Here is a 144179-nt window from a genome sequence, read left to right on the forward strand (position 1 = left end):
TTCGTTTCTGTTACTTATAATTTCATTTTCTGTTTGTATTTGTCTCATTTTGTTTTGATTTCTTGTGTTTTCTATTCGTATAAAATGTTTAGTAGATCGTTTATTGTCTTCGAGGATTTGGACTCTGGCCTAATCGCTGCTGCTTCCACTTCAACATTATCTATCTCTTTGATTTCGTCTTTTATCTGTTTAATTTTATTTGTGTCATCATGGAGCAAATTCAAAAGTAATCTTAATTTTTTCTTTAGATACTTTATATTTGATTTTATTTCGTGGAATTTTTTTGTCTCTATTTTTATGAAAAATGTTTTTATTTCCGTCTTGAAATTGTCCCACCACAAAACAATAACTTCTTCTTGCTTTTGTAGGTATTTTTCTATAAATTTATTTGTTATCTAAATTATTTATTCGTTTTTTAGCAGTTTATTATTTAGTTTCCAATATCCTTCGCACTATTTGCTATGAGGGAGAGTGTTAATTTTTATTGTTATCATTTCATGATCTGAGTAACAACATGGTTCGTTATCTGAGCGTTCTATAACTTCTTCCAGAGTAGATCGGACAAGGAACCTGTCAATCCTTGCACTACATTTACTGGTTATATGAGTAAACGTTCTCTCATTTGGGTGTTGTTTTCTTTATTATTTTATTAGTTTTTGGTTACTCATTATTCTTTTTAGAGTTTCTGAGCTTCTGCTTGATGTTATATCATTTTCTCCTTCCCTGTCTAGTGCGTTGTTTGTCATGCAGTTCCAATCGCCTCCTGCGATGATATAATCCACGCCTGTCCCCACGTAATGGTCAAGAGAGCGAAAGAATTCTATCCTTTTCCCTGGTGTTACCGGGGTGTATATGCTTAATAGTCTGATTTTATTCTAGAATATGTGAATAAAGTTAATTTAGATGCTATATCTTTAAGAGAAATGCATTAAAATTAAATTTAAATTCAATTATAAGATATCAAACCATATCGGAACAATTAATTGAAATCTTGAATTAAATGTATTAGACTGGAAAGTAATTTTTAAATAAAGCCGATTGATAAAACAATTCAGATTTTCAAACCAAATTATGTATTAAATCGTAAAGAAAAAAAAATTAGTTTATAAGTGTAGAAGACAAGTTCATGGTTTAAAGTTCAAAAGGTCTGCAAATCAGAAAGATCTGTGAATGATAACGACGAAGTTCCAAATTATATTGATAATTAAGTTATATGGTGGTTCATTTGCACATAAAGAAGGAGTCACGAAAAGAGAGATTTTAGATAAACTTGAAATACCATCAGTATATCTAGATCTACAAATGTGTAAACATGTTAAGTATAATGTGTTCAATGAAATGTGTGTTTTAAAAAAATAAATAATTCTTATCGTCTTTCATTTTCTTTTATCAAAATACAAATAACAAAAAAGTCTACCCAAAATTGAAGTCAATTTTTTTGTTTATTTCTATGTTTTGCACTATTTTTAAATTGGTGATGTGAGAACCCTCCTAATCAGACCATGTGAATAAAGCGATTTTTTAAAAAGTCGCACTTTTTACTTAAATAATGCTCGATTTTTTTAATTAAAAAACATGCCAATTGTTTACTAATTTTTGCTATTTTTCGATTTTTGCTCATCCTTACAAAAGTGAGCTAGAATTTTTTATTCTACTAGTATTTTTACTTTACATTTTTTCCTGTAGATGTTGCTACAATTGAGTTTAAAAAGTGATTCAAGTAACAACTTTGTTATCTTTGAAAAATATAGATATTTATCTCGAAATAACAAGCTTATCAGACATTATCAAAATTTTTGACAAGTACGTAGACGTTATTAAATTCATGTCAATTGATCATAATGGCTACATCTTCAGAATTCAGTAGGGCACATAAAGTATGCGTTATCATCATTGTTTTCTTGGAGTATTTATTATTTAGTGGTATTATTTATGGATGGGCCGACTTAGTTTATGTTCTAAAATTACAAGGAGTATTTTCTAATAATTGTAACAATAATGTGACAATATCTGGAAATGAAACGATTGCAAACAAAGTAAGTCAATAAATATTTTCTTTCGTTTCTTTATGAATCATTTAACCACACAAAAGTAATAATATTTAACACGTGATATATATGAATATACCACGTGTTAAATACAAATATTAGCATTATAAATTTCAAAATAATTTATTTGATATATTTAAATTATTTTTAGACTAAATCATGTAAAAGTCAAGATGACCTCTTCGATTTAGCTTTCACTATCTCTTCTTTCAATAAAGCTTTAGCTGCATTTTTAAGTGGCTTTCTATTAGATTGGGTCGGATTAAGGATAACTAGAATAATTTCTTCGTAAGTAATGAATTTAAAGTTAAAAAGTATTGAATTTTTAATTACTTATATATCTAAAAATCTATTTATTCGTATTTTACAGATGTTTTATTTTAATTGGTGGAACATTTCTTGCACTTTGCGATAAAAGTAATTAAAATTAATTTTGTTTTTAATTAAATAAATGAATTTTACAAAAACAAATAATAAAATATAGCGTATATGTATGACACGAAATTATATTTTGATATGTAAGTTATTCCAGTTTGATAACGTGAAACACGTAATTTAAATAGAAACGGATTTAGATAAGATTGTTTAATTATACTTTGAATTTGATAAGAAAAAAATTTCCATTACGAATAAAGATTTCTCATGTTAAAAAATTATATTTTTAAACAAAAATTTATTTATTTAGATAATCCATATTATTTATTTCCTGGCTCACTTCTTGTGGGTTTAGGAGGTTCCGAAATTCGATATGGGAATTTTCAAGTGAGTTTGTTACTGTAATTATTATATATTTATACTGTAATTTTTATAAAAATTACACTTTTATTAATTTTTATAAAATGCAAACTGAATTTTAATTTTAATGAATATCATTAATTATTTGATATTATTAATACTGTATTAACGTATTTTATTCAAGATGTTTTTAAGTCATTAATTCGTTTATATTGTTTATTTAAAATTATCTAATATTAAATTATTTTTTGTTATTGACTAATTATAAATTAAATTTCAGATTTCTAATTTGTTTCCAAAATACAAAATGACTATAATGTCCTTTTATAATGGAGCTTTTTGTGGATCACCTGCTGTGTTGTTGCTTTTAAAAGTACGTTTATTTAATTGTTTTGTTAGTTTAAAGTGATAAAGAAAATTAATATTTGTGATGTAATCTCATTTAAAATAATTAATATATACGGGTGTTTAAAAAATGGGCAAAACTTTAAGGGGTGAATATACCAAAACAAACATTTCTCGTCCTAGAATGCGTGGTCGAATGTGAAGTATTGAGGCCCAAATACAGTAATGACTCATGGCACAGAATTTGGAAAAAGAACTTTTAATAAACGTAAGGACATGAAACGCGTATCGGCCTTCTCGGCATTGGAATAACGATCCATCTCTTGAGACATCGAGGATGAGAATAACCATTTATATGCTTTCCGGAAAGCTCCATTTACCGCCTTTCTTATCCGATTCGAACACACATTCTATGACGAGAAATTTGTTTTGGTGTCAGTACAGTACATATAGTCAGTCAGTGTCTTTTTCACTTGGCGCGGAGTCACTGCCGTGACTCTCGATCTTGTAAATTAATATGCTTCTTCCGTTATTTTTCTTAAAAATTCGGGCTGATTCTAAATTTTTGCAGTGTTTTCGTGTCCTATACTTTTACAAGCTGAAACTATAAAATAAAATTGCTTACAGAATATGAAAGCTAGCTCAAAAAGTTTTACTAGGTATAGAATCAACACTGTAGAATGCTAAACAAATAGCTTCAACATCAGCACTTTTCGTGGTACGTACGATTTCCAACCTATAATCAGCTTTATAATTTACTACCGTAAAATGGTAAAAGGCATTAATTCCAAATTTTCAAACATTCTATTTTTCCGATTTTTGACATTGAATGGTGCTTCTAACATCATCCTGTATGATTGTTTTTGATGGGGTTGTTAAATTCTGAGACTTTTTGACAGCGAAAAGCATTAACTCCAATGTGCTACGTTCATTACTAATTCCGAAAGTATAAATTCTGTTCATCGGAGTGTTTTTGTGGTAAGTTGATGAATTCGCATTTAATGCGTTTTCGTAATTTAGTAGACGTGACTATAAAATGATTTCTTATATTGTTCAATACTGTACAGAAACCACGAAATTGATCCACTACGCCGAATCTAGCATTCAGGAAAATAATTGTCAAGAAATTCTTGAACATGAGCCCAGAGTAGCAATGAGCTATCTTACTAAAACATCACATTTGGCTGATGATCTTCCAACTGGGATAATAGATATTGTGTAGCATGTCCAGATATATTACTACTGTAAAAGGAGTACACAGGAAAAGAAGTGATCGCTTGGAGCCTCTGAAAGTTAGCAACTTCAAAAAGAGATAAATTCTGCAAACCTCAGACACAGATACATGTCCAGATATATTACTACTGTAAAAGGAGTACACAGGAAAAGAAGTGATCGCTTGGAGCCTCTGAAAGTTAGCAACTTCAAAAAGAGATAAATTCTGCAAACCTCAGACACAGATACCATCTTCACTTAGATAATGCGCTGTTCGTCGAATGACAAACAGTGTAGTAAAAGTTTTTACCCTACAGATGTGACTTTGTTACATCTGTAGGGTAAATAAAGAGTCGCATGGCCTCTCAAAGTTGCTTTGCGACTCTTCTATCAAAGATTGTTTTACACAACACTTGGAAAAATCTGAAAAACATTCTACCTTTGTAACTTTTCAATCCAGAAGACATGCACTGTAAACTTTTTTACTGCAGAAATACTTTTCGAGGAAAGAAAAGAAGGCGTTTATTGACACCATGCTCGTCGTCATATATGAAAAATTGGAGGAAAATTGCATAGATTTAACTCTTTTGAGCACGCATGTAATAAGCGCAATTCGATACAATAGCAATTTAAAATGAATATATATATATATATATACTGTATATGTTTACAAAAATACCATTTGCTAGCACTACTTAATACTTAGAACAACGCAACATCAAAAATTAGATTGCGCTTAGGTTCTTCAAGTGCCAGATCAGTCACTGCCGCTGTCACCGTTCGAATATGCCAAATAAAACTTTTGATTTGCGATTTTATATTCTGTTATTTTCGCTTGAAAAATTATAGAATACAAAATCCCCTTAGAATTATCCTATTTACTCAGCATTTTTTTATTCACTGTAGTTACTCTTTTCAAAGAATAATGACAACAAGCAATCTTTCTTTAGTATAATAGTTTTTATCTGTTTAACAAAAAAAAATTGCTAAATAGTTGATTCTGTATACTCAATATTTTAAAGTATTAAAACTATATTTTCATATTATTAGTACTCTGTTTAGCTCCATTACTGTATTAAAATGGTTCTTTTAAGTAATTGATGCATGATTATATTGTCATGAAGTAGTGGAAATCCTAAGACTGAATGCTATTTATTCATATTAAATTTTCACACAATTTTTACAATTAAATTAATTGTAAAAATTATTTTAATTTTTATTTCCTTGGAATCCTCTTATTTTCATTCAAAACCGATTTACCGTAAACCGCAGTTTTGAGTATGCAGTGAAATCGGTATCATTGTATTTACTTGCTTGTTTTGTCTTTTATTTGGCAGTAAATTAAGTTTGGATTTAAGTTGATTCTACATAACTGATGTAACCTGTTGTACTACCATAAAATGTCAGTGTAACATTAAAATTTGTACATTGCACCAATTTATCAATCTTATTTTTTTAAATACATTTTTTTAAAAATCTTTCCGCCCTGTTGGCATTAAGCAGGCTTTTAATCGAGGCCATCATGGGTTTGGTCAGGTCCACAAAAGGTGGGCGAGAGAAACGGGAGCAGACATATCCAGGATGGACTTTATAAATATAAGAAAGAGATAAGTTTATCTCTTTCTTATATTTATAAAAGTTAGTTCTTAGTATTTTAAAATTAATTTATTATAATATTTTTACTTTCGATTTTTTTTTATGATGAGCAGTTAAATATACCAAAATCTACGAAGATAGAATGATCTCAATCTATTTAAAAATTGCTTCCCATTCATCTATCGTTTCTTATACAGTATTTCTCATCGTTTGCATTTATACTATTTCTTCTTCGTTAACAATTACAAAGGAAACATTTCGTTTATTAAGTGTAAAATTCTATAAAGAAGTATAAAATTAATTTAATCAAATTTTTAACTCCTGCTTCAAACTTCCTGGGGCAAAACTTGATATTCTAAAGCAGGGGTGTCCAACCCGCGGCCCAAGGCAAGTTCCAATGCGGCCCAATAAACGTGTAAACAATACCGACAAATGTTTTAATTTTTTATTATTTATTTATTTCAACGGCATAAACTCAAAAAAAAGTTTCACAAAGCCGTAAACCTTTATTCATATTTTATTTTTGAGTAGAAAGAAAATATTTCCAAATACTGTACAGTACTTGGAGATGTGTGAAAACGGAAGGATTACTAAATAAAGCTGGAGTTGTGACTCAAAGGATTATAGATCCAAATTTGGAAAAAGGAGGGAAAGATGAGAAAGGGCGAAAAAAGATGTAGTAGTGAGAAATGTTAAATAGATCTTCTGTTAAGCAAATATGGACCCATAATTTTTCAACCTTTTTCACTTCTTTATCTTTTGTTTTTTGCCTCTTTTTTCCGCACTTGGGTCTATAATCCTTTGATTCACAGCTCCAGCTTTATTTAGTATTTCTTCCAACGTTGCAAGATTTGGCTACATTGGGCCAAATGTGGCTACTTTTTTTTGCTTGACGTAAAAAATATCATTTGGCGCTTTGGCTACTTTTTCGGCTACATATTATTTATAATTATATTAATTGAATAAAAATGCACTTTAAAATGGCGTTTCGTCGCTTTTTATTAATTAGAGACCCAAATAAAACAAATATTTGTGTTTTTCAAATAAATTTTCGTTTGTCTCTTTTATAATAAATGAATTTATCTATTTCTAAGTAAAAATTGAAAGCGTCTGTAGAAGTAATTTTTTAAAATGTCCTTTTTCTTGATAAAGTTTTAATACTTGTTATTATAATCTAAACATGTTAATCCTTAAATATACTTGTATATTGGGCCACATGTATATATTATATATACCTGAGGCCCAAAACTTTTTGACTTCTTCCAATGCGGCCCAGAGAAACAAAAAGGTTGGACACCCCTGTTCTAAAGGGACAAATATCAACGAATCTTAAACGAAATCTAAAATTAAATAAGAAATATTTTGAAATCTATGGAGAAAATATTTTTAACTTTCTATTTATAAATATATAAATTTTACTTCTAATATTTATTTCAACTTTGTATAAATTATGAATAAAGACAGTTATAAATCGTTTTATTATTTGATGTTGATATAATAACAATTAGTATATTTCGAAAAGGTGTATGACTTTTTTTTAATAAAAGTATATGTATCTGTATGACTATTACCATGAGTGATGAAGTATGAAATGTAATTATGTCAACAACAAAAAAATACAAAAAATTCATTATGTGTGAAGACAATGCATTTGGCGAAATATTTGGTCAGTGACGTGTCGCCATCTACTGATCAATATTAAAAGTTTTAATGAATTATTTTACATCACTGAAAAAGTAATTAGTTTTATATAAATATACAAAATTAAGCAGTTAATTTTGAGATATTGAATTATATAAAATACTTTATTGACGAAAAATCTCTCTATATTTTACAATACATATAAAATTGTTCTTATCATTTCAGTATTGCTACGATCAAGGAATTTCATACTCTGCTTTCTTTTATGTCTGGACCGGAATATCATCTTCTATATTGCTCACGAGCTTCTTTTTGCTACCAAAAATGAATATTATTGCTGTTGAAGACAAAGAAGAAATAGTTAGATCTATAAATGATGATGAAGAGAGACAACCTTTACTGTCTCGTAAAAGTGGTATAAGATTAATATTCGACATTAGTATAACAAATATGGATTGACACTATTATTTATTAATCAATTAAATTAATGTTTTCTTAGGTGAAAGTTACAAAGCCTCTACAAATAATATATTTCGTTCTATATTTTCTATATCATTCATATTTCATGTAGTGAGTAATTGCCTATTAGCCTTAAGTATAATTATATATTTAGGATCATTTAATTGGTGGATAACAAAACTTACGAGTAATCAAGAGGAAGGTATTTAAGTTAATTTTATGACTTATCTATTTAATTAAGGCAAAATTAAACTTCTGAAGATTTAATATTTATAAATTATTTTATTAGTTAGTAGGTTGTCAGAAATTTTCGGTTTTTCTCAACTTCCTATGATTATCGTGTCTCCATTTATAGGAATATTATTGGATTCGGCTGTAAAGAAAGCCCAAGAGGGTTAGTACCATTATATTTGAATATTCTTATTACGAATGCATTACGAATTTTTATCATATAACCGTCTTTTCTATAATAGAAGAAGATCCTATACTCAGAAAAAAGAAGTCACAAAGGGCAGGATTTTATTCCTTAATAATATGTTCTACCGTTGCTACATCAATGATTGCATGCAGAACCATTTCAAATGTTACAGCTGTCTATTTTTCACTCGTTTTTTATGTACTTTCTCGCCCTATACTCAATTCAGTCTCTCCCGGTTATATTAGAATAAGGTTTCGTATTTAATTGTATTTATTATTAATTTAAAATATTACTTTTATGTTTATATTAATAAAATATTTTATTTAGATTTCCTCAAGAACATTTCAATAAATTAATTGGTATTTTTGGTACGGTAACATGCATTTCTTCAGTTGTACAGTATCCTTTGTTCCTTTGGATGCAAGAAGATTTTATGATTGTAAGTTAATTTTTCATTGATCTGTTTTATTATTTTTTTTATAATTTTTTAAATTAAACCCTTACATTTTACAGAATAATTTATTTCTTATTGGATTGCTTGCTTTAACGTTTATCAATCCTTTACATTTACTCTGCTTGAAACCAACAGATGTTTAACTCAAGATGTATGAAATTTTACTATCTTATATTATATTTGTTTACTCATTTATATATTTTGTTAAGTTTTTAATTCGTTTGCATGTTGAATAAAAATAGTATTTTATACATTTTAAATAATTCTCGTTAATACAGATTGACTAAATGACATGATATTTACGATATTTTACGAGTAAGTTATTTTATAAATATACTTTCCAAAATTATAAGATAAAAACGAGAGTGAAAATTATATAGTAATTTTGATTTTATTTAGTTAATATTTTAAAAACAAACACGCTTGATTTATATCATTTTGTCATTAAAATTATAAATAAAAATTAAATGATCAGATTAATCGATTGGAGTTAATGATATAAAAAGATGTTTAAAGTACATTAACTTTATTTTCATAATTTTTTGCATACAGATATAGGATAGTACATTGATGATTAACAATTTTATGTCTTTCAAGATTTATATTCCCATAACATTATTTAAATCTGGTTATGTGGACAACTGTTTAATAAATCGTCATTACCGAATTACATAATACTTCAAAACTTCACTTCGCTATTGGTAATTTGAAATAATCATTATTATTTTATAGAAATGACAAAATTATAGGAAATTTTTTTTTAATAGAAACCTCGTCCTTTTGAAAATAAACATAAATTTCTTATGAATTTATGTTACTTATAACTTAATGAGAATAAGCAATACTTATTTCTTAAACAATCTACCAAGTTAAGCAATCCTTTTCTATTTACGCTATGTTTACTTTTAATCTCTAGATCCGATAGTTCAGTTACGTAATAGAGAGACTTGCAAGTATAGTGTTAAAGGTAAACGAGTTTAGAACCACTCCAGTATTTCGAAAATTTCGCCATTGAATCTCGAGACATTAACAGCTGATAATTTATAATAACAGTTTACGATTAAATTTGTCATAATTGTTTTCATTACGTTGCAAGATCTTTAAGTCGTTTTCATTGACTGTAAAAATTTATCAGCTACTAGGTCATCAGTAACAAAATTTATCTTGATTGTCTGCATTACATTTTTTCAAATATACCGGTACTTATAATAAATAAGTTGTCAATATTAAGCTTCATTTCGTGCAGAATTTATCTCCTGATCCTTTAGAAGCAAACACTGATTTCAAAACAAATATTTTGAAATTATATAATAAAAATTATGAAAAAAATTTGCTGAGCAAATGGAATATTTTACAATATATACTTTATAGAAGCCATACTGTTATTAACAGCAAACTAAAATATTTGATGTTCGCTCCGAAAACTCCGAGCAAATTGAGCGTGCTCAAAGTGATTTTCGCATCCAAAAATAAACAAAAGAAATACAAATAATAAAAATAACAATATTATAAAAAATAATTTCACTTTATCAAACTGTATTTTCTGAATCAATATTTATTTCCAAAATGTTAACAATGCAGAGTCAATACAATAATTCGTGAATATTCGAATACGAACAAATTGTTATATTTTTGATATTTCTTCAGGAAATTCTAATTTATTTTGTGAGGGGTTTAACTCAGCAATGATCTGTAAAATGTACTTGTAAGCATACTCAAGAGATCATAACCTGTGAAAAAAAGATTTACATCAAAGGTCATAGCTTGATCGAAGATTTGAAAGTTATAAGGATAAAAGTTGATGAGTTGAAACGACATCAGATGATAAGAGAAAGGAAATGAGATAAGAATGTGTAATATTAAACTCTTGATCATCGTTTGACCATATATTCTTGGGTTAAGAGATGATCTTGGTGCAAGAGAGAATATTCAGGACGAGTGTTCTGCTAATGATTGTCGTTTTGGCCGTTTCCATTGGGAGTGGGATAAGACAATTAAGGCCTTTATGATTAGTTAAATTGCATTAGTATATAGCCTGTGTAATCAAGACTTTAGTTAAAATACATTGCAATAAAATTTATTGCAGCGTAGCTTAATTAACAGAAACCCATTAGAAATTTCTTCAAAAATTAATTAAAAAAAAAACATGTGATATAATAGTTCTTTCATATTGATAATTTCAAAATATATTTAAAACATACATGAAATAAGCAGAATAAACTTGTTACATTTAAAATTTCCATTGTTAGCTATTAAAACTTAAAAATGGTTTACTTTCAAAAGTTATAAAAATTCGGATATGGCCAGTTCCTGAAAGAGACAGATGGATTATAGTCGAGAATAATAGCTATCAGAAGATAGAAATTACGGATTGTAATTGATTTATATAAATGAATAGAATGTATAGTGTTGATCGTATTCACTGAACAGTTAAATGGAAGATATAAATTAAATGAGATCAGTTAAAACTAATTAACATATTCCTGTTTTGATGGTAGCCTACAGCTTAACATATAGTGTTTGATATATATTAATATTTCAATATTTGAGTAAGCGCTTATAGAAGCAGATTGAATTATTTATGTAATTTTATTTAAAATGTCAATTTAATAAATCCGTAAACAAAAGTATTTTATATTTTTAAACAATATTTTATTAACAAATAATTTGTATTACAAATTAAACATTACTAATTTAACATTAGTTATTTTATTAGGTTTAAAATATTTAACGTGCATACAATGTTAACTTGAAATACTTTCTTAGAAGCAATACATATTCTGTATAGAAATGAATTTATCTTTAATATGGATAATAAATTATATTCGTTAGTAAGGTTCGTCAGCTAAGTAAAACCAGCGAAAATCAGTCGAAGTGGTAGAAAAGAAACATGCTAAATTGAATACGCCGAAAAACTAAAATGTAAAATTGAATTAAAATATTTATAATTTTGAAAAAAATTATATATAAAAACTTTGCAGAAAATTACCGATGCAGAAATTCTGGCAAATCTGAATTCCTTGCAATCTTTAATGGTGAAAATAATATAAAAACTTGAAATTGCAAACATAATGGTAAATATCAGATCAATAACAAATAACTGAAATATTGGAAATAAACATGTAATTAAAAATATAAAAGTACTTTTAGATAAATATTGTTTTAAAATTGATAATTAATTAATAATATAACAGCGATACCAACCACAATTCCCAAATTCAAAAATTCTGACAGATAATCTATTATTTTAAAGAAGAAACATGTCAAGAAGATTACTGTGAACACTATAGCGGATATACATGCAGACATAAAGAATTGTGTTCTAAAAAACTTGCCGCATGTTACAGATTCTTCAATTGCAAGAAGTCCACCAATTGAAAATACCTGTAAAATGTATTACGAAATTTATGAGTTTGTAATCGGAATTATTAAAAAATATTTTACCTCAATGGTAAAATATTTTTCTCCTCATTGTACGATGAATCATCACCAGACTGGGTACCAATATTATACATGAGGGTAAGAGTGACCACAACCAAATTGCATATCAGGAGCGTTATGAAAGAGCACGTAATCAAGAAAAATACAGCCACTTGTAAGATAGTTATGGATCTTTAAAAATTTGTAAGCTTTCATTTGTGAGTGTAGTAATTTGTTGTTAAAACCAAATAGTTTACGATGTCACTAAATTCTACTTTAGGCCATAACTCTTGGTCTACAACCAAGATACTGCATTCTTATGGATCGGTTTCAGAACAGTGCTGCCTTCATATGGATCAACACCTTGACATAAACTTTTTCTTCATAGAAAATAACATCTCGTCCTGTCGGAATGAGATAATAGCCCCGCCAGAAAAGCATCTTTTTTACTTTGTTTATGATATAAAAATACTGCAGTTCTATTAAGTTTAAATAGAAAACAAAAGCGCTGCCAACCTGTCAAATAACAAACCACGTGCAAACTAAGCAAGCGGAAGTTAGACCACAAACATGGCGTTTTATCACGTAACATGTGACCTTGAAATCTCTATAAAGTTCTCCGGAGAGGTAATTCCCTTCCGAGAATGCTCACGCGTCGCGTTGCCCTAAACAAATAAAACCTAAACCTTAAATGTTTGTTTGCTTCTCGACGTTTCGCCTTTTGACCGACAATTAGAACTTACGGTCTGCTCAGAAATGCGGTATAACCGATCGGTTGGTTGGTAGTGGTGAATGACGTCATCAGTAATTGGTCGGTGACACTAGAGAGGTTGCGGCCGACGTTTTCAATGCGAAAACGTGTACGTCGGACGTTCAGCGCCGCTTTCCTATAAACCTAGAAGTTTGACAATGGTGTTTGAATAGTCAGTGGAATCACGCTCGACATTCCAAACACCATTGCCAAACTTCTAGGCCTTCAGGAAAGCGGCGCTGAACGTCCGACGTACACGTTTTCGCGTTGAAAACGTCGGCCGCAACCTCTCTAATANCATAAATATAAATGTTTTTGTAGAAAAGTAGTGATTTATTTCACTTGTCACGGTAGACTTGTATATTTCATAACGTATCGTAATATAACCATGTATTAATATGATAGATGCCGGATTACCAGTAGGTTCAGACATCATCTTACCGATCTGGGGAATCCGGAATCGTATCCAAGCAAGCAACTCCCCAGGTAATTTTATGTAAAATTTTCATTTTAAAACATTCATATGTTCTAAACAAAAGCAAATAAAGCAACAATCACTACTAATTCAAATATACAGTATATCCCAACATTAATTTTTAATTATAAAATTTTACTTTAAAAATATTCAAACATATTTAATAGCAAATTTACTAAACGAATTATTAAAGTAAAGCAGTCGTAACATATTTAAATTTTCGAACGTTATGAATTTCAAAATTCTACAAATTTTGAATTTCGAATAAAATATAACTCATTCGTACATTTAAGATATCAAAATAGAAACAAAAATATTAATAAATAAAATAAATTTGCTTACTAATTCAGCTATTCTCAACATTCCATACGAAGTTTTAAAAAAATTTTTATGATCTTTTTCCTCTTCTTCTTGAACTTCTTCCTCTTCCATAATTCGGATTTAGAACGGAAAGACAATTCACACGAATCAATTTATGCTAAATAGAATTTCTCTTGACTAAATAATGAATATATTCGATATTGATAATGTAGTTTATAACAAAAATTTCTAAATCTTTCTTATTGAAGCATGCATACTTACCAAGAATTATTGAAAAAAAATTAGTGCCATCTATTGAAAAGTATAAGAAATAGTATATTTTTCTATATAATTTTAAACATTATTTTTTTTTATTTATTATTAAGTAAATTAAATTTTAAAATAATATTTCTGTCCCTGGCGTCAATACTTATCACTTTATAGATAAATGAATTTTTCTTGTTTGAAAATTGCACCAATAATCATATTATATGTCGACAATTTTCATCTTTAATTGTCTGAAATTTCTTGTTATTTGTTGTTTTGAATAGAAGAAAATTTCAGTCTTTTTAGATTTTGAAATATTCTTAATTATATCATAAACGTACGTACGTCAATACTTCTAAATATATTAAATTTAGTTGTTTCGGCAACTTAATGTTATTTAAACGGGAGAAGAAAAGATTTTACTAGTCTTTGAAACAAATGGATTAACGCATGGGAGTTCGCGGAAAATTTTCCGGGGGGAAAACCTTGGAGATAAATAATCGTCATAAACGTTTATTTAATTATTTAAGTTTTTTGGTTTTTTTTACTAATACATTATAGAATATAGTATTGCCTCAATACAAAAAGACAGACAAAGTATCCATGTAAGGTTACCTATCTCAATCACGTAGTATTTTGACACACAAAACTTCCAAGTCAGAGAGTATTAAGCATCTTCGGGTAATGTACAATAAGAAGACGACTATATAAATTGCAAACAATTGTGCGAGTAGAGTTCTAAGGTTCCGTAAACAGCCACAATTCTCTGGAAGATTCTCCATGGCATTCACTGCGGTCAGAGCCGTAGAGAATCTTTCAAAAAACTGTGGCTGTTTTTGGAACCTTAAAACTCTACTCGGTACACTTGTGTGCAACTAACGTAGTCGTCTTCTTATTGTACCTGCATGTGCCAATGGATGTTGATTGGTTTTTGACAAAAATCGGACAACACTATATCGCTTTTACTTCGTGCACTGATGGACAAGCGCCGCCATTTTATCGGTCCGTTGTCTTATATATTGCACATCAGCAGTGTTACCAGTCTTAGTTTCTGTTTCCTCTGAAGTTTCGTCTGTCAAAATTACTAAGCTGTTGCACATCCTCCACTTTTAATGCCACTTTTTCGGTTTTCTATTGAACATACAGTACCTTGTATAATAGAAAACTTTGGAATGATATGCATCGTCGTCTAATCGTTTGGTCACTTAATTTTTGGTTTGATCGACATAACAGTCATGCTATTCTATCGTATATTTTTCTTCTATCCTTTCTTCTATATTTTCTTTTTCGTGCAATACTTTGTCACATTACAACCCTCAGTTTCTATCTATGATTAGATAATCATGCCTTCCTAGCTCTCTGGGTCTTTTGGCCGTCTTCCATCTAAGGATATTTCTAAGAAATTTCATTTCTGCTATCTCCATTTTTCTATTGCATCTTCGTTTTCCATCGTCAGTCTCATTTTAATCAACATGCTTATCTTACATAACTTAATACTATTTCGCATTTTATGCTACGTTTCTGCTCTACGTCAAATGTTTTATTGTGTTATAAACATTTTTAATTTGTTATATTCTTTTACTGATTTATTCCTTTATCTTGTCGTTGTCGATAATAAGTAGAACTAGATATAATTTTAAAACATAAATGAAAAAAAACTGAAGTTACTATCAATATTTATAAATACAGGTTAACGGTAACTAAAGTATCCTATTCTACGCTGTCTGGAGGAATACGAGTATGTAGCAGTTCAAACTCAACCAAATTTTGTATGGTGACGTTTCGGATGTGGAAGAGATTTCCACAGAAAAGTGTTTTGTAGAGGTTTTTACGCAATCTCTTAAAGTATTTGAGAATACTCGAGGCGCACTCGCCGCTTTAGCATTGTTTTCATTAAATAGCTTCAAGGAAAGGGGCATTCAGGTAATCATAACCATCACTGTTTACCTGAAATATGATATTTCACATGCCTTAGTCAGTTTTATATTCATAAATTGATCATAGAATGTGTGCATTATGCTACGTATTTTTTGCTGCTAACGGCGTAGTGGTGAATTTTGAAAATAAATTTTTCTTCTCGGAATCTTTTCCGAATATCCGAATACGTCAGCGTACAAAATTCGGTTGAATTTTGACTGTTATACATCCTTGTAGGTAGGGTTGAATAGTGGTACTTTAGAATCACCCGGTATGTTAAAATGGATCTATACAATGAAGTTAAGATTTGTTAACTTATACATGTATCACTTTTAATTAATGAACAATGTTTAATTCATACAGCATATTCAAATGAACAATAATGAAATTTTATAGCATTGCAAATTAAAGTAGCTTGTTCGAGAAAAACTACTAGCAATGCTAAAGAAATGTAAAATTTGTTCGTCTCAATTATTTCCATTATAAAATTCAGTATATTATTTTAGTAAAGCAAATAAAAGACACGATACTTTTAAAAGGAATAATTTTCAAAACAGCTTTGTACATAGCAATTAAGTCAAACAATTATTTTATGTGCGTATATTATCTACATGCTACTGGAAGATGTAATATACGCATGCAAAATCATTTATTAGTTATCGAATGTTTTTAATTTCATATCATTCAGGTCAATCAACTCAATTAAAATTATGATTAAATAATTTATATCAGTTATTTAATTCTTTTAATGAATGCATAAGAGATTTGTAGCAGTATTTATTTACTGTCTAATTATAGGTATGATATTTCTACATGACAGTCTATTTTAATGAATTATTTGTAGAAGCATCACTATTTAAAGATTATGAAATTATAGAAATATGCAAAATTAAAACAATATTAACAGAAAACGTTTGAAATTCCTTATATTTACTATAATTTTATTAGGGCATTAATCATCCATAGATTATGTAGGTTAATCATCATCCAGTGTTTTTCATCCATAGTGAATTTAAAATATGAAGTAAATACAGGCCTTATTATGAAAATTAAAAAGGATAACACAAATAAATAATCATTTAAATGCTTTTATTGATATGCTGTTTACAGTAATTTATAATGTATATAAAAAAACAGCAAGAATAACCTTTACATAATTATTTAAATGCCCGAAGCTTAAAAAATGATTAATAAAATATTTCTATATCCTCAGACAGAAATCATATTGCATATGCAAATATGTAATTAGTAGGTATATAATTAGCAATTTCGTGTCCCAAAGGCTATCATAAAATCTGTTTAACTTTGTAAATATCATTATTAAATGTAAATAGGCTATTTGTTGAAAAATTCTCTATCATGACAAATGATAATGATTGTCATTTGAAGGATGGAAATTATAGTTCTTTGTATATAAAAACATGAAACATTGATTAATAATAGAGATATGATATATGCTTATTTTTTAGTGGAATCACTGTCATTTCTGGAATTAATTTACTAGAAGAAATAATTAATGTGGAGAATAGTGATTGAATTGATAAGAAAAAAATATTTTTTAAAAAATTGTAATTTATTATATTATTTATTACACAGCTTATCGTTTGAACATCGAAACGTTTCACGTTTTAAAATCAAATTGGGATATAGCCATTTTAAAAATAATACAAATGTATAATAAAAAATAATTTTTTTATATAATTAATAAAATTGTGATTACCACCTATAAAATTATAATTTTTAATTCAATTTATTTTGTGATTTTTAGATATTTATCAAAATTAAATATAAAAATAATAAATCTGTTCGATTCATCAGTGTTTTTTAACCAATGTTTTGTGTAATATTGTGTTCGGTTAAACTGTTTAATCGGTACTAAATATGTCTTGGTAAAAATATACATTATTATATATTTTTAACATCATTATGTAATAAATTAATATAAATAATTATAAATTAACTTTATTCAAAATTCAATACAAAGAATTTAGATTTGTAGATTTTTTTTATAATCTGTATTGTGTTGTATCAATGGCTACTGCTTGCTTCGTCTAGCCATTTTTCATTGTTTTTTAGTGATGGATGACACGATAATCATTTTATTTTGAAATTAATCTAAAAAATAGAGAAAATTTCATAGAGAAAATCCTCGTCGGCCAGCGTTTAAGGAGAATGAACCGATATATATAAACAATTCTTATGTAAACTATAAATATTCCTACAACTATTCATTTGCTATTTTCCAATGTTGTGCAGAAATTGTTAAGATATTTCTAGATCGCCAGATTCTTTGCTTGAATCTGATTTCAATAATAAAATTATCTATCTACTCTTTCATAGATCATATCTGTGTAATTTCATAGATCATAAAATATTTAATTAGTTGCAGAAGCCATTTCTATGCTATCAGTAATTACTGTTTAATATCAATTTTATAATAGATCTGTAAATGTTAGTCTTCTAACGAGTAATTTTAAGTTCAATATCTGGATTATATGCGATAAATTACCAAGTATATTTAACTGCTTTTAGTATAAATTAAATCAATAGGCCTATACCTTAATGGATCCGAGTCATTTTTTTGGAAATAGCTGAGATTTTATAATTAAATAAAGTAATGGTTGCTTAAGCTATCATCACTTTACTTAAGTCTAAAGGCTATTTAGCATTTTATTTACAATTATTCAGTCAAAAATAAAATACCATAATTTGATGTAAAATAAGTTACCGAGATTTTGCACTAATCCATCTACATTAAAACATTATTTTCTTTAAGTAAACCTAAATTTCTGGATGAAATATATGTATTTATTATACAACAATATTTATATCGTTAGTCGTTTATTTAAATATTTATTTGTAATTTAATATTTATAACTATTCTAAAGCTTACTTATTCGCGTATTTGTGTTTTTAAGTTAAGAATGAATCGTTTTTATTTAATATCAGCCAAATTAATTGTGAATGCTAATCAATTCAATAGTTTGAATAGGATTTTCTGAGACAAAGCAGCAAGAATTTTATTTTTGCAACAAGCAGGTCAGATATTAAACAATTTGCCAACTTGAGTATGAGATAGGAAAAACTTCCGACCAGACTTACCAAAAAACACGATGATGATTTGAATTGCATTTAATCTCGAATCACTCATATTGCAATTTTTTTTAAATATTGAGATATTAAGAATTAAGATACAAATTACATTTCCCCCTTAAAAACAGGAAATGCAAATTTGCCTAAAAATATCAGCTAATCAAATTTAAGTTTCTTAGTTCTTTCTAGAGCTTCGAGCTTCCTACATTTCTATGAAATTTGAGTACTTCTTTAATAAGAAATAAAAGCTAATATTTAAAATTATAATTACTGTGTTCGCATTTTATTTATTTATTTATTTTAATGAGAATTTAAGATTGCAAGCAATTTTAAGTTTGCATGAGAAATTTAAGATTGAATAAACGTCAAAGAAAGGATTTTCAGGTTATGAAAAATAATTTGAATTGATTAAGAAATTAATAAATTATTACATATGAATATTAATATCCAAGGGGCTACATTGAAAAAATATAATTTTCTTATACTTATAATTTTTTTGTTGTAATCAGTCATTTCATATCAATCATTATTATTCATTAGATGATTCAAAATGCTCTGGTAACTTAATTAATAATTGATGAATAATATTCTGATAACTTGTTCGATAACTTGAAAGTTCGAGATGTATTCAAAATGCTATAAAGAAATTATAATCCGATGCTCTGTAAAATTATAATTTTAGAAAACATGGAATGGTAATGGTAGATTAAATAATTTTATTATAAGTTTGGATTGTGCTTTTGTATATCTCATCCTGATTCTGTTTAAAAATAAGCAGAATTAAAATATTAATATAATTAAAATACATCTCATAGAAGCATAAACATTTTAAGCAGAATATATGCAACAGTTAACATGATTTCTTCACTTTTGTTTTTCATATCGATAACATAAATTATTTTTCAATTTTATAATAAAACTGTAATTTTAAAAACCTTTAAGTATTAGTTACATTTTTTTTAATCCAACGATTAAGTCGCATAGAAATGAAGACTTACATAGAGATTTACATACCGTTACTGGTGAAACTTTTTCAATAGTTTAATGTTTCGAATTAAGATTTGAACTTGGGAAATGCAGAATGTTTTAAACCATTGTTAAGTTAAGACGATAGAAATATTGCTGCTATTTCCTTAGCCCCTGGTCAACATTTTTCCATGCTTTGAAATATGAATTTCTAGGATCATAGATCTTCAAACGAATTTTCCTTCTTATCAAATGAATTATAACAGAAATGCTGATTATATTCGCATGGGATCATAATTAAAAATCCTTTATATATATGTAATATCACCACATTACCTAAAAAAGTCTTGTGATCTATTACCACATAATGAAGACTTATTCGTAAGTTATGTGACACGAGTGCAATCAAAGGGGTCCGATAATGAATAAACAAATGTACAAATAAAACATAAATATAAATGTTTTTGTAGAAAAGTAGTGATTTATTTCACTTGTCACCACATTGCTAACTCTTATCGTTACATTAACCTGTCGCCAAATTATCAGTTCTGGCTACAAAATAATTTATGGTTATAGTATTTATACCAATTACCTTATGTCAAAAATGCATTACCATAAACCAAACAAAAAAATTTTCACGGGTTAGAATCACCCATCATTCATATTAATAATTTCAATCAAGACCAAAATCTACAACCCTACCACAATACCAAACCTTAGCCTACATCCAGAAATTTTAATTATAGGATTAGTACATCTTGTTCTTAAAAAACAGAACAGATTGTCTTCATTTTTGTCGAGATTAGCGCACTAATTACGTCTAATCTTAAAATAGTGAAACGCAAAGTCTCTTATCCTGGATTTAAAATAGTCATTAATTCTGTGACTTGTGTAATGTCTGTTAATTTTCTGAAAATTTTTTTTACAGAAAATGATCTGAAATTGGACTTACTGCTTTATTTATTTATTTATTTATTTTTCTTCAAAAACTTGAGACTGGACTCGAGAATTTTGAGAAAGATTTGAGACTTTTAACTTATAACTTGAAAACAAAACTTCTAAGGACTCGCCNTGCCCTCTGTCTGTCATTTTTAAAATAGAAGTGGCATCACTGGGTTTATTTGCGTCATAGTGGTATAATATGTCTGTTAATTTTCTGAAAATTTTTTTTACAGAAAATGATCTGAAATTGGACTTACTGCTTTATTTATTTATTTATTTATTTTTCTTCAAAAACTTGAGACTGGACTCGAGAATTTTGAGAAAGATTTGAGACTTTTAACTTATAACTTGAAAACAAAACTTCTAAGGACTCGCCTCTGATTGCCTTTGGCGTATCGCCATGGTCTTCGCATTTTTTTGTTTAATTTATAACAATTCTTTGTAAATAATATTAGCTTTATATATTACTCTCAGTTATTTCATTTACGTATCAAAAAACAAAAATTTTAATAAAAAATAATCGATAGTAAGACAAAGGAAAATAGTTTATAATAAGTAAAATTATTCGAGAATATTAATACTTAGTTTTTCAAAAATAGGCATTAGACGTTTAGAATATTTCATCCATGTACCCTATAGGCAGTGGCGTACCGTGGATGTCAGCCGCCCGGGGCGGAGGAAAATTTCGGCTCCCCCTTATTTAGGTATTTCAATTTAAAAGACAAAAATTCAGTTTTGTCACAGAACAAGCAGTGAAAAATTCGGTGGTAGTGTAGCGACCTGTTTAAAATAGTTCTATGGATATTAATGGTGTATATGAACGCGAATGAATCGTACAAGCAAAAAAAAAAAAAAAACAAACAAAGGTCAACAGGTTTCGCAGGGATTTCCTCGGATGAAACAATTACTACTTCACCCGGACGGCGAGCCGATTTCCGGACTATCCGGACGATAGCACTATCGGAGGCGCGATGCAAGTATAGATTAGGATCTTTCAAATTTTTACAAGATATTATTATTATTTATTGTGAAATTTTGCCGCCCCTTAAAAAGTGCCGCCCGGGGCGGGCCGCCCCTGCCGCCCCCACTACGGTACGCCACTGCCTATAGGCGTCTGTATTTAAACTTTGATACTTCGTAAAACAAAGTACAGTATTTTTGTTTTGACTTTTTTGAGATTTTAGATCTTTTTGTAACATCCTGCTAGTTCTCTTTAATGAACCGTTTGCTTTCTCAGTAGAAAATCTGCTTTTATTCAAACATTTCATGGGAGTGTATAATGGACTTTCTATAGGAAATTGACCCTACTTAAGTGTTAGAAAACACGCAAAACTTTACTTGGCCAGCCCGTTTGTCAGAGGAGAATCCGTAAACAATTAACAATATTCAATGATTTTAGTTGGCTAGTGTGGTCAATGTAGTTTATTTTAAGCAGAATATATGCAACAGTTAACATGATTTCTTCACTTTTGTTTTTCATATCGATAACATAAATTATTTTTCAATTTTATAATAAAACTGTAATTTTAAAAACCTTTAAGTATTAGTTACATTTTTTTTAATCCAACGATTAAGTCGCATAGAAATGAAGACTTACATAGAGATTTACATACCGTTACTGGTGAAACTTTTTCAATAGTTTAATGTTTCGAATTAAGATTTGAACTTGGGAAATGCAGAATGTTTTAAACCATTGTTAAGTTAAGACGATAGAAATATTGCTGCTATTTCCTTAGCCCCTGGTCAACATTTTTCCATGCTTTGAAATATGAATTTCTAGGATCATAGATCTTCAAACGAATTTTCCTTCTTATCAAATGAATTATAACAGAAATGCTGATTATATTCGCATGGGATCATAATTAAAAATCCTTTATATATATGTAATATCACCACATTACCTAAAAAAGTCTTGTGATCTATTACCACATAATGAAGACTTATTCGTAAGTTATGTGACACGAGTGCAATCAAAGGGGTCCGATAATGAATAAACAAATGTACAAATAAAACATAAATATAAATGTTTTTGTAGAAAAGTAGTGATTTATTTCACTTGTCACCACATTGCTAACTCTTATCGTTACATTAACCTGTCGCCAAATTATCAGTTCTGGCTACAAAATAATTTATGGTTATAGTATTTATACCAATTACCTTATGTCAAAAATGCATTACCATAAACCAAACAAAAAAATTTTCACGGGTTAGAATCACCCATCATTCATATTAATAATTTCAATCAAGACCAAAATCTACAACCCTACCACAATACCAAACCTTAGCCTACATCCAGAAATTTTAATTATAGGATTAGTACATCTTGTTCTTAAAAAACAGAACAGATTGTCTTCATTTTTGTCGAGATTAGCGCACTAATTACGTCTAATCTTAAAATAGTGAAACGCAAAGTCTCTTATCCTGGATTTAAAATAGTCATTAATTCTGTGACTTGTGTAATGTCTGTTAATTTTCTGAAAATTTTTTTTACAGAAAATGATCTGAAATTGGACTTACTGCTTTATTTATTTATTTATTTATTTTTCTTCAAAAACTTGAGACTGGACTCGAGAATTTTGAGAAAGATTTGAGACTTTTAACTTATAACTTGAAAACAAAACTTCTAAGGACTCGCCTCTGATTGCCTTTGGCGTATCGCCATGGTCTTCGCATTTTTTTGTTTAATTTATAACAATTCTTTGTAAATAATATTAGCTTTATATATTACTCTCAGTTATTTCATTTACGTATCAAAAAACAAAAATTTTAATAAAAAATAATCGATAGTAAGACAAAGGAAAATAGTTTATAATAAGTAAAATTATTCGAGAATATTAATACTTAGTTTTTCAAAAATAGGCATTAGACGTTTAGAATATTTCATCCATGTACCCTATAGGCAGTGGCGTACCGTGGATGTCAGCCGCCCGGGGCGGAGGAAAATTTCGGCTCCCCCTTATTTAGGTATTTCAATTTAAAAGACAAAAATTCAGTTTTGTCACAGAACAAGCAGTGAAAAATTCGGTGGTAGTGTAGCGACCTGTTTAAAATAGTTCTATGGATATTAATGGTGTATATGAACGCGAATGAATCGTACAAGCAAAAAAAAAAAAAAAACAAACAAACAAAGGTCAACAGGTTTCGCAGGGATTTCCTCGGATGAAACAATTACTACTTCACCCGGACGGCGAGCCGATTTCCGGACTATCCGGACGATAGCACTATCGGAGGCGCGATGCAAGTATAGATTAGGATCTTTCAAATTTTTACAAGATATTATTATTATTTATTGTGAAATTTTGCCGCCCCTTAAAAAGTGCCGCCCGGGGCGGGCCGCCCCTGCCGCCCCCACTACGGTACGCCACTGCCTATAGGCGTCTGTATTTAAACTTTGATACTTCGTAAAACAAAGTACAGTATTTTTGTTTTGACTTTTTTGAGATTTTAGATCTTTTTGTAACATCCTGCTAGTTCTCTTTAATGAACCGTTTGCTTTCTCAGTAGAAAATCTGCTTTTATTCAAACATTTCATGGGAGTGTATAATGGACTTTCTATAGGAAATTGACCCTACTTAAGTGTTAGAAAACACGCAAAACTTTACTTGGCCAGCCCGTTTGTCAGAGGAGAATCCGTAAACAATTAACAATATTCAATGATTTTAGTTGGCTAGTGTGGTCAATGTAGTTTATTATATTATTTATATATAAAAAATCACCAATCACTTTTTGTCAATAACTCATAATTTAATCAAACTTTGACCAATTATTTTAACATGACGGACGGATGGTCTAGGCCAGTGATGGGCAAACTACGGCCCGCGGGCCAGATGCGGCCCCCTGAAATGTTCTATCCGGCCCGCGCGACATTATTCCTAATCTGACGAGTAAAAAAGAATACAGGCTGTGGTGGTTGATGCACCACTTAACTTGAGTGTTCGTTGATTATATAAAATAACCGAAGCTTTATATCTCACCATGAAAGTTTATTTACAATCATGTACAAAATTTTCTTTTACACTTATTGAGTAAAAGCTCGATCGGTTACAAGCATGCTTCGGTACAGAACATCCACTCGTCGTGCGTAGCGTAGCTGAAAGAGAGAAAAAGAAATATGGCAGACTGCCTGCACATGTTTTTATAGCGCCACCTGGATTTTCAGATGCAGCGCTAGGTTACAATTATATTGGCCCGCCTAAAGTGTTCTTCTTTTCCTTTGGCCCGCTCTTTAAAAAGTTTGCCCATCACTGGTCTAGGCGGTTAAAGCGTCAATCTACCTCTCTGAAGGTTCTCTGGTCGGATCCGGGGGAGCGCCTCCCCAGAAAGTTTTCATGGAAAGTCTGTTCCGGATATGTTGGTCCTCTTACCTCACCACCTGAGGATCTGGCCGAACTCAGAATAGGTATGGAGAAATAGATCCTCTTAGTGCCCACAGGGCGAGAGTTGAAAATGGAAAAAAATTATTTAAATATTATTTACATGTAGCAATATTTTCACTTATTATTTTTCAAGTCGTGTTATGCATATTTATACCAAAAGTTATGTAATAAATCTTAAAATTTTACAGTTTTCTTAGTCTCTGAAAGTAAATTTATAATATAAGTCTTAATTGAAACGTTTCACTATAAATTCTACAGTAAATTAGATAAATTTAAAAGACAATTTTTGAAATAAAACCAGCCGAGAGTAGACGTTTATTACATTTATATCTATACAAGAATGATAAGCTATCGATTTTTCAAAGTTAAAATATCAAAAATCATTACTTTAGATATCTTATCCAATCATAAATATAAATAAATATTTTGTATACAAACTGCCCTCTGTCTGTCATTTTTAAAATAGAAGTGGCATCACTGGGTTTATTTGCGTCATAGTGGTATAATATGTAAAATGTGAGTCCATGCGGTATGTTGAATATTGTTTAATTCTTATTCAAAGACATATTCATTAAAAATTTAATTATTTTAATATTTTTGTTTATAAAATTCTTACATTATATGTTTATACAGCCTATCATTCACTGATCTTGAATCCTATGTCTGTCAAGAATCCTTCAAATAGTGATGCTTCGATGCTTCAATTATTTAATACAGTAGTATATATTTCAAATTATTGTTCAAACTTCATATATAACATGCAATAACTTTTCTTGCAAATATTATTAGCTATCTTAATATTGCCTTATTGTCTTATTGTTATTACACATACGATAATCAGATTCTACGCTTTATTCTTAGTAGCAAGTGTTTCTTCGATTTGCCCATTGAAAACTATTTAAACACCAAGATATTATCATTCAAATGTTTAAATTCTTTAAAGATAATTTTTTAATTTTAAAATTATTTATAAGAGAAATTTTAACAGAATTTATTTATTTTAGCATATAATTTTGTTTAATTTAATTGCTAAAAATATTAAATGATTATTTTTTATCTCAACCTCCAGATGGTGCCACTAACATTTTTTAAGTGCATTCATTGAAAACAATGTTTTTCTAAACAGAAATATTCAGTATATAGTGTAAATATTGTAAACTGTATCAGTGTTAAAATATATCTAAACAATTCAAATTATAAATATCGTATCTATCACTCAATACCATTGTATATATCATTATAAAAAAGTATTTAATTATTGCTTTTATTTTGTTATAGAATATTAATAAAATAACTTATATATATATATGTATTTAAATGAGTAAGTAATACATGAAATAATTATCTTTATTATTCTGATTTGTTTTCTTTATTTAATATGAGTGATAGTGTAAAGAGAATTTATTTTCTTATGCAAGTATAATTGAGTGATATTTTATAAATTGACTTATATAAAGTCTTGTTTTAAGATAAATAATAATAAGTATTAAATATTTAATAAACATTAAAAAGTTGTTTATCTAACATTAAAATCTTTTAAAATTTAATCAGAATTTTGCTTTCTTACCAGTGGATAAAAAAAAAATAATTTGGAATTGCATATACGTAAACAATATGAAACTATTAGCATAATTTCAATTAACCTCTGACAAAAGGAAATATAATTCTTTTTGTGAATATATGACCTCTCTGTGTTTAAAATGTCTTTTAAATGCAGTTATTATATGTATTTTAAGATGAAACCTACTTTCAGAAATGCCAATTATTTAAATGCACGGAAGCAACTTTATATGAATTCTTCAATAATTATTTCTATAGAAGAATCCATCAAAGTGCACAAACATTCCTCACGTATTTTCACCAATTCATGTAGAAATAATCACGACATGAACCAGTTCAGTTCAGATTTAAAGATAATTTTCTGTTTGATAAACCATCTTTAATCTTATAAAATAGCATTATGCATCTCAACTCGGTATGATTGATGATATTTTTCAAAGTTTTCGTTTCACGATATCATCTCCATAATAAAACGATAATTTGATTCATGATGAAAGGTAGTAAATCAATAAGCTGTTGTTAGAAAGAACAGTTTATAATTTCAATGCGATTTCATCTGTTTAAAGTAATGCGCTTATTATTACTCCATCAGAAATTTTAAATTTTCCAGTTTATTAATAATTTTATTAAATATATTTCTGAATTAAATAATATACTGGTTATTTAGTCTAAATATAAAATATACTAATTTCAAAATAATGATTTATTTAACATAAATTAGCTTGAATAATTATTAATTATCTTCATTTTTATATTAATTCGTGAAATCTTTTATGGAAATTATTTTAAAAAATTCTTTAAAAACTTATAGAAATTATTTTATTATCTTGTTTTGTTTTCTAGAAAAGTTGTATTTTATGACAGTGAATGAGGGGAGGTTTATTTAATGAGAAATGAAATTTTGTGATATTTAAGTGACTGCTTGTCATACCGCTACCACCAGTTCCACCAGTTTAACATTTAATTTCTGAGAAACTTTGTGGACAAACAACATAAGAATGGACAACCAGATGGACAAATGAAATTATTTCAAAATTTTAATACTAGTTAAGTTTCTAAGAAATCTTGCAAGCAGGTAAACACAATATAGATCCTGAAACTTCATTTATTATCCCCCGAAATATATAAAATTTTAAAATAAAATAAACTATGTAATAAACTATACATAAATTCTTTAAATGCAACTATTAATTTTACAGTCAAATTGAATTTTTTTAACAAATTAAACTTTTAAATACAGTAAAATTACAATTATTCAAATCAATTGGGATCACGGGCCATTGGATACGCAGAATATCTGGATAATTGGATTTTTGCTTAAAATAGTCCCTTTTTTTCATATCTAAACACCCCTTTATGTGTTGTACAGTACAATACATAATTAATATTAAATATGGAAATATACAATACATACAAGTGATTATAGTTTATTTTTCATACATATACAGTACATACACATACATTCCTATTTATTTTTAGCAAAGTCAGAGGGCAATCAGGATAACTAGCATCTGAATAATTAGAGTTTTACTGTATTAATTTATATATTTTAGAAGTAATCACAAATGAATACATAATATTTTGAATTAGCACTTATGTGATTTTTCATTCATTTTTTCATATTTTTATTATTATTTTAATATTTTTATGAAATTAACAGATGTATTTTTTCTTTCAATTCTTTTCCTTCTGGACTAGAATTTCCAGTTTTGTATTTCTTATAAGCTTCTTTCTTCGAAAACAAAAAATTGTGGTCGCTGTTATATTGTCAAGAGCACTTACGTTGTGAAGAAAATGGAAAACATAAATACCTACTATGAATTCAGACAACTGTTACTTTCTTTTTTCCAAAGAGTAAAACTTTCTATGAAAGTTTTTACACCAGATTTTAATTTTATTTCCAAGTTTTGCTAATTTACAATTCATATAATATGTTTGCTATAATATAGAACTTTCTCTTTTGAGTTAAATAAATAATTACACACATACAACAAACACATAACTATTGTTTTTAAAACTCATTTTTAATTATTGCCCACTTTTATAATCTTGCTTAATGTCTTAGCTTTTAGATAATCTATTTAAGCGCGGTTGATCGATAAGAATTAAAGAATTCATCACTTTTTTTTTGTCTTTTATAAAATATCAAATAATGATTTTTTTACACAAAGACACTGGTAATGGTTCCATTAAACAGCTTTTAGAAATTTACAGTTATTCTCGACTGTCCATGCTATTTTAGGCCTGACTCATTTATCGACTCTGTAATGGACTTTACTGCACTAAAAGTTGGTTGGATCAATTTACTCTAATGATGTTATTCTTTCAAAATAACTAACGTTTTTTGTTTTAAATTGGAATGGCAGGGACTATTTCTCTAATACAAAAACAGAAACATTACTTTAAAAAGTAAATATTGCAAAAAATAAGTGCTTTAACCATGACTTTTTATTTGCATCCTATAACACTAATGCTCAATGCAAAGTATCTTCAAATAATTTCCTTTTTTATTCTCATTTTATTACGATATTCTTAATATTTCACAATATATATTATTATTATTATTTTGTATTCAAACATATGACTTAAATTCGACGTAACTAAAACGTCAGAAAAAATATTTAAAGCTAACCATATAATTTAATTAAGTTATAATTGGCTTAATTTATAAATAAAATGAGATATATTTATTTAATATTTATATTAGTTTGGGTTTACTTCTATAATTTGAGTTCAAATTAAAAAACTACACACATAAACACAATACTAGAGGAAAGAATAAAACATATGAAAGGAATAATTTAGTAACGAATATTAAAACATATAGGAATATAGGGGTGAAAGAAAAGCTGTGCTTTAAATGCTATTTGCAGTTGAATGCTAGATTTAATTATTAAACTTTTATTAAACCTTACTAGAAAAATCAACGCTATGATATAAATATGAAATATTGCACAAATACAAATATAATAATATTTTGGTAAAATTTATAAACCCGAGAAATTCGTTTTTTTTTTTTTTTTTATGATGAATTAAAGATTTTAGAGAGAGAGGAAATAAACAGATACAGAGAAAATGAGTTCTTGCTTCTTTTTAAATTGAAGATATTCTGATAACTTGTTCGATAACTTGAAAGTTATCGATTATTCAGAAATCAAAAATATTTTATAAAATATACATTTATCGATCTTCGACATTAATAATATGATGGATCCGGATTTGCAAAGAAATCCTATTATAAATCTGATCCTAGATTATACTCTTTTTTTTATTAAAAAAAAACAACTTATGTAAATATTTATGAAAAATATTTGAATTATTTTTACACGTTTAAACAGTTCGGTTTATCAGAAAATATATTAGCCTATTACAAGTAAAAAGGTTATAAAACCTTCATCAATAGCGAAATTTAAAGCAAAAACGTGAATTACTAGCGAAGATTTAAGATCTGTTAAGTCTCGTGTAGAATATTATTTAATTAAATAAATAAAAAACAATATATTAAAATATAAATTTTACTTTAAGCTGTAACTTTATTAAATTTTTTAATTAAATAATGACATAACTCCATATGTGACATTAATTGGTTTGTAATCCTTTAAAAATCAAATTTTTACATATACAATATAAGCAAAAATGTTAAAATTTTTGAGTTAATTTAACTACTTAAACTAGTTTAATGACATTAATAAGTTAACTTACAAGATAATTGCAGTTTTAGTTGTTCACTTTAAATTTACAATTAAATGATTTTCTTTAATAATTTTCATACAAAGTTAATACAAAGTAATTAATTAAATAGAATAAAAATAAAAGTGCATATTTATAAAATCATAAAATTAATTAATTAATAATTAAATAAGGTTTATTACGTAAAACCTTTTAAATTTAAGCCATAATAAAGTTATAACTTTGTCTGTTTGATCCGGTTTAATTTCTATTCGGATATCATGATTTTTTGGGTAGTATAGATCGGAATTTCTTTTCTTATCCCTCATACATAATGATTGAACGGATTACTAATAGATCTTATTACTGATAGGCCTACATTATTGCAAGTTAAACGGTCAATAAAAAGCAAAATTATATAAATTACAATATATCGATTCATGTTTTTAACAGATCCATTTTTAAATTTTACATCTGTACAGATTTGTTAAGATCATACAAGTAAAGTGAAGCTTTTGTATGATAATTTGTACTTATTTTCTATTAATATTTATCTTTTCCTTTGAGACAAGTTAATGATTATAAGTGTTTTATATTTATCGAGACTTTGAAAGTTGGAAATTTTATAACTTTTATAGAATTTTTTTTTTCATTATTTATAATNAATAATAATTAAATAAAAACATTGAAATAATCAACTCAATTTACCAGTACATAGTTACTCTTTGGAAAAATATGCCTCTAGCACATCTCCATTTAGTAAATAAATCTGTATAAGTGAGTAGGTTATTCCTGTAACATACCACTTCTATATATAGTTATTCTTTTCGCAAACTCTCTTTATCTTAAATAGTTAAAAATGTAAGAGAATAAATCTTCTACTACCTAGCAACCATTTCATTGGATAGGCTGTAGAAATTAATGGGCTTCTTTAATCTCTGATCTAACTTCATACATTTACGGATTGGTTTTGCAAATATCATTTGTCCATACAGGAAGAGAGTTAGATGATTTCAACAACCAATCAGAAGATAAATTAGACAAATAGCAAAGCGCATCTAAATCGCATCTTATGTATTCCTTTCACGTAAAATCACATCTAACCATTGAACATGATTGTAACAATAGTGGCCTTAGGCATTTACCAGCAATGTTTCCTCTCGATTATTTCTTTTTAATACTGTATAATAATTTGAAATAATAATAATTTCAAACCAGCTGAAGTTTCTAGAGTTTCCGATGAATAATTAATAGTAAATAAAACATAATTCATGGCATTTACTTATCAGATATTACAAAATTAACAAATTATGCTTATTCAATTTTGGTAATAATTATTGAGTCTACTTTAGGAGAAAGGGACTTGCATTTCCAATTCAATGACTTTCAAGGACAGAATCAAATAAGCGCTATCCAAGGACAAGAACAAGTTTAATTTTCTTAAAAAGGAATTGTATTGAGTCGATTAATTTATAATTTGTAATTAATTTGAATTCTCTATTATCACATAAATATTTAATAATAAATGCCAACATGCCAAATCGAATAACCATAATTATAATACGAAAATCTAATTATTTTTGAAGAAAGTTATCAGATTTTTAATTAACCAAGATTTTTCTATCTAATTTTAAACTTAAATTTCAAATTTACCGAAAATTAGAATAAACATTTTACATGGAATCAGATATTTGGCTTTCAGCTAAAAGTTATACAAAACAAATTTATTGATTTATATTTTAAGAGGGCGGTTGAACCGTTCGGAATTTCAAAAATGGCAATGGAACTGTACTGTACAGTACGTATTATATAATCCCAATTTGTTTCTCTCTCCTGGTATTTCCCCTCCACACTAGCTGACACTTCTCCCATTGTTTTCGCAACGGTGCTCTGCATGAAGAATAGAAGTCTTTTGGTTTGTGTCGGAGTAATCGCATGACGAATTCTCTGACTTTAGCATTCTGGTTAAATCACCTGTCTACTAGGTTTTCTTCAAATGACCAAACAGGTGATTATCGCACATTGACAGATCCAGACTGTAAGCCAGATGATCCAGAATTTCCCAATTCTGTTGATTGCCTCCATCATGTTCAGGGTGGTGTTACCGATGTCAGATTTCTATTCTGCAGACTAAAGACTTCTACTCAATTGTTGCCAAAACTATGGGATAAGTGTCTGCATATAGAGAGGAAATATCTTAAGAAAGAAGTATAAATCGAGACTATATAACACATACAGTTCCATCGCCATTACTGCAATTCCGAAAAGAAGTATATAACCGCCTCCGTACCTAAAACTAAATTCAAGACGGTTATTTCTGTTTATCAAATCAATACTTAAAACGGATTAGCTATTTTAGTTATCTTCATATTTATAACTTTAGTATTGATGTTTGTTATATTTTAAAATACCGTTTTTGAATGAAATTGTTGTTGTATTTTAGATGAAAAAAAAAAAATACAATAATTGTCTAATTTTATATTCTTTTTATAGGAACTTTCAAATAAGATTTTTTTTTCTTTCTAGCTTATTCAATTTAACATGTCTTTATATGATTTAAACCGGTTGTATATTAAAAATATAGATCTTGTCTATGCCCATTTACTAAAGCACATTTTAGTAAAAGAATCAATAAATTTGCATTTAAAAAATCAAAATTTCCTCTTTGAAATTTGTTTTGGGCCTCTGAGAATTTTAAAAATTATTCGAAAACATTATTTAGATTAGACTTTGATTTTTTAATAAAAAATTATTATTTATTTATTATTTTACAGAAATTTTTAAAGTATAAAATACCTCACATAAATTTCTTTTAAAATCTTAAATTAATTAAAGAATGAACAGTACAGTACTACAAGGAATATCTCTCTGATTAATGAGACTTATAGATTTAAATATTATATTATTAATAGTAANTCCTATTTGTAAAACCTTTACATGTGAAGTAATAATATAATTTTCGCAAAGTTCTCATGCTCAAATCCAATTATATGAACATGAAACGAAGTAACCGATATAAATTTTTTTATATATTCAAGTTAAATACTTTTTAAAACATCATCTAGATCCTATTTAGAAGAAAACAATTACGAGACATAAATTCTATTAATTTAATTGATGATTGTAGATAACATAAACTTTTTCTATTAATGTCAAGTAGATCTTAAAAGAGATTATTCGAATAAACAAACGATCTTCTCAACCTGAGCTTAAAAACACCATACCATTTATTTCTTAGTTATAATCGTCCGATGCATTTTCCATTAACAATTCACAAAAACCCTATCCCGAAAAGAGTCTCTAAAGGTTAATTGCATTGTGACACGTGACACATTTGTGAGGGAGATTGCACTCAATACAAAAGAGCTTTCGTAAGGCTGATAACATTTTGACAACCTTTCGGGTGTGGTTGGTGCAATTGATGGTGAAATCGCTGAAAGCAATCGATTTTTATCGAATGAGAAACACTTTAATTACCTAAGTCTTAGAAAAACTCCTTTTTTTGATAACAATAAAAACTAATTTAAACTTTTTTTTTTAATATTTAAAATATATTATAAAAAAAAGATTAAATAGGCAAACATGTTTTCCATAATTTATGCCAAAGCCGAAAAGCAAAAATTTAAATATTTTATTAAGTATTTTTTTATCGCACCTATTTAATCGACTAATTGGCTGATATAAAAATGTTATGGGTAATTAAATTAAATGGTTTATTCATTCATTTGATACAGTTTAAAAAAGAAAAAAGAACAGAAATTCGATTGGATGTAATCAATAAATAGAGCCATATTAAAATTAATATATATATATATACCAAAGAGTTATTAGTAGAGAAATGAGAATATTTATAATTTACTAATCTAGCATTAATAGTATGTTATTAAGAAACAATATTTAACAGTTGCAAATGAGATTTATTTTCTTCTGTTATTTTTTTTAATTCTTTGATATAATTATAGTATTTTACTGAGTCGTAGACAGCAAAATCAATCTTTTCCACCCACCTTCCGAACCCAAAGACCCTTATCTGAGAATGAGTTCTATTCGTGATGCTCTTAAAAATATCTAAAACAGGTTGTGTTAGCTATCTCTTCGAGTTTTATAGCTTTCTGATCATCATCAATTCAGAATATCTATGGTAGAAACTTAAAGAATTTAACATAATTTAATACTCGAAAGATAGAGGAAAAAATATTAACTGCTGCTGTTTCTTTATGAGAATATGCTTAAAAACTTTTTGATAAACGAAAATAATCTACAATTAAATATATACTCAGATAAAAGGTTTAATATATATTATATTATGATAAATACAATAATTTCATCAATAAAACTATATTTTGTGCCATTATACAGTTATATTTGATTACTGTTTCTTATTCTTTAACAGCAATAACAATTCGAAGGATATACAAAGGAAAGAAAAAGAAAAAAAGAAAGGAAGATGTCGCATTCACAACTCGAAATTTCTGTCAAGTTATTCACCTTATCTGGTAGGATAACCTCTATCACTTGAAACAAGCCTATCCAGTTTACTTAATTAGTACGTAATTATTAAGACAACCTAATAAATAATGTACAGTGTGCAGAAATAACATTAACAGTATTTTAAAGAATATTGAATACAATTCGTCAAAACTTTTAACTCCTACAAATTATACACTCCTCCCATTCTGTTGTCTAATTGTTAACAAAAGACAGAGAAGTCTGATACTTTCTGTGGCTGTCAAATTGAGCTTACGTGATTGTAGTATTAAATAAAACAACAGTTGGGACAATGAACTAGAAAGGTCATTGCTAAATTTCTTTTATAATATAAATACATATTTGCCATACATAATTTTCGTTTGATATGCATGGTTATAAGCATATCGAATAATATGGTGTAAATGGAATGGCTAATAATGCAGTTCAACAATGAGGACTAATTTTCTCTATAAGATGTATGAAAATTGATCCAGTAGCATTTTAATTTTCATGAATATAATTAGTATGCAAGCATATTCCAATGAACTTCTTAAAATATTAAGCCGAAAGAATATTAAAAAGTTTGAATTTATATTCTATATTAGCTCTTGAAAGACATTGTAATATTAAAGTAAATTTTATAATCAACAAAGTGATAACTATGTGTCAAATTCATTCTATGACTGATTCTCAGATTTCTGAAGTATATTCGAATTTTGAAAATCTCTTTCTTATTAAATTAATTATAAATATTTATGAAATAATTGTAATTAAATAATTATTTCTGGTCTGAAATAACATAATTTTAAAAAATAAATTTGATTTCAACATACAATTAAAAATGCTTTTTAAATTAAAACATGATTGTAAACAATTTGAAATCTGCTTTACATAAATAAATTTATGAAATAGTGACAAGTTGTCATTTTATATTTTGAAATTTAGAATTATATGTTTGCAGGCTTATTAAAATTTCTTTTTTTTATTTAAAAATAAAATGCAAATCATATTTTATTAAAGAAATAATGACATTATTTTTTAATTTCTATTATAAAAAAAGTAATATGTAAATGTAACATTTTTATGCATTCTTTAAACAGTAAAATAGAAAATAAATATATAATATTATATTTACTTTTTAATTGTTGTTATTAAATTGGTGTTGTTATAATTCGATAAAAATAATGCTAAATTAAAATATTTTTTATTATTGAATTAAAATATCACTATAAGAAATTTTTATATATTTTTGACCCATTTTGTTTTATTCTTTTTGATTTTTTTTTCTTTTAAAGTAGAGAGATATCGACTTATAAAATATATTTTTTTCATGCGGTCTAGATAAATTTACGGAGATAAAAATTTAGGAAAAGGAAAATGCTAGATTTATATATGCTGACCTCTTTTTTAAGATCCTCTAAAGAGAGGCCTTATACATATAGGTTACTGCCGAAATTTTTAAAATATAGAATGAGAGAAGTATAATATACACTTGGGTTCTAATTACCAAGTTTTTAAATATGTTTCGATGGAAAAATACTTAATTCTAACGTGTAAAACTTGCATTAAACTGTTAAAACTAATGACAAAGCTCTATTATTTATTAAATTATAATTTATATAATATCAAAATTAACGTGTAGCGACATAATTATTAACTAGTTGACTTTCAAAAATTATCTAATAAATTCTGTTCCTAATTAGTTCCTATAGTTATTTAATCAATAGATTCATTATAAAAATATGGGCTTCATACATGAAGATTTTTTTGTGTCGCTAATTTCTTCTAAAAAGTGTGTACAAACAACACAAAACTTTATTAATGATCTACACCTCAAATGTTAATAAGTTCATCAGACTAAAACAACCAGCAATTAAAATTTAGACCGTTCTAAATGTTTGAGTGAGAACAAGTAACCTGCGAATATCGATGACGTTTATCATTAAGACACGTTGTTTTTGACGTAATTATTTCAACTTACGTAGATTATACATAGAAGGCAATGCCGTTTAAGTCACGCCGACCAATGGGGAGATAAATAGATAAATTCAGCTTGAGTAATTATCTCAAGCGGTTTGTTTAATTATAGCCTTGTAACTACTCCCAGCTCACTACCTAATTACAGGTTTGGCTCCTCTCTTAGGCCAATAGCATAGCATCTGTTAATATGTCTACATACTACTCAACTTATCATTTATACATACAAAAAGTTTAAACCTTGTATCGTGCACAGTATTAAATTTGATATGAACGTTTCGTATCGATATGTAAAATAATTTAAATCTAAAATATTAAAAATTTATTGATGTTTTAATAACGTTTGTGATTCACTAATCATAGTATATACATATATATTTAGCTATTCATTACATATTTAGATAGATGTATTATATATGTATTAACCAAAAGTAATTTATCATACCTTTTAAAACGCAAATACTTAGGAGTCCTATTTTCTCTTTTTTAAGTAACCACGGATATAAAATTATCATTATCCGTGAGATAATGGTCCTAAATTATTATCGAGAGACCATAAATGATGTCAAGCGTATAATTTAATACATTAAATATCATAATTAATAAATTTTGACAACAATATTTCCATAGGTAAATTATACACTACAGTACAAATTACATCTGATTATAGCAAATTAAATAAAGTACCGAAAAAGCAATTATCATAAAAATCTTTTCTGTTATATTTTGATGAAATATAATAATAAAACTTGTTTGGATCGTGACGTTAAGTTATATTTCCTTTATAATTCAATATAGGAATTAATTGCCATTATTATTTATTAAGTTACGTAATAGTCCCATCTGATTTAATAAGTAGACCTACAGGCAAGACCATTCACATGCGTTGAATATTTATTAAAATTCACACGATTTTAAAGCACGCTATTAAACTATTAAATTATTTATTTTACATAATAAGTTGGATTTTAATCATGTAAAAAGCTCAATTAAATCTGTGTACGAGATGTCTAAGTTAATTGTAACTAAAAGTTATTTATGGAAAAAGAAACTTATGTACAGTACAAATTCATATAGTCAAATATGAGAATGTATAATTGGTAGCTACTGTATATAATCACCCAACCCTCTATCCCGATAGTCATCAACTAATATCAATCAATCCAACACAGACCGATATCGCTGTTAGGAGGGTCCAACTTGTCCAAACGACTCACTAATATGACTTGTCAGCAGCGTAATTGGATTACTAATTATTTCACTATCCCTTTTTCTTCTCCTTACTCATTTATTCTAGAAAAAAAATAAACAAGTCAGCTGATTCTAAACTCAATTGTTAGAGGAAAATCTTGGTTATTTGTGTAGATAAATAGATAGAATGCTAATTAACTCTCACTGGGTGTGCCCTTCCTTTAATGGCTTCGTTCCTTTTTAATTAATTAGCTACAACAAATAACTTTACTGTAAACGATTATGTATGCATCATATTAAGTGATCAATTTGAGTCGATCCTATGTGACATTTATTATTGTGCTTTTTACTAAATTACAGCAAAAAATAAACTTAACGATGGTTTTTAAAAAATAATATTTTATTTTGTTAAATTATCAAAGAATAAATATAAATTTTCCAATTTTATTGGATAATTTAAACCCTAGAAAAATAGCTAATCTTATAATAAACAATTCACATATTAAACATTAAAATTTGATGATAGACTATACAATCAATACGAATAAGAAAATTGTAGAGGAACATTACACGATTTGGAAATGTATTTTGTCATTAATTTATGAAAAAAAAAACAGAAAAATTCGTGAATCAACATAAATATTATACATGATGTGTTCGTATAGAATAAAAAACAAATTATTATTTTATTCATAGCATATAAATAATTTTATAAATCTTTATATAATTGATCCACATTTTTATCTTATATAAATATAAAAAAAATAGTTTATATTTATACATTTTTCACAATTTTTTTAAGTTAAAATTTATAATTGCTCATGCACATTTAAAATTTTTGTGCTAATACATTAAATAATGCATCGATATATCTGTAATAAGCATTATATACTTATATAGCATTTAAATAATAGCACCCATTTTACGATTTTGGCAAATTTAGTAACATTAAATGAAAAATAATAATGACAATGATAATGCACAATAATCACCACTTTGAAAAAAATAAAAATAAAACAACAAAATATAACGTCGAACTTTAGAAGTAACAAATATATAAAGTATAAATATGTGATTTTGCTCCTTATCGGAAGGGATGCAGTAATTGCTCACGATCTTCTCCTGTCTTCCGGCATAAGCACTTGATCTATACAATGAACAATGCCATCCTTTGTCAACATATCGGATTTAATAACGTGTGCACCGTTTACCATCAAATGCCCTTTCTTTTTATGAACATTCACAGTCTGATATTCTGTGCGAACATTGTAATAAACTTTAGACGTGCTGAAAGAACCTGACGACATCATATTATCCACAACATGATTCATAATCACCTATAAAAATATTTATTGTGGGATTTATGATTATAATAAAATTCTTGTTAGTTTCGTAAAGTATCATACTACATTTTTGTATTATGCTAAACAAAGTAAAAAATAAAATATTTTTTTTAATTACGTTTTTACCTTTTTTAATTTTTTATTGCTTCCCATTATAGATTCCAATTTCCGGCTGCCCAACTCTTTAAAAGCCTCATCAGTTGGAGCAAATATTGTGAATGTTGAGTAAGGATTTCCATTCCTCTCTAGAAAGTAAGGTTCGGTTTCTCTGACTCTTCGAACAGCCTCAGAAAACATACTAATTTCAAATAACAGACGTTAGATTTCTCAAAATAAAAATAAAATATTTAAATTTCTACAATTAAAAAATAGTTACCTGAATTCTTTATTATTATCTAACATTTCAATGATATTTAACTTTGGAGGTGTAAGCACTCTATCAATGATATGCAATACGCCGTTCTGTCCTTCAATATTTGATTTTTTTACAATAGCCGTTTCAACTCCTACAGCCTGAAATACAGGGAAAAGTTATTAATATGTAAATAATTCTGTACAACGTAATTACAATATAGTATAATACGGCTTTATTAAAACTAAGTGCCTCTTTAACAAAAATTTAAAAAATTGAAATTAGAACTGCCATTATAAGATTAATCTTAGTCATTAGTTAACTTAACTGAGATATAAATTTAATTTAAAGAATATTATACGAAGAGGCGTAGGGATCAAAAGGAAAAGTTCTCTCCTTTTGATCCGTATCTTGTGCTGTTGTAATAAGTCTAATATATGGATGTTTTAATGCCGTAATATGTATAATATTACATAATAGACAACAAGCAAATTATAAAAAATAATTTAAGGAACCATTATTACTTTATTTAATAAATATTCAGAATATTCAGATGTGTAATTAGGAAAAATGTAAAGAAAATTTTTAAAATTGAAACAGAAAGTTTTTGCAAAAAAAAAAAAAACGCAATTTTAATAATATTTTACGTCTCTTCCAATACCGTTTCTTTATTATTTAAATGCTTAAATCATTTACGAGAGGATAGAAGAGGCGGCAATGGTACCAACCTGCTGCTCCGGAGGACCCGGATTGAAGTCCTGGGCCAGAGTCTTAACTACCTTCGATAATACCGAAAATTCGGTATCCAGAAGGTAATGTTGCATAAACTAATATCATACCGCATGTAAGCGCCTAAGACATCAACGTCCAGTAAATTTACGCGTGGTATGACTTTGAATATGCAACGTAAGCCTTTCGTTGCTACTGGATATAACTTCGGTATTATCGAAAGTGGGTAAGATATGAGCTTCCGGTTGGCTAAGAAATTTTCGTGACCCAAATATATCGGACTCATCACTCGGTTGTTTCCATTGTAAGTTTGCAGAATCCACAATGTCAATAGAAAAGACCCTTTTAGTACCCGTACAGCGAAAACACTCAAAGGTAATTATTAAAAAGTAAATTCGAATACTCGACTAAACTGAATAGAATTATTTAAGATAGGTTTTTCTATACGAAAACAAATTATTCATCGCAATTTATAACTTCAAACTGTTTTCACAAATAAATAAAGTGATGGAAATAATGTTTTTGCTTTATTAAAAATAACTAAAATTATTGTAAAGTGTTTAAGGGATGTTCAAAATGCGTAACATTATTTTTATTTAAAATTCTTTAATAAACATTCCTACACTTATTATTAAATATAATATGATCAGTTTATAAGTATCGTACATATAAAACTGACTTGAATTTAAATCTGTCACTCTTAAAGAATTTATGAGACGTGATAAACTAATGTATTCTATATAATCTACTTACTTTTCTGTAAACTTTAAGCCTCAATTCAGATCGGCTTTCATATGTCTCAACTATTTGATTGTCTGACATGATATCTGTCGTATATCTCCCGTGTATGATATGATGATTGAGAAGATGTCTAGACTTCTCTGTAGTCGAAGTATATTCTTCCAATTCGTGCTGAGATAACTGTTCAAATGCTTCGTCAGTCGGTGCAAAAACGGTTAATGTAACATTTGGATGATCTAGCAAATTATGCAAATTTGCAGAACGAACTAGTGAAGAGAATGCCGTTAAATTATATTCCTTCTTTTCTATTAGTTCTAAAACACTCCGAACTAATAAACAAAAAATAATGTTAAATTAATGAAGTAAATTAATTATTGATCCAATTATAAACGAACAAAAATGATCCTACCTCTATCCGGTATTAAAACGTCAGAAATTATATTGATGACACCATTAGAACTTAACATAGTTTCTGAAGTAAGTTTTGCACCGTTGACATATGTTCCTGTTTTATTGCATTCAAAAGTTATGTCTTGACCACCCAAGGTTTTCATTTTATGTTTATCGGTAAGAGCTGGCAAACAGATGACAGTAGGAACCACGTGATTTTGTAAGAGAGCTTAAAAACAGAATTTATTATTAAAAAATCGAATTAAAAGACTATATTAAATAATTATAAATATAGAAAATGTATACAAGAAAACCTTATACTTATTACTATTATATATAGCATATAATAGTAGTAACAATCATTAATTTAAATTATTGATTCCCACCTATTAAACTACAAGTAGGTCTATATTATATAAGTGAACGTATGCTTAATATTCTAGAAATGACCTGGTTAATAAATATTTCTTTATAATTATTTATAATATTTAATTATATACAACTTATTATTTTTACAGTATCTAGAATGTTTATTATAGATTTTAATAAAATTTAATTTGTATATTGCAGAACTGTTATTTAATTTCATTATTATTATTCTTGTTATAGACTTAACAAAGAGCCCATTTATTTCGTAATTGTCGTGTATCCAATATCTCTATCGGAAATCTTCAGATTCTTCAACTATTTTCAGTGTTTGCATACTTTAAAAATATTTTAAAATTAACTCTTTATTAATTTAATATGCTTTAAAATATATAATTGGCTCTACTTTAATATAGACCTACAAAATGTTTAATTCGATTTCTTCAATAAAACCAAGAATGTAAATCCATAAGGGACAGAGAGGTCCCTTATGGATTTACATTCTTGGTTTTATTGAATCATACCCTTCAATATTTTTGTACTGGCAAATTGTCTCCCCTTCCAAGATATATACGTGCTTTTATTTTATAACATATTTTTTACCCGTACTACAAAAATTAGGAGTAGAAACGAGTATACTGTACACAATCTTATATTTTACAGGTTTATCAATTTAAAGTCCGACAAGGAGAAATTTTTCTTTATTCATTGTCTTTGGCCAGATTCCTCCCCAATATACAGGATGTAACAAAACTCCGTTCCAATATTTTAGGAATAGATTCGAGGGTCAAAAATAAGCTTAAAATACTCTATAAACGTTTTCTTTTCAAATTCACTTCGTTTTCGAGGTCTGACCTGACGAGAATTCAGTTGTGTATCGGAGTCCGCGGAGGGCATTTTCAGTAGTTTCAGTAAATTATTCTGTTCAATTTTCTAAATAAACGTTATTCAAAGTAAATTTACATTGAAAAATTCTTGCTTTTTAACTAATTTTTTTAATTTTAAAGTGAATAAATACTGAAAAATGTATAGATAAAGGCATTGTTTTATATTTATTACAGTAGGGCCTTTTTGGGCAACATTTGCTTACCTCAATTCGATGACAGAGGTATAAAAAAAATTACAAAATTATTTTAAAAAGTTTGTACTTTAGCGGGGAATGTCAATTTTTGGCAGGCCAAATCTCGAAAATAAAGCAAATTTTGAAAAATGTTTATAGAGGATTTTATGTTTATTTTGACCCTGGAATCCACCCTAAAATATTGGCACGGAGTTTCGTTACACCTTGTATATATAGATCGATGTCGACAAATATATCAACGTAATAAATTAAAACAGTGAAATTGTAGGTATTTCATGTGTTTAAATCGATATAAAAAATAATTCTACTAATTTAAAAATAAAGTAGAAAATTCAATAAAAACTAAAGTTGCAGAATGTAGAAATAGTTTAAGAAAAAAAATTTTTCTTATATTTCCATCATTTACGTAACTTTTTTGTAACAAATATCAAATTCATTTGTTAACAATAGAAATAAGTAATATCTGAATCTAGTATTCCATTTCTTTATTCTTTATCACGGCCCTCGGCCTAAGTAAGAAATTTTTCTAACATTGAAAAATTCAGATTCAAACCCGATCCAAACTTTCGTATTATTAGTAATAATTCGATCGGAAATCCTTTCCTTTATCTATGATGGTTCTTAATCGGTCATGTGGCTCAACATACAATAATGTTTGAATAAAAAAAATTCCATATCTTTCTATTTCAATGACCCAACATTTCAAAAAGAATTTTTAAAACCAATATTTAAATACTTTATTATATTATGTATTATAAAAATCGCGCTTTTGATTACCACACTCATTGGNAGATATCGACTTATAAAATATATTTTTTTCATGCGGTCTAGATAAATTTACGGAGATAAAAATTTAGGAAAAGGAAAATGCTAGATTTATATATGCTGACCTCTTTTTTAAGATCCTCTAAAGAGAGGCCTTATACATATAGGTTACTGCCGAAATTTTTAAAATATAGAATGAGAGAAGTATAATATACACTTGGGTTCTAATTACCAAGTTTTTAAATATGTTTCGATGGAAAAATACTTAATTCTAACGTGTAAAACTTGCATTAAACTGTTAAAACTAATGACAAAGCTCTATTATTTATTAAATTATAATTTATATAATATCAAAATTAACGTATAGCGACATAATTATTAACTAGTTGACTTTCAAAAATTATCTAATAAATTCTGTTCCTAATTAGTTCCTATAGTTATTTAATCAATAGATTCATTATAAAAATATGGGCTTCATACATGAAGATTTTTTTGTGTCGCTAATTTCTTCTAAAAAGTGTGTACAAACAACACAAAACTTTATTAATGATCTACACCTCAAATGTTAATAAGTTCATCAGACTAAAACAACCAGCAATTAAAATTTAGACCGTTCTAAATGTTTGAGTGAGAACAAGTAACCTGCGAATATCGATGACGTTTATCATTAAGACACGTTGTTTTTGACGTAATTATTTCAACTTACGTAGATTATACATAGAAGGCAATGCCGTTTAAGTCACGCCGACCAATGGGGAGATAAATAGATAAATTCAGCTTGAGTAATTATCTCAAGCGGTTTGTTTAATTATAGCCTTGTAACTACTCCCAGCTCACTACCTAATTACAGGTTTGGCTCCTCTCTTAGGCCAATAGCATAGCATCTGTTAATATGTCTACATACTACTCAACTTATCATTTATACATACAAAAAGTTTAAACCTTGTATCGTGCACAGTATTAAATTTGATATGAACGTTTCGTATCGATATGTAAAATAATTTAAATCTAAAATATTAAAAATTTATTGATGTTTTAATAACGTTTGTGATTCACTAATCATAGTATATACATATATATTTAGCTATTCATTACATATTTAGATAGATGTATTATATATGTATTAACCAAAAGTAATTTATCATACCTTTTAAAACGCAAATACTTAGGAGTCCTATTTTCTCTTTTTTAAGTAACCACGGATATAAAATTATCATTATCCGTGAGATAATGGTCCTAAATTATTATCGAGAGACCATAAATGATGTCAAGCGTATAATTTAATACATTAAATATCATAATTAATAAATTTTGACAACAATATTTCCATAGGTAAATTATACACTACAGTACAAATTACATCTGATTATAGCAAATTAAATAAAGTACCGAAAAAGCAATTATCATAAAAATCTTTTCTGTTATATTTTGATGAAATATAATAATAAAACTTGTTTGGATCGTGACGTTAAGTTATATTTCCTTTATAATTCAATATAGGAATTAATTGCCATTATTATTTATTAAGTTACGTAATAGTCCCATCTGATTTAATAAGTAGACCTACAGGCAAGACCATTCACATGCGTTGAATATTTATTAAAATTCACACGATTTTAAAGCACGCTATTAAACTATTAAATTATTTATTTTACATAATAAGTTGGATTTTAATCATGTAAAAAGCTCAATTAAATCTGTGTACGAGATGTCTAAGTTAATTGTAACTAAAAGTTATTTATGGAAAAAGAAACTTATGTACAGTACAAATTCATATAGTCAAATATGAGAATGTATAATTGGTAGCTACTGTATATAATCACCCAACCCTCTATCCCGATAGTCATCAACTAATATCAATCAATCCAACACAGACCGATATCGCTGTTAGGAGGGTCCAACTTGTCCAAACGACTCACTAATATGACTTGTCAGCAGCGTAATTGGATTACTAATTATTTCACTATCCCTTTTTCTTCTCCTTACTCATTTATTCTAGAAAAAAAATAAACAAGTCAGCTGATTCTAAACTCAATTGTTAGAGGAAAATCTTGGTTATTTGTGTAGATAAATAGATAGAATGCTAATTAACTCTCACTGGGTGTGCCCTTCCTTTAATGGCTTCGTTCCTTTTTAATTAATTAGCTACAACAAATAACTTTACTGTAAACGATTATGTATGCATCATATTAAGTGATCAATTTGAGTCGATCCTATGTGACATTTATTATTGTGCTTTTTACTAAATTACAGCAAAAAATAAACTTAACGATGGTTTTTAAAAAATAATATTTTATTTTGTTAAATTATCAAAGAATAAATATAAATTTTCCAATTTTATTGGATAATTTAAACCCTAGAAAAATAGCTAATCTTATAATAAACAATTCACATATTAAACATTAAAATTTGATGATAGACTATACAATCAATACGAATAAGAAAATTGTAGAGGAACATTACACGATTTGGAAATGTATTTTGTCATTAATTTATGAAAAAAAAAACAGAAAAATTCGTGAATCAACATAAATATTATACATGATGTGTTCGTATAGAATAAAAAACAAATTATTATTTTATTCATAGCATATAAATAATTTTATAAATCTTTATATAATTGATCCACATTTTTATCTTATATAAATATAAAAAAAATAGTTTATATTTATACATTTTTCACAATTTTTTTAAGTTAAAATTTATAATTGCTCATGCACATTTAAAATTTTTGTGCTAATACATTAAATAATGCATCGATATATCTGTAATAAGCATTATATACTTATATAGCATTTAAATAATAGCACCCATTTTACGATTTTGGCAAATTTAGTAACATTAAATGAAAAATAATAATGACAATGATAATGCACAATAATCACCACTTTGAAAAAAATAAAAATAAAACAACAAAATATAACGTCGAACTTTAGAAGTAACAAATATATAAAGTATAAATATGTGATTTTGCTCCTTATCGGAAGGGATGCAGTAATTGCTCACGATCTTCTCCTGTCTTCCGGCATAAGCACTTGATCTATACAATGAACAATGCCATCCTTTGTCAACATATCGGATTTAATAACGTGTGCACCGTTTACCATCAAATGCCCTTTCTTTTTATGAACATTCACAGTCTGATATTCTGTGCGAACATTGTAATAAACTTTAGACGTGCTGAAAGAACCTGACGACATCATATTATCCACAACATGATTCATAATCACCTATAAAAATATTTATTGTGGGATTTATGATTATAATAAAATTCTTGTTAGTTTCGTAAAGTATCATACTACATTTTTGTATTATGCTAAACAAAGTAAAAAATAAAATATTTTTTTTAATTACGTTTTTACCTTTTTTAATTTTTTATTGCTTCCCATTATAGATTCCAATTTCCGGCTGCCCAACTCTTTAAAAGCCTCATCAGTTGGAGCAAATATTGTGAATGTTGAGTAAGGATTTCCATTCCTCTCTAGAAAGTAAGGTTCGGTTTCTCTGACTCTTCGAACAGCCTCAGAAAACATACTAATTTCAAATAACAGACGTTAGATTTCTCAAAATAAAAATAAAATATTTAAATTTCTACAATTAAAAAATAGTTACCTGAATTCTTTATTATTATCTAACATTTCAATGATATTTAACTTTGGAGGTGTAAGCACTCTATCAATGATATGCAATACGCCGTTCTGTCCTTCAATATTTGATTTTTTTACAATAGCCGTTTCAACTCCTACAGCCTGAAATACAGGGAAAAGTTATTAATATGTAAATAATTCTGTACAACGTAATTACAATATAGTATAATACGGTTTTATTAAAACTAAGTGCCTCTTTAACAAAAATTTAAAAAATTGAAATTAGAACTGCCATTATAAGATTAATCTTAGTCATTAGTTAACTTAACTGAGATATAAATTTAATTTAAAGAATATTATACGAAGAGGCGTAGGGATCAAAAGGAAAAGTTCTCTCCTTTTGATCCGTATCTTGTGCTGTTGTAATAAGTCTAATATATGGATGTTTTAATGCCGTAATATGTATAATATTACATAATAGACAACAAGCAAATTATAAAAAATAATTTAAGGAACCATTATTACTTTATTTAATAAATATTCAGAATATTCAGATGTGTAATTAGGAAAAATGTAAAGAAAATTTTTAAAATTGAAACAGAAAGTTTTTGCAAAAAAAAAAAAAACGCAATTTTAATAATATTTTACGTCTCTTCCAATACCGTTTCTTTATTATTTAAATGCTTAAATCATTTACGAGAGGATAGAAGAGGCGGCAATGGTACCAACCTGCTGCTCCGGAGGACCCGGATTGAAGTCCTGGGCCAGAGTCTTAACTACCTTCGATAATACCGAAAATTCGGTATCCAGAAGGTAATGTTGCATAAACTAATATCATACCGCATGTAAGCGCCTAAGACATCAACGTCCAGTAAATTTACGCGTGGTATGACTTTGAATATGCAACGTAAGCCTTTCGTTGCTACTGGATATAACTTCGGTATTATCGAAAGTGGGTAAGATATGAGCTTCCGGTTGGCTAAGAAATTTTCGTGACCCAAATATATCGGACTCATCACTCGGTTGTTTCCATTGTAAGTTTGCAGAATCCACAATGTCAATAGAAAAGACCCTTTTAGTACCCGTACAGCGAAAACACTCAAAGGTAATTATTAAAAAGTAAATTCGAATACTCGACTAAACTGAATAGAATTATTTAAGATAGGTTTTTCTATACGAAAACAAATTATTCATCGCAATTTATAACTTCAAACTGTTTTCACAAATAAATAAAGTGATGGAAATAATGTTTTTGCTTTATTAAAAATAACTAAAATTATTGTAAAGTGTTTAAGGGATGTTCAAAATGCGTAACATTATTTTTATTTAAAATTCTTTAATAAACATTCCTACACTTATTATTAAATATAATATGATCAGTTTATAAGTATCGTACATATAAAACTGACTTGAATTTAAATCTGTCACTCTTAAAGAATTTATGAGACGTGATAAACTAATGTATTCTATATAATCTACTTACTTTTCTGTAAACTTTAAGCCTCAATTCAGATCGGCTTTCATATGTCTCAACTATTTGATTGTCTGACATGATATCTGTCGTATATCTCCCGTGTATGATATGATGATTGAGAAGATGTCTAGACTTCTCTGTAGTCGAAGTATATTCTTCCAATTCGTGCTGAGATAACTGTTCAAATGCTTCGTCAGTCGGTGCAAAAACGGTTAATGTAACATTTGGATGATCTAGCAAATTATGCAAATTTGCAGAACGAACTAGTGAAGAGAATGCCGTTAAATTATATTCCTTCTTTTCTATTAGTTCTAAAACACTCCGAACTAATAAACAAAAAATAATGTTAAATTAATGAAGTAAATTAATTATTGATCCAATTATAAACGAACAAAAATGATCCTACCTCTATCCGGTATTAAAACGTCAGAAATTATATTGATGACACCATTAGAACTTAACATAGTTTCTGAAGTAAGTTTTGCACCGTTGACATATGTTCCTGTTTTATTGCATTCAAAAGTTATGTCTTGACCACCCAAGGTTTTCATTTTATGTTTATCGGTAAGAGCTGGCAAACAGATGACAGTAGGAACCACGTGATTTTGTAAGAGAGCTTAAAAACAGAATTTATTATTAAAAAATCGAATTAAAAGACTATATTAAATAATTATAAATATAGAAAATGTATACAAGAAAACCTTATACTTATTACTATTATATATAGCATATAATAGTAGTAACAATCATTAATTTAAATTATTGATTCCCACCTATTAAACTACAAGTAGGTCTATATTATATAAGTGAACGTATGCTTAATATTCTAGAAATGACCTGGTTAATAAATATTTCTTTATAATTATTTATAATATTTAATTATATACAACTTATTATTTTTACAGTATCTAGAATGTTTATTATAGATTTTAATAAAATTTAATTTGTATATTGCAGAACTGTTATTTAATTTCATTATTATTATTCTTGTTATAGACTTAACAAAGAGCCCATTTATTTCGTAATTGTCGTGTATCCAATATCTCTATCGGAAATCTTCAGATTCTTCAACTATTTTCAGTGTTTGCATACTTTAAAAATATTTTAAAATTAACTCTTTATTAATTTAATATGCTTTAAAATATATAATTGGCTCTACTTTAATATAGACCTACAAAATGTTTAATTCGATTTCTTCAATAAAACCAAGAATGTAAATCCATAAGGGACAGAGAGGTCCCTTATGGATTTACATTCTTGGTTTTATTGAATCATACCCTTCAATATTTTTGTACTGGCAAATTGTCTCCCCTTCCAAGATATATACGTGCTTTTATTTTATAACATATTTTTTACCCGTACTACAAAAATTAGGAGTAGAAACGAGTATACTGTACACAATCTTATATTTTACAGGTTTATCAATTTAAAGTCCGACAAGGAGAAATTTTTCTTTATTCATTGTCTTTGGCCAGATTCCTCCCCAATATACAGGATGTAACAAAACTCCGTTCCAATATTTTAGGAATAGATTCGAGGGTCAAAAATAAGCTTAAAATACTCTATAAACGTTTTCTTTTCAAATTCACTTCGTTTTCGAGGTCTGACCTGACGAGAATTCAGTTGTGTATCGGAGTCCGCGGAGGGCATTTTCAGTAGTTTCAGTAAATTATTCTGTTCAATTTTCTAAATAAACGTTATTCAAAGTAAATTTACATTGAAAAATTCTTGCTTTTTAACTAATTTTTTTAATTTTAAAGTGAATAAATACTGAAAAATGTATAGATAAAGGCATTGTTTTATATTTATTACAGTAGGGCCTTTTTGGGCAACATTTGCTTACCTCAATTCGATGACAGAGGTATAAAAAAAATTACAAAATTATTTTAAAAAGTTTGTACTTTAGCGGGGAATGTCAATTTTTGGCAGGCCAAATCTCGAAAATAAAGCAAATTTTGAAAAATGTTTATAGAGGATTTTATGTTTATTTTGACCCTGGAATCCACCCTAAAATATTGGCACGGAGTTTCGTTACACCTTGTATATATAGATCGATGTCGACAAATATATCAACGTAATAAATTAAAACAGTGAAATTGTAGGTATTTCATGTGTTTAAATCGATATAAAAAATAATTCTACTAATTTAAAAATAAAGTAGAAAATTCAATAAAAACTAAAGTTGCAGAATGTAGAAATAGTTTAAGAAAAAAAATTTTTCTTATATTTCCATCATTTACGTAACTTTTTTGTAACAAATATCAAATTCATTTGTTAACAATAGAAATAAGTAATATCTGAATCTAGTATTCCATTTCTTTATTCTTTATCACGGCCCTCGGCCTAAGTAAGAAATTTTTCTAACATTGAAAAATTCAGATTCAAACCCGATCCAAACTTTCGTATTATTAGTAATAATTCGATCGGAAATCCTTTCCTTTATCTATGATGGTTCTTAATCGGTCATGTGGCTCAACATACAATAATGTTTGAATAAAAAAAATTCCATATCTTTCTATTTCAATGACCCAACATTTCAAAAAGAATTTTTAAAACCAATATTTAAATACTTTATTATATTATGTATTATAAAAATCGCGCTTTTGATTACCACACTCATTGGGAAAATATTATTATAAGAAAAATAAATAACTTAATAATCATTTCCTAAATTATATGCTTATAGATGGAAATTAATTAATATTTAAATATCTTGTTATTTTCCAGACTTAAGTTATATTAATTACATTAATCTTTGAAAAGACACACGCTAGCCTATAATTTATTTTATTTTTTCTTCCGAACACCACTTCTATTTTAAGAAATTATTTCGAAGAGTTTTGTATAGTTCAAATGTTCGTGGTTTCATCTGTCATTTGCTGAAACATTCAATACAACGCAGTAATAATTCTAATTCTAATTCTAATAATAATAATAATTTCATTTTTTAGTGAGTTAAAAAAATAAAAATAAAAATACAATCATGTTTTCTTCTTCACCCTTAAAATAACTTATACTGTAACATTTAAGTTATACTATAACACTTATGAAATTCTGTAAAAATACTGTACCTAATTATATTAAAATTCTTTTCACTAAAGTCATTTATTTATTTATTATTAACAAGTTTTTCTCTCATTGGACTACAATTTGAAAAAAATTATAGACGTATAAATTCCCACTGTCGTCCGTCCGGCTGTCTGTCTATCCTTCCATAATTTAGTGAACGGATTTAGATAGATGAAACAAGAGACAAGATATAAAAAGCCTAAGGGCAGGAGGCCCCGATTAACTATATGCTAACTTCCGATACAAACCGAAAGTCACGTTATTTTAATTTAAAAATTTCTCCTGAAAGAAGTTAGATAGATGACCGGCACGACTCGATTGCTAAAGAAAGAGTATGATGAAAGAGGGGCAAGTCACTACTAATTTGAAGTGGAGAGCACATATTTTAAATTAAATAAATTTTAAAATATGATTAAAAAAATGCAGCCCGGCATTGTAACGATGTCACAATAAATATTTGCTCGTTGTTATTATTATTACTTTTATTGATAAAATTTTACTATAATAATGAATAAATCTATAAAAAAAATTGTAGTTTCTTCAGTCAGTCAGTTGTTAAATTACTGAGTTATTCAATTTAAAAACAATAATAAAAATCGAATGTATATTCCAGGCTGCAATTTTTATCATCTTTTTTTGTAAAAAACACGTAATATTGTATATTTGTATATTGTTAATCGGACCTCCGACCCCTAAGCTTTCCATAAGCTTCACCTATCTGACTCTGTTCTGGAGATTAAAAAAAAAACATAACGGACGACAGTGAAAATGTATAGGTCCGAAATTGCAACACAATAATAATAATTTATTAACCAAATAAAATTTAGCACATTAAAAGCTATTGACAATTTTAATAATGTTTTCTTAGTCATGAATAATTATTAGTTATTTGGAATAATGAAATAATAGTCTATACTATAATATTTATTTATTTTAATCTATTAAATAGATAATAAAATCTATCTCTACATTTCTGTTATTATTATTGTTTTATACGTAAATTTCTATCCGAAAGTAATAAAATTTAGATGATTATGGTACAAGTTGCAATTATACAGCAGTATTACACATTAAATGTGGATATTTTAAAATTTTAGTTTTCAAATTTGAATACATTATACTTTTCAATGATAATAGCAATGATTCATAAAATTCAGAAAATTTTTTAAGAAATGTCTTTAAAAGTTTTCTAAAAAAAGAAGTAATAATCGAAATAAGAGATACGTTGATTGATTAACCCGAGATATCAGATTACTGTTAGCTATATAGTCCGCCACAGTTACACCCATTACGAGCAGTCGATCAACATGCATGAGGGAGAATAATGCCCGATCACATGATACTCATGATATCGGGCATCATTCTCATGAATCGGGATCCTGTATGGCAGCAGACTAACACCTTCTGTGTACCCATATAGTCAACAAAATAAGATATAGAGTATTATAAATCATATTACGATACTTTTTGTTTTTTTTTTCTAATGTGAATACATGTTTATAAATATGAATACAAAAGAAATATATGCTAACACTATTTCTGCTGCTGCGACCCTTCAACTTCTTTTTCATTTCAGGCAACGGATAAAAGGTTGTAAGAGTAAGATAAGGGAAGTAAGGTCTGAAGCACTCACGTAGTCAGGTATTTGTTGACTACTTAAGATCGATTCTCAGAAACGTTGTCATTGTAAAGAGTCAATTCCATTCCTTTCGTAAATCGGGATGCTTTCTTCGTAGAGATTCAGGCAGATGTCAGACTTATTAGCAGCAGATATGAAAGCAATAGAGATGAAATCCCATAAAATTATTACAAAAAAAAGAAAAAGAATAGCTTCTAACTTGTAAGACTATTTTTGCCTGTGTCCATATCACTGCTTTGACAAAGTAGTTACAAAAACTTTCTTTGAAGATGTAGTGTAAGAGTTTTATAACAAAATCTATGTCAAAAGGTCAGTTCAATTTTGATTCTATCTCGTTTGTGAACGACATCAATGTTAGTTGTATGTAAAGTTTAGATATTCACTTACAATTCTTAAACAACGCATAAATCTAGTCCCGACATCTAAATGCTTCTGCTAGAAAAAGACAATCGTCAGGAAGCTATGTACTATATACAGAGAACACAGCTATAAGACAATTCGAAATTTTCCAAATTGTTTTTACAGTGTACTTTTACAGTTTATAGTATATCTTCATTCCCGAAGTCAAACAACGTACTGTACATAATCATAGATTAAAATTTTATACATGTAATCACAATACTTTCTCGTATTATTTATTTATTTATTCTGTTGGAAGCGATCTTTTAAACCAAATAGCATAAGCGAGTATTAGAATTATGTATAATATATTAAAGCTACATTAACTTTATTGCCTATTTGACATGAAATATTTGAGAGGAAGCAGACTTCTTACAGAAAATTGGAATAGTTCAATCGAAAGGACATCAATTATGTTATCAGAAAAACTCCAAATTTCAAAAAGTAAATTAATATACGCTAAAAATCTATAAAGATTAATTTTTAATGTCCGTAGAGGAAAATTTCTTAAAACAGTTGATTTTAAGCGCCATCTCCTAGTTATTTTCGAGGAAGTTTGTTATTGTTTTGTTTCGCATTATTTCAAAAATCAGTGTTTATTCTTTTTAAAATCAATTCTTTTTTATTTACATTTTAATATATACATTAACTAAGTAAATAATGTATAAAAGTAATAGTATTAAGTTCCGAAAACGCGGAGAACATCACGAAACTCTGGAGTTGGACCGCCGAAGGCAATCAAGGGTGGAGTCCCTAGTAGGTTTTATATAAGCAGTTTTCAGTTCGATTTCTAAGCAAACTATTCATTATTGTAAAAAGATCAATAGCAGCAGCAATCATTAGAGTCAAACATATTGCGAACATTAGTTTCGCTGTCAGCGAATTAACCGAAGATATTTGCTGTTATCTTACCAAGATCTATCGTGAATCAATTGCTAATTTGTTTTAGTGATTACTACTTTTTCAGTTGTTTCATTAATATGAAATTTGATCTTTTATTTATATTTCGAGAAACATTTCCTTACAGCATAATATATTATTTTCTAGAAATTGTAAAAACTGAAACTTATATAACTTTCATTCATGTTTAAAATTTTTAAAGTAAAATAATAATAATACTATTGATTAACCAATAAAAAAATTAGTGTAGCGGTTTCAGGAAAATTATTTGCGAATTCTCGAATACTACAAAGTACAGATGGCAGATACCACCCGCGAATACTCGAATATAAAGTTGAAAAAATAAATTTAAATACTACGAATATCTCCAATATCACGCCTTATGTACTGTACAGCACAATACTGTACAGATAGTACTTCTGGTTTAATTTTCGACAAGAAAAGAAGTAGACTACATCGTAAAAAAGTTCGAATGCTTCTTTTCGTAAATGAAAGTCTGCAGTACTTTGAAATGAGTACAATTACTGATTAATCTATTGTAGTTAAGGTTATACAGTAGTACTTAAAACGTAGGCACTGTAAAAAGTCAAAGTCAAAACAAAAAGTTTGAAGTTTCATTAGTAAACTGTTTTTCTTTTCACCTTTTGTTCTACTTTATTAATGAACCAAGAAACAGCATCCTTTATACTAATCCATCATTTAATTTGTCAGAAAACAAATATTTTCGATTATTTTAAATTGCCATCTTCAATTTCTAAAATCCGTTAGCGTTGTAGTTCTAGAACGATCGATCGATTCGAAATTAAAAATTGTAGTTAGCCTTCCAATGCGTCATGGTTCGTAATGATGTTTCTCAAAGCCATTAAACTGAGGCTTTATTAGGTTGGCCAATTGTTTACATAGAAACCGCCACGCCTTAGATAAGTTTTCTGAGTCTTTATGATTTATACAGTTCTCTACGATGCTTCTATTATGTATTTTGATAATTTCCGAGTATTTAATTAGTGCTGGATTTCGAACCCTCTTTATTACGACGGCGTTATACCATCAAACTGTGTTTCCTTGTAGCGAGTTTATCAATTAATTATTAATGTTTATTCATTTATAAATATATAGAAATAAATAAAACAAGTTAAACAATAAATATTTAATCAAACTATCAACTGAATAAGTTAAGTAATAATATTTCGATAAGTAATAACATATAAGTAATAATATTTCGTTGACAGTTTGATTTAAGTTCACTAAGTATTCGAGGCATTCGAATATTCGAATTCGAGAAAAGCAATATTCACCCATCTTTAACTTTAATAAATATGTAAATGAAAGAAGGAAATTGAAATTACTTGATCCTACCTTATACATAAATTTATTCGAAGAAAATGCCTTTAATATTTTTGAAAACTAAAAATTTCAAAGTGAAAATGAAAATTCGCCTGAAAACTTTTAAGTTTCAAAAATATTATTCATTGTATCGTTTCTGTTAATTAATAATGCCTTAAAGATTCAATTTCGAACTTCTGTGAATAAATAAATAACACTTTCACTTATTTCTTATTGCTGAAATAAATATTTTTTAATGTTTTTCCTTCAAGAAGAATTTTACTATTCTACTTCTGTCGCCATTTTACTAAAGATCCTTCAGAATATTTTGTTTCTATTTGACATTGCAAATGCCTTTATATTATTGTTTCATATTTTATATAATTTTTATCACTTAAATTATTGCAATTTTTTAATTAATTCTAATCTTAGCAGAATACCTTATACTGTATAAACTTGTTCTGCATATTTATAAAACAAGTCAATATGATTTTATAACACTTTTCTAATTTTTATTCTAGTTACAAGTCATATTCATCAGATTAAATAGTTCTGTAAAAAGTATTATGAATGAGCAGTTACCTGTTCTTAATGCGTTTTTATATGAATTATTATGAATACATGATTGAAGTTGTTAGTAATAAATTATCAATTTATCAAAGACACGAATAATAATACATAAAGCATTTTATAATGGATACACAAAACAAAAAAAGACGATTCCTTGAGTAGAAATAAGATGAAAGTTTATTTAAGTTAAAAAAACTAACAGTAATATATTGCTTCTTACACTTCTTAAATTTCCCGACTGTATTTCCGGAATATGTGATTGACAGATCAATAGCCAATATATAAAAGATTGATAATGATGGATGCGGCAAAATATCAAAATCATTGTGAGAACGAATAAATCATATTCTAGACAAAATAATATTTTTAATAAGTGGGAAACAAATAAAGGTGAAGAGTGACAAAAGTTTGCTTGAGCTAGTACAACTGTTAATGGATTTTAACTATACGTGATGTCAGAAGTCATAAAAGATGTTCAAAAAATAAGAAGCCATATTGCCGGATATGGAAATCTGCTCGACAGAGCACAGATGTTCTAACAGATGTTGAACGGATGCTTTTGACGCATGCACATATGCGTCAAAAGCATCGGAGCAATGTCATTTCATTCAAACATTCGGATGCATACATCTTCAGTTTGACATAAGCCTACAAAAAGAAATCTAAGAAAAGTTAATCAAATGACTAACCATGATTTATCCAGTGAGTTTCTTATGTGTAGTCCAAGCAAGCCTAACAGCAAATTAATCTGCCAAGTTAAAAGATGTGTGATCATGTAGATGTCGTAACTTCTAACAAATTGATAAAATTTGGTAGCAATTAGCAAGCATGATAGATCGTTCTCCAAGAGATCCAAACAGTCACCATAGAAAAATAGTGAAGCAAAATATAATATTGTGGACACTCCTTGCTACGTGTTACTTATGCTACAGGTTACTTAAGCTTTACTTTCTAACAATAGAATGGAGTTTATATGCAGTCATATGAGTTAGTGCACTGATTTAAAAATTTAAAGAACACATACTCACGATATATAAAACGACCCCTTTAAGATAATATTTGCAGATAATGAGACCAATTTAGCAACCAGTTGTGTAAAAGCCATTTTCTCAATTCGCTGATTTATGATATGACTCAAACTATTCGCGACATGTACTGTACAGTACGTGCTGCTGTATTATTTTCAATATTCATTTCATATTTCATTATTCGACATTATATTCTGATACGCCCAGTTTTCTACATTTGCGTTCAGAATTGCATGAAACCCGTTATTTTATTAAAATAAATCTATATATATATATATAAATGGACATGTATGTCCCTATATTTCACTTTTCCGCCAAAACTANTTTAATAATATTTTACGTCTCTTCCAATACCGTTTCTTTATTATTTAAATGCTTAAATCATTTACGAGAGGATAGAAGAGGCGGCAATGGTACCAACCTGCTGCTCCGGAGGACCCGGATTGAAGTCCTGGGCCAGAGTCTTAACTACCTTCGATAATACCGAAAATTCGGTATCCAGAAGGTAATGTTGCATAAACTAATATCATACCGCATGTAAGCGCCTAAGACATCAACGTCCAGTAAATTTACGCGTGGTATGACTTTGAATATGCAACGTAAGCCTTTCGTTGCTACTGGATATAACTTCGGTATTATCGAAAGTGGGTAAGATATGAGCTTCCGGTTGGCTAAGAAATTTTCGTGACCCAAATATATCGGACTCATCACTCGGTTGTTTCCATTGTAAGTTTGCAGAATCCACAATGTCAATAGAAAAGACCCTTTTAGTACCCGTACAGCGAAAACACTCAAAGGTAATTATTAAAAAGTAAATTCGAATACTCGACTAAACTGAATAGAATTATTTAAGATAGGTTTTTCTATACGAAAACAAATTATTCATCGCAATTTATAACTTCAAACTGTTTTCACAAATAAATAAAGTGATGGAAATAATGTTTTTGCTTTATTAAAAATAACTAAAATTATTGTAAAGTGTTTAAGGGATGTTCAAAATGCGTAACATTATTTTTATTTAAAATTCTTTAATAAACATTCCTACACTTATTATTAAATATAATATGATCAGTTTATAAGTATCGTACATATAAAACTGACTTGAATTTAAATCTGTCACTCTTAAAGAATTTATGAGACGTGATAAACTAATGTATTCTATATAATCTACTTACTTTTCTGTAAACTTTAAGCCTCAATTCAGATCGGCTTTCATATGTCTCAACTATTTGATTGTCTGACATGATATCTGTCGTATATCTCCCGTGTATGATATGATGATTGAGAAGATGTCTAGACTTCTCTGTAGTCGAAGTATATTCTTCCAATTCGTGCTGAGATAACTGTTCAAATGCTTCGTCAGTCGGTGCAAAAACGGTTAATGTAACATTTGGATGATCTAGCAAATTATGCAAATTTGCAGAACGAACTAGTGAAGAGAATGCCGTTAAATTATATTCCTTCTTTTCTATTAGTTCTAAAACACTCCGAACTAATAAACAAAAAATAATGTTAAATTAATGAAGTAAATTAATTATTGATCCAATTATAAACGAACAAAAATGATCCTACCTCTATCCGGTATTAAAACGTCAGAAATTATATTGATGACACCATTAGAACTTAACATAGTTTCTGAAGTAAGTTTTGCACCGTTGACATATGTTCCTGTTTTATTGCATTCAAAAGTTATGTCTTGACCACCCAAGGTTTTCATTTTATGTTTATCGGTAAGAGCTGGCAAACAGATGACAGTAGGAACCACGTGATTTTGTAAGAGAGCTTAAAAACAGAATTTATTATTAAAAAATCGAATTAAAAGACTATATTAAATAATTATAAATATAGAAAATGTATACAAGAAAACCTTATACTTATTACTATTATATATAGCATATAATAGTAGTAACAATCATTAATTTAAATTATTGATTCCCACCTATTAAACTACAAGTAGGTCTATATTATATAAGTGAACGTATGCTTAATATTCTAGAAATGACCTGGTTAATAAATATTTCTTTATAATTATTTATAATATTTAATTATATACAACTTATTATTTTTACAGTATCTAGAATGTTTATTATAGATTTTAATAAAATTTAATTTGTATATTGCAGAACTGTTATTTAATTTCATTATTATTATTCTTGTTATAGACTTAACAAAGAGCCCATTTATTTCGTAATTGTCATGTATCCAATATCTCTATCGGAAATCTTCAGATTCTTCAACTATTTTCAGTGTTTGCATACTTTAAAAATATTTTAAAATTAACTCTTTATTAATTTAATATGCTTTAAAATATATAATTGGCTCTACTTTAATATAGACCTACAAAATGTTTAATTCGATTTCTTCAATAAAACCAAGAATGTAAATCCATAAGGGACAGAGAGGTCCCTTATGGATTTACATTCTTGGTTTTATTGAATCATACCCTTCAATATTTTTGTACTGGCAAATTGTCTCCCCTTCCAAGATATATACGTGCTTTTATTTTATAACATATTTTTTACCCGTACTACAAAAATTAGGAGTAGAAACGAGTATACTGTACACAATCTTATATTTTACAGGTTTATCAATTTAAAGTCCGACAAGGAGAAATTTTTCTTTATTCATTGTCTTTGGCCAGATTCCTCCCCAATATACAGGATGTAACAAAACTCCGTTCCAATATTTTAGGAATAGATTCGAGGGTCAAAAATAAGCTTAAAATACTCTATAAACGTTTTCTTTTCAAATTCACTTCGTTTTCGAGGTCTGACCTGACGAGAATTCAGTTGTGTATCGGAGTCCGCGGAGGGCATTTTGAGTAGTTTCAGTAAATTATTCTGTTCAATTTTCTAAATAAACGTTATTCAAAGTAAATTTACATTGAAAAATTCTTGCTTTTTAACTAATTTTTTTAATTTTAAAGTGAATAAATACTGAAAAATGTATAGATAAAGGCATTGTTTTATATTTATTACAGTAGGGCCTTTTTGGGCAACATTTGCTTACCTCAATTCGATGACAGAGGTATAAAAAAAATTACAAAATTATTTTAAAAAGTTTGTACTTTAGCGGGGAATGTCAATTTTTGGCAGGCCAAATCTCGAAAATAAAGCAAATTTTGAAAAATGTTTATAGAGGATTTTATGTTTATTTTGACCCTGGAATCCACCCTAAAATATTGGCACGGAGTTTCGTTACACCTTGTATATATAGATCGATGTCGACAAATATATCAACGTAATAAATTAAAACAGTGAAATTGTAGGTATTTCATGTGTTTAAATCGATATAAAAAATAATTCTACTAATTTAAAAATAAAGTAGAAAATTCAATAAAAACTAAAGTTGCAGAATGTAGAAATAGTTTAAGAAAAAAAATTTTTCTTATATTTCCATCATTTACGTAACTTTTTTGTAACAAATATCAAATTCATTTGTTAACAATAGAAATAAGTAATATCTGAATCTAGTATTCCATTTCTTTATTCTTTATCACGGCCCTCGGCCTAAGTAAGAAATTTTTCTAACATTGAAAAATTCAGATTCAAACCCGATCCAAACTTTCGTATTATTAGTAATAATTCGATCGGAAATCCTTTCCTTTATCTATGATGGTTCTTAATCGGTCATGTGGCTCAACATACAATAATGTTTGAATAAAAAAAATTCCATATCTTTCTATTTCAATGACCCAACATTTCAAAAAGAATTTTTAAAACCAATATTTAAATACTTTATTATATTATGTATTATAAAAATCGCGCTTTTGATTACCACACTCATTGGGAAAATATTATTATAAGAAAAATAAATAACTTAATAATCATTTCCTAAATTATATGCTTATAGATGGAAATTAATTAATATTTAAATATCTTGTTATTTTCCAGACTTAAGTTATATTAATTACATTAATCTTTGAAAAGACACAAGCTAGCCTATAATTTATTTTATTTTTTCTTCCGAACACCACTTCTATTTTAAGAAATTATTTCGAAGAGTTTTGTATAGTTTTCAAATGTTCGTGGTTTCATCTGTCATTTGCTGAAACATTCAATACAACGCAGTAATAATTCTAATTCTAATTCTAATAATAATAATAATTTCATTTTTTAGTGAGTTAAAAAAATAAAAATAAAAATACAATCATGTTTTCTTCTTCACCCTTAAAATAACTTATACTGTAACATTTAAGTTATACTATAACACTTATGAAATTCTGTAAAAATACTGTACCTAATTATATTAAAATTCTTTTCACTAAAGTCATTTATTTATTTATTATTAACAAGTTTTTCTCTCATTGGACTACAATTTGAAAAAAATTATAGACGTATAAATTCCCACTGTCGTCCGTCCGGCTGTCTGTCTATCCTTCCATAATTTAGTGAACGGATTTAGATAGATGAAACAAGAGACAAGATATAAAAAGCCTAAGGGCAGGAGGCCCCGATTAACTATATGCTAACTTCCGATACAAACCGAAAGTCACGTTATTTTAATTTAAAAATTTCTCCTGAAAGAAGTTAGATAGATGACCGGCACGACTCGATTGCTAAAGAAAGAGTATGATGAAAGAGGGGCAAGTCACTACTAATTTGAAGTGGAGAGCACATATTTTAAATTAAATAAATTTAAATAGACAAAGATATTTTCGAAAAAATGAATGCACGCAAAACAAATAATCAGTCTTCAGACATGAGCTGAGATAAATATCTGTTTTGTTTTTACACGCGTTTCATAATGTTCATTAAATCAATTTACTCTATTAAACGATTCCTTTTTACTTTTTTTCTTTTTAATAAAATGCTTTGATAAGATAAAAGCAAAATTGAAGTAGTTTTCTATATATCAGCGTGTCAAGATTTCTACATATCAGCGTTCACATCCCATCAATCTTATTGACAAAACGTGTAGATTAATATTCTCATTTTTGGAGAGAATTGATGTAATAAAGCAATGCAATACATGGGCTATCTGTCAAAGGGATTCCTCTAGGGAGGACATTCTATGGAAAAGTGGCCCCTGTTTAGTATTAGACACGTGTAGGAAACCAGAAAAACGCGAAATCGCCTCAACAACTACCAGTGTTCAATGGTTTTATCAACTCGGCCACTGGTGGGCCTTTTCGTCTTGCACTCATATACTGTATATATATTGTGTTTGCATTCAAAAATAGATAATGTTACAAAACTTATCAAGATGATAAAAATATAAAAACGTATAGCCTATATTTAATGAAATGTATTATATGTATATAATCTGATCGTTTATTGTCACAATAAATTTATAAAAATTCCAAATTTTTTTGGATATTAAAGATGGAAATATTTTGGATATTAGTCTTTCTAAATGATCTTACATTAAACAAAGCACGAATATAAATATATTTATTGCTCCTTTGAATATTATTAGACAAAAATGTCAATTTTAATTAAAATATCATACGTTCATATAATTAATGTAGACCTGTATCAACAATGTATAGGACAACATTCGTTACATAAACGTATGCTATTTTAAGATTAAAATTGAATTATCGTCTAATATTATGCAATTCACAAAAATTAAGCACAGAAGATATGAAAAGAAAAGAGAAAGAAATGTTTGAAGATGGAGGATTAAATCAAGATTATTGCATTAATAATGCAGTTAATATGGATCATTTTTATAGCTTCGTGATCATGAAATGTTTAACTTAGGTTAACAGTCGACTATTATTTTATCTATAATTTTTTTCCAAAGTATCATTGAGTGAGAATTAGCTTTATCTTTTCACATCGTAATTTAAAATTAAATTGTTTTTATAAATTTTTATTTAAATAATCAAACATTCTTCTAACCTGCGAAAAGTAATTCCAATATATTTTAAGTGATGAATATTTTATGAGAACAAGATACTTGTTTTAATCGTGTTTCAATCACGATTAGAAAGAAAAACAAAAATAATTAGAGACTATAAAATATTTCATACATATTTATAGAAAACAGATTGTATAAAAATGTATAGAGGTAGGCCTATAACAAATCTGTTGTACTGTACTTTGTTATTTTAAAAGTTGATCGAAATAAAATGAACATAATTTTATAAATAAGTAATCTTTCCGATAATGCAAATAATAAATAAATTTCTTAAATTTTTAGAATTAAATGCATAACAAAACGTAAAATTCAAAACTAATTATGAAAATTTGAAATTTCTTAAAAGTTTTCTAAATTAACTTCTCGGTGAAGACATTATTAATATATAATACTTTACATTATTTTAGCAGAATTATATAAATATCTTTATTAAAAATTACTATTATTAATAAATAAAAATTTTATATTAAATGTTTTAACTTATAAAACATTTGAAACATTCCAAAGAGAGTGTTTCGAACGATAACAATTCATCTCACGTCGCATAATTTTAATATTAATTTATATTTAAAATAATTTTAGCAAACTTTTATATACAATATTGATAATAACAACATTTAAAATATTTAATAAATATCAAATTATTATTATTATTATTTTATTTCTTTTTTAATTAAATAAAATTTTTAGAATTTTTGTTAATATTTTATTGTAACTTAATACAAAAATCTTTATTAGACTACTCATTTTTAATTACGATATCTATTTTAAACTATTCTTTATTAATATAAATGTCATAAATTTTCTTTTAGTTTAATTCAGAACCAAATCTATAAGAACAGTAATTAAATATTTCCAGTATAAAAGGATTTAGTTTTCCTTATGTTTAATAAGTCATTCGTTTATAAGCGTAACTTGTTAAATATTTATAATATAATATATTTTTTTAAATATATCGCTTGACTGTATACATCATACAATAAAGCGATATATCACTTTACTGTATAATGTATACAGTCAAGCGATGTATCTGTTAATAGGAAAATTCTCCCTTCATAAAAATATTTCGTATCTCTATTATGATTTATAAGGTTTATCATAATATAATTTATTAAACTTAATTATTTACTTTCTCTTTTAAATCAGTTCTTAATTTGATGACCATTTAATGATAAAGGATCAGATTTTAAGTATGTACATTACATAATTACGTTAATGATAAATACATCATTTAATTTCAATTTATGACAGATGAAGTAATTTAGATAAAAGGTTTTAAAGAATTTATTAATCAGTAAGATTTTTATTTTATTTTGTACGTCTATATTTATAAATTCAAACGCATTAGTTTAATTTCATATAAATTTATTATGAAAACTGTATTTTTTTTATTATCAAAATGAGATATGTTAAATTTCATAAATTAGCCTAATATAACTTATAATTACGAAAAATTAGAAGGAATATAAAAGTATTTTATACAATTACTATAATGTAAAGTACAAATAATTAGTAAATTTAATTGCATAACTTACCAGCAAGAGCTTTTGGATCTCTCCTTATTCGCGCCATTTCATTTGGTAAGATCTTCTGAAAAGATTCATCGGATGGTGCAAAAATAGTGTATGGCCCTCCTCGTCGTAATTCATTGACATGCTCCGATTGAACCATAGCACTAGAAAGTTCTCTAAACCTACCATCTTCTATTATTAACTCTGGTATAGATAATCTTTCGTATTTTCCTGGTGGTATTAATACTTCGTCTATGACATGTACAATACCATTTGTAGCATGATGATCTTTCCGGATGACCGGCTTACAATTCACCGTCATCATCTATAATAAAAATAAAATTTTCATTTGAAAAGAATAGCTTATAAAATTTTCGACTATAATAAACATTTCTAAATAATTCTAAAACCTTAAATTTTTAATTTATTAATTTATTTTTTAAACGATTACAAAACTTATTAAAATATTTTGAATTTTACAGGAAATTTGATTTAAAAAAATCAATAACTTACGCCATTGGAATACCTATTTACTCTTAAAATATCTCCTCTGTTTAAACTTGAAATTTCTTGATCCGCTTCAAAATCTCGAGAAAGCAATTTCTTTCCCACCATATGATAAAGTAAATACGAAGAATTAGGATTTCTCAAACTACGTTCTAATGCAGCTCTCTGGATAGAATTTAAACTCTGAAATAAAATCAATTTTAGAATTAAATAATGATCTATTTTTTAAATAATACTTTAAAAAAGTTTATTCATAGCTTGATGTTCAAATCCGTTGTGTAATAAGAACATAAAGTAATTAATTTAATTTCCACAATTTCTTATTATACTTTTATATTTAGATCAATATTTAGAGAAGTTATTTAATATATTTTATCTCCATAATTTACAAAATTCTCTTAAAGTTTATTAAGTTTTCATATTACATATTGACTGCATAAAAATTGATTATTTACTTACCTTTATCTAGTGACTTATATAATAAACTTTTCATAAAGGAAACCAAAATATTTACATGAATGTATTGTAGATAAATCGTAAATTAGAGACAAGATTTATTTATGCAAATCTTTTAAAGATTTTGTTAAAAATCTCATGGGTCAAAACAATCTTGAAACAATTGGAATGGCCTAGATCCTGCTTCGGAAAACATTTTCCCAATTCATTGACGTCATATATTCTTTAACAATAAACACACTTTCAAAGAATGCTAACAGCTGCTGACACTAACATAAGGTGACCTCATCACTTCAAAAAATGACCGTGGGCGGCTAGTTTTAGCATAATAGACTTTATTCGTCACAAACGTAATTCACGTGTTATATTTAAACCCCTAAAGAAATCTGTAATGTGTTTTCGTAGCTCTAATGGTTATAACTAGTCCTAATACCCATAAACAACTTTTTAAATTTAGTAATAAAACTGATAGATTATGCAATGAAACGGACATAAATAACGAAAAGAAATGTTTGCACTAAAATGCTATTTACCAAATGATTCCAGTCTCTTGGCCCAACCTAGAGACGGTCCCACCTGTCTAGATTATCAACGGTAGCGTTACAGAGATGTTTATCAGTATAGTAGTATTATCTCCGACATATTTTTATTATTCTCCACCCACCTTAAAGGCTTGGTTCGTTGGAACAAAAACAGTCATTGCCTCTCCGGGCAATCTTAGACGGTCTGCTAAACCTGCTTGGATAGCATAATCCACAAATTTAGTGGCTCCTAATTCCACCATTGTTTCCAGAAGGTTGAGCATAGGTTTCACTATAAAAAGAAGAAATAATAATATATACGTATACTGTTAATTTTCGACGATACAATACTCTAGCCTTATATTATTTAGATTTATTTAAACGAAATTTACCTCCGCTGCATCCAGGCTTTCCTCTGACTTGTTGAAAACCTTCGCAACATTCGTAACGTATCACTCTAAATCAAATAAATCTGTATATATATTATTAAAATTTAAAATAAAAATATGAATTTTAATACAATTACTTTTAATTCGCAATTGCATTTTTATTTTAAAGCTTTATTTAATAAATTCATGAATTTCCTGAACGTCGATGGTAAAGTATGTTGTAATGTTCAACACATTAACGTGACGGTGAGAAATATTCAAAGCTATTTTTTATTTGTCAAGCATTTCAACAGAAACAGATTTCAATGGTATAAAAGCAAGTAAAGCGAGAGAACTGAACTTTAAGGAGATTAAAAAGATTTAGCTGAATGCCTAGATTCTGACCTTGCAGGATAACAACTAACAATCTGTCATTTCTTTCGCCCACCGTTGAATGTCACCAGGTAAAAGTATTGAGTGTGGGTAGGTCATGTAGGTGTCTTTCCCATGAAGCAAATATGAAGATATTTGATAAAAAATTTTTTTTTTCTACGATAATAACTAACCGTAATGGTTCAAGATGAACAGCAGAGTATAAATCATGACTACAGTTTTCTTTTATTTGAAAGCAACATTGTGTAAAGTTACAATGTGACCGAAAATTACGAGAGTTTATATCACGATTATGTTAATAAAATTTTATTTTTATTTTCCACGGTGTTGATTATATTATTTAAATTATTTCTTATTTTTATTATGAGGCGTAATGTGTATATTACGCCTTTATATAAACAGAATATCTATATTATATAGATGTTCTGTTTACATAGATGTAAACTATATTATTTATTAAAAATATAAACTTAAATAAAGTTAAATGCAGTTAGAAAAAGTTTTCTTAATTTATCCTTCATTTAAAATTTAAAATAAATTATAAATTAAAAAATAATATTTCTTATTAAAAAGCCTGTCAGCATTTTTAGTAAGGTGTTTACTGATGGAAATTCGCTGCCATTTTATCGTAATATAACGCTCCACCCAGTTACAACAGCATGGACCAACACCTACATGTTTTCCATCTTACTGAGAATTTAATGCATTTTCGAAAGAGGTTATACGAATAAATGCAATATGCGTAACACGTGAATTGATAAAACAACTCAGATTTCCTCCGCCTACCAACATCTGACCTTAAATGGAAAAGGATGCTGCAGACCTAGTAACCCAGTATGAGACATCAAGACAATGATGGACTGCTGCGAGATTTAAGACTGATAGTAACGACGTCAAGCAGAGGAAAAGGAGTATAAACATTGAAGATTGCCAGTTTAAACATTGGAATCCAACCGAGAAAAAGCAATTTGTATTTAAAACAATTCTCTTGTGGTCTTGCTAAACTAATGGCTTAGGAATTTCTAATATGTCAAATCTTATCTTAAATAGGATATTTGTCTTTTCACAAGGTAAAATCACTGCAGGAGGCAGACAGTTAAAATTCTTGAAGATATAGATCACTTTTTTTTATTCCCAAGTTCTAAAATTTCAATTAAAAAAAAAACAACCAACCCATTTACATCTTACAAGTAAAATGCTTTTAGCATCTCATTTTCAAAATTATATTCCATAGGAAAAAAATTTCAAATATTCAGTGTATATAATCTCAATTAAACAAAAAGGAAACAAAAACACGAAGTTAAATCTGACGTATGCTGATGAGCATGTGATAAACAAAACACATCAATCTTGCTGAAATAAAGACTGATGTCAACGACCTTGACATAGTGCAAATGCATCTTAGAGGGGTGTTGTTACCGAGATAATATTATCGGACACCTTTCTCTTAAAGTGCATTAATTTGCTAATGATACTAATGCAAAAGCTTAAGATCAAGAACGATTTTTTAAATAAAAATTATCAACTTTTTAAATCAAATTTTAATCGAATTCGTGTAAGAACTATGTAAAAATATTTAATGAATATTTAATCTAAAATATCACGTAATCAGTTAATGGAAATTAGCTACCGTTTTAACTTTAAGAATGTATAAAGCATGTAAGATTTTATAAAGAAGAATAACGACTTTAAAAATGAATTTTTATCTTGATTTAGAAAATAAGATGACAAAACGATAACTTAACAAAATAAATAATTCTAAGAAATTTATTAGTTAAATAAAACTTGAAGTAGAAATTAGTCTCGAAGAAAAATAAATTAAGAAAACCGTTTGCTCGAATGTGTCGAGATGAGTGATTGTTACAACTTCTGCAACTAGTAAGTTTCTTTTCCTGGAGAAATCACTAGAAATATGAACAGGTTAGCAATTGCCGAGAAGAATTATCAATAAGATTTTTCCTCTACTTGTTGAATATCGAAGTCGATCATTCTTATTCAAGTCACATTTACTATGGGCGATGACCTACCGTAATGCATTGTTTCCCTTCAAGAATGTGAAATGATTTCAAAAAGAAATTATTATTACAACTTTCCACTGATTTAATACTTTATAAAAGCATTTTTATCCGTCTAGAAGTTTATGATAATAAATCTGATGATTTGATGTTGGAATTTTAATTTTATTCAACATACATTATTTAAATACTCGTATTATAAGAAATAGATAAAAAGTCAACGATTCAATCTCATTTGAAAAAGAAAATTATGTAATAATTTATTTAATAAATAGATGATAATCTTTTTTTTATTTTGAAAATTTATATGTATATTACGTTTTCGTTCCACAAACTTCACGATGCATCCAATATTTACATTCTGTCCAAAACTTCTTATTTGTTCCAGGAATTTCTTCAACAACACATGTGTTTGGCCTAAAATAAAATGATCATTATCATAATTTGACATTAAAATAACAAAATAAAATGTTAGTATATTCAGTTTCTATACACCATAAATCATATTTAATATAAAATTTTAACTATTACCTGTATTATTTTTATTAAATAAAAAAAATTCTCATACGTCAAGCAAATAAAAAATAAAATTTTATTTCACCTAACGATAACTAATCTGAAAATTTATGTACTCTAAATCTCCGTAAAGATTATAAATCATTAAAAATAATAGCTTTCATTTTGTGAAGATTAAAAATCCGAAGGGGTCTTTAATCCGTAAGATTAAAAATTTTTACTGAATAAAAAGCTTTAAATCAACCACAAAAAAATTTCAAATATTTTCATTAAATCCAGATGTTGTATAAACCTAATTTTTGCTCCTATATAACTATTGCATCATAACTTTAAAAAAATACAAGCGGTATATAGGTCAAGTCGAATCATAAAAAATGACATCATTTTTGCCCGGGTATAATATGTATATTTTTTAAAAATCTTTTTTTTTAATATGTAAGTAGATTGAGATGTATAAGTTTCTGTAGATGTCAAAATTATATACATATATTTAAAATTTAATATAAAAATGAATTTTTTTTGTTTGTTTCGAGTCAAACGATAGTAGTATTTTCTATATAATTAGTCTTTTCGTATAGAAAATTATGGAAAAACTAATTGTTTCCTCATTAATGTGGTGGAAAAATTGCCGTTACTGTTGCTTTAATTTACAGTATATAATTAATTTTCCTTTTTCCAGAAGATTTTCATCACATAATTAATTACGTAAGATAATAATCACTTAAGGATTTTCAGCTTTGTTTTCTCAACTTCTGTTAACTTAAGAATATTTTCATTTTTAATGCGAGCGTTAAACTTTCTTGTTTTTATTCAAGCAACTTGATACAATCCGTAAATTTATTTGTAGTTTTATCATATTTACAGTTTTAATATTTAACAAGTGAATGTAAAAACTAAGGCATCTTCCTAAACTGAGCAAAGATAGATTAAGACTTAAACGTAATTGATTAAGACAGTTGGAGATAACCACTGTATTTTATTTAAAGATGAACCTAAGATGAAGATTATAGTGTAGTGATAAGTAGTGAATGCCAATAAAAGTTTCGCTCTCTACTATACTCATTGGCTCGATGTGGGTGAACTCGTCTGTTGTCAGACAGGTGGACCAGATTCTTAACTCAAGGACATCAATTCTCATTCATTTGAAATAGCTTCAACCTTGGAATCAGATTAATGTAAAAAGAGCATCGAACTACTAACACAAAAATGTCGAAAAAAGTATTATATTTAAATACATTCACTTTAATTTGTTACGAATAGTTAGCTACCGAGATTCTTTCTAATATTTCAACTAAATTTTGATATTATAATTTTAAATTATATTTCATAATTTTCATAAATGAATAAAACATATTAATATCATAAAAATACTTTATTATAACAATATTCAAATTGCGCATAATATTTAATTATACTTTATAACATAATTATATATTAACTTGGCTNTTGACTAAACGTAAAAATTCTCTAATTAGTCTGGAAATGGGGGACCTAATTCTTGCATTCTGTGAAAACGGGTAAGATTAGCTATAATGTAATTATCTTAATCTTCACTATCGTTACTTTTTGCCCAGCGAAGCGGGTCCTTACAGCTAGATTCTAGATTACTTAGAAAAACAGTCTTTTATTTTATATAAAAAAACTATATTACTTACAAATAAAAACCCAGCGAAGCGGGTCCTTGCAGCTAGTAAATAAATTCCATAGCGTTACAAACGTGTCCGTGTGAACCGCGACATACGCATCGTTTATATAAGCGCGCATTTCTACTACATATATAAATATCTATTGGACTGCTCTATTATTATTTTTATTTTCCCTGAAAGATTTATACTTATCTTTCACTAGCAAAATCTTTTATTAAATCAATTATTTTGACAATAACAATAAGAAACTTTTAGTTATACTTTCTTGATATCAACATAAAATTTTACTGTAATTGCTTTATTATAAAACTTTATTGTTTTCTTCTGTTTTCAAAAGGCTTATGCCTTCATATAATCTAAGATAATACTAACATATTATTTTATGCTATGCGATTTATAAAGTTTAAAATTATTAATTTCGAAACTCTTAATCTAAAAAACAATTCATAAAACTTATAATTCTTTCATAACTAGTTAAATATATTGAATCGTTAACCATATATTAAATCGTTACCAGTTTATTGCCTAATCGGTAATTATATGCAATAAACTGGTAAATTTCTGACTTGTTTCGTAACAAAGGCAAGATTTTAAGACTATATTTTTATCGTTAAATTAATAATTATGTCTACAATTTATTGACATGAATATAAAGATCTAATATAAAAATAATCTAGACTTTCTTATTCTAAGAATTCATCATTATAGACATCATAATACCTGTATGTGTTGAACGTGAATATTATTCTAAATACCATAACCTTCCAAAAACTTAATTTAAACTTTCAGAAATACTTGTTTTAGCCTATAATAAAATATTTGATGAATAATATAAGAGTAATAAGTCCATAGCATACATTAAAACCAAATGTAAAACTTTTATTTTAAATGATGAATTAAACACTATCTTAATATGCACATGTAAAAATCATCTTATAATCAAGTTATTTTAACCCATCATAAACTCCAAGTTTTCTATAAAGGTAAGGACATATTCTCACTTTATTATACCCTTAGGCCTTTTTAAGAAATAAATTGATTCCTGCTTTGCTTGGAGCCGGATTTAATTGATTACATTATAAGCAGAATTTACAAAGATATTTTTTTGCTGTTATAAAAGAAAATTCAAAAAATTTGCCTTATTATAGCGCACATATAACATTTAGTATTAAAATGTTACAATATGTTAACAAGTTTAATGTACAACATAGCTTTATCGCCTACTTTGACAAGTTTCTCTTCTTTTCATATGCATAACCTTGACCTTGTGCCTATAATGATATGAAGTTCTTAGCACCAACTATTTAACCTATATTTCAGTTTAAGGAGATGAAAGGGCGGATCCTTGGAATGTAATAATATCGTTCTTGAAATATTTTAAAGGAGAAAAAAATTTCAAGTTTATCGTTATACATTCCTGCGTGGAACAAAATACATTTCAGTACTTCCATTAAATCAAAAATTTTTATAATTTAAACAGTGTATAAAAAATACTACATGATTATTTTTTCAAAGAATGAAAATTTATTAAACATTAATAAACCCATTTTGTATAATATTTTAAAAGGCCAAAATATAAATTAAATTTATTCTAACTTTCATAAATGTAATTTAATAATCTAAAGTTAATATTTTTGAATAAATAATTTAGATTTTAAGTTAACAGTGTGTGCAATGTAACTTATTTGTTACATATTTTATACCTAAGATCAAAAGCAATCCTTTAACATTGTTTAGCAAATTTATCCCATCACTAATAAATGCTCCTTCAAAGTACGTTGTAAGAAAATTTAATCTAAAATGCCTTTTGAATTACTTTATATTGTGTAAAACAGGCATCGGCTACAACAAAACCGTAATTTTGAAATAAATATTAAACAAAAACTATAAACTTTTATATTAAGATATTATTAAGAAATATTAAAAAAATAAATAAGTAAATTCTATAACAAAAACTATTAATTAGTATTTTATTTATTTTCTCTTTTTTAAAAAAGAAAATGTGTGTAAAATTTCGGTTCAGCCAATAGTTATTATCGTATATTGTATTACAAAATTTTGTATTATTTTAATTATAAAATGATTAGGACTTCTAATTCTCGAGCATTATTATTTTGAAATTCCAGATATCTCTAATTAAATTCTTTAATTTATAGTTCCATATTCGATTAAAATTATTTTAATAACTGACCAGAAGATGAATTATTAAATCAGTTTTACCATTGTATAGCCATTCATATTTAAAATTCTTAAAATTAGATATAATCTTTTATACAATTAGATNATTTTACTGTAATTGCTTTATTATAAAACTTTATTGTTTTCTTCTGTTTTCAAAAGGCTTATGCCTTCATATAATCTAAGATAATACTAACATATTATTTTTCGGATTTAATTCGTATAAAAGTAAGAAATAATTTTATATAAATTTAATACATTAAAAAGTATACTTTTGTGTAAAAAATAAACATAACCATTAATTGGCCTATATTTCAGAAACTACTGATCAGACAGCGTGAAACGAAACATACAGTACAAGCAAAACACTTTTCTTTATTCAACAAAATAATTGAAAAGCAAAATTTTAATTTAAAATACGTCGAACCCAAAGACAGCAAGAAAAATTACAAGCATTATTGTAAATCCTTTTGCACAGGAAATGATTAATGTAGCGTATGGTTGCCTCCTGCATACACACAACTGCACGACGATTGCTCATGCTGGTTATAACGTTATTTATCAGCTCTGTCGGGAGTAAAGTCCATACTCGAACAAGAGCATCTTGAAGCTACCGTAATGTTCTTGATGAAAGTTGAAGGGATACAATTCGTATATTTAGAGCAGCGATTCTCAACCGGGAGTACGAGTATCCACAGGGGTACGCGCTTGGTGGTTTAGGGATACGCGAAAAAATTAGTAAAGGCGGATGCACTGTAAGAATATTCGGATTCTGCGTTGAGGCCATTGGCGACGTCACGGCAATCGATTCTTAATTTTAAATAAAAATATAATTATATTTTTATTATATTTATACGTGTCCTACCTTCAACCCTTTTCAATTTATAAAACACTTTTTACATGTAATTATACAGTTCTGTGTAATTGACCAAGACATCACTGTTTGAAGACCACGCGAAATTAAACTTAAGAAAATGGGCTGTCAAGGGGTACGCAAGTCGAAAAAGGTTGGGAACTGCTAATCTAGAGCATTCCATACATGTTCTGTGGGATTTAGGTTCAGAAATCTTGATGGCCGTTCTATATGACAAATGTCTTCACTGTCAAGAGAAGTACAGCCTTATATGCGCGGATATTATCGTCAGTGAAAATAAAATCTATATCAACAGTACCAAGAAAAATCTCATCTCTAACTTTTTGTATATTGGCACCCCTTTCTAAAACGAAGAGCTTATTAGAGCTTGTTTACTTTTTGCTCTGTCTATTGAGTAGACGATTATGCTTATTTTTGAATATGAATGTAATTATATATTCAGTTACATTAATAGAATCTTTATAATTTTATAGACAATTTGATAAAAATTTATATTTCACGGTTAAAAATACAAATAATATCGGTAAATTTTTAAAAATTTTCTACATTTTTCATAAAATTTTGTAGCAATTTCCGAATAATCGAATGCTTCTAACTGCCTTCATATAATCTAAGATAATACTAACATATAGTACATTATATACGTGAGTTATTTCAAAAATATTAACATATCACAATAAAAGTTAAATTAATATTTAGTGTCATAAATATTTTCTTATAATAAAGAGTAAAGAATTTTTAACATTGAAATCTTTCAGTAATATTCTTTCAAGACCAATAAAATTTCAAAATCAACATGCTTTAATAATAAAATAATAGTAATTGTAATGTGTTTATTTGAAGTAATAATGATTAATGAAAATTATAAATATAAATCATAAAAATCATCGATCGTCTGATTGAAATTTTATTTATTTATTTACTAGTTTAGACTTTAAACCAAAAATTTTTCTAAAAAATACTAATTTACACAAAAAGTGTTATCATAATTTAACAATTTGTGGCATCAGATCGCATATTTTTAAATAAATTTAAATAGACAAAGATATTTTCGAAAAAATGAATGCACGCAAAACAAATAATCAGTCTTCAGACATGAGCTGAGATAAATATCTGTTTTGTTTTTACACGCGTTTCATAATGTTCATTAAATCAATTTACTCTATTAAACGATTCCTTTTTTACTTTTTTTTCTTTTTAATAAAATGCTTTGATAAGATAAAAGCAAAATTGAAGTAGTTTTCTATATATCAGCGTGTCAAGATTTCTACATATCAGCGTTCACATCCCATCAATCTTATTGACAAAACGTGTAGATTAATATTCTCATTTTTGGAGAGAATTGATGTAATAAAGCAATGCAATACATGGGCTATCTGTCAAAGGGATTCCTCTAGGGAGGACATTCTATGGAAAAGTGGCCCCTGTTTAGTATTAGACACGTGTAGGAAACCAGAAAAACGCGAAATCGCCTCAACAACTACCAGTGTTCAATGGTTTTATCAACTCGGCCACTGGTGGGCCTTTTCGTCTTGCACTCATATACTGTATATATATTGTGTTTGCATTCAAAAATAGATAATGTTACAAAACTTATCAAGATGATAAAAATATAAAAACGTATAGCCTATATTTAATGAAATGTATTATATGTATATAATCTGATCGTTTATTGTCACAATAAATTTATAAAAATTCCAAATTTTTTTGGATATTAAAGATGGAAATATTTTGGATATTAGTCTTTCTAAATGATCTTACATTAAACAAAGCACGAATATAAATATATTTATTGCTCCTTTGAATATTATTAGACAAAAATGTCAATTTTAATTAAAATATCATACGTTCATATAATTAATGTAGACCTGTATCAACAATGTATAGGACAACATTCGTTACATAAACGTATGCTATTTTAAGATTAAAATTGAATTATCGTCTAATATTATGCAATTCACAAAAATTAAGCACAGAAGATATGAAAAGAAAAGAGAAAGAAATGTTTGAAGATGGAGGATTAAATCAAGATTATTGCATTAATAATGCAGTTAATATGGATCATTTTTATAGCTTCGTGATCATGAAATGTTTAACTTAGGTTAACAGTCGACTATTATTTTATCTATAATTTTTTTCCAAAGTATCATTGAGTGAGAATTAGCTTTATCTTTTCACATCGTAATTTAAAATTAAATTGTTTTTATAAATTTTTATTTAAATAATCAAACATTCTTCTAACCTGCGAAAAGTAATTCCAATATATTTTAAGTGATGAATATTTTATGAGAACAAGATACTTGTTTTAATCGTGTTTCAATCACGATTAGAAAGAAAAACAAAAATAATTAGAGACTATAAAATATTTCATACATATTTATAGAAAACAGATTGTATAAAAATGTATAGAGGTAGGCCTATAACAAATCTGTTGTACTGTACTTTGTTATTTTAAAAGTTGATCGAAATAAAATGAACATAATTTTATAAATAAGTAATCTTTCCGATAATGCAAATAATAAATAAATTTCTTAAATTTTTAGAATTAAATGCATAACAAAACGTAAAATTCAAAACTAATTATGAAAATTTGAAATTTCTTAAAAGTTTTCTAAATTAACTTCTCGGTGAAGACATTATTAATATATAATACTTTACATTATTTTAGCAGAATTATATAAATATCTTTATTAAAAATTACTATTATTAATAAATAAAAATTTTATATTAAATGTTTTAACTTATAAAACATTTGAAACATTCCAAAGAGAGTGTTTCGAACGATAACAATTCATCTCACGTCGCATAATTTTAATATTAATTTATATTTAAAATAATTTTAGCAAACTTTTATATACAATATTGATAATAACAACATTTAAAATATTTAATAAATATCAAATTATTATTATTATTATTTTATTTCTTTTTTAATTAAATAAAATTTTTAGAATTTTTGTTAATATTTTATTGTAACTTAATACAAAAATCTTTATTAGACTACTCATTTTTAATTACGATATCTATTTTAAACTATTCTTTATTAATATAAATGTCATAAATTTTCTTTTAGTTTAATTCAGAACCAAATCTATAAGAACAGTAATTAAATATTTCCAGTATAAAAGGATTTAGTTTTCCTTATGTTTAATAAGTCATTCGTTTATAAGCGTAACTTGTTAAATATTTATAATATAATATATTTTTTTAAATATATCGCTTGACTGTATACATCATACAATAAAGCGATATATCACTTTACTGTATAATGTATACAGTCAAGCGATGTATCTGTTAATAGGAAAATTCTCCCTTCATAAAAATATTTCGTATCTCTATTATGATTTATAAGGTTTATCATAATATAATTTATTAAACTTAATTATTTACTTTCTCTTTTAAATCAGTTCTTAATTTGATGACCATTTAATGATAAAGGATCAGATTTTAAGTATGTACATTACATAATTACGTTAATGATAAATACATCATTTAATTTCAATTTATGACAGATGAAGTAATTTAGATAAAAGGTTTTAAAGAATTTATTAATCAGTAAGATTTTTATTTTATTTTGTACGTCTATATTTATAAATTCAAACGCATTAGTTTAATTTCATATAAATTTATTATGAAAACTGTATTTTTTTTATTATCAAAATGAGATATGTTAAATTTCATAAATTAGCCTAATATAACTTATAATTACGAAAAATTAGAAGGAATATAAAAGTATTTTATACAATTACTATAATGTAAAGTACAAATAATTAGTAAATTTAATTGCATAACTTACCAGCAAGAGCTTTTGGATCTCTCCTTATTCGCGCCATTTCATTTGGTAAGATCTTCTGAAAAGATTCATCGGATGGTGCAAAAATAGTGTATGGCCCTCCTCGTCGTAATTCATTGACATGCTCCGATTGAACCATAGCACTAGAAAGTTCTCTAAACCTACCATCTTCTATTATTAACTCTGGTATAGATAATCTTTCGTATTTTCCTGGTGGTATTAATACTTCGTCTATGACATGTACAATACCATTTGTAGCATGATGATCTTTCCGGATGACCGGCTTACAATTCACCGTCATCATCTATAATAAAAATAAAATTTTCATTTGAAAAGAATAGCTTATAAAATTTTCGACTATAATAAACATTTCTAAATAATTCTAAAACCTTAAATTTTTAATTTATTAATTTATTTTTTAAACGATTACAAAACTTATTAAAATATTTTGAATTTTACAGGAAATTTGATTTAAAAAAATCAATAACTTACGCCATTGGAATACCTATTTACTCTTAAAATATCTCCTCTGTTTAAACTTGAAATTTCTTGATCCGCTTCAAAATCTCGAGAAAGCAATTTCTTTCCCACCATATGATAAAGTAAATACGAAGAATTAGGATTTCTCAAACTACGTTCTAATGCAGCTCTCTGGATAGAATTTAAACTCTGAAATAAAATCAATTTTAGAATTAAATAATGATCTATTTTTTAAATAATACTTTAAAAAAGTTTATTCATAGCTTGATGTTCAAATCCGTTGTGTAATAAGAACATAAAGTAATTAATTTAATTTCCACAATTTCTTATTATACTTTTATATTTAGATCAATATTTAGAGAAGTTATTTAATATATTTTATCTCCATAATTTACAAAATTCTCTTAAAGTTTATTAAGTTTTCATATTACATATTGACTGCATAAAAATTGATTATTTACTTACCTTTATCTAGTGACTTATATAATAAACTTTTCATAAAGGAAACCAAAATATTTACATGAATGTATTGTAGATAAATCGTAAATTAGAGACAAGATTTATTTATGCAAATCTTTTAAAGATTTTGTTAAAAATCTCATGGGTCAAAACAATCTTGAAACAATTGGAATGGCCTAGATCCTGCTTCGGAAAACATTTTCCCAATTCATTGACGTCATATATTCTTTAACAATAAACACACTTTCAAAGAATGCTAACAGCTGCTGACACTAACATAAGGTGACCTCATCACTTCAAAAAATGACCGTGGGCGGCTAGTTTTAGCATAATAGACTTTATTCGTCACAAACGTAATTCACGTGTTATATTTAAACCCCTAAAGAAATCTGTAATGTGTTTTCGTAGCTCTAATGGTTATAACTAGTCCTAATACCCATAAACAACTTTTTAAATTTAGTAATAAAACTGATAGATTATGCAATGAAACGGACATAAATAACGAAAAGAAATGTTTGCACTAAAATGCTATTTACCAAATGATTCCAGTCTCTTGGCCCAACCTAGAGACGGTCCCACCTGTCTAGATTATCAACGGTAGCGTTACAGAGATGTTTATCAGTATAGTAGTATTATCTCCGACATATTTTTATTATTCTCCACCCACCTTAAAGGCTTGGTTCGTTGGAACAAAAACAGTCATTGCCTCTCCGGGCAATCTTAGACGGTCTGCTAAACCTGCTTGGATAGCATAATCCACAAATTTAGTGGCTCCTAATTCCACCATTGTTTCCAGAAGGTTGAGCATAGGTTTCACTATAAAAAGAAGAAATAATAATATATACGTATACTGTTAATTTTCGACGATACAATACTCTAGCCTTATATTATTTAGATTTATTTAAACGAAATTTACCTCCGCTGCATCCAGGCTTTCCTCTGACTTGTTGAAAACCTTCGCAACATTCGTAACGTATCACTCTAAATCAAATAAATCTGTATATATATTATTAAAATTTAAAATAAAAATATGAATTTTAATACAATTACTTTTAATTCGCAATTGCATTTTTATTTTAAAGCTTTATTTAATAAATTCATGAATTTCCTGAACGTCGATGGTAAAGTATGTTGTAATGTTCAACACATTAACGTGACGGTGAGAAATATTCAAAGCTATTTTTTATTTGTCAAGCATTTCAACAGAAACAGATTTCAATGGTATAAAAGCAAGTAAAGCGAGAGAACTGAACTTTAAGGAGATTAAAAAGATTTAGCTGAATGCCTAGATTCTGACCTTGCAGGATAACAACTAACAATCTGTCATTTCTTTCGCCCACCGTTGAATGTCACCAGGTAAAAGTATTGAGTGTGGGTAGGTCATGTAGGTGTCTTTCCCATGAAGCAAATATGAAGATATTTGATAAAAAATTTTTTTTTTCTACGATAATAACTAACCGTAATGGTTCAAGATGAACAGCAGAGTATAAATCATGACTACAGTTTTCTTTTATTTGAAAGCAACATTGTGTAAAGTTACAATGTGACCGAAAATTACGAGAGTTTATATCACGATTATGTTAATAAAATTTTATTTTTATTTTCCACGGTGTTGATTATATTATTTAAATTATTTCTTATTTTTATTATGAGGCGTAATGTGTATATTACGCCTTTATATAAACAGAATATCTATATTATATAGATGTTCTGTTTACATAGATGTAAACTATATTATTTATTAAAAATATAAACTTAAATAAAGTTAAATGCAGTTAGAAAAAGTTTTCTTAATTTATCCTTCATTTAAAATTTAAAATAAATTATAAATTAAAAAATAATATTTCTTATTAAAAAGCCTGTCAGCATTTTTAGTAAGGTGTTTACTGATGGAAATTCGCTGCCATTTTATCGTAATATAACGCTCCACCCAGTTACAACAGCATGGACCAACACCTACATGTTTTCCATCTTACTGAGAATTTAATGCATTTTCGAAAGAGGTTATACGAATAAATGCAATATGCGTAACACGTGAATTGATAAAACAACTCAGATTTCCTCCGCCTACCAACATCTGACCTTAAATGGAAAAGGATGCTGCAGACCTAGTAACCCAGTATGAGACATCAAGACAATGATGGACTGCTGCGAGATTTAAGACTGATAGTAACGACGTCAAGCAGAGGAAAAGGAGTATAAACATTGAAGATTGCCAGTTTAAACATTGGAATCCAACCGAGAAAAAGCAATTTGTATTTAAAACAATTCTCTTGTGGTCTTGCTAAACTAATGGCTTAGGAATTTCTAATATGTCAAATCTTATCTTAAATAGGATATTTGTCTTTTCACAAGGTAAAATCACTGCAGGAGGCAGACAGTTAAAATTCTTGAAGATATAGATCACTTTTTTTTATTCCCAAGTTCTAAAATTTCAATTAAAAAAAAAACAACCAACCCATTTACATCTTACAAGTAAAATGCTTTTAGCATCTCATTTTCAAAATTATATTCCATAGGAAAAAAATTTCAAATATTCAGTGTATATAATCTCAATTAAACAAAAAGGAAACAAAAACACGAAGTTAAATCTGACGTATGCTGATGAGCATGTGATAAACAAAACACATCAATCTTGCTGAAATAAAGACTGATGTCAACGACCTTGACATAGTGCAAATGCATCTTAGAGGGGTGTTGTTACCGAGATAATATTATCGGACACCTTTCTCTTAAAGTGCATTAATTTGCTAATGATACTAATGCAAAAGCTTAAGATCAAGAACGATTTTTTAAATAAAAATTATCAACTTTTTAAATCAAATTTTAATCGAATTCGTGTAAGAACTATGTAAAAATATTTAATGAATATTTAATCTAAAATATCACGTAATCAGTTAATGGAAATTAGCTACCGTTTTAACTTTAAGAATGTATAAAGCATGTAAGATTTTATAAAGAAGAATAACGACTTTAAAAATGAATTTTTATCTTGATTTAGAAAATAAGATGACAAAACGATAACTTAACAAAATAAATAATTCTAAGAAATTTATTAGTTAAATAAAACTTGAAGTAGAAATTAGTCTCGAAGAAAAATAAATTAAGAAAACCGTTTGCTCGAATGTGTCGAGATGAGTGATTGTTACAACTTCTGCAACTAGTAAGTTTCTTTTCCTGGAGAAATCACTAGAAATATGAACAGGTTAGCAATTGCCGAGAAGAATTATCAATAAGATTTTTCCTCTACTTGTTGAATATCGAAGTCGATCATTCTTATTCAAGTCACATTTACTATGGGCGATGACCTACCGTAATGCATTGTTTCCCTTCAAGAATGTGAAATGATTTCAAAAAGAAATTATTATTACAACTTTCCACTGATTTAATACTTTATAAAAGCATTTTTATCCGTCTAGAAGTTTATGATAATAAATCTGATGATTTGATGTTGGAATTTTAATTTTATTCAACATACATTATTTAAATACTCGTATTATAAGAAATAGATAAAAAGTCAACGATTCAATCTCATTTGAAAAAGAAAATTATGTAATAATTTATTTAATAAATAGATGATAATCTTTTTTTTATTTTGAAAATTTATATGTATATTACGTTTTCGTTCCACAAACTTCACGATGCATCCAATATTTACATTCTGTCCAAAACTTCTTATTTGTTCCAGGAATTTCTTCAACAACACATGTGTTTGGCCTAAAATAAAATGATCATTATCATAATCTGACATTAAAATAACAAAATAAAATGTTAGTATATTCAGTTTCTATACACCATAAATCATATTTAATATAAAATTTTAACTATTACCTGTATTATTTTTATTAAATAAAAAAAATTCTCATACGTCAAGCAAATAAAAAATAAAATTTTATTTCACCTAACGATAACTAATCTGAAAATTTATGTACTCTAAATCTCCGTAAAGATTATAAATCATTAAAAATAATAGCTTTCATTTTGTGAAGATTAAAAATCCGAAGGGGTCTTTAATCCGTAAGATTAAAAATTTTTACCGAATAAAAAGCTTTAAATCAACCACAAAAAAATTTCAAATATTTTCATTAAATCCAGATGTTGTATAAACCTAATTTTTGCTCCTATATAACTATTGCATCATAACTTTAAAAAAATACAAGCGGTATATAGGTCAAGTCGAATCATAAAAAATGACATCATTTTTGCCCGGGTATAATATGTATATTTTTTAAAAATCTTTTTTTTTAATATGTAAGTAGATTGAGATGTATAAGTTTCTGTAGATGTCAAAATTATATACATATATTTAAAATTTAATATAAAAATGAATTTTTTTTGTTTGTTTCGAGTCAAACGATAGTAGTATTTTCTATATAATTAGTCTTTTCGTATAGAAAATTATGGAAAAACTAATTGTTTCCTCATTAATGTGGTGGAAAAATTGCCGTTACTGTTGCTTTAATTTACAGTATATAATTAATTTTCCTTTTTCCAGAAGATTTTCATCACATAATTAATTACGTAAGATAATAATCACTTAAGGATTTTCAGCTTTGTTTTCTCAACTTCTGTTAACTTAAGAATATTTTCATTTTTAATGCGAGCGTTAAACTTTCTTGTTTTTATTCAAGCAACTTGATACAATCCGTAAATTTATTTGTAGTTTTATCATATTTACAGTTTTAATATTTAACAAGTGAATGTAAAAACTAAGGCATCTTCCTAAACTGAGCAAAGATAGATTAAGACTTAAACGTAATTGATTAAGACAGTTGGAGATAACCACTGTATTTTATTTAAAGATGAACCTAAGATGAAGATTATAGTGTAGTGATAAGTAGTGAATGCCAATAAAAGTTTCGCTCTCTACTATACTCATTGGCTCGATGTGGGTGAACTCGTCTGTTGTCAGACAGGTGGACCAGATTCTTAACTCAAGGACATCAATTCTCATTCATTTGAAATAGCTTCAACCTTGGAATCAGATTAATGTAAAAAGAGCATCGAACTACTAACACAAAAATGTCGAAAAAAGTATTATATTTAAATACATTCACTTTAATTTGTTACGAATAGTTAGCTACCGAGATTCTTTCTAATATTTCAACTAAATTTTGATATTATAATTTTAAATTATATTTCATAATTTTCATAAATGAATAAAACATATTAATATCATAAAAATACTTTATTATAACAATATTCAAATTGCGCATAATATTTAATTATACTTTATAACATAATTATATATTAACTTGGCTCATATTTATAATAATATTTAAGAATTTATAATGCAGATTATCGATGATAAGACAAAACTCTTAACTTCTACTATAAAGTATTTTCTCATCTCAATAAATCATGTAGCTTTTACTAAAATAAATTTTGTGAGAAAGAATGTGCAAAGAATGACGCTTATTTATCTTTTACAACCCATGAGAATACTAAATTTGTCCTTCGTGAAGCTAATTTACATAATATATTCCATTATTTCACACATAATACATTCCTACGCGTTTTAATAGCAAATAAATAACTAAATTAATATTTAACTTTATGCAAGATAAGATGTTTTGCCAGATAATTAAAATCCGTTTTTATTATTCTCAAGCATAAATTTTTTTTTTCGTTTTTCATAAAATGTTGAAAGTATTCAAACAAAGTAAGGAAAGTAGCTTTAATTATTGTCGAATAACATCGCGAAGTAGCTCTAAAATTAATCTTATCAAGTTTATAATAAATCGCTTTTTTCCACCCGTGAATTGAAAATTATTATAGTATATGGCTAAAAATAAAATAAAAATAATACATATAAAATGTGTTCTCCTTGTTTTTCATTTGTTATAAACCTACAAAGTAGCATATAACATGTAAAACTACAGTCATTGACAATGTTTTATTTACATTAAAGGTAAGAACGGTAATCAAGTTGTCAAATCAATCACCGATATTTATAAATGTATAAATTGGAAATTCGGTCGACCGACATGCGATGGTTAAATTTTAACGTTCAAATGTTCATATGTTGAATTGTAATAGTTAAATTTCCAGCAAATCAAATACATTTTTTAATATTTAAAATTTCTAGGCTTCATATTAAATTATGCGTATCGTGTTACTTGCAATGTACTGTGCTGTACAATTATACAGATCCATAGATGAAGTCCATTTTAATAATACTGATAAAGTTATAATGGTTCTTCTACAAAAAACTAAGCTTATGCATAAATATTAACTTATGATTGCCTGGCAGGTATACAACAAATCTTAGCTTTTAATATGTGCATTATTGCTCGATAGATATATATACAGACGTATATAATTATGTATAATAAAATGTTCACGTACGGAATTATATTTAAACGACAATAGAGAAACAATGCGCCTATAAAATTGGCATGTTCGTACAAAATAGAAGATAAAAAAATTAATTATGTATAATCTTACTATAATAATGCTTCGTAAAACAATGTGTATAGGATTAAAATACAGTCAGTTCAGAAATTAAGTTCAGCTGTAGGCCTATGTTAAAACAAAAAGAGGTTAAATGAATGCAAAACAAGAAATCACTTAAAAGAAAACACTTAAAACTCGAATAACTTGGATAGTGCAACTCGTTTTGAGCCAGATATCGAACGATCGTGATCCGTATTTTAATAAAACCCGTTGAAGAATGTAGCCTACCAAGTAACTTTTACTGATTCACGTGGATGTGTCAGCGAATGATTTATATACAGTACATAGTAGTAGGATCCAAGTCGTACCAACAGCTCTTCTCTTGATCCTGCGACTATCGTTAACACGTCAAAATGCAATTAGGAGAGGCTGTAATCTTCGATAGTTGTCGTCGCATCAAATCACTTTTTGACATTAAGGATACTGTTTAATGACTTGCAAAGTGTTCGTTTTAACATCGTTCCCTTTTGCTTATTAGAATTCAATTCATTCTAACACTTTATTCCGAATAGATTTTTAATGTTATAAACACATTATAACTAGAATTTGCTAAAAGCAATTATTTATTCATTAAAAAGTAAATCTGTAATGAAAAATTTCAACACTGAATTTTAATTAGATGTAGTTTATAAATGTTAATTTATGTAAAAATAATAATCGTGCAAAGTTATTCTACTCTTTATTTAAGCGTAATGTTTATACGATTTTTATATTTAAAAACATACAAACTATAATTATTCTTATCTCATTTTCTTTTCTTTAAAACTATATAAAACAAGAAAATCAATCAAGATTTTACATCATAAATAAGAACGCATAAAGATACCATATGATTTAGCACAATTTCGTGACATGAACTGCATACTGTGCCTTTTTTTTAATAATCATATTGAATGAAACATGAGCAAAAGTTTGCACTTTAAATTGCAAGAACAAATTAGTCTTTGTAAAGGTATAAAGATCGTGTTAGACTTCGTACAGTACATAAAATATTTCACTTATAAAATTGCCAAGCGTGTTTATTTTTACAAATAAAAATAAAATTTTCATTTTAAATCGGTATAATTTACAACTTTCTATCGAGAATAGTGAAAAATATTCTCATTTTAAATGTAAGTAAGAAACTTTCGCTAAATTTTAAAATAAAAAAAGTAATAAAATAACTTGTAAAAATATGCATATTAAACTTACGATAAGTTCACTAATGAATATGATCTTTTTTTTTGTCATTAATAACATATGTTTTGCGTTTTTAATGTATGTGTCCTTAGTTATTCGCAGATTTTAACAGCAGATACGTATGTTACTCACTTAAGATACTGTTATGTTATTACCAAGATAAGAATGACGTGAATTTAATGGAAAAGTAGTAACCACGATTAACATCCTGTTATACTATAAAAGGCATACATATTTGATCGATAAAAATCAAGGCCATAAAAGTTTTCTGCCAAGAAAAACAAATTCAAAATGATACATGCAAATTTGAAAAAAATGTCTAAAAGTTGTAGTTACAAATTTAATTTTTGTAATTTTGTATACATAACTTTACTTACAATTAGAAATTTCAATCAACTTCACAGAAATTTTTAAAGTGGGCGAATTATTAATATTTTACAATACGTCAATAAAATTTTATAGATTAAGTAGTTTCGTTTAAAGTGTAAGAACCTCCGTAATTTAGATAATTGAATAATAGCACTATAACTTTCACAGTTATTTTAAAATTAGTAATAAAAGATAATAACCAATTATTTCTAAAAGTGCATTACACTCTTATAGATATTATTTTTATATCGTGGATACAAAAGATTCGATATTATCTGTATGAGAAAACTGCTAAATATAAAAAAAAACTTATTTGTAGGAAAAAAATTCTTTGAAGTTCAAAGAGCACATTAATTATAACATACATTAAAAGATTTAATTGAATTATAAACAAAATTTTAATGAGAAATAATATATTTAGAAGTGCAGCTATCAAAATTTCAAATGAAATAATTTAAAGATCGTCGAATAAATTATTTGAAGATTCTTTAAATGTCTTTCAATAAAGATTCTGCAATAGATCTTGAATAACAAAAAGTTTTCCTTTTTTTTTCTTCTTTTTTTTTCGTTTTTCCAACTGAAAGAATCGACTAAGAAAATTTATAATGATCAGATGTTATCTTTACGACCGAAATAATCATGATGTCCGCATTGGTTAACGTACACTGCTTCACCTTTCTTTTTTTTTATATTAAAACTATCGTATAATTAAACGACTATTTGTATAAGCAATTTATTTTTTTTCTTTTGTTTTTTATTTATTTATTTTGCTCGTTCCTTATATTTAAATCTAGAACAAAAAGATGGAAAATTTAAGAGTAATGTTTTAATGATTAATGATCGATGAAAAATAAGTATTCCATTCTAAAATTATACGATGCTTTATGTAATCGAATTTACGATAGAAATAGAATAGCTCCAAGGACGAATATATTACTAAGTCATTCTTCTTGTCACATATATTCTTGTTGTGAAATTACAACAATAAGAGTAAAAGCTATAAATTTTATTGCACCTTTCATAAGAGACTGCCATTTTAGAATAAATTCGATTTATTTTTTTAAACTCTTGTTTAATTTTCAATATAGAAAAAAAAATAGTTTTAAATAAGAAGTTCCTTTTCTTGTAAATAAGTCAGGAAGAGGTGTATTGATCTAATTTAAACGTGTTTCTTTCAGGTTAAGTTTTTGTACTACAAAACCTTTACATAAAATATTTTCTCGATAGCATTAATTTTTGCATAATTTTACATTAAATATACTCAATATACTTGCTCAATATAACGTTTTAAAATTCAATTTTGGCCTTTAAAATGGCCAAAACTATTGTTTAAATTAATAAAATGATTATTATATTTAGCCTTTAAAGTTAGCAAGACTAATAAATATCTTTCATTAAACATTTTAAGTATGTGGGTTGTTCGTGTTTACCGAAATGACTGTTAAATAACTCAAAAGAGAACATTTTGAATTTTAATTGCATAGGAAAAAAAAGTAAAATGATCTGATTATAAAAAAGTTAATTAAATTTTTAGATGCCTCGGGCATCGAGTTATCTTCCAAAACGAGGTATCACTCACCTCCAGATTCTACTTTTGAGATTAGAGAAGATCTACTTACCCTTGACTTCTTGCCATCCTTAAATGCCACGGTGGTACCCTGCGACCCTGTACGGCGGGAATAGTAAAGGGTAGCAGCAGGTGTACCATCATGTCCATAAAAATAATCAATGCCATTAACGAAAACATATTGGCCTCTTGCGTCTTCGGTCGGTCTGTTGATTTTATAATCAAAATCGTCTCAGCTGCTTATAAAAGTCTACTGCTTCGTCACGTACACGCGTGTCTCACGTCACGAACCATCACGTTGCGTTAATTCCCGCTACGGAAGGTCAAACTATGTACCACCCTCACACTTCCACGCTATTCGCCACAACATCTGTCGGAGTGAATGCCGGATAGTCACATGATTGTGAAGTCACGCATTTGAGGCGGGGTATTGGTAATGACGTCATTATGATTACTTCCGTGAGGCAACGTCCTTGTCGGTAACAAAAGTAGAGATTTCTAAACTAACCGAACTTCTTTCTAGTGTCCGACCAGATTCTGTCCGATTGACAGCCGGGCTTGATTTCCGGAAAAAAATTCGACCATAGATCGTAAACACGCCCAGAACTCCGCCTTGTGGACGATAAACAAACTAAACTGATAGGCCTAGAAGAAATATGCAAATAGCATACACAGTATTCTAATACTGATAGGTCTAGGCAGAATCCATGCCAGAAGATTTGATTTCTCTTATACATTTTACTAGATATTATATTAAATAATAAACTTTTAAACCTTCGTAAATTGAAAATTATTAGATGACATTTCGCAAAATCGCTTACCAAAGAAAAATGATTAGTGAGAAATTTTTTCTTATTTTAGAAACTTTAAGGACTTCATTTTTAATAACATATAATAAGTAAAGATCAGAAAAAAAAACTGTATTGGCTGTAACCGAGTAAAGCATTTATATGAATATCAACAATAAATCTGCATACAACAATATTACCTATTTTTAAGCAATGATGTATTTCATATACTATCGTATTTTCTTTGCGTTAATGGTAACTCTCATTGTAATTATTTAATTTTTCTTATTTTAGAGAGTATAACTCTATACTTATTAGTGCAATCATTTCAGAAATATAATTTCCAAATATAAATGTGTAGGAATTTGTAGATTCTTTATAAATTTGTACTGTACATGATTTCAAGTAAGTATTTTTAAGAAATTTATTAAATAAATATTATCACTGCGCTTAGATAAGAGTTTTAAAAGGAATTTTTAATTCTGTAACTCAATTTTAAGAAATTTGATCAAAGTTCTTCTGTACAATGTAATATTGTTGATTTATACTGTACATTTTTGGGTAGTGTTTCTATTATAGCTTATTGTATAATTCAAATTTTATACTAAATAATTTTTAAAATTTATTTCTTATTAATAATAATTTCTTTAATGATAAATTCTAAATTTAAAAAGTTCAAATAAACATATTTTTATATAATTTATTATAATGTATTTGATGTGAAATTGTTCTATATGATTATACAATATCAGGACCGTCGTAAACTTGGTATAGTCCCGGGTATAGAGAGTGCCTCTTTTGCCTTATTATTATTTTATTTTATTTTATTATTTTATTTTTTGAAGAAATGATGAAATACATGGAATGTTTCTTTATCAATAAACAACAACCGTAAAGATTTCATTTTTTTGTTAGTAAAAATGACATTAATTTATAGGGATGAGAACCACTACGACTCCCTAAGTTTTCCTAGGACCCTGCGATTCCCTCTCAACAGCCCTACATAATATATAGTATATAAAATCGTAAATTATTTTATATAGTTTCTATTAAGATTTAAGAAATGTAACAATTTCAAATAAAAATATAGTTTAGTATAAATAATAAAATTAAATAATTTCGTTACATATTCGTTCTTTATTTCTTCTTATAGCTATGATGTTCATTTTTCTGGAAAATGAAATGTAGAATGTAATTACAATAAGAGGAATTAAGAGAGGAAGAATTAACATATTAAAGTTTTTACTCTTTAGCAATATTACAATGAAAATTATGAAAAATCTCGAATCCTCTTTCAAAAACTGTAATAATAAGGAAGAAGCCAAAAAAATACAAAAGTAATAATAGGACTAAATAATAAATATTCGTATGTCCTTGACTGACTTATTGTATCCTGTAAGGAAGAGATGATAACAGATGACGTCACGGATGAGGAGGTGGCCGTTGACAAATTTGTTCCGTTCTCTAAAAGCGCAAAACTATTATTCATTACTTTTCTACGAAGAACAGTTGTTTTTCGTAACATCTTTTTCCATAAACGTATCGAATAATAAAATCCTAGTATAAGTACTGTATCAGTTAATGACACAAATTCTCTTTTAATAAATATAGTAATTAAATTATAACAGTTTATGATTGTTAGAATATAAAATATCATTATCAGAACGCTTAAATTAGATATCATATAATTATATAACTAGTAATAACATAAAAATTGTCAACATGAAGGATGATGTTTCTTTTAGGAGGACAAAGGTTAAATTTTTAAGGAAAATTAGTTAGCTAACAAGTGCGGCTGAATCGGATTAATTAGAAGGATTAGATATGATATCCAATTTATCTTACAACTACTAAATAATTGATCATTTCAGAGTGGCACTAATTAAGCATCTAATGAATCGCTTGGAGTTTGAGACTTTTCAAAGACTCTTGTAATTGGGAGTAAAATTAATTAGTTTTTTTTTTCCTATTGAATCAACTTATATGTCTATTTGAAACTTATTTTCTGAATGAACAAGTGTTATATTCTTTTACATTTAATTTTTGAACAGGATTGTTAAATGTATTAATTATATAATAATATTATTTTTAATAAATGAAGTTTTAACAATTGATTTTTATATAATATAATATAGAAAAAAAAAACCTCTTTAATACTCTTTTTTAGTATATATTTATTTACTGAAAATTTGTAAGGACAATAAATTAAAGACAAGAAAAATTTATATTCTAAATTAATGAGGTTGTAGGTTAAAGATTTTTCCGTGGAAATATTTTTAATCATTTAACATTAGTTTTAAAAGATGATTAAGACTTGCACAAAAAAAAAAATATTTTTATGAAAGAATTTATTTTGGTCTGTGATTAAATAATAGTCCTTGGCCTTAAACTTTTAAATTTCGTCACGTTAGTTATGAGGGAGTTACGATGACGTGCAAGCATGCTTAACTTATCTCTTACTTTCGAAAAGTAGTAATGAAATCCAGTAATTTCGGATTATAAATCTTAAGCTGCGTGATTATATTAATTATTTTCAAGACTAAAATTTCTATAAAATTATTTGCAAAATGGGGGAAAAAAACTAAAATTCTTAATATGTATTATTGAAAATAGTTCCGATTCTTATCAATTTAGGCTATCTCAGTATTTTAATGACCTCTACTTTAGGCCATGTAGATCTTTAGGCCTACAATATGTTACCAACAATCTGTCTTTTTGACATCACAATTACACAACAAAAGAGGGCATGGATTTAAAACTTGGTTCCACCCAAACTTCTAGTAAGGCTATAAATATTGTACGATTTACATAAATAAAGATGTTCAAGATTACGTACAGTACCTTCTAGCACAGTTTACCAATTATTTTCGAGTTATTACTAGACTAAAGATTATTTTATATTTTTTTAAAAACAAAAACGATTATTTTTTAAACTAAAAAAATAGCAATGATGTGATTGAAAATGAGTTAAAATGAGTCAAAGATATAAATTAGTCACAACATTCCACGAATTATCATCAATTACACTAATTTAAGCGAAGGAGTTGGCTTATTGCAATGTGACAGTGCAATAATTTAAAATTTAATTAGTCTTAATATTTTATTTATTAAAATGTGGGATTACGAAGTTTTTCAAATTGTGGGTGTATTTTTTCCGGAAACTTGTATAAATGTTCATTAGTCAAGTTGACTTTTAAATAAAAGGCATTCAATATTAAGGGAAATGGTATTGGCGTGTCTTAAGTAAAGGGGTGTTAAAAATTTTCTATCTATTCATCCATTCAGTTATGCAATTTTGCATAACTGAATGGATGAATAGATAGAAAAATAGATAGGTGTATAAATAGGCTAATTTGCTGTATTATGTCATGAAAAATTTTAAAATTATACGTAAGCTCACTAATAAACTTTCTATTGANTAATTACAATAAGAGGAATTAAGAGAGGAAGAATTAACATATTAAAGTTTTTACTCTTTAGCAATATTACAATGAAAATTATGAAAAATCTCGAATCCTCTTTCAAAAACTGTAATAATAAGGAAGAAGCCAAAAAAATACAAAAGTAATAATAGGACTAAATAATAAATATTCGTATGTCCTTGACTGACTTATTGTATCCTGTAAGGAAGAGATGATAACAGATGACGTCACGGATGAGGAGGTGGCCGTTGACAAATTTGTTCCGTTCTCTAAAAGCGCAAAACTATTATTCATTACTTTTCTACGAAGAACAGTTGTTTTTCGTAACATCTTTTTCCATAAACGTATCGAATAATAAAATCCTAGTATAAGTACTGTATCAGTTAATGACACAAATTCTCTTTTAATAAATATAGTAATTAAATTATAACAGTTTATGATTGTTAGAATATAAAATATCATTATCAGAACGCTTAAATTAGATATCATATAATTATATAACTAGTAATAACATAAAAATTGTCAACATGAAGGATGATGTTTCTTTTAGGAGGACAAAGGTTAAATTTTTAAGGAAAATTAGTTAGCTAACAAGTGCGGCTGAATCGGATTAATTAGAAGGATTAGATATGATATCCAATTTATCTTACAACTACTAAATAATTGATCATTTCAGAGTGGCACTAATTAAGCATCTAATGAATCGCTTGGAGTTTGAGACTTTTCAAAGACTCTTGTAATTGGGAGTAAAATTAATTAGTTTTTTTTTTCCTATTGAATCAACTTATATGTCTATTTGAAACTTATTTTCTGAATGAACAAGTGTTATATTCTTTTACATTTAATTTTTGAACAGGATTGTTAAATGTATTAATTATATAATAATATTATTTTTAATAAATGAAGTTTTAACAATTGATTTTTATATAATATAATATAGAAAAAAAAAACCTCTTTAATACTCTTTTTTAGTATATATTTATTTACTGAAAATTTGTAAGGACAATAAATTAAAGACAAGAAAAATTTATATTCTAAATTAATGAGGTTGTAGGTTAAAGATTTTTCCGTGGAAATATTTTTAATCATTTAACATTAGTTTTAAAAGATGATTAAGACTTGCACAAAAAAAAAAATATTTTTATGAAAGAATTTATTTTGGTCTGTGATTAAATAATAGTCCTTGGCCTTAAACTTTTAAATTTCGTCACGTTAGTTATGAGGGAGTTACGATGACGTGCAAGCATGCTTAACTTATCTCTTACTTTCGAAAAGTAGTAATGAAATCCAGTAATTTCGGATTATAAATCTTAAGCTGCGTGATTATATTAATTATTTTCAAGACTAAAATTTCTATAAAATTATTTGCAAAATGGGGGAAAAAAACTAAAATTCTTAATATGTATTATTGAAAATAGTTCCGATTCTTATCAATTTAGGCTATCTCAGTATTTTAATGACCTCTACTTTAGGCCATGTAGATCTTTAGGCCTACAATATGTTACCAACAATCTGTCTTTTTGACATCACAATTACACAACAAAAGAGGGCATGGATTTAAAACTTGGTTCCACCCAAACTTCTAGTAAGGCTATAAATATTGTACGATTTACATAAATAAAGATGTTCAAGATTACGTACAGTACCTTCTAGCACAGTTTACCAATTATTTTCGAGTTATTACTAGACTAAAGATTATTTTATATTTTTTTAAAAACAAAAACGATTATTTTTTAAACTAAAAAAATAGCAATGATGTGATTGAAAATGAGTTAAAATGAGTCAAAGATATAAATTAGTCACAACATTCCACGAATTATCATCAATTACACTAATTTAAGCGAAGGAGTTGGCTTATTGCAATGTGACAGTGCAATAATTTAAAATTTAATTAGTCTTAATATTTTATTTATTAAAATGTGGGATTACGAAGTTTTTCAAATTGTGGGTGTATTTTTTCCGGAAACTTGTATAAATGTTCATTAGTCAAGTTGACTTTTAAATAAAAGGCATTCAATATTAAGGGAAATGGTATTGGCGTGTCTTAAGTAAAGGGGTGTTAAAAATTTTCTATCTATTCATCCATTCAGTTATGCAATTTTGCATAACTGAATGGATGAATAGATAGAAAAATAGATAGGTGTATAAATAGGCTAATTTGCTGTATTATGTCATGAAAAATTTTAAAATTATACGTAAGCTCACTAATAAACTTTCTATTTGATAACACCTTTAAATTCAATATCAGATATTGATATAGAATATATTAATATATATAATAATAATTATCGTTATTTTTTATGAATTTCTCGTAAAATAATAAATAACATAACATATTTCATAATAATTTGAGGATGTTTGTTTAAATCAAATTTACTTATTTTTAATATTTTAATCTTATAATGATAAAATATTGTATAAAAAACTGAAGACAATAATAGAATTTTATGTCTAAATAAAACAGAATTATTATTAATTAGATTTTTATTATGTAAATGGAAATTTATTTATATTTTGTTGGTAATATATCTCGTCTAAATCATCTTTATTAATTGATTTAGAATACTTAAATATTTAATATTATTCGAATCCAAAAAGAGTAAATAAATAAATGTTTATAAGGTTAATATTAACACTACAAAATAATGAAATTATAAGAAAAATAAATGAGTGAAATGAATAGAATATGGTAAAGATTCAAGTAAGTTCGAATCATATGAAAGAGCGCTTCAAATATACAGTAATTTATTCGTGATGAAAATTGATTTATTGTATCACAGCAACAAATTAAATTTGTTTTGTTTTTTTAATTATATTCTATTTTCAACCATTTTTGTATGCTTTCTATTTCATTTTATTATAATTTAGTAAATAATCGTAAATATTTGAAAATGTTTTAATTATTATAAAGATTTAAGTCAATGTTATTTTATAGTTTCAAGAAAATTGTTAATTTTTATAACTCTATGATAATAAAAGATTAATTTATATTCTTATTGTTTATATTTTAATGACTTTTAAATAAATATAATTAATTAAATAAAATACTAGGTCCAGTTAGAAGATCGTAAAAGTCGAATATAAATAAAATTAAGTAGTAAAATTGCATATATAATTACTCACTAAATCTCTGTAATAATATTTATTAAATTAAAATTTAAACAACTTGAATGTAAAAAGATATTAATTAAATTTTAATATATCAATAAATAATAGACTATCACTTTAATTAGATTAATATATAAGGAGTTTTTCATTAAATCAATCAATCAATTAACTAATTTAACTAACGACTGGATAGTTAAATTATAGTATTCATCAATTAGCTAATAATTGAAGTTTTTCTTTATAGGAAGAAAGGAATATATTTTTATAATTATGATTTATAAAGTATATATTTTAAAATAAATTAAAATAAATTTTTATTTAGATTATTTAAGGGGTATATTGTATGATTTACTGCCTATCGATTTGAAATATAGAATAAAATATAAACACATTTGTCCGTTCGTTACACTTGTTTGTCAAAATTATCTACACTACTGTCCGTAGAGTTTATTTAATGTCCTACACAGACATAAGGAAATGGTTACTCCTATAGATTTATGAGATGGGTAACTTATCTGTTCCTTTCATAATTTATACATTAAAAACGTTTCTAAAATAAAAACACGAATTTTAAAATATAGCAACAATTTAATGCTATAAAAGGATGCTACGATTTGATAAACGTTTACATAGGAATTACAGCTTTAAAAATTTAAATCTACATTTCATCATTTTTTCTCCTCGTCCATCAAGTATTTTTCGCATTTTATTATTCCAACTTGAGTAAAATGATCCATAAAAATTCATAGTTTTTTTTTTTCCTGTAAAGAATTCAAAAATTTTATAATGGTTTGAAGGATGTTAACAGGAATAATTTACCTTTTTTGAAATTTGCATATTTTGCATACTTTCGAAATTAGAATGGTAAAATCAATTTTCTAAACAACAGAGTAAATTAACCGAACATAATCTTAATTAATTTTGTAATTTAATTCTCATTTGAAAACAAATGAGTCGCATTGTAAATTGGTAACTAATGTGCAATGAATATTCTGGCATCATGAATAATTTATAATTAATACATATTAGATTATTAAAATATAAACAGGTTTCAGTATATTATTATTAAAATTGACTTATATTCATTGTTTGGTAATGATTCTGGATACCTTTACGCAATGTTCCACAATTTCTCTTTATACAATCAACTTAATGCGATTTATATTTGTACTATTTTCAGGCCGTTATATCGAAAATTGCATCTAGCTAATAAATTTTGTGAATTATTTTAGTATTCAACTAATGTTTTAACGCAGTAAGTAAATCAATGACATTTTTTTCCCCTTCTGAAACTAAATAATGTATAAATCATTCTGATATCTAAATAAAGGACTGGATTCGGGATTAATCTAACCCTTTGTTAATAATAATTTTAAATATTTTAATAAAAAAAAATTTGTAAACAATTTTTAAGTTCTTATTTTCTTATTTGGCATAGAATAATGTCACCATTGTCATTGATTTGATTTACTATTTCCTGTTGAATAACACAATTGTTAAGATTTTATTGTTATTATGCTTCAATTTTATAATATGAATTTTTAAACCGAATTACAGTACAAATTATCTATTTTTACATAAATAAAAAACGCATTTCTTATGAATACAATATTAATAAATATAAAATGTTTGCTTTATCTTCTTGTTTCACCTTTCCCTAAAAAATAACAACGAAATAAATGAAATATCAATTTCTACTAACAGGTTGAATAAAACTGAGTGCAAATAATACTAATAATAATTTATTATAATATCCTACTTATAATTGCATAAATAAAAACGATATTATAAATTAATATTTGAAGAAAAATTAAATTATTATGCAAATTTCCATAAGTTCTAAGACTTCAAGCAGATTGCATAAATTTATGATAAGCTCGCTATTGTTATTGACTAGATAAGTATCATAAGAAAATATGAATTTGTAAATATAAATTCTTATATATTTTAGCTTTATTCTTAATGTAATCAAGTAGCAAATTTTATAGTATCATTCGCATTCGTAAGCGAGTAATCTTAAGTGACATAATGAATACGGTGTTAAGGAAAACTTCATGCTTGTTTATCGAAGGTCGGTGACCTTTTCTATTATTTATCAAATTGTATTCTACAGATTATCATTCCACAGATAACGTTTTTGAGCGATATCTGGCCGTGACCTTGACCGCCATGTTAAACACAGAAGGTTTACAAACTCAGAGGTAAAGTGAGCGAAAGGACGAGGTAAAACAAGTTTGTAAGGTTGATGCAGAATTCAAAACATGTTTATATATCATGTTTCAAATAACTCATCTGTTTAGTATTTATTCCCGAGTGTATTTATATAAACACCAGATATATTATTGTTGATATATTTATCAATAAGTAATTAATGTCAGGCTTTATTTTATGATGATAGAAAATTAATTTGCGAAACCACCCTTTTAACAACTTTCATAAATCGGTCTTGATAGCTTTTAACATCATTGAAATATGTAAATTTTATTATGAAAATTATATGTAACACGATTAATACTATGAGATGATTCAAATTTTTTTCTTATGTTGAGAGTTTTGTCAATGCAGGTTACGCTTGAAATTAAAATTTCCAGTATAATTAGCATAATGAAAGAGTCGTATATCTTGTATTAATTGGTAAAAAAATAAATAGAATGATTACTAAATTTAATTTGATTAAAGCTTAAGTCTCTATTAACTCACTTATTTATGTTCGTATTTTTTTTCCTGTTAAAAAAAGGCATATTCAATTAAACTTTACTCTAATTTCTAAATCTATTATTCTGGATGCAATTAAAAAACATCAAGAGTATTTTTTTCTTAACTAATATTCATAAATAAACGTGAGAAACAAAATAAATTTAATCCCACAATAACCTGGTGCAAAATTATACACGATATATGATATGGCTTCTGGCCATCCAGTTCTTTATCATAAAACTGGTTTGGTTTAAAAACTGGATTTGCTATATGAGAATTTGTATTTTATAATAGTAAAATGGTCTATTAGAATATAAATGTTTTCGGTTTTTCAAAGATTTTTAAGGCTTGTATTAAAATCTGTATGCATCCTTGTTTTTTCCATCCAAAGGAAAAAAACATCATCAAATTTTTAGTATTAGGAAGAAAAATTGCTTTACAAAGCTGTAAACAACAATTTCCGCAACACTTTAATACCTTTTTAATATTCTTCGAGTGTTTAATAATGGATTTTAAATATTAAGCTGACCAATACTTCAGGGGATAACGATAAACAAGAAGACCTTAATGGGTTACCAAGCAGATGATTTAAATTTGTGTTAGCATGATCACGATAAGGCATTTTTCTTTCATCTCATTTCATAAACTATGACTTTATTTATTACAATGAACTATACATAAATAAACAATAATATAAATCTTAAGTTATTAAAAATTTTAATATAGTTTATGTAAGTTACAAGAGATGTAGAAAATAAATTATTATAATATATTCTATTTCTAATAATTTTTGCTTTCTTTAGCATTAGTTTATATCATATTTATTCAAACAATTGGCATTAGAAATGTTTTCAACTATTTTAGCAATAATGTCACGTATGAAAGGTCAATAAAGGTCGTTTAACCTCCTCTTCAATAACCATCAAATGTGGAAAGCGATCAAATCTAAAAGAAAATTACAGTCCATTGTTGGCAGTTCGAAGCCCACACCTATCAGCAATGTGAATGAACCGCTTGTTTATCTATAAAACTTGGTGTTTTCTATAATTTTAATCATTTTATTTTATTCAAAGCTGCTTATATTAAATGTACTGTAATCTAATATGAAGGATTAATGATCGATGAAAAATAAGTATTCCATTCTAAAATTATACGATGCTTTATGTAATCGAATTTACGATAGAAATAGAATAGCTCCAAGGACGAATATATTACTAAGTCATTCTTCTTGTCACATATATTCTTGTTGTGAAATTACAACAATAAGAGTAAAAGCTATAAATTTTATTGCACCTTTCATAAGAGACTGCCATTTTAGAATAAATTCGATTTATTTTTTTAAACTCTTGTTTAATTTTCAATATAGAAAAAAAAATAGTTTTAAATAAGAAGTTCCTTTTCTTGTAAATAAGTCAGGAAGAGGTGTATTGATCTANAACGAAATTTATACAATTCAATCATTGTAACATACTTTTTGGCGAAGCCGCTTATCAATAGAAACGCTTCTGGAATATTATAATAATAGATGAAGAATTTTATTTGGCAGTATCTTTTGTATTTGTTAATGTTCAATAAGAAGAAAGGGTTAAGAGTTTAAAACGTAAACTTTTTTAAGTACCGAGGGTATTGTGCCAGAGTTAATCACTTTCGTGACTGGACTTTTATAGCAATTGTTTCTTTATTAGCTACAAAACGCCATTTTCTTTTCAAAGAAAGAAACTTCACCATTTAATTGAAAAGTTTTAACGTTAAATCGTTCAACGATTAAATTCCGACAATAGGCAATGTTCTAAATTTAATTATTGAACAAATCAAATTACGGAATGTACTGTACAGTTTTAAATTGAAACTTTTGACAAAGCAAAGCTTCTAATTCGATTATAATAATGTTTGTTGTATTTAACATTTTTATTTCATGAAATTGTTAAATATTAATTAGTCTAATTTTCTATGATTATTAATAATTTAAATACCGAATTTTTATCTAATATGTAAAATACATAGTTTATTACTTACATACAAAGAAAACTCGACTCCATGTTATCTACTAAATTAATCATTTTGCCTCAAAGATCTCTTAAGGAGTCCTTATGTTTTATAAAAATTCGAAAGTTTAATAATTAAATATTTGTATGATAAACCACTGATTATGGCAGGATATTTTTCCGAAAATGTTACAGACAAAAAATATAAATATTCCTTGAAAAAATATTTAAGCTAATGTAATAAATAGCTAATTACTATTAAGAAAGGTCAATAATTTTAATAAATCCTTATATATAGCCTATATATATATATATATCGATTTTGATAAATTTTATAGATATAATACAAGAAATGTATAAAAACTTAGGCATTTTTATACATTAATATACTATTGTGTATACCTGATTAACATTTATAAATACAAGCAACTTTCTTAATAATCAGATACTCAATAGTTATCTAAGAAAAACTTCTACCTTAAATATCTCTTTAATAAGAAAATAACTGCAAGCAATTTACACATTGTCATAAAGTATAGATTAATTTAAGCTTTGTTAATCAACTGAATAAGAAGAATAGTCGTTAATTAGCATTTAAGTAATTTATTTTAATGTTGAATTAGTACTACTTGTATAAGAAATTATCATTTTATACATCTTGTCCAGTTTATTGGCATAGACTAAATAATAAATGAACTCCATAAAAAGTTTAAAATGTACTTTCTTTTACTTAATACTTATAATATATAATATTAATATCAAAATCAGTTTCGAAATTAATATTATTATTAGGAGTAGAGTCTACTCAAGGGTCTAAGCTGAAGAAAAGAGATTAAGGGAATGAAAAAGGTGACAATAAAGAGGTTTCAAATTAATAAATGTAATTAATAAAAACAAGCACTGAAAATATATAATTTCTATTACAAAAATAAATTATTAAAATAACTGAAGTCAAAAATTTGAATTTGATTACAGCTTTATCAAACATCATACTTCGTAGATAGTAGATAGTATAGTTCTTGTTATGAAAAAAGTTATAGGAATTATAGTAAAAGTAAGAAATCCTGTAAGAAAATAATACAAGAGACATAAATTCACATATTTTGTAAATCTAGATCATGGGTTTCCAACCTTTTTCATGCATCGACCCCTTTTAAGAATAGTTTTTTTTTTTATCGACCCCCTTCAATATTAAATATATATATATATATATATGCAACAGCCCTCCTACATGATTTTTAAAAGGCATCTTCCTACATTTGTTTAAGAATAAAAACTTATGTAAAATGTTAAATATTTTAAACAAATTTTTTATATTTGCGAAGTTTTATCGACCCCCTCTCAAACTTTCATCAACCCCTAAGGGATCAATGCCGACTCCGTAGGAAGCCTGATCATAATTTTTAAAGATTAAATAAATGATAAATTCAAATTTCAAACTGTTATAAATAATATTGAATATTCCAGAAAAAAAAAGTATAAAAAGTTCAATAAACTCGAGATTTTTCCAACATTTTAAAATAAAATATAGGCCTATTTAAAATAATTCTTAAATTTACAAATGAAAGAATTTTGAATTGAAATCTCGACAGAATTTTAATTTTATAAAATTTAATCGTATGATCAAACTTTATTAAATTACATTAATAAATATTTTAATTTTTATTAATCTGATTAAACGTAATTATCTATTAATTTATTGCTGATCGTTTCCTATTTAATATTAATTGACATTGATTTATAAAGCTCATACAATATGTATGAAACAATTTTTTATAGTAATAGGTTTATCTATAAAGGGAAAAAAATGTTATAAATTTAAAACTATTAAAAATTTGCAATTACCCCTTTTTTACAATTTCAAAAAGTCCACATTAATATAATTAAACCACAGTAAAATAAAATAAAATTTAAATATATGCTATTATTTATAGCTCTAAAACGGATATTAACCATTATAAATCAAACGATATCAGTAGAAAGGCGTTAGAGAAGTCAAAATATAAAGGTCAAACAGTTGACATATTGACCGCTACATCTCTGTATAATGACGTTTAATGTCATGAAAATTGATCATAACAGACTAGGAAATGTTTTATTGCTATGAAATATAACAAGATATTTATAAATATATCATTAATCAAGGCTATACAACTAGACTATTTATTTTAATCACTATGACATTCGAAATTATTAGTGTTCGAAGCTATTTTACTTGTGGATTATTATAGAAAATACGGTTATGTTTTATGTTTTTGTCAAGCCAATATTGAGATTTATGAAGCATATTTATTATTATGATCATTTTAATTGTCAAATTGTGCTAAATAAGTAGAAATATCAATTATTAGACTTTTCCATTAGTCTTATCACCTAAGTAGGATACAAGTCTGATACACGCGGCATCATCAGTTGGTATTCGTAAAGTCATCTTTGCATGGGTGTTATTTATGTGAGGTGTTTGTACGGCGTTTCTTTCCCAAAACAACTATTATCAGTTGTGTGCGTGAGATAAGAAGACATAAATTATGTTCTTCCTCACTCTAAGTACGTTTCAGAGTACAGATTAATGTCGTAGTTTCTTTGGTAGATTCTGATCGCTCTGTAGTCATTAGCATTTTTATAGTAAACGTTGAATGTTTTAACTAAAAAAATGTACTTTTTCTATTGTAAACACCTTGTCGATATTAGTTAAATATCGTTTGTTTCTTTTATTTAACTAATATACAAATATACGCTCCTATAAAATTTCTGTATGTGAGTATAAATATCGAAAATTTTTCATCTTTGTCTCTATAATTTTTAGTAGATAGTATTTAGGCAGTTATTTATATTTATTTATAAATAGAACTTGTGTATATAATAGCGTATTACAGCTTTTAATAATAATAATGTTCTGAGAAATATATAGAACTATTTCTCACTAGAAAATTATATTTTTAATTAATTTTTGTATATGAAAATTTTTTTATTAATATTTCTAAGAAACTTTTGACATTTCTTACAAGAATAAAAAAAAATTGCAAACCGAAAACTTCTGAGAAGTTCAACGAACGTGTTTTTAAAATTCCCACTTCTATATTGATTTAAATGAAAAAAAAAGTCTCATTTCATGTTTTAATAAAATTTATTTTTAATGATAATACTTAAATATTCTAATTAGACAAAATTTCTTTTTTCTAAAAGAGAATATATTTAAATTTCCTGCATCATAATAAAATTAGTAACTACCATAAAGATCAAATATAAATATTATGTGTAATTGAGTTTTATCATGTTACAGAATTAATATCATAAATCATATCGTGTCATTTGATACTTAATTTTTAATTCGATAAATAAATTTTATTAATTACCGATAACATGACAGACAACTTATTCAGATAACTCCGTTTGTCATACTTCAACGCCCATGTTGTCGTTTCGTCACCTTTAAACCATTAGGAAGGCTTATATGTTAACCTCTGACCTCTGTCTCCCATACCTATTCTTTCTAAAGCCACAATCGGAATGATGGATACCAGCTGCACCCAATACATCCGGTTGGTACGATTCTTAACACCCAACGCCCTTTAGTTGCCAAGATCGCTACCAGTTGATGATGCCTGTTACGGAATTGAATTTCAAACGGATCTGTAAGCTGCCATATTGAAGAACCACCCGTAGAGCAAAGCAATCTCGCTTTGAATACTCAATTTACTTAAGCTACGTAATATCACATCTGGGAGCTATTTGTCAATGAAGAAAATCCATTTACTCTCACAACAAACCATATAATTAATGTATTAGATAAAAATTCACCGCTAAAAGACAAATTTACATAGTTATTAAGGTCATTTAGCTTCACTTATCAATTTTTTTAAATGCTCAAAAATTATTTCAGTTGGGCCTCGTTCATTCTGAGAAGAGAAATAACACTTTCTTCTTCTTCTTCTTCGTTATAGCATCGCCATGTTATTTTCTACTTTAGATTAAATGAACAGTAGAGCGTGAAATGTCTTTAATTATCCAAATAGGACTTTTATTATTTTATCATATAATTATTTTTTTCATCTTTCAACATGTTACAAATAAGTATTTTCAATTTTTCAAATAGCCATTCATAAAACGTAAAAGTAAAATAAATATAGAAAATGGTAAGATGATCTTTAAAAAAAAAAAAACGTTTGTTAACTTTCAATATTTATGTGTCATACATAAAACTGGGAAGGGAAAAACAAGTAAAATTTCCTAATTAAAGACTTGCAAGTAGTTATCAGATCTCTTTAGTTTATTTTAAACTTTCGTAGAAAATTGTATTTATTTTTATAGATTCAGTCCAAAAAACTGTATATATATAGGCCTATATATATACTATAAATTTATTTAAATTCAGTACTCTAGAATATATATATTCTAAAGCACTGAATTTGTCTCAATATTATAGTTAGGCCTACATATACAAATGTATATTTAATTTTATGTAAATTATCATATTTTTGTTTAAAATATTAACGCAAAATACAGGCCAAAGTAATGTAGCAAAATAAGTTGAAAAGACTTTTATGTATAGGCCTATATAAAGAATGATAGAAAATATGTCATAAAATATTTATTTATTTATATTTATAATTGATAGTTACGTGGAATAGAATAAGATGTTATATCCATAAATCACCAGCATCCTTTTATGCAAATTTTTCCCGATTAAATTCGAATTTTATTCCGAGAAAATTATCAATAGTAATAATCATTAAAGTTTAAAATAAATCTGATTAGTGTCACGAGATAAGTAGTTTAAAGTATGAAGCGTTTTAAATATAAAAAATTACTAGAAACTAGAATTCGGGAACAAAGTTTACACTGTAATGGGTTAGGATTGCGAGCCGAATCAGGTATCATCAGAAAAGATAGTGACTGAGAAAGGGTCAGTTCGTTAACCCATTCTGACCCTGCGAATCAACAACAGTCCATCGGACGCGTGTCTTAACAGATAAACAAGTCCGCCTATGTTTTGTCTTCTACCTTGATATTCAAATAATATACTGGCAATTCACTCCGTATCTAATGGATGATGATTCTTACACTTGGCAAATTACCTATATCATTAATTACTGTTAGAAAAGAAAACAAAATACCGGAAGAGCTTGGCTTGGAGTGGAAGCAATCAAAGTGTATATCTTCTAACCATTTTATTTTCTTTCTTATATAAGTTTAGCTCATGGTTATCGTTTTAGCGGTAACTAGTGGTTTTTCCACTTTGCCCCTACCGCGATATGGCGCCAATCTGACCGAGCGTTCACCGTCGGGTATTTAAAAAAAAAGCGGGAAGTCTTTTGTCCTCGACCGCTCCCGTCAGAAATACTTAACCGAATTTAAGGTTACTCATCCTTAACTCCTAGCTACTACGAGCGTGGGAGTCATACAAAAGTTCCGCCGATAAATAAAATCGTGATAAATATATATTTTTTCTAACCTAGACTATTACCTATCAGAATTTGTTAAATTAATGATAATACATTTTCGAATTAGCTTAATTACTCATCCGACGTATATTTTTTTATTTTTTTGTTTTTACATTTTATTGTATGAGTTAAGGATACTCCTAAAATTATAATATTGACTTCCGGGTAAATTCAAGTTTGTTAATAAAAAAAAAAGAAAAAAATGCATAAACATTCGTAAATGTTCCTCCTTATTTTGTTACCTTATCAAAATTTTCTATAGAAAAATGTTAGTAAACAAGGGTGGAGTTATTTATTATCGATTGATATGTTCGAGGGTTTATAACCTGTTAAAACTTCATAAAATTTTTCCTTAGTAATAATCTTGAATCTGTTTTATGACTGAAATCTTGAAGATAATTTTCTTAGCCGTTTACAAAAGTTATTCTTTAAATTATCAATAATGAAAATTACATCAGATGAAACTTAAAATATATACCGCTCCTTCCTACAAATCTGTGCAAAAATTATTGATGTAATATTAGAGTAATTGAAATTTTTTAAATGAAATTTCTTTGTGAAATTCCAAATAAATTCATGAAATTTTTTCACGAAAAACTTTTACTCGATTGATTTATAATGAGGTAAATAATCTGTGAATCATTTATGGGATCAACGCAAATCTAATCGATTCCATCTGAATTATGTTCGATCGAAAACAGTAGAATCTCAATTATCTTCTCGAGAAAACAAAATTGATGAGTGATACAGGGATAATTGAATTGTACACCTGATTTATCAGTCAACTTTTTCCTATAATTAATTTGAATAATCAGGGATATAATATGAATACAAATATTCTATTTAATGTAAGGAAAAAATTAGAAGAAAGAAGGGAATTAATTGGAGGAAATTAAAAAATAAAATTAATTTATTGTTAATCAGTATGTTTATTTTTCAATTTTATATCGTATCAAATCAATTAAATTTAGAGAAGATTATATATTTAATTTAAACATTTACTGTACTCAAATTTATTCTATTTATAAAATTCGAGGCATATTTATTTAATTTTTATAAGGAATTCGCATCTATATTTATTTAATTAAAATTATAATAAATAAGTGAGTTACCCGTTAATTTTTATGTATAAATTTACGTTAATTACGATAGAAACATTCAAAAGTACGACAGAAAGTATGTTAAATGGATCAGAAATTATTTTTATATTCCATGCTTTCACGAAATATAAATTTATAACGTAATTAATTTTGAAAATAAATATATTTAATAATTTATAAACAAAAAATATTAACAATTGAGGTCAAAAAAATATTTTTTTTTTCAAATTTTATAAATTGGGAAAATGCAAATTTTATAATCTGCATATCATAAAGTAGAATTAAATAATACAAGTGAACGAATACAATTTTATTTATACGCAATTTTTGTAAAGATATAAATTATTCTTTTTTATTGCCAAGCTAAATTTAAATGAATAATATATATAATTGTAATTTATGTCTTTAAATAAAATCTATTTGTTATTAGCGACCTAAATAATAAACTTATCCCAAATCAGACTCGTTACATAATTCAAAATTGTCATTAAATCATAAAAAAAATAATTTTTACATTATATAATAATTTCTCATTTTTGTACAGATCATACAAATATTTAATCGATTTTATTATTATTATTATCATTTTAAATACTATATTTAACGAAATAACATAGGAGATAATTTTCAAAACAATTTTAATTTATGTTAAATAATTATAATTTGTTATCAAAATCATCAATAAAATTATATATTTTATAATATTAATTTGTTTACATAATAAAAACGTAGAATAGATAAACATCTTTGTTTATTTAAATCATGGAAGGATTTAAAATCAGTGTTAAAAAAATACAGTATTATACCTCATCATCATCTATTTTGCGTAGGTTTTAATGGTTTTAATATTTAGCAAGTTTAATTTTTTATTTAATAATTTAAAAACCGCTTTTTAAAATTTAATATTCATAAATTATGTAAAGTTGAAAGTAAATGTCCAGTTTTAATATAAAACTCAAAAAGTTTTACAAATAAATCAATTTTATTTTTAAATATGACAATAGTAAATACCATTTCTAAGAAGTAATAAGAATCTGAAAGCAAAATAATAACAAAAGTTTTGCTAAAATAATAAATTTCAGTTGTAAATTAAAAAATAAAATGATTCATCTAAATAAAATTTCATTTCATATTTTAGTAATAAAATGTTTAAGAGAAATAGATCTTATTTATCTTAATAAATAAAACTTTAATTAATTAATTAAAATGCCTCAATGTCCTTTTTCTTACTAAAATATAAATTTTCGTCTATAATTTCATATCTTCTATTATCAGGATTTATTATACTGGCTTTACAGATAATGCTACAAAGTTTTACAGAAAACAATTTTTTATTTTATTTAATATACCTGGTATATTAAATGTAAAGCCAGTATAATAAGTCCTGATAATAGAAGATACGAAATTATAGACGAAAATTTATATTTTAGAAAATGCAACTTATCTGCACTTTCATTCAGTAGCGCGTTATCCTATGAGCGAAAAGAGAAATTGACTGGGGCCCCCTGTTAATGGGAGCCCCAGTCGATTGTTCTTTTTGCCCATAGGACAACGCGCCATTAAATTCTTTCATAAAACCAATCTTTTGTTAGAAAATATTCCCCAAAATTTCCCGGAGAAACATGCCTTAAGTCAACACTGTTCACGGGGCCCTTAATTCTAATTCGCCTGGGCCCCGTGAAGCTATAATGCGCCACTGCTTACATCAGTTTTTTGATATAATAAAGTAGGAAAAACGATACTTTTAGTACATTTTTCCATTACAACGGCCGACATTATGAATTATTTTCTTTGATATCATATTCATCTTACATTTGTTGTACTGTTTAATTAAGCTCTATCATTATATATGTTACAAGTTAATATTTGTTTATATATTTTATTTCTGCAATTTTGTACGGATGTATCTAGCCAAAGGATCCTGTACGAATATTATTATTAAATAAATTAATAAATAATTTATTTTTTCTGAACATAAACATTGTAATATAAATTCATATCTATATAATTCTTTTCCCTAGTAAAATAAAATTAAGATAGCAATATTTAACTAATTCAATTGAAATTATTATTATTATTTTACTCTTTTATCGATAAATACATTTTCTGGTGGAATAATTAACTTTAATTCACTATAGATGCCATTATTGCTTCAATATTGCGTTAGTTAGAAAATTAAACCTTATTTAAGAGTATAAAATGATTATATAAATATCATATGTTTTAAATTTATAAACATTTAAGCTAATTATTATGTCATGTTTTCTATGTTAAACATTTATGTAACATATGAAAATTATATAATAGATGATTCACAGCCAAATTCAAATGATGATACAGTAGTGAAGTCCAAGACTATAGCTTTATTTTAAAATGTTAAATTGTTATAGACGAAAAGAATAATGTTATTATTAGAAATCTTATAATAATAAGATCGTGTTTAACCCGTTATTCTTTCATTACAATAACAGAGTGAATCTAAAGAATTTTCTTTACCAAATAACATGTAGAAACTGTAGGTTAAGGGAAAAAGAGAAAAAGAATAAATTATTCAAAGACCAATTGTTTTGACTTGAACTAGGAATTATAATGTAGGTAACGCTTTTAAGGTTAAAGTTCATTCATTTACATTCGTTATAAAACATTTTGTCAAACGTTATAAAGTCCTTCCACTTTGTCCACGTTATGGCCATCTTTTGGGTTATACGTTAAACCGGTTAGAATAGGTATTTAAAACATTATTTAGTCGAAAATGAGTCAAATGAGGATTGTATTATAAACGAATAACACTATCATCATTAGTAATAAGTAAATTTATAAAGAAAACATTACCTTTATCGATGTCTTGAAATTACTTATCGCTTCATCTATGTAATACCCAATGACTGGATCGATTTTGTGATTATCTATCGAGAATTTTGAAGGCCAAACTCTATATTATATAGAAAAATCACAAATAAACTTCACAAAATATTTTATTATTTAAATATGATTTATTTCTTTTCTATAATAATAAATACTTTTTCTAATATTCACTAAATTTAATAAAATATATACACTTTAACAAAGGATATATTATACGTTATGTGCTGTCATCTGGTGGTTCAAACAAGAATAAATTTTATTCTAATGTAACCCAATTTAAATTTTTAGATTTTTTTATTATTGAAAACAAATTAAATTTTTGTATATTTATAAATATATATTATTTTATTTTATTTTATTTTTAACTTTAAATTAAACGAAAGTTTTATATTTATTCAGAATTACACGTTCAGATTTATAAATGTATTCACCTTTGTGTACACATTTTATAAAGATTTTTAATATAAAGCTTTTTAAAAATTGTTCTGTTTTATTCTATATAGTACTTTATATTATAAAAAATGAGAAGATCATTTATATTTATGTTTTCTGTTTTTTTTTTTTTTTTTTTTTTAACTTTTACATAAAGATTATTCAATAAAATCAGCTTATTAATGATGTTGATGTTAGTCTTCTTGTAGCAAGTCTAAAGTTTTTTCTGGTTTTTGTAGAAAGTCAAAGCCTTATTTTTATTTGTTCTGATATTCTTTTTCTCATATACTCATTTGTATCGATCGAATTCTTTATTATTATCGATTCTTTAATACCGAGAACTTTGAATTTTTTTTAGCAATAGTAAATTCTCTTATAAAAAGTAAGGAAAATAAACAAAATATTAGACAATTTTTTAAAGAAATAAAACAGCATAGACTTATTTTTATACTCGTTAAATGGATTTTTTTTATATGTGCTTTATATTTATTCTTAGCATAGATTATTGTATCGTTAAGATCTGAATAATGGTAGTTAATGACATTAATAGATAGTCAACGCTTTGTTAAAATATATGGATCAGATTAAAATTCGATAAAATAAATTCAAATTTGATTAATAGAAATGCTTCTGATTAATTTGAAAATGTAAACGTCAATGCCATTGATATACTTACAACCATTAATTAACAATCATTGGGTTTCAGGTCACACAATTCAGATGACGGAATAAATAATCTCATTAAAATCTAATGATAGGCAAAGATATAATTAACAGCATCACCTATAAGGTCAATTGATATCTGCTTTTGGTTCATTGGCAACGTCTTTTATAAATCCTTGCTAAATAGTAATTAACGATGGATAATGGGTGTTAATGAGAACCTTTATTCGCAATTTTTTGAAGGTTTAATTAACTTTATATAAAGTCTTTGAATTATAACTTTCAATTATATTAAATGTCACTGTAGTAATCATAAAGAGGATTATTTTGAAATATTTTTTTATATTTACTAAAAAATTATAATCTACAAATTTTAAACAATATTTATACTGTATTTGTCTTTTGAACACCTTTTTGCTTTGATAAAGTAAAATTTTGTTATTCAAGAAGGAATTTATTCATTCCTTACTTCATATAATAAATACTTTCTGATCATAAGTACAGTTATATATATATATATATATTTAGTATTGCCTTAAAATGAAAATAAATCGATTACTAATATTTTTATAGTACCCTGTTACAAAGTAAGTACTTATTATTCATAAAAGCAGCAGTTTTTGCGTTTATTGCTTTATAAAGTAAGGGACTTCTTGCAAATCGGCTATATAATTATGCATCCATTTGCCTCCTCTTTGTATTCGTCCACAGTTATCTTGCCACATACCTGGAGGAAGATAAACGTCTCTAATAGTTTTAGCAGCTTCTAAAATTGGTGCAACAATTATTTTATCTCCGATTACAAATTCGGAATCGATACGATGCGCGTTATAATCGTGTGGAGCCAACCACCAAAGTGGACGGATTAAAGGCACTCCAGTAGCTAAAGATTCCTTTAATGCATTTTTCATTACAGGAAGAACTTCGTCTTTTCTTTTTTGTAACAGTGTTTTTGCAATTTTAACTACTACTTCGTCGAAATCTGCCGGATGGATCGAAAATTGAACCACGGGCATAAAAATTGCTAGTTGCATCCATCTTAAATATAATTCTCTATCCAAGCATGTGCCATTAGTTCCAATGGGAATATCACCACCAATAGAACCAGGATTAATGACCGAATATCCCATTAAACTTAAAGTTAAAACAGAAGGAATGATGGACCGTAGTCCTGTATGCGAATCCCAAGTACAAGTACGTGGTAACAGAGAAATATATGCTGGAATATTTTCGGTTTCAAAACCGATATCAGTTCCCATTATTTGGCTAATTTCTTTTGCATGATTTAAATATCTGTGGATAAAGTGATCTGGATTAACAAAAAATTGATGAAACTTGTAATTTCTAGGATGAAATGATGTTAGTCCACCAGTAAAGAAAAATCCAGTGATACCATAATTTGATTTTAGCTTCTCTAGACGGGTTAAAAACCACTTAGCCGATGAATCTTTGGTAAAATCTATGATGGCACATAATTTATTTTGCCAACGTGTAAGGAGAGGAGCTCGATTTTGAGAATCAGAAATAAAATATTGCTCATCAGACCAACGAATAAATGAGGATGATTCTAAACAGATATATGGATGAATTGATAAAAGAACTTTAAACGTTTTCATGTGAAGAAGAGTGAAAAATGCATGTAATTCACCAAAACTTTCTTTGAAAGCCAAATCGCCATATTTAGCTTGCCACTTAATATCAATTAACATAAAATTATTTATAAATTCTTGAAAATGCTCTAAATTCTTACTGGCATACTTTATAATAGATTCGTGACTAAGTGGCACACCAAGTTTCGGTGAAGGAAACCATATAGTGTTATTGATATATGTTTCCATATTAGTCGTATTTTCGGGAAATTTGTAATATTTCTTCAATATACCTTGATGTACTAGATTTATTGATGGTGCAACACAAATCATATAATGAAGTTGAGGTAAGGCACCATCTCGGTGGTAATATGGAAAGCCATCATATTTAGCTTCCAGACATAAATTTTCATTGCCGCTATTGTTAATGCTGACATATAAAGGTATATCTGGTTGTGTTCTTATAGCAACTCCCTTTGATGATAACCAATATCTTTGCAGCACAGAACCAAAACTTCCTTTAACAGCGTCTCCAGTTACAAATGGTTTAGATTCTCCCGAAAATCCAATTAGTGGCCATGTTATCTTTTTTGTATTACCTATTCCATACCAATTAGATTGGCTCATGTCTATACAGTCTTTAAGCTTTGTTTCCGGGTTTAAACTATCCCAATGGAAATCGTAACAAGTTATATTTACGTCATCGTGTATCTTTTTAATTCTCAATCGAGCTCTATACATCCATTCCAGACATATTGCAGAATCATAAGTTTTTTTACAGTTATAAGGATGTAAATCATTTGGTATTTCGGTACCCAAACTACTTTCAATTATAACTTTTTCGTTTTTGAGTAAACTAAATTTTTTATCTAATTCGTGGAATTTTATATTTTTCATTACTAATTGACGCTTTCTTTTTTCATATTCGTGACGACCGTAAGCCACTAATACCACAATACAGCAGAATAATGCTAACAACACAACCTTGAATCTAAATTCAGGTTTTTTGCTTTTCTGTACAACGGCGATTACTCGGGTACTCTAAATAAAAAAAAAATTGTGAAGGAAATCTTTAAATTTATCAACAGTATAGCAGCAAAAAAAAGAAGGAAAAAAAATCTTACTCGTGCATGCAAATTTTGTTTCATACGACTGCGTTTAGACGATCTCCTCTCTCGACTTCTTCTCCATGTCGAATCTGCAATGTTCAATTTTAAAGCAGTTCGAACTTTTCTCCTCGGAACTGGAGTAGAAACTGGAGACTCTTGTGGTGTAGTAGGCTGTGATGATTGGGCAACCGAATCTAAGGATCCTGTACTACTAAAAGAAGATCTCCCTGATCTTACTGTTCCTGTATCTGTGTTTTGTGAAGCAGTTTCTAGAGAGGTCAAATCGTCTGAGCTAGCGATTGTACTAAGATCGCCTTGTCTGTCTAAAAAATAAAGAATATATATGTATAAAAAATTTACAATTGTTAAAAATAAATAAATAAATATAGTATAGGCTTTATCTAAATATATATATATATAAGAAATAACTTATATACTCTATATTATTACATATAGGCCTATATAATAAAATAGAGTATAGCACAACTTACTTTTCTATTACTTTTAAAAAGTAATCTGAAAATTTTATTTATAAAAGTCTAAAGGATATTTCATAAATAAATAATTATTCTGTAATATATTTATCAAATTTCTGCCCAATTTATTTTTCAAAGTATTAATTACCATCTAATAATTTTGTATTAATAAACAAAAATATTTTAAAACATATTTTCGTAGAATTAATTAAATATAATTTATAAAAATATTCGTTTGACAATTATCAATGAAGTGGTACAATATTTAATGACGAAGAAGAAACATTAACTTATCGTTTATTGGCGGCACTATAAAAGCAGATAGGCTAATCAAACAAACTGGTAGAAAGGTTTAAAGATCATATCACAAGTGTATTCTGTTATGAAGTCGTGTCCTATTTATTAACCATTAAATATTTTCTGATTTAATTTAATTTAACTCCAGCAACCTGTTTTAATGGCTCTTTTATATTGTATCGATACCCCATACCGATTGGTCATCGCGTGTCTCTTATATAACTAATTACCGAAATTTTGTTTAATATTTAACTTAATTAAAAGTATAATATAAACTATTTTACAACATAGAAATAATTATTTTAATTACACACGATTTAAAATACGTGATATCATAATAATAAATTAATAATCAGAGTTTTCTTCGAATGCATAAAAATATACTTTAATTAAATTTTATTGCTTAAAGTTATACATACTTCTACTGACTACAGCACTAGTTAAATGCCATACGTCTCCTTCTCCCCCTTCGCTAGGCACTGAATAAAAAATTGGCATCAAAGGTAACGAACGTAGTTCTTCTTCTTCATCTTTCTGATGAGTGTAGGATTTCCATCTGCTATCCATTTTCGTTGTTATTTTGGTTTAGGCAAATAATGAAATAATTATGCCAGTATTATCTCCCTTTACGTTTGTTTGCTAGCGACAATATCAGTAAAATTTATCTCTGCAACAAGATAAGAATTTGACGTCGTTATGAATTTATAAGTGGCGAGATAGTAGCAACTTATAAATGCTACTTCATATGAATTTAATATAATAAGTATGTTTATTTTATTAAGTTAAATTTAATGTTTCTAAAACTTAATTTTATTATAATTTAATAATATTTTATGAATAAAAGTTATAACGAATAGCATTATTTTAAAAAAATATTTTAAAAACTCAGAATATATTTTTTTATAATTAATAATTATGATATTATTTCAAATATTTTTTTTTACATAATAATTTTTTCACAATTCGAAAAATAGAACGACAGATGGCAGCACTAAGTAATTGGCTTATTTTTTTTATTATTATTATTTAAAAGTAAATGTAATTAACAGTATACATTCTGAATTAAAAGTAAAACGAAAAGTTTATCACGTAATAAATAAGCATTTTACTTGTCTTGAATTACTTAACAATTTATTTACATATTTCTAAGTATATATGTATATAACAAAAGCTTATGTTGAATATGAATAGTGTATGAAATGCAACAGTGCGTTGCAACGAAGTAAACAAGCTGTGAATACAAACAACTAAAAAGATTCATACCTGCAAAAGGAGAGAATATGTTAGTTATTAAATTCTTTTAAATTATCTTTATTCTTCCATATTTTTTAACATAAAAAATAATCTTTCTTTGAAGTGTTTTACAATAAACAATAATATTTCATCAAAGTATTATTTATAAAATTTGGAAATTAATAAAGCGTGTAAAAATGACAAAAAAAAAAGAAGACAATGTTTTATAATATATATATATCTTTCGGTTATATTTGTTTTCTTTCAAGCATATTATAGATGACATGGAATATCGTGATTGATATTGATCTTATTTTATTAGAGTTTAATTAAAATTCGCAGATGAATACACAATGTACACAATATATATTGTATTTTATTTTTTAAACTAAAGAAAAGAAGATTAGAAAGGAAGTCTCATCATTCGGAAATAACACGAAAGAAAAGTGGTCTTCCTAAAGAAAAATTGAAGATAAATAAAATCAGAATCGTAGCGTGATTCTTGAACACAGAACAGATTGATTCAGATTTCGTTCGTTTTTATCTTCTTTCAATTTTCCCATATTTCCCGAGGGATGACAATGAAAGACATCGCAAAAAAAAAAATAAAAATAAAAAAAACTTCTGCAGATATTGTGTAGCTAATCATTGTCCAAGTACTGAAATTTTAAAAATTACATGTTTCCTTTTCTAAAAATATAACTCTATTTATAGTATCTTTATTCCTCCAGCAAATGCCCTTTTTTATTTCCGTATTTCGTGAATGTTTTAACTTCAATAAATCACTTTTCTTGCTTTTTTCTCCTGCAGTTAATGTCTGGAATTTAAAGAAGCGATTAAGAACTAGAGCCAATGCAATATTGCTTCTTATAAAGTATTTAATATATCAATATATACGTTTAATAAGATTACTTTTGATTCCAGATTAACTAAAATATTCAAGTGTAAACGCGCTATTTTACACTTTGTTTACGTGAATTTTTCTTAATTTAATTTTAAGAACTAATTTATTATTAATTTTAATTATGGTATGAAAGTAAGATATATATATATATATATTTGTATAAATAAATAATTTATTTAATAATTTGTTTAATAGTTTTAATATAACATTTTATACTTGATTATAAACATATTTTCTATACTTTTAATATTATATTCCGCACATATTGAGCTTAAAGTTGAGCATTCGAAATTTTTTCAGGAAAGTTCGTATATAGTTAATTAATTGATCCTCTGGTCTCCTAAGTTTTCACGTCTGGTCTCGATTTTCATCTATCTATCTCTCTTCTCGAGATTAATTAACGAATAACGTACAGACACACAGACGACAGAGGAAATGTATAACTCTTCAGTATGAAAATTGCAGCCCAATTAATAAAAAAAAATTTATATGTAATACGTTTTAAATTGAAAGAAAAATGAAACAGAATTCATTTCGAAAAAAATAGAATAATTTTTTTTATAATATATTACAAATAATATTGTATAAAAATTATATATTATATAATTGTACGTTTTAATACGTTTATATTATATAAGTTAAGATAAAAAGAATGGTTTTCGAGTTGAAAAAATAAGGTAAAAAAGCAACTTTGAGGACAAACACGAATCTCCTGCGTTTGGTTTTGTTCTGGCGCACTGAATGCCAGTTAATCCTGCAGTGTCTCATCTATCACATTTAATGAGCACAAGGAAGACAAACGGTTTGTTAGTGGAAGACAAGGTTTGGGTGGTGGAAGGAGCTTTCGCTTCTGCTCTTTGTTCAACTCGCTTCCATATTTCATCAGCTCATTTTTATTTTCCGATTTGGCGTATAAGATATTTTTTAAATTATGATTTCATATATTATAATTTTAGAACGTAATAATAAGTGTATAATAAGAAGATATCTAATAACATAATATAAATTATTAAAAATCAATGAGTCGTATATCTTATAAAAACTACCATGTAAAGTACGTTCAATTTTATAATTTTATGCTTTTTATTCTCTATTTTAAGTAGATCTCGAAAGCAATCTCATAGAATAAATCTGAATAATTTTTTTTAAACTTTAAGTCAACTTTTTCTTTAAAAAAATACAGGGTCTGAAAATTTCCCTCCAGGTCCCAAAGGGCGCTACTTTAATCAAGGAAAGTTCTCTCGTTACCTGGACTGCAAGCAAAAAATTCTTTGTTTCTTATTCCTCTTTTTCTTTGTTTTTTTTTGTTTTTGGTGACTTCTGCTGTTTAAAGTACAGTCATTTTCTTTTATTTTTTTCGCTTTTTTTAGTAAATTCTAAAAGATTTCAATTAAACTTTCTTAACAATCAATTGTTTTAAAAATGGAGAATTACGGTATTTAAAAGTTTATTTATTTATTTTTTTATATAAATAATTAAACAAAATTTATCAAGATTACAAATAAATGAGCTACTTCAAGAAAAAAAAAATCCAAGACAAACATTTTTATTTCTTGTCTACTAATTCAACAGTTTTCATATTTTACAAATCATGTAAAATGCCTTATCAATCATAATTACTGACAATCTTTTATGCTAGAGAGTTAGGATATTGTAAAATTAATCATAAGATAAATTTATTAATTACCTGTCATTCTTACACCGTTAAATTAAACACGCTTTAAACCGCATTAAAGATGCAATCACTAATGGAAAATTATAAAATTTTACTACTTCTTTAAACCTATGATTACGTTTAAGAATTTTTTTAAAACATTATTCAAGTTATAAATTTTAATTTTTGCTGATTCATTCGCCTTTTTTTCCCCTTTTTCAAAAAATCCAAACCGCATCAGGAATTGTTACGTGCAAATCATTAATGGTTATCAGACACATTTATTCAGATGTATGATGTAATTTTTCACTTTTATCGGGATTTTAATAGTTACGTTCTAAAATAACGCACGAAAACTTTATTATAAATTCAGCATCTATTAATTAACGATCGATAAACACGAGCATATTCTTACATCAGTGTAAGAATGTCGTGACACCAGCGTACTGTTTCACCCAATTACCTACCAACTATCTCCATTATTTATCATTGGCGAGTCATGTGATTTATGGCATCCAATAAGGATGTAACCCGTCACGTTTCTGTGTATTTATTACTGAAAGCGAACCCATTAATCAGACCACAAGTCAAAGTAATTCGCCAGTAACTAGCGGTGTAGCCTAACTGGATATTTAAATAACGTAAAATGGTGTTCATGTGTAAACTTCTGCTGGGATTGTTTTCCATTTAACATCTGAGAATTAACTTTCTTTTAAAATATTTAATTAAAAAAAATCAAAATTTTATCTTAAATAATCTAAAAAATTGTTTATTGTATTAAGACTACATTAAATTATGTTTTTTTTACTCTAATATTATTTTTATTATTAGTTTTTATAATGTTGTTTATTATATTACAAGTAAATTGTGTAGCGCAAGGGTTTCTAATACAGTCGCTATCGACCTCCCAGGGGTCAATTAATTTATCTGGGCTTCGATAAATTACTAGTGGTCGTTTGGGGTCAATTGACAGATTTATTTTTTATTTTATTAAGACATAAATAAAATATCAATATATAATGGTCAAACATCTGAATAAAGAATACTGATTTAAACTTAAAAATGACCGCTGTTTGAAGGTTATTTTATATGCATTTTTGTTCAACGTTCATGAAATAAATAGCCGCCGTTTAGAGGTGGCCATTATAGGAAGTTCGAAAAGTAATAATAATTGATATATCTTTAAATTTTATTAAATTAAAGTACATAATTTTAAACTTCAAATTTATGTTTAATAAAAGTATTTTTATTAACCATAAATTAGAATTAAATCAAATTTTGAAAAAAAAAATCGACTAGCAAAAATGGATTGAGAATACCTTGCAGTGCATAGCTTATTTATAAAAAAATAAGTATGAAAGAAAGTCTTCTTATTTAAATATTTCTGGAAACTTGTTAAAACTTATGACACTTTTTTTTTATTAAAATTTAAAAATATATAAATTTTTATATGCTGTTTAATTATAATAGTGCATATATTATAATTTAATTGATTATATTTGTAAGAAACAATTGTATTAACTCATGCAAGAAAATATACATCATTTAGAATATACTTGATTCTAATGAATTTTTCAAGAGAAAATATAAATCAGGTTTATTTACTCTGTTTATGAAATATGTATAATTTAATTTATTGTTTATTCTAGAATACCCGTAGTAAACAGTTTATTTATGATAGAGAACTCTTTACAACTTCTGCTTATAGTTTAGAGGGTACTGCTGTCAAAAATACATTCTGACCAGAAAAATTTATAATTAAAATTATTCCTGCGAGTTTTTTCTATAAAGTAAACGTTATTATCTAGATTTAATTAATATTCCTCAAATTAACATAATTAACTTTATAAAGTATTCGCGATTCTCTTAGGGATACGATAAACTAAACTTGTAGTTAAAACAGCAAACAGACGAACGGAGTTAATTTTACTTCGTTATCTTGTCTCAAGAGATATTTAAAAAATGAATAAAATGCACTCTATTACTGATGTATAAAATGACTATTTGCTTCGTTCCAAAATGCCTTATTTTATTTTAAAAAATAATATTTTGCATGCACTTCCTCGTAAGAATCAAATGAGTATTAAAGATCTGTCTGTCAATAATACAGCGATAGTAAATCTATAAAACAACTTCCTTTTTTCATTTCGTTTATTCTAAAAACTTTCTAAATTATCAAAGAAAATAATGTTTAAAAAAATCATTTCTTTATCCGAGTTAATTCTTTAATACCGCTTTTTTTCCTCCATCTGCTTAATAAAAATCGATTTTTGTTAGTCGCACCGAAGGAAACATAACAAGAAACGGCGTGGAGATATTTTTTTTATGACGAAACACATCATTAAAATTCGCAATTGATGCTAAAACTCGGTAGCATTTAAAAATATTTTAAGGAATTTCACTTTACTGATTTACTCCTTCTTTAATTCTAGCTTTGGAAGTTAGAAGTTAATGGATTGTACCCTCACTAATTGACACAATTAACTTTCTTCTGTTTTTCTTGGTTCAATTTGGATTGCAATGTCCTCTCGGGAAAGACTCCACTTGTTCCTCAAGTTAACTGAAAGCAGCAACAAGCCAATTTAATAAATTCGTCAATCTTTTTGATTACCAAATCGAGGAGTGTATTTACAGCAGGTTCAAAAATTCTTTTTTATAAACAAGCTTCCCTACTGTTAATGTTAATTATCATGCAAATAAGGGCGTTTCATTAAAAGTTGGCCGTAAATCTGCGGATTCTTTCGATATTCTATATTTTTTAATACTTCTTTAGAATTAATTTTCTACATCATTAACATAATAAACATATATATGCCTATAATATCGATAAAAGAAAATTATAAATGCCAGTCACGGACGTGTTCGACTTAATGATAAATGCATTTTATAATTAGAGGCGTGCGAATCTGTTTTATGAAAAAATTATATATATATATGTATAGATTATATTTAAAAATTTATTATTCATGGGTGTATAATTTATAATTTATATAAATGATGCGTACATATATATTGTAAAAAAAAGAACATTAATATGTTATCAATTTTCCAATTTAGATTGAGTTATAATAACTTTACGTTAGAATTATAGGAATATATTAGTATCGAGATAATCAATTTATGCTTTTCATGTATAATTAACATAAAATTATCATATTATAAATATTATTGGGACACATAGTTTAAATTCGAAATGATATATTAATTAAGTTATATAATAATAACAATAATTTCACTTTATTTTTTAATTATTTATAAATATAATAATAATATAAATAAAATATTTATTATTAAAGCCTGGTTATTTAATGAATTTTTGCATTTTTCTTATAGTAAAGGGAGAACGTTACTCATTTTACACATAGATGGTGACACTATCTTTACTAGATATGAACTTATTCTCTTGTTAATAATAAGGTTAATTTAAATAGTTTATTAATTAATATTTTAAGTTTTGAAATATTTTAAAATATTTTTATTCATCTAAAGGTTAGGGTCATTCGTGTTAACTCTTTACGTGATTTACGAAAACTGAAAAAAAATAATATAGGCCTATAATTATAGTAAGTACAGAACAAAACCTATAGCCAAACACAATTTTTCGAACTGGTTTTTAATCTTTTTCATTCGAAATACAGTACAATTCGTCGCACGGCTGTTGTGTTGTGTCAGTAATAGCACTTTCAGAATAGGAATGTGCGTGCCTATTGATTTGCCGTGATCTCTCTTAACTCTACATCCCATTTTCCTTCCAAGTATACATCTTGTAGCAGACCGAGCAAAACAGTTTTGCAAGAACTAGTAAGGAGGCAATTTACGATCTTCGGAATGGAAAGAAAGAGCAGAAGAAAACCACAAGAGTTGTAATTACGGAACAGGCGTGAAATGCTCTTAACGTGTAGAACTTTTAACACTTTTAAGGGTTTTCTTCGACAGAAAGATGTTTTCGTGGTATTGTTTGTAAATTGTTCTATGTTTCTCGCATTTCCTACCTTCTATAGATAAATGGGATTTGTTTTTATTATCAATGTTTATTTCTTCAGCAAGTTTATGGACCACAAATATTACTTTCGATTAAAAAATTGATGTTTTTAATATTTAAATAATAATTTAAAGAATAAATCATTAAAAAAAAGAATAAATCATTATTTTTAATGATTTATTCTTTAAATTATAAATCTAGAAATATTTTAAATTATTTATTCGATAAGAAAAATTGTTTTTTTTTTCTTATTTTTATAATTTCTTTGCTTGAAACTTGAATAAACATTTAAATTCAGATTTCGAAATTGTTTGATGCAGCTTTATGTTTTGTAACAGTAAAAATATTTTATTTTGTATTTTTTTAAAGAAACAACAAATCGTCAGACAACATCAGAGAATATGTTGCTATAAAGAAGGTAGATTTACAACATGGAAACGCAGATTTAACTGGTCGAAACGACTGTGATATTCGAATTTCTAGTCCCATCCGCGATAGAAAAATGATATCATCGGAAGAGATGTGGCAGATGATAAACAATATACAGATGGTGATATAGCGGAAACTAGATATCGTTACAGCTGGCTATTCTCCGCCCAAAATGTCGTAAACTTTGCCGGAAGCCGGTAGGAGAACGTCATCTCCTACACCTGGTTCACTAGGAAGTCTTCTCCGAGCAAGCCAGACAATAATATCGGTAGGTAAAGCAAACTATGAAAGGAATTGGGATATAAAACGAACTGTAGTGCCTGGAAACTGAAAGAGAGGAACGTAAAACTGTTACTCTCAAATTCTAAATCGATTCCAAATAAAACGACACGTTTTGTGGATTAACAAGTAAACACAACAATTACACTTTAAATGAATTTATTCTTGTACTAAAGTTACTTTTTCTTATTGCGCTTTCATTTATCAGATTCTAAGTATTCACCAAAAAGTCTTGAATGTAATTAATTATAAAAATTCACATTTTACTAAAAACTTTATTACAAATGAAAGTAAATAATAAATTCATAAAATTTCTCATAACAATTACAGATGCATTCGTTATTTCAGAATAGCGCACACTTTTACGTCAAATTCACGTCATTTTTCTTACAGAAAAATGCATTAATGACGTCAAATTGATGTAAAAGTGTACTGTACATACATTATTCTGATAAAGCGAATGTGTCTTACATACGCAAAATTTAAAATTTGGAATAATTTTAACAATATTAAGTGCTTTACAAATTTTTATAATTTCTAATTAAAAATATAAGCAAGCAAAATATAAATTTAAGAAGAATATGGTTAGAAAATTTTACTAGATACATTGTTACTATCGTTAATGTTGCACAAGATTTTATTCTTAAGAATCTCCATACTCACCAATTTAAAGTTTCTTATCTAAATCTATCTGAGGATGTTGGTGTTCTGCATTATGCGGTAAAGATAGTAGAAGTTCACAGGATAAAAAATAAGATAATGCATTAGCTAACCAGTTTCAATATGATAAGAACAAAGTAGTTAGACAACAACTACACCTCAAAACATTTCTCGATGGATTTTATCTTAACGTGAAATGTGTCAAGAACACTCTCATTTAATATTTTGTTATTATTTTAATATGTACATTGAAAAATGATGTTATGTATCGAATTTCCATAATTAATTTTCTCTGGAATATATTCTTAAAATTGTGAAATGTGAACACTTTATAAACAAAAAGAACCTTTCTTCATTTTTCATTAAAAAAATATTATAATTTATTAATTAATTTCATAGTTACAAGTAGCTATTATAAGTCTCTCTACTTAAGTTATTAATTTTTATTGAGTTAATAATAAAAATTTTATATTTTTATTCAAATAAAAGGAGTAGATTTTATATATAAGATATGATTTCATATATAAGCTTAAGTTTATTCCCACTAGTGATGCTGTCACGTCAAATATGTGCTTTAAAAAGACATCTGTCTTGTCTTTCGCTCTTAAACGAATGAACTTCTTTCCTAAAAGGACAAAGTCAACTGAAAGGAAATTATGATCCTTTATCGAAGTGTCTTATTATAGGTTGAAAGGATCAATATCGTTAAGGAGTAGCCCACAATGTGACTTCCTAATCCATCTTTTGTGTGTTTCTCTTTCTTCCGTGCCTTTTTTTTTCCCTGTGAAAATTTGTTATCAGATTGTCTGGCACATGTCTAATAGGGCTTTGTCCCCGGGGTCTGCAGATCTTTGTCTCGAATTCAAGTCACGACTAACTAACTATCTTAGCACGGTCTCTAAGTTTTTTTTTGCTAATGGTGGAGTAGTAATACTCTCCTTAAGCACCATATTAAGAAAAATTTTAATAATTTTTAAAGTTTTCTTAAAAGGATATCATGTTTTCTATTCATTAAAATGTCAAAATTTGCATTATATTTTTCTATTCTCTTTTCAAACCAGTTGAATTTTAATTTAATGTATACGTGACTGTATAAGAATATATTATATAGTTTAATGAAATGTGTAATATTCTATAACAATTAACTCGAAATATTTGTAATTTTTAATATATCTTGAAAATTTTTCACGTATTTTAACATTTAAATATTTTCTTTTATTGTTATTAAGCATTTTTTTTTCTAATTTTTACTTTTATAGAAAAATTATTGCAACAAAATTACATAACAAACAATGTTATAAAGTTTAATATAATGTTAGTCTATTATAATTTTTATTAAAATATATATTTGAAGAATTTTTATTCCTAAATGTAATTACAAAATTTTATTTTGGAGAAAAAAAAATTTTTTTTAACATCCATTAAAAACAACACTAATTTGCCAAAGCTTTTAAGTAATTTAATATTAAATATATTTTATTACACCGTAATTAAAAAGTAAAACTTTAAATAGACAAATTTAATTTACTAGAAAAAACATTAATTTACAATTCTACAAATTGTTGTTGAAGAAAACAAAATTATATAAGTAGCTAAAACCAATAAGAAAACATTGGAAGCATTCGCTGTGTTTTCCTTTTATATTTTCTTTACTTTTTTCCAGAGAACTGGAAGAAAGTTTATGGGACAGACAAAACTATCTAAAAATAAACTTAAAAAAAATGTAAATGTGTATCGATTGATTTTATCAACAAAAATTTATATCGATGTTATGGCAGTTTCATTTGTTGAAGTGCTTCTATGGAATAAATACTTTGTCTCCTAAATGTGCAATTAAGATAAAAATAAATTGCTGATTAAACAAATTTGCATTTTAAAATTTTATCTACACTTTTAAAATTATTTCAAGAAAAATAATATATTCATATTCCCGAAATAATTAAATAAACAATTGTAAAAATAAGATTAAAATTTGTGTTATTTTATATTATTTTATACACATTATATTCTCGATTTTTGCATTTTAATAACGTCAAATATATAATTAAATTTTATAAATTTTAAAAACTATAAATAAATTATTAAAATATTATAATGAGAAATTTTTTTTTATTTAATTTTCAAAATTATAACTTGACATTAAAATGCTTCAATTTAGACTTATTTTAAGAGAATTTCACTTATAAAAATACATTATTGTTAATTTAAGACATAAAAAATATTAAAAAATTTAATAAAAATTTAGAATTTAAGATTTTATTTGAGAAGAGTATGGATTATTTTAAAAATATTTTCAAATTTTTTTCTACATGCACTATCATTTGCATTTGCATTACAAATAAGACAGTAGAAAAATGTCATATGCCTAATATACATTTATAAGAAACAATATATATATATTTACGCATACACCTATATTTTTTCTTAAAAATTCTAAGAAAAAAAATATCTACAATGCGAAATGGTAGGAAAGAATTTAAAGAAAAAGCGAATGCAAGTAAAGTGAGACATGTAGTGTTAGGTTTATGTATCATTGCATTGTGCAGAAAATGAGTTATAGCTATATATCAGGTAGATTTCTGATATTTCTTTGCGAGATAGATTGTAGTTGAGTTTTGTTTTACAAATATTTTCTCAAAAAATGAAAAACAGAATAGTCATTTCACATTTTTCCTCTTTAATGCTGAGCGATTTCCGAATAGAATCTTCGACCGGAAATGCTTTACAGGATGCAATCTGCAAGAATCAATCTTTAACAACAGTTATTTTTCTGAAGATATTTGAGTTGAATGCAATGATAAGATGAATAATATTTTTTGACTGATGTCGTTTATGTTTTAACATTTATTAAATGTTTTTATTTTAAAGTAATTCTTTCGTAAAGCAGTTTTATTATTATTATATACTTCAGTGGAAAACAAACGTTTCACTTTTTATCGTTTGAAAGTTTGATTTAAATACAAATAAGCAATTGATTTTCGTTGCTTTATAAAATATGTAACTTAGGTTTATCAATTTACCTTTTTTGTTTTGATGAATTCTTCTGTTACTATTATTTACCTTGTTTAAATTAGAATGAATTTATATCTTACATTATATAAAAATTGAAGAAAATTGATATAAGATTACAAGTTAATTCATAAATTTTCTTAAGTTAATTGAATTTTTAATATATTCAATCGAATATAGTTTTATTTACCTTTTCTGTAAAAATTAATGGACTCAATCTAAGTTTTATTATCAAATTCCTTTGAAAATATTTGCATATTTTAATACTTTATACATGTTTATTCGTTTAAAAACGAAAAATATTTTAATTGACTAAATTTTTTTCTGTTTAATAGTTAAAATTTAAATATATAAACATAAAAAATCTATAAAAATTGATATTTAAAAATGATTTAAAAAAAAATAAAATTACAAAATATATTAACTTAATATCAGCAATAGGTTAAGCGTGGAGAAAAGTGGTAAATTGCATTAATGGGTTATGCTGCTGCTGAATTGGCATGATCAATAAATACGGCTTTAAACGTAACAAGGGCTTTCCATTTATTCCCATTGTTCTCTAACAATTGAAAGAACAGCATCAAAAGAAGACATTCGCAAATGAATTTCGATAGGATACTGAAGACATTACTTCTTTGTTATCAATACTGACACATGTCTCTCTCCAACTTCGTGTACTAACCACCTTAATGAATGTGATGAGTAAAGTCACCCATGGGGACAATAATTGAGTACATGTACTGTATATTCGAGTCGAGATGTAATCTGAACTGTTAAACAATTAAACATTAAGGATCTCGACGGTTTAAACGGCTAAATCTTTATTTCAATTTAATTTCTGCTTCAAATCCAGTTAATTTTTTTCTACAAAACGTTTATAAAGTTTAATATTCACAATAATAAATACATATAAACATATATAAATGCTGTGTTAATAATTAACTTTATAATAAGTTATTTAATTAAATTATTGTGATTTTCTGCCAGGTAATTTAAACAATGTATTTAATATTGACTAATTGATTTTGCTCCTGTTAGTTATTGCAACTAATTAACGTAATACAGCAATTAGCATTATGAGAGATCAAATTTAAATAACTATTTAGTAGAAACATATAAACTTTGCAGTGATTTCTCAAATAGATCTAGAACCAGCAGGAAAATGGAAGCAAACTCCAGAAGTTAACTAAATCACAAGCAACTTTTAATTAACTCGGTTCACTGCAATTCCCTCTTACCAATTGGTCATTTCATTATACTAGTCAATTAATTATGTTCTTATTTATGTGATTTTATTAACCCTGAGTCTATAAAGAAGAAAATTATTGCAGCACACAATATTTGAAATATTATACTGACAAGATAAAGGTAATTTTTATCTATATCTTTTTATAATTTAATATTTTAAAAATATAGCACGATATTTTCAATAGAATATATCAAGTAAGAAGAATAGAAACCAGAGCTAATGTCATAATTCTTTATTAAAACCATATATATATGTGAAAGTGTTCTACAAAGAATGTGTAACTTTATATAGTTTAGACACTGCAACATAGTTATAGTAAAATCAACTTAGGTAGACTAATTACTGGATAGTAAACAGAGTTTTGTTATTTATAAACGAAAAGAATAGGTAAAGCTAGGGAATTTTTTTATGTCTTTTCTTATGAAAATACATCAATCCGGCGAATAGAAACGACGGAAATTACCTGAGAGGGAAGTGAGTAAACACCTGTCTGAAAATTCCGGAGGGCGGAAACCCGAAATTCTGCGAATAAGGAAAAGAATTATGGAAGGCTAGTAAGTAAAGAGCACAGAAAAAACGGGAATTTCCTTTCCTTTTGAAAAAGTAATTTATCTTTCTTCCCCTTTTCTCCCACCCCAACCGTTCTTCCCTCTTCCCAGGGTGCTTCTGATTTAGTTAGTCCATACTCTGCTGCTCTCATCCGAGAGTTTGCTGCAAGCTAGAGAAGAATGGGTTGTTGAGAAACAGTCCTCTAATCTTCATTACATTATCAGATATAAAGTAGACGCTGTCCAATCTGCATTCATCTTTTTACTGTTTTTGCGTTTTCCATGTCACCCGAGGCTGTTCGCTCGCTTAAGAGTACCCATAAGATATTATTTTGTTTTAAATATTATTTATTCATTTTTAATATTACTAATTAAAGAAAGATTATTTTATCAAATATTAGCAATTTCGATAAATTTAAATTCGAAAAATAAGTGTTCTCCAACTAATTTTGTATCATTAACAAACGTTCTTGGTTACTTTTATTTGNATAATTTAAGACTAGACCAAATTCAGCTATTACCCAATATATACTTGAGTCAATGTAATACAATTATTGCATCTTTTCGTTTTATTGTTTTATAATTTTACACAGATTTTTATATACTTATTTTTTTATACTTATTAACAATCTCTATATACATTTATTATTACTTCTATTCTATTTAGAATAAACTAGGAGTAAACTGTTTACTCTATATACAGCTATCCTATTAGAGAGAAAATGATACAAACCAAGAAATTTTGAACTAATATTATAAGAAATATTTTTCCATCATCTTCCAGATTACTTTTAATTACAAAATTATTTTTCTCCTTAAAATAATGCAAGTACGTTAATTGCAAGAGATATTTTTTTAAACTTTTCTGTGCCAATGAAGACTTGCAGTAACACCATTTTTTTTACATTCGACTACTACTATTTTTCAATAATATCGTCAACATTAAAATACAATTTTCAGTTGGCTTAATTTAATTTAATAAGTTAATCTTTGAGATAAAATTAATACTTAATGTAATTAAAAAATTATTTAATTTATTTTGTAAGAAAGAACGATAACGAATGTGAGCATATCCTATCATTATAATATTCAGTTCACATCGACGTAAGCTATAAACATATTTCAGCTTAACATGGAATAACTAATCGTTGCTGTTACGAAAACAGCATGTATTTTACTTCCCACCATTTACACGAGCTTAAAAACAATGTGATTTGCGTGTATAAGAACACGCATTTAAATATGTTAAATACATTTAATGAATGGCCATACAACAAAAAGTTTAATAAATCGAAATTTTAGAATAAGTTTCTTTGTTGGCATATAATTTCCCATTGCGTAATTTAGCTTGAAAATTGGTCAGTTGAAAAGTTAAAAATACAATGAGAATTTACGTAGGGCTTATTCAAAAACACATATTTTACATCTTGAATAAATTCATTCTTAAGAAGATAGCGGTTGCTTTACGGAATAAATCCCACAACAATTTTAAAAGAAAAGACTATCGTATATGAGTGATAGCTTCATGTTGAATATTTAAATACTTTAGAGGAAACGATAGAAATGAAATGGAATTTGAAGCACGAAGTATCAAGGAAAATTGGAAATTCATAACGCATTCCTTGGATTCTGTTTCGGATTTGAAGCAAAATTAAAGCTTTACCAGCAGCTAGGTTTGAGAGACTGCCGTTAAATTTAATGACTGTAATTAAGAATATAGCATAAGTTGGTTTTATATTTGCCTACCATCGAATTATATTAATATAATAATAATTTTATTATTAAAATTTAACATTTTTATAAAATATCGATTAAATTAATAAAAAATTCAGTCAAATTAAAGTTTTATTTTAATTTAATAAACTGTTAAAAAGGTCACGTAATGGTTCATCAAATACCTTTTTTTTAATTAGATTTAATTAAAAATTTTGAACTCTGTTCATTTTTTAGTTGGTTCATTAATTAGGTAATAAACAAATTTTTCTGATAATGTTTTAACAATAAATTATAACTATATCAAAAATAAACTTTAAAAGACTCAAAAAATGAAAGAATATTCTGTTATGTCGAACTAAAATACCAGAAAAAGTATTATATAAGATTATTTTCATCAAAATTTAATTATATTTTTAAAACATAAACAATTTTTAGTTAGAGCATGATTTAAACAATAAATTATATTCTTATACAAATTATTCGTTTATGAAATTGAAGGGAAACAATATGAAATAATAAATTTGCATAAATATTGTTTTGTTTGAGATGTTCTTATGTTTTTAGATGATACCTATTCTAGAAATCTTAATCTTTATTTCAGACAAAAAAAAAATAACATTTGTTGATAGCTATAAGTTTAATAGTGGAAAAGTCAGTGCAGTGTAACGACATCTCTTAAGAGACACTTGATTAGACATGACAAGAAAATTCTTTTTAGGTCTATTTTCCTTTTATTTTTTCGTATCATTTTAAACAGATTTTTTTGGTTCTATAGAAACTCTGCCTTTACAATCATTTTATTGTATAAATCAAAAGAATGTATGTATTTAGCAATCCAAATACGAATTTTATGATTATTCACTAAATTCATTTCATTAAAAATGTTCTGTTCTTATTCAAAATTCACAACAATTATTTATAGTATTCAATTAAAAATATCAAGAAGAAAATTGCATTAAAACGATATTTATCAAGGATGCATTTAAAGAGTTCTTTCAATTGTGTTTTACCATTAAAGATCAAAGCTAGATAGACAAGTAAGTTAAACAACAGCTGGCTTATCATAGTTTTGTCTCATAGCATATAAGGAACATTAGAGGTAAAAAGGCAAAGACCTCAAAACAACTTCGATAGGAGGAACTAGTAAAATGTAAAATCAAGTAACAATGTACTTTGTATCATATGATGTTTTTAAAAGGAACTCGAAAGTAGCGACAGATAATCTTCTGTCCATCCAAGATCGATCGTTAAAACTCTTTAAGTACTCAACTTGCTTTCAAGCTCATTAATATTTATGAAGAATTTCTATTAGTTACTCGAAGATGGTGCAATGTTCAGTAAGATATTTCACAGCAAATTACCCGCAAGTGGTCATGATGTGCAAATAAACTATTTGCTTTCAACAACTATTGCAGTTCTTGTAGCAGATGGGTGATATTATTAGATAGGTGAGTGAAAGAGAATAGATGATGGCCATCGCTCTATTGACCCGAAGACGTAAAGTATAGCTGTATATTTGTACTTAACGAGTATTTCCTTTTCTGTGTGACGGTAATGTCTCTTTTTCAGAGATAGCCCGAATTGTAGTTGTTGTCTAGAGGAAATTAACTAAATAAATCTCTCAGACTACTCGCAGTGACGTCAGTTTTCTGAATTTTACTAGATTAACCGAACTGAACGTGACTAGTATGCCCAAGAATATTTAAGTCCCATTCTAGCTCTCATTGAACTAAATCGTTTGGCATGTTTTTTAAAACTCGAATTACTTAAATGAGGAATAATATAATTTAAGACTAGACCAAATTCAGCTATTACCCAATATATACTTGAGTCAATGTAATACAATTATTGCATCTTTTCGTTTTATTGTTTTATAATTTTACACAGATTTTTATATACTTATTTTTTATACTTATTAACAATCTCTATATACATTTATTATTACTTCTATTCTATTTAGAATAAACTAGGAGTAAACTGTTTACTCTATATACAGCTATCCTATTAGAGAGAAAATGATACAAACCAAGAAATTTTATACAAAACTACAAAGTAAAAAGTTTATAAAATTGCATAAAAATGTTTGAAATATTTTGTAGAATCCATAAACATATTCCAATACATTAATTTACGAAATATATTGCAGTCAATTTTACAAAGAGAGTACGAATTTCCAGATTTGCAAATGTTGTAAATATCCATAAACTAGATAAATATCTACGTTTCATTAATTAAATTCGATAAGAAAAGTGAAAATTAATTTCATTTCGCTTTTATTAAAAACGATATTACAATAAATCTTATTGGTAAATGCCAAAATTTATTCTGAAAACAACAAAGAAAACTCGTTTATTTTATATTATCGGATATCAATAATTCGTAGTAAAATATTCTAAGAAATGACAAACTTCGAAATCTATTTATACATTCATCGAATCCCTTCAACCATTTTTCTTCCTGTACAGTTTTTATAACCTATCGTAACATAATATTCTAAATCGTATTTTTTTATTTTATTTATACAAAATTTTCTACTCAGTTTTCAAATGAGACTAAATTCAAATAACATTTTATTTTTATAAATTGAATAGGACGATAAAAATACTTTTATTGTAATATTTTTCTGAATTATTCAAGGTTCTATTTCAATATCATAGTTTTTTCCCATATAATTCTGCTTCATTTAAATGAATAATCATTTAATAATTGACAATTTTCAATTAAAAAATTACAATATCTTTTAAACTAAATTTTATACTCAAAAAATATAAGATGCATATTAGAGAATACATCGCGTATAATATGCCAATAAAAAATCAATTTCTATCATCTTATTTAAAGAATTATTCTAAGATAAATTGCTGATTAGTAATAAACAACGAAAATAATAAAATTAATCCTACAAATTTACAAAATTCTGTTACCAATTTATATATATTTTTATTGGCTGCATTATCAATTAAATTAGATTGTCGAATTCATTACATTGCTAATTTGATTATATTAAAGGCAAGGACAAGATGTAAAGCTATTACATGTAATCGTCTACTTTAAGTTAGTTAAACTTCATTTAAAATGAACGAAATAGTCTATCAGATAATTTTATATATTTAATTTAATAATGAATATTAAAATTTGTGCATATTACTTAAATTATTAAAAAAATAATTTAATACTTTATTTGCTATTATAGCGTATATAACATATAATTTGATTTCATTAGAGTGTTTTAAATACTTAGGCATTTATTTTTTAAATAATTTTTGCAAATTTTAATAGCAAATTCACATTTTAAATAATAAAATATAGATAAAAATCTTAGATAAGAAAGTTTTCTAGCATTATTATCCATTTTGTATTTTGTTTTTATCCATTATAACATTTTCATTTAGTAGATTTTGTTGTTATATCGTAACATTTGAAATATTCTGATTTTGTTATTCAGCAACATATAACTACAAAAAATATAAGAAAAAAGTAATATAGCGCCGGAAAACAGATATTAGCTTGTTTTAAAATGTTCGTATAAATCATATTTTTCACAACTTAATTCTGTAAACTGTTGCAACTTCTGTTAAACTTTGTAAAAGCATCAAGACTATTGGCAATAAACAGAAGTAGCAAAACCATTTCCAACTCACTTTTTTTGATACAGAAATCAAAATAAAATTCAAGCGAAAATACTGCTAACTGTTTCCATGAAAAATACAATAAAAATCTAGCAAATGTACCTATAAAATTTGTCAAGTTAGCAATAAAACTATATAATTTCCAGAAGAAAGTAGATTTCATGTTACTTTCAATACACTTGATTTCATAACAGAAAAATTCAACAAATATAAAATAATATTGCTTTTCTTAGATTAAGATAAATCAAATTTTTTATATTATATCGAATTTAATATAACGTTTTCCATCTACCGTGAAATTCTTTTTATTTATTAAATACGCTTATCCATAAATATTTTGTAACTGTTTTACAATATTTTTGAACCTTTTTTTGAGATTAAATTGCTATAGACTGTATATGTAACTTTATTCATTAATCCAATATTGTCTCGCTTAATATAGACTTTTTAATAATTTAAATAAATGTTATTATTATCATTATTATAAAATTTTGTTTATAATAAAGTAACAGTATTTTTTTTCTGAAATTATCCATTTAAACTCTCATCAAATTCATTTGTACAGAACCCAATTATAACAATGTTCTGTTTTCAAAGTACACTCGTACATATTACTTCATCAATTTTTATATATTTATAATTTTTTAAAATTGTTTAGACGAATTCTTAAATATCTGTAAGACTAAGATGTTAATTTATGAATATAGTATGAGGTAATAGTATGAAAAATAAATCTAAAAACGAATAAATTCTTAATGGAATTACATATAAAAATGAAAAAGGAAAAGCAATATTGTGAAATTGTTATGATCTTAAATTTTGTTATTCCTATAAAAGCCAAGATGGATTTGTGTAAAATTATGAAAAAATTGATTTAACTGAATTAAAATCTATGAAACATTTAACAAGATGTAAGTCATGGACAGTAGGGCGTTATGATTTCATGGCACTCAAGCGAATTTGAATTATGAGGCCCCCATGTTTTGACTTCAGACATTTTCTTCGAGGGAGTGTTTTGGGAAAATCTTTTCAGATCAGGCAAATGCTCTTTTTGTTCTTAGGATAATCCGCCATTGTTCACGTGAAAGTATATTAAAAAATGTTGCATATCAGAGTTTCTTAATATATTTTGATAAGTTTATTTATTTAATTTTAATTAAAATAATTAAAGCGGAGCGTTAGCGATCTTCTTCTATGAGGCTTACACAAATGTGTCCGTTCTCAAAATTTTTTCGATAGATTTTCATTAAATTTTACCATTTTCTATTAATTGCGACGCGAAATCCAAAACTGTAATAAAAATGGGTGTCAATGACTTCGTTTTCGAGTTATAAGGTCGTTTTACCAGCACGCGCGACAAAGTCTCGTATTTTTTCTCGGTCGCTAGCATGTCTTGCATGGGCTTATAGAATCGAGTTCGTTTTCAAAAATTAATGGATCGATTTCGATACAACTTTGCCATTTTCCATTAAGACGAGGAATTCAGAAATGTAATGTGGATCCATTTAAACGTAAAAAATCCAGCAACTAATCGCTTAACTTTCCCGGCAACATTTAAAATTCTGGTAGCGCTATTTGTTACGATATTTCATTTAAAAAACTGCTTACATTTTTAATTATTATAAAATGGCAAAAAGCTTAATTTTGAGGGTAGGGATGGGTTTTATAAACAATTATAAATGCTAATACCGAGTAAAATCGTTATAGGTCCGACCCTACTCGAGATATGACACATGACAACTCTTTATTTCCCTACCCCGTCGACCTTAAACCATCAAAATTTAATAGCATGAATCTTTCTAATACACAAACCTTCCTACAAAATTTCAGAAATTTTCGAAAGCACAGGAGTTATTAAGCTTCAAACAGGGTGAACAAAATCGTGCCACACACAAACACATTAACATCCATACATAGAGAAAAAAAAAAAAACTTTGAATGTTTTTGCATTTCTCGACGTTTCAAGGGCCCCTAAGTCCAAAAATGCAAAAATGTTGGGGGGGGGGTTATTTTTTGACTGATTGCCATATTTTCCCTCTGTTATCTATAACAGAGCCAGGAAAGTAAAAATAGGAGTCCATGACTTCGTTTTCTATATACAAGGGTATTACAGTGACAATATCCATGCTATCTGATGGGACGAGCACACCTAACGGAATTTAGGCCTGGCGATTAAAAATAAAAACAGTATTACGTGCGCCTAACGGAGAGTAATCACGAAAAACGAACAAAACACAAGAATGTGAGAATCCGGTGGGTAAGAAACGCTTATATGGGAAGTCGGGGAACGAAAGCTTTGTTTCTCACTCCTGATCGGCCTCAGATTGGGAAGACCCGCCCGCAGGGTCACTAGGAGGGTTTTTGTAGTATTTGATTTGAGTGACAGGTAGTTCGTTCGATCTACCTGTCAGTTTTTCCTGACACCAATCTAATTAGAGCGTTAGGCACGCTAATGATTAAATTTATATACTTTTCCGAGTAGGAGGAATCATAGATCCGAGATAAGACTACAGCGTTGAGTTGAGATAAATAACGAGACTATTTAAAGAAACAAAACAAAATTTAATAAGGACAAAACAAAGTAAACCTACAGATATGTACAAGGAGAGTCTAAATTCCTATCTATTCGCGTGAGAGAGAGTTTACAAAATCTTAGACATACTATCTTGATTGAAAGTCTCGATGTCGGTCTTCTCGTTGAACAAAATCGGCCATGTTCTTGGACGAGGTTCGAGGAAGAGGATGTGAGTGAGAGAACTCTTGCTGATATGGCACGTTTGAAACTATCATGAACTGCCTGTCGTTTATGGCACTTTCGAATTATGGAGGACTGCGGTCTATATGGCACTTTCCAAATTTCTGTGGCTGCCTCTCCTATGGCAATGTCATATTTCTGTTGACTGCCGTCTACGGTGGGAATGTCGGATTTCTATTGACAACTGTTGTTCTTCTGTAGACTGCCTCGAATGGCGGGAAATCGCCCCTTTTATAATTACTGACCAATAACGTTAAAGGATTTTTGTCGTAAACGGGATGTAAAAGGGGTAGATATCCAGATGGTTAGTTCAGTTTAGAGATAAGGTCCTGAAAGAAAGTTAATTTCTCCTTTCAACACAAAAATGACAGCTTTGTCTTCCTTTTTTGTAAACAACATGAAAAAAACTAGATATATTTCTCACGCTAATTAAGTAATAAAATTCCGATTCTAACAAGATCAAGAGCAATCGCCATCAATTACTTTGTTCTTGGATCGTCTCTCCGTACCTGGCCAGTGCAAGGATTATGTCTCCCGTGGCCTGCAGGTACGAGAATGCCTCTTTTACGGCGGAAAGTGCAAAGTTCACTTGTCGGCGTCCTTCAGGTACTGTACAAGAATCGCTTTTTCTATGCCTATCAAGTACAAGGATTATTTCTTTCTTTCCGGCTCAGCTTCAATTCTATCGCAATACGACAAAGTCGCGTGATGTCCTAGTAATCATTATTATTACAATTTCTTTATTATTGATAATACAAAGTTAAACCTCCAATTACGGCTACCGGTAAACAGCAGTCATCTTTTCAGAAACTTTTTTTGAACAAAAATGCACCTTCAAATAACGACCATCTCCGAAACAGTGAGAGATTGTAAACTAATCTGGGAGAGCACATGCCTAGGGGTCAGGGTCGTTAGAGCCCTGAAGTTGGAAAAAAATAAGACAAATTTATAATATAATTTACAAATGATTCTACAGTTACAAAAAGATATTATTAGTTCATGATGTAAAATCATGTAGAGAGACCATCTTCTGTACCTAGGGACCACGGAAGATCTTAATCCATCACAGCTCCAAACAATGGCAATTTTACTTCCCCGTTGGTGGTCGTCGTTCAGAGGTTTAACTGTATAATATTTTTAAATAGTAAAAGTGCTACTACTTTTAATTATTAAAAATGCCATTTTTGATACATCATGTAGAGAGATAAGTTATAAGTGTATTTAAAACTAAAATGAATGATACGTGAATTATAAACGACTATAATATACAATTATCTTTATGGAAAAATGAGAGTAAATATGAACAATATCAATGTAAAATATAAATAACTTTCTTGATTAAAATATCAAAATGTATCCATTTTAGTATTNCTACGGTTATTTAAGGGTTAAGTGCTGTTGCTGTAATTTGTTCAGACCCGCGAAGATCGTTTGCCGTTAATGGATTTCCCCACAGATAAGCTCGATTTTGATTAGAATTAGTTTAGATTTTTCTATTGCCGTTCGGCGTACTTAGCGGTTGAGAGAATGTTTCTTCCTTTCAATTTATTTTACTGGAAATAAATAGAGAGATCGCAACCCATTAACATCTAAGAATCTGTCTGAGGAGCAAGAAGAGAGATCAAAGTTGCTTAATTATGCAATCAAAAGATACACTTTACATATGTTTAGACTGTTTTATACTAAGTAAAACTTAATGGCGATATTTATCTGTATTTAGTTCTTTTTTTTTTCTTTTTACAGTCTTTATATATAGGCCTATATATTTTTTTAACGCATGGAAATTTAAGAAGTTGTAAATGTGTATTGCTTTTTAGTATGTTAACTAATGCGCAAACGTTCGCGTCTAAATAGCAAAAAAAAATGCATGCGATGCGACGTTCGCGATCGCGTCATGCGGTAATATTAATTATAGTTTTCGATTTTTTTAAGCTAGTTAAATAGTTATTAAAAATAAGAAAAAGATATATAATTGATTATTTACAAGAAGTGTATTAAAGTTTTATTTCACTCAAAAAATAATTTTTGAATGAAAAACAATAAAGTAATGGGAGTTTAGTTGTTAGTTCAACTCGCCATGCGACGCGATCACGCGAATGTCGCGTCTCGTCGCGTGGTAAGTTAACTACTGTACATAATACAATATTAATACACATAGTTTACTTAATTTCTGTTTTAATTCGTACGAGAGAGGAGAATAAAATAGGGTTAATTTATTAATTGAATAAATTTAAATTGAAAGAGTATTATTGATATTTAATTTGATCGTAACATTCTTCGTATTATTAAAATTTCTAGCATTACAATAAATCATCAATAAATCATATAGAAAACTAAATTTAAAAATCTCTATAATATTTATAAAGTACCGACTGATTTTAATATTTAATTTGATCGTAACCATCTTCGTATTATTAAAATTTCTAGCATTACAATAAATCATCAATAAATCATATAGAATCATAAAATTTGTGAACGTTATAATAAGCTGAATGAATATCTTTTATGCACAAAAACTTGATGAGCTTTATTTAGTCATTTTTAAAACATTCTGTAGAATTTTCCAAACATTTTTAAAGTAAACCGCAGCCAGATTTTATATTAAATAATAAAATAACTAATAAATTTTTTATTATACAGGTAGTATACCTGTGTAGCCTATTTTGGTTTGTTCATAAGACATTATTCAACAAACTAAATCCAATCTTTTATAGAAAAATAATTTTTATTACAATATTAAATTTTTTTTATTCTCCTGAAAATGTAATTCGATTTTTAAAGAACATACAGTATGTTTATCAGCTGTTTCATACTCTTATTAAAATTTTTCAACGAAAAAATAATATATAAATAATATGCATTATTTAGAAACGTTTTGTATGAATAATCATAAATTGCAAGTGTAAATCTCGTTAATTATTTTTGGAATTTGGATTATTCTACGTTAGATTTTACTAACTTATAGCATTTCATCCATTTTAAGAAAATAGCAAATTGTTGTTTTTGTCGAAACCGTGTTGTATTTATGTATTGTATACTGGCACAATGAAGTGACTTTTCTTCAACACTAGGCAAGTTTCAACACTAGGCAAGTTACTAACTGAATAAAGATTGAAACTTGCCTAGTGTTGAAGAAAAGTCACTTCATTGTGCCAGTATACAATACAAAAAATAGCAAATACTAAATTTAAGGGACTGTCATCAAATTATGTTAAATTCCAAACGTTTTCAGCTTTATTTAATCCATTAATAAAATACTTGGTCAAAGCAAACTTTTATAATTAGATTATTTAAATAATTTTTAAATTTTTTTATGTAGACGACTTAATAATTAATTATAAATATTATAATATTTGAAATTGTTTACTTTGTGTGAAATTCTTATTTATTTTTTTTTATTAGAGCGACAGATTTTGAGCCCAGCAATTTTGCTGTCCTCAAAATCTGTGGCTCTAGGCCCAGGCTTACTGTGCATACAGTATTTAGAAATTCTTTCCTGTAGGCTTACCGAATAAAAAATTTTAAGTGAGGCAAATTATACTGGAAAGCAGGACATAATCGATGTGTATTTGAATAGAGAAAAAACATTTTTAGATAAAGGATATATCCTTCTTTTCATTTAAAAAAGGAAGAGTACGTTCAAATATGTCCAAAAGGAAGATGTTCTTATTTTGAAGGGCCGATCTTTCTTTTGAATACCATACAGCAATTCTACACCTGAATATGCTTTCAGATTAGAATTAAATGTAGTGAATGATTTTACTATAGTTATGATAAGTAACACTAAATCCTTAAGAATATTAATATACAGTATACTGTAAAGAACAAAGCCAGGTTACAGGAAAAATGTGCAAAAAGAATCAAGTACTGTACTGTATAAGTTCACTCTTATAATTATGGTATATACATACATAGGGGAGATCGGGGCAAGATCGGCATGTTAAGCTTTACATAAATTTTGTGTAATAAATACTGCTGTAAACTGAAAAAAAGCTTTGCATATTGTCTATTGGAATGTTACCTTACTATAGAACTGGTTAAAATCAGTTTGGAAATAAAAATAATTAAAATAATTACAACTTTACAAGAAGAGAGAAATTGACGAAGTTGCCCCGGGTATAGGGGCAAGATCGGCAACTTCTCTCTTTTTGTAAAGTTGTAATTATTTTAATTATTTTTATTAAAGTTGCCCCTGGTATAGGGGCAACAGTAATGGGGCAAGATAGGCACGTATATAAAATTATGTTATTAACAATGTATAAGTTGGAATTCACTATTAAAACAAAGAAATACAAATCCAACACCCATTTAATATTATTACAACGAAATGCAAGTTCAAAGACATATATACATGAATAACAAATGCAAACATGTTTTCATTTATCATCTGTTTGATTTTTATCCTTTGCTTCTAATGTGGCTTTATGTTGCCGATCTTACCCCGCTAGTCATGATTTCGAAACATTAAGTACAACCCTGAGAACAGAATGCCAAGCCACGATCTGGCCACGTGAATAAGTTGAAGTTACATCCTTCTAACAGGAAAAGTAACTTTCGTTATCATGGAATTATAACAAAACCTGCCAATTCAATATAAATGGAAAAAAAATATTATATGGAATTGAACGAAAATGAAAATTTGCTTGATAATTCAACTACGCTTGTTGGAGAACAATAAAAACACTACACTCAACAAGCCACCAATAAAACTCAACTGCCTAACCTATAACCAAAGTCTCCTTTTAATTTGTTTTTTAAAAAAAGCGCTTGACAAACTTGCCCCGCTTGCCGAAGTTGCCCCAATCTCCCCTATATATGTCATGTGTATATATATATATATATATATGTGTGTCATATATACCCAGGCTTTGCCCTGCTATGCAAAAAGGAAGAGAACTAAGTGCATCTTAGACATTTGTATGTATTAAATCCGAAAATGATCTCTTTGTATTGTTAAATAATAACTCTAAATCCTAGTTATTCAAATTGTATAACTATTTTACAAAATACATTAAACGAACTAATCATGATTAATGTGTTATTATTATGCTTTTTATATATTGTCTTGTTATTCACATTTTATATGATTTTATTTATAATTGTTACCCAGAAGTAAAAATCACTGCCTCCTGCAACACGATTATCAATAAATAAATAAATCTAATAGTATAATATCCTATATCTATCATTGTTAGCTCTAAGCGAATTGCTTTTCATTGGTCAAACATGCTTTTCTAAGGAAACCACATTCAAATTTAAATTTTCCTTAGAATAATTCGTTAAACTTTAACGGTTAAGTGATTAATCGTTAAATTTACAATAATTTTCTCAATTCACTGTCATTCAAGAAAATAAATTACTTCCGATGCTATGGCTAAGCTTAAAATTGACGGCTTTCATTTCTTCTCCCGTCTCATTGTTCAATGTATAGTCTTATTAAAATATTTTATCCATTTTTTGCCTAAGTGATTTTCAAATTAATTTGAATACACCTTCCACAGTTATTATCCTATACCTGTACACATCTGTGGCGCTACCCGAACCGTTAAAATTTAACTAACGGTTCTAAGAAAAATTTGAATTCGAATTCACTTGCAGTAAAAACGCATTTTTATTATTTTTCTTATCGTTTGATAGATCTTAACCAATGTTGCCAACAGCAGTCAAATAAAAATAGTTGAATCGTAATGTAAAAGTAGCTAAAGTTCTCTATTAACATCAAAAAATGTTTGTTTTTATAGCTAGAGGAAATATAAAAATAAACAATAGAAAAATTATAATTCTTTTATAGTTCTTTTATTCTTAATTCTTTTAAACTCAAAATTAAAATAGGTAGATCTAGCTACAAAACAGATAAGTTGGCAACTACTAATCTAATTTTTTAACAGAACTTTTTTGAAATGTGCTTCAGTTAATTTTATCTTGTCCATTGCATCGGAAGTAATTGACTTTCTCGAATGTAAGTGAATTGAAATTCAAAATCATTATAAAATTATGCATATGAATATGGCATTGACAAAATTCATTAGCTAATGTCATCTGTGGCACCGATATTTTCTTCAGCATTTAAATGTACCAATTTTACTGGATGGTGTATTCAGTTTGCCAACTCCAAAAAAAAAGTTGATTCCAGGATTAAAATTTCCGTCAGATTTGATATTTTACTCCCAGCAATATCAAAATGCTTTCGCCTATTCTTAGTCTGTTTTAATGTGAAGTTATTTCCTTTCTTTTCTCGGTTTATTTTCTTTCGGCCACCGGAGAGATAAGAAATGAAAAAATTGAGGTTTTTTTTATTACTTTACCTCTAGTGACCGAGTGGATAAAACCACTGAACACTAGTAGTTAGTCAGGGTTCGCGTCACACTAACGGGCTGGTCACGTCGAGTTTTTCGGGTTTTCTTCACCTGTCTAACATCTAAATAGGGGTCAATTTTCCACAGATGGAGGCATTCCTCTTTAACAAATCGCCCACATGTTGCGTTACCGTATCCCAACAAATCAAATTATAATTTTTCTCCGGCAAATTTAATGGGTTACGGCTAGTAAATAAGTAAAAACAATACATTATTTACAGTTTAAAATTATAATAATTTTTTACATTTTATATATTTTTAAAAATTATTTTTGCATAAGTTCTGTTGACAAGTGTTACAAATTTTAGGCATGGTCTCGTTCAACTTAATTATACTGAAATAAATTGATCATTTGTATACAAATTAAAACTGATTAGTAGAGAGTAGATAATATAAATTATTTTTATAAATTCATTTTTTATAATGAAATTAGGTAATTCAAGTTACGCATAAAATATGCTGTAGAGAGAAATAATGCCAAAGTATTTTCTAAACTATATATGATATTTAAATTATATATTGTTGTAATTTTATCATTTTTAATTTAAAATGTTATGAGCAAGATTTAATTCTTGTTTATGATCCAAGAAAAAAATATCAAATTATGCAT

The 144179-nt window shown here is 26.9% G+C and overlaps 6 protein-coding genes across 12 annotated transcripts; 1 reads left to right on the plus strand and 5 right to left on the minus strand.

The window, feature by feature from the left end:
• Nucleotides 1-1808: 1808 nt before the first annotated feature.
• On the plus strand, nt 1809-35655 carry LOC111630286 (solute carrier family 43 member 3-like). Of its 7 annotated transcripts, XR_002757489.1 has the most exons (13): nt 1809-2036; nt 2200-2336; nt 2419-2465; nt 2734-2810; nt 3064-3156; nt 7803-7992; nt 8077-8238; nt 8326-8430; nt 8510-8705; nt 8782-8893; nt 8968-9059; nt 13485-13565; nt 35038-35655. XR_002757489.1 is itself a non-coding variant. In XM_023374369.1 (12 exons), exons 1-11 carry the CDS (start codon nt 1842-1844, stop codon nt 9049-9051), a joined length of 1398 nt encoding a protein of 465 aa, XP_023230137.1. In that variant the 5' UTR covers nt 1809-1841; the 3' UTR covers nt 9052-9059; nt 13485-13665. The 7 variants fall into 7 exon arrangements, 6 of the variants coding, with proteins under 6 accessions (XP_023230137.1, XP_023230136.1, XP_023230135.1 ...); XM_023374369.1 differs by lacking the exon at nt 35038-35655 and having other exon boundaries at nt 13485-13665; XM_023374368.1 differs by lacking the exons at nt 13485-13565; nt 35038-35655 and adding an exon at nt 9187-9223.
• On the minus strand, nt 11627-14167 carry LOC111630287. The gene is made up of 5 exons (XM_023374374.1): nt 14137-14167; nt 13897-14052; nt 12113-12292; nt 11898-12008; nt 11627-11823 (listed from the first exon to the last, which is right to left on the minus strand). The coding sequence occupies exons 2-5, from the start codon at nt 13984-13986 to the stop codon at nt 11737-11739; spliced, it is 468 nt and encodes a 155-aa protein (XP_023230142.1). The 5' UTR covers nt 13987-14052; nt 14137-14167; the 3' UTR covers nt 11627-11736.
• Nucleotides 35656-39080: 3425 nt separating the features above from the next.
• Nucleotides 39081-45266, minus strand: LOC111630288 (transforming growth factor-beta-induced protein ig-h3-like). The gene is made up of 6 exons (XM_023374375.1): nt 45197-45266; nt 41857-42066; nt 41460-41776; nt 40002-40138; nt 39752-39923; nt 39081-39619 (listed from the first exon to the last, which is right to left on the minus strand). The coding sequence occupies exons 1-6, from the start codon at nt 45264-45266 to the stop codon at nt 39392-39394; spliced, it is 1134 nt and encodes a 377-aa protein (XP_023230143.1). The 3' UTR covers nt 39081-39391.
• A 1475-nt stretch (nt 45267-46741) lies between these two features.
• Nucleotides 46742-78778, minus strand: LOC111630289 (transforming growth factor-beta-induced protein ig-h3-like). The gene is made up of 14 exons (XM_023374376.1): nt 78685-78778; nt 69993-70091; nt 67291-67355; nt 67042-67190; nt 65928-66104; nt 65439-65739; nt 59611-59820; nt 59214-59530; nt 50700-50796; nt 49517-49726; nt 49120-49436; nt 47662-47798; nt 47412-47583; nt 46742-47279 (listed from the first exon to the last, which is right to left on the minus strand). Exons 2-14 carry the CDS (start codon nt 70019-70021, stop codon nt 47052-47054), a joined length of 2409 nt encoding a protein of 802 aa, XP_023230144.1. The 5' UTR covers nt 70022-70091; nt 78685-78778; the 3' UTR covers nt 46742-47051.
• Nucleotides 78668-89332, minus strand: LOC111630290 (transforming growth factor-beta-induced protein ig-h3-like). Its single transcript, XM_023374377.1, has 6 exons — nt 89244-89332; nt 83239-83337; nt 80537-80601; nt 80288-80436; nt 79174-79350; nt 78668-78985 (listed from the first exon to the last, which is right to left on the minus strand). Exons 1-6 carry the CDS (start codon nt 89330-89332, stop codon nt 78668-78670), a joined length of 897 nt encoding a protein of 298 aa, XP_023230145.1.
• Nucleotides 89333-111869: 22537 nt separating this feature from the next.
• LOC111630284 (myogenesis-regulating glycosidase-like) lies at nt 111870-115773 on the minus strand. Its single transcript, XM_023374366.1, has 3 exons — nt 115586-115773; nt 114409-114716; nt 111870-114325 (listed from the first exon to the last, which is right to left on the minus strand). The coding sequence occupies exons 1-3, from the start codon at nt 115731-115733 to the stop codon at nt 112322-112324; spliced, it is 2460 nt and encodes an 819-aa protein (XP_023230134.1). The 5' UTR covers nt 115734-115773; the 3' UTR covers nt 111870-112321.
• Between the last annotated feature and the right edge of the window lie 28406 nt (nt 115774-144179).

This window comes from Centruroides sculpturatus, unplaced genomic scaffold (genome assembly GCF_000671375.1).
Source record: "Centruroides sculpturatus isolate CEXI.00-Female unplaced genomic scaffold, Cexi_2.0 scaffold726, whole genome shotgun sequence".
Classification (NCBI taxonomy): domain Eukaryota; kingdom Metazoa; phylum Arthropoda; class Arachnida; order Scorpiones; family Buthidae; genus Centruroides; species Centruroides sculpturatus.

What these genes read in the sequence shown, in the direction of transcription:
- LOC111630286 (XM_023374369.1), top strand. Translation starts at nt 1,842, where the DNA reads ATGGCTACATCTTCAGAATTCAGTAGGGCACATAAAGTATGCGTTATC. An exon ending in TGTAAAGAAAGCCCAAGAGG is followed by an intron (nt 8,431 to 8,509) that starts GTTAGTACCATT and finishes TTTCTATAATAG; the next exon opens with AAGAAGATCCTATACTCAGA. An exon ending in CCCGGTTATATTAGAATAAG is followed by an intron (nt 8,706 to 8,781) that starts GTTTCGTATTTA and finishes TATTTTATTTAG; the next exon opens with ATTTCCTCAAGAACATTTCA.
- LOC111630287 (XM_023374374.1), bottom strand. Translation starts at nt 13,986, where the DNA reads ATGGAAGAGGAAGAAGTTCAAGAAGAAGAGGAAAAAGATCATAAAAAT. An exon ending in TTTTGAATTTGGGAATTGTG is followed by an intron (nt 12,009 to 12,112) that starts GTTGGTATCGCT and finishes CCAATATTTCAG; the next exon opens with TTATTTGTTATTGATCTGAT. An exon ending in TTGCCAGAATTTCTGCATCG is followed by an intron (nt 11,824 to 11,897) that starts GTAATTTTCTGC and finishes TTTACATTTTAG; the next exon opens with TTTTTCGGCGTATTCAATTT.
- LOC111630288 (XM_023374375.1), bottom strand. Translation starts at nt 45,266, where the DNA reads ATGATAATTTTATATCCGTGGTTACTTAAAAAAGAGAAAATAGGACTC. An exon ending in CGTTTTAATACCGGATAGAG is followed by an intron (nt 41,777 to 41,856) that starts GTAGGATCATTT and finishes TTTGTTTATTAG; the next exon opens with TTCGGAGTGTTTTAGAACTA. An exon ending in GGCTTAAAGTTTACAGAAAA is followed by an intron (nt 40,139 to 41,459) that starts GTAAGTAGATTA and finishes CCTGTATTTCAG; the next exon opens with GCTGTAGGAGTTGAAACGGC.
- LOC111630289 (XM_023374376.1), bottom strand. Translation starts at nt 70,021, where the DNA reads ATGCATCGTGAAGTTTGTGGAACGAAAAC. An exon ending in AGATCCAAAAGCTCTTGCTG is followed by an intron (nt 59,821 to 65,438) that starts GTAAGTTATGCA and finishes TCTGTTTTTAAG; the next exon opens with CTCTCTTACAAAATCACGTG. An exon ending in CGTTTTAATACCGGATAGAG is followed by an intron (nt 49,437 to 49,516) that starts GTAGGATCATTT and finishes TTTGTTTATTAG; the next exon opens with TTCGGAGTGTTTTAGAACTA.
- LOC111630290 (XM_023374377.1), bottom strand. Translation starts at nt 89,332, where the DNA reads ATGGTACACCTGCTGCTACCCTTTACTATTCCCGCCGTACAGGGTCGC. An exon ending in CAACGAACCAAGCCTTTAAG is followed by an intron (nt 79,351 to 80,287) that starts GTGGGTGGAGAA and finishes ATTTTATTTCAG; the next exon opens with AGTTTAAATTCTATCCAGAG. An exon ending in TAAATAGGTATTCCAATGGC is followed by an intron (nt 78,986 to 79,173) that starts GTAAGTTATTGA and finishes TTTTTATTATAG; the next exon opens with ATGATGACGGTGAATTGTAA.
- LOC111630284 (XM_023374366.1), bottom strand. Translation starts at nt 115,733, where the DNA reads ATGGATAGCAGATGGAAATCCTACACTCATCAGAAAGATGAAGAAGAA. An exon ending in TAGTGCTGTAGTCAGTAGAA is followed by an intron (nt 114,717 to 115,585) that starts GTATGTATAACT and finishes TTTATTTTTTAG; the next exon opens with ACAGACAAGGCGATCTTAGT. An exon ending in AACAAAATTTGCATGCACGA is followed by an intron (nt 114,326 to 114,408) that starts GTAAGATTTTTT and finishes TTTTTTATTTAG; the next exon opens with AGTACCCGAGTAATCGCCGT.